This window comes from Brassica rapa, chromosome A10, assembly GCF_000309985.2.
Source record: "Brassica rapa cultivar Chiifu-401-42 chromosome A10, CAAS_Brap_v3.01, whole genome shotgun sequence".
Classification (NCBI taxonomy): Eukaryota; Viridiplantae; Streptophyta; class Magnoliopsida; order Brassicales; family Brassicaceae; genus Brassica; species Brassica rapa.
Window position 1 is genome coordinate 288,359 of NC_024804.2, and position 137,759 is coordinate 426,117.

At 34.6% G+C, this 137,759-nt stretch overlaps 26 protein-coding genes, 1 long non-coding RNA gene, 1 other non-coding gene and 1 pseudogene across 35 annotated transcripts in view; 15 read left to right on the forward strand and 14 right to left on the reverse strand.

The window, feature by feature from the left end:
• The first annotated feature begins 1,999 nt into the window (after nt 1–1,999).
• On the forward strand, nt 2,000–11,476 carry LOC103844641 (protein TSS). Its single transcript, XM_033282149.1, has 25 exons — nt 2,000–2,238; nt 2,430–2,553; nt 2,682–2,743; nt 3,524–3,616; nt 4,011–4,083; nt 4,279–4,563; nt 4,642–4,709; nt 4,830–4,961; nt 5,051–5,092; nt 5,181–5,696; nt 5,780–5,934; nt 6,034–6,556; nt 6,633–6,695; nt 6,787–6,888; nt 6,983–7,300; nt 7,409–7,501; nt 7,601–7,702; nt 7,825–7,929; nt 8,008–8,141; nt 8,238–8,421; nt 8,520–8,651; nt 8,754–8,866; nt 8,987–9,074; nt 9,157–11,124; nt 11,210–11,476. The coding sequence occupies exons 2-24, from the start codon at nt 2,493–2,495 to the stop codon at nt 11,032–11,034; spliced, it is 5,322 nt and encodes a 1,773-aa protein (XP_033138040.1). The 5' UTR covers nt 2,000–2,238; nt 2,430–2,492; the 3' UTR covers nt 11,035–11,124; nt 11,210–11,476.
• Nucleotides 11,332–12,551, reverse strand: LOC103844642 (pathogenesis-related protein 1A). Its single transcript, XM_009121438.3, has one exon. The coding sequence runs from the start codon at nt 12,422–12,424 to the stop codon at nt 11,705–11,707; it is 720 nt and encodes a 239-aa protein (XP_009119686.1). The 5' UTR covers nt 12,425–12,551; the 3' UTR covers nt 11,332–11,704.
• A 5,857-nt stretch (nt 12,552–18,408) lies between these two features.
• LOC103844639 (aspartyl protease family protein 2) lies at nt 18,409–20,251 on the reverse strand. Its single transcript, XM_009121436.3, has one exon. It carries the CDS (start codon nt 20,122–20,124, stop codon nt 18,679–18,681), a length of 1,446 nt encoding a protein of 481 aa, XP_009119684.1. The 5' UTR covers nt 20,125–20,251; the 3' UTR covers nt 18,409–18,678.
• Nucleotides 20,252–21,571: 1,320 nt separating this feature from the next.
• On the reverse strand, nt 21,572–23,675 carry LOC103844638 (cytochrome P450 703A2). The gene is made up of 2 exons (XM_009121435.3): nt 22,508–23,675; nt 21,572–22,335 (listed from the first exon to the last, which is right to left on the reverse strand). The coding sequence occupies exons 1-2, from the start codon at nt 23,420–23,422 to the stop codon at nt 21,682–21,684; spliced, it is 1,569 nt and encodes a 522-aa protein (XP_009119683.1). The 5' UTR covers nt 23,423–23,675; the 3' UTR covers nt 21,572–21,681.
• Nucleotides 23,676–24,000: 325 nt separating this feature from the next.
• Nucleotides 24,001–29,048, reverse strand: LOC103844637 (transcription factor bHLH13). The gene is made up of 2 exons (XM_009121434.3): nt 26,293–29,048; nt 24,001–26,195 (listed from the first exon to the last, which is right to left on the reverse strand). The coding sequence occupies exon 2, from the start codon at nt 26,040–26,042 to the stop codon at nt 24,288–24,290; it is 1,755 nt and encodes a 584-aa protein (XP_009119682.1). The 5' UTR covers nt 26,043–26,195; nt 26,293–29,048; the 3' UTR covers nt 24,001–24,287.
• Nucleotides 29,049–29,187: 139 nt separating this feature from the next.
• Nucleotides 29,188–40,727, forward strand: LOC103844632 (ras-related protein RABA3). Of its 2 annotated transcripts, XM_033282150.1 has the most exons (3): nt 29,188–29,200; nt 39,497–39,807; nt 40,072–40,727. In XM_033282150.1, exons 2-3 carry the CDS (start codon nt 39,545–39,547, stop codon nt 40,520–40,522), a joined length of 714 nt encoding a protein of 237 aa, XP_033138041.1. In that variant the 5' UTR covers nt 29,188–29,200; nt 39,497–39,544; the 3' UTR covers nt 40,523–40,727. The 2 variants fall into 2 exon arrangements, with proteins under 2 accessions (XP_033138041.1, XP_009119679.1); XM_009121431.3 differs by lacking the exon at nt 29,188–29,200 and having other exon boundaries at nt 38,546–39,807.
• Nucleotides 29,290–31,248, forward strand: LOC103844635 (ethylene-responsive transcription factor ERF023). Its single transcript, XM_009121433.3, has one exon. The coding sequence runs from the start codon at nt 30,463–30,465 to the stop codon at nt 31,027–31,029; it is 567 nt and encodes a 188-aa protein (XP_009119681.1). The 5' UTR covers nt 29,290–30,462; the 3' UTR covers nt 31,030–31,248.
• Nucleotides 33,167–35,456, reverse strand: LOC103844634 (annotated as a pseudogene).
• Nucleotides 35,512–37,039, reverse strand: LOC103844633 (ORM1-like protein 3). Its single transcript, XM_009121432.3, has 3 exons — nt 36,697–37,039; nt 36,044–36,192; nt 35,512–35,854 (listed from the first exon to the last, which is right to left on the reverse strand). Exons 1-3 carry the CDS (start codon nt 36,880–36,882, stop codon nt 35,716–35,718), a joined length of 474 nt encoding a protein of 157 aa, XP_009119680.1. The 5' UTR covers nt 36,883–37,039; the 3' UTR covers nt 35,512–35,715.
• A 7,007-nt stretch (nt 40,728–47,734) lies between the features above and the next one.
• LOC103844631 (cytochrome P450 78A6) lies at nt 47,735–50,688 on the forward strand. The gene is made up of 2 exons (XM_009121430.3): nt 47,735–49,780; nt 49,855–50,688. Exons 1-2 carry the CDS (start codon nt 48,785–48,787, stop codon nt 50,479–50,481), a joined length of 1,623 nt encoding a protein of 540 aa, XP_009119678.1. The 5' UTR covers nt 47,735–48,784; the 3' UTR covers nt 50,482–50,688.
• Nucleotides 50,689–60,880: 10,192 nt separating this feature from the next.
• LOC103844630 lies at nt 60,881–62,785 on the reverse strand. Its single transcript, XM_009121429.3, has one exon. It carries the CDS (start codon nt 61,935–61,937, stop codon nt 61,017–61,019), a length of 921 nt encoding a protein of 306 aa, XP_009119677.1. The 5' UTR covers nt 61,938–62,785; the 3' UTR covers nt 60,881–61,016.
• A 254-nt stretch (nt 62,786–63,039) lies between these two features.
• Nucleotides 63,040–64,051, forward strand: LOC103844628. 2 transcript variants are annotated; one of them, XM_009121426.3, is made up of 3 exons: nt 63,040–63,262; nt 63,552–63,679; nt 63,763–64,051. In XM_009121426.3, exons 2-3 carry the CDS (start codon nt 63,565–63,567, stop codon nt 63,906–63,908), a joined length of 261 nt encoding a protein of 86 aa, XP_009119674.1. In that variant the 5' UTR covers nt 63,040–63,262; nt 63,552–63,564; the 3' UTR covers nt 63,909–64,051. The 2 variants fall into 2 exon arrangements, with proteins under 2 accessions (XP_009119674.1, XP_033138116.1); XM_033282225.1 differs by having other exon boundaries at nt 63,234–63,312; nt 63,763–64,014.
• On the reverse strand, nt 63,952–65,600 carry LOC103844629 (GRF1-interacting factor 2). The gene is made up of 5 exons (XM_009121428.3): nt 65,103–65,600; nt 64,838–64,914; nt 64,656–64,770; nt 64,291–64,582; nt 63,952–64,180 (listed from the first exon to the last, which is right to left on the reverse strand). The coding sequence occupies exons 1-5, from the start codon at nt 65,172–65,174 to the stop codon at nt 64,116–64,118; spliced, it is 621 nt and encodes a 206-aa protein (XP_009119676.1). The 5' UTR covers nt 65,175–65,600; the 3' UTR covers nt 63,952–64,115.
• Nucleotides 65,601–68,753: 3,153 nt separating this feature from the next.
• On the forward strand, nt 68,754–75,552 carry LOC103844627 (CBL-interacting serine/threonine-protein kinase 9). The gene is made up of 14 exons (XM_009121425.2): nt 68,754–69,460; nt 69,818–69,880; nt 72,981–73,052; nt 73,209–73,316; nt 73,408–73,488; nt 73,614–73,667; nt 73,861–73,986; nt 74,073–74,162; nt 74,282–74,407; nt 74,511–74,618; nt 74,711–74,827; nt 74,915–74,971; nt 75,067–75,141; nt 75,225–75,552. The coding sequence occupies exons 1-14, from the start codon at nt 69,272–69,274 to the stop codon at nt 75,300–75,302; spliced, it is 1,344 nt and encodes a 447-aa protein (XP_009119673.1). The 5' UTR covers nt 68,754–69,271; the 3' UTR covers nt 75,303–75,552.
• Nucleotides 70,295–72,971, reverse strand: LOC108870241 (zinc finger BED domain-containing protein DAYSLEEPER-like). Of its 4 annotated transcripts, XM_018655744.2 has the most exons (4): nt 72,338–72,971; nt 72,195–72,254; nt 71,385–71,946; nt 70,295–71,245 (listed from the first exon to the last, which is right to left on the reverse strand). In XM_018655744.2, exons 3-4 carry the CDS (start codon nt 71,478–71,480, stop codon nt 70,898–70,900), a joined length of 444 nt encoding a protein of 147 aa, XP_018511260.1. In that variant the 5' UTR covers nt 71,481–71,946; nt 72,195–72,254; nt 72,338–72,971; the 3' UTR covers nt 70,295–70,897. The 4 variants fall into 4 exon arrangements, 3 of the variants coding, with proteins under 3 accessions (XP_018511260.1, XP_018511259.1, XP_018511257.1); XM_018655743.2 differs by having other exon boundaries at nt 71,385–72,254; XM_018655741.2 differs by having other exon boundaries at nt 70,295–70,522; nt 70,885–71,245; nt 71,385–72,971.
• A 2,676-nt stretch (nt 75,553–78,228) lies between the features above and the next one.
• Nucleotides 78,229–80,562, forward strand: LOC103844626 (3-ketoacyl-CoA synthase 1). Its single transcript, XM_009121424.3, has one exon. The coding sequence runs from the start codon at nt 78,755–78,757 to the stop codon at nt 80,342–80,344; it is 1,590 nt and encodes a 529-aa protein (XP_009119672.2). The 5' UTR covers nt 78,229–78,754; the 3' UTR covers nt 80,345–80,562.
• Nucleotides 80,563–81,098: 536 nt separating this feature from the next.
• TRNAA-AGC lies at nt 81,099–81,171 on the forward strand. The gene has a single exon. It is a non-coding gene; the product is annotated as a tRNA-Ala (tRNA).
• An 828-nt stretch (nt 81,172–81,999) lies between these two features.
• Nucleotides 82,000–84,759, reverse strand: LOC103844624 (protein IQ-DOMAIN 1). Its single transcript, XM_009121423.3, has 5 exons — nt 84,288–84,759; nt 83,928–84,209; nt 83,472–83,720; nt 83,064–83,204; nt 82,000–82,969 (listed from the first exon to the last, which is right to left on the reverse strand). Exons 1-5 carry the CDS (start codon nt 84,402–84,404, stop codon nt 82,178–82,180), a joined length of 1,581 nt encoding a protein of 526 aa, XP_009119671.1. The 5' UTR covers nt 84,405–84,759; the 3' UTR covers nt 82,000–82,177.
• An 863-nt stretch (nt 84,760–85,622) lies between these two features.
• On the forward strand, nt 85,623–86,737 carry LOC103844623 (60S acidic ribosomal protein P1-3). Its single transcript, XM_009121422.3, has 4 exons — nt 85,623–85,752; nt 85,913–85,996; nt 86,176–86,391; nt 86,484–86,737. The coding sequence occupies exons 2-4, from the start codon at nt 85,925–85,927 to the stop codon at nt 86,535–86,537; spliced, it is 342 nt and encodes a 113-aa protein (XP_009119670.1). The 5' UTR covers nt 85,623–85,752; nt 85,913–85,924; the 3' UTR covers nt 86,538–86,737.
• Nucleotides 86,738–86,975: 238 nt separating this feature from the next.
• On the forward strand, nt 86,976–88,797 carry LOC103844622 (pyruvate dehydrogenase E1 component subunit alpha-3, chloroplastic). Its single transcript, XM_009121421.3, has 3 exons — nt 86,976–87,333; nt 87,524–88,301; nt 88,366–88,797. Exons 1-3 carry the CDS (start codon nt 87,109–87,111, stop codon nt 88,641–88,643), a joined length of 1,281 nt encoding a protein of 426 aa, XP_009119669.1. The 5' UTR covers nt 86,976–87,108; the 3' UTR covers nt 88,644–88,797.
• Nucleotides 88,798–88,911: 114 nt separating this feature from the next.
• Nucleotides 88,912–90,214, forward strand: LOC103844620 (28 kDa ribonucleoprotein, chloroplastic). Its single transcript, XM_009121419.3, has 3 exons — nt 88,912–89,361; nt 89,445–89,855; nt 89,934–90,214. The coding sequence occupies exons 1-3, from the start codon at nt 88,954–88,956 to the stop codon at nt 89,988–89,990; spliced, it is 876 nt and encodes a 291-aa protein (XP_009119667.1). The 5' UTR covers nt 88,912–88,953; the 3' UTR covers nt 89,991–90,214.
• Nucleotides 90,215–90,380: 166 nt separating this feature from the next.
• Nucleotides 90,381–94,874, reverse strand: LOC103844621. The gene is made up of 9 exons (XM_009121420.3): nt 94,168–94,874; nt 93,851–94,016; nt 93,688–93,756; nt 93,251–93,319; nt 92,312–92,873; nt 91,650–92,020; nt 91,469–91,555; nt 90,723–90,846; nt 90,381–90,642 (listed from the first exon to the last, which is right to left on the reverse strand). Exons 1-9 carry the CDS (start codon nt 94,322–94,324, stop codon nt 90,595–90,597), a joined length of 1,653 nt encoding a protein of 550 aa, XP_009119668.1. The 5' UTR covers nt 94,325–94,874; the 3' UTR covers nt 90,381–90,594.
• Nucleotides 94,875–100,229: 5,355 nt separating this feature from the next.
• On the reverse strand, nt 100,230–118,814 carry LOC103844619 (putative F-box protein At4g21240). Its single transcript, XM_033282230.1, has 2 exons — nt 112,722–118,814; nt 100,230–111,539 (listed from the first exon to the last, which is right to left on the reverse strand). Exon 2 carries the CDS (start codon nt 111,186–111,188, stop codon nt 109,944–109,946), a length of 1,245 nt encoding a protein of 414 aa, XP_033138121.1. The 5' UTR covers nt 111,189–111,539; nt 112,722–118,814; the 3' UTR covers nt 100,230–109,943.
• LOC103844731 (uncharacterized protein At4g02000-like) lies at nt 115,984–116,697 on the reverse strand. Its single transcript, XM_009121543.1, has one exon. It carries the CDS (start codon nt 116,695–116,697, stop codon nt 115,984–115,986), a length of 714 nt encoding a protein of 237 aa, XP_009119791.1.
• On the forward strand, nt 118,659–122,168 carry LOC103844618. The gene is made up of 2 exons (XR_004452544.1): nt 118,659–118,733; nt 118,808–122,168. It is a non-coding gene; the product is annotated as an uncharacterized LOC103844618 (long non-coding RNA).
• Nucleotides 122,169–123,543: 1,375 nt separating this feature from the next.
• On the forward strand, nt 123,544–129,952 carry LOC103844617 (WAT1-related protein At1g01070). Its single transcript, XM_009121417.3, is given in 8 exon segments — nt 123,544–126,154; nt 126,289–126,351; nt 126,528–126,644; nt 127,195–127,600; nt 127,924–128,075; nt 128,169–128,288; nt 128,290–129,477; nt 129,607–129,952. Coding segments are annotated over 7 exon segments (1,095 nt in total). The 5' UTR covers nt 123,544–125,951; the 3' UTR covers nt 128,324–129,477; nt 129,607–129,952.
• Nucleotides 129,812–133,033, forward strand: LOC103844616 (protein LHY). 2 transcript variants are annotated; one of them, XM_033282228.1, is made up of 7 exons: nt 129,812–129,983; nt 130,089–130,200; nt 130,284–130,345; nt 130,829–131,080; nt 131,165–131,269; nt 131,366–132,313; nt 132,399–133,033. In XM_033282228.1, exons 1-7 carry the CDS (start codon nt 129,945–129,947, stop codon nt 132,747–132,749), a joined length of 1,869 nt encoding a protein of 622 aa, XP_033138119.1. In that variant the 5' UTR covers nt 129,812–129,944; the 3' UTR covers nt 132,750–133,033. The 2 variants fall into 2 exon arrangements, with proteins under 2 accessions (XP_033138119.1, XP_033138120.1); XM_033282229.1 differs by having other exon boundaries at nt 130,874–131,080.
• Nucleotides 133,034–133,388: 355 nt separating this feature from the next.
• LOC103844615 (soluble inorganic pyrophosphatase 1) lies at nt 133,389–135,284 on the forward strand. The gene is made up of 8 exons (XM_009121415.3): nt 133,389–133,640; nt 133,875–133,998; nt 134,080–134,108; nt 134,205–134,378; nt 134,471–134,536; nt 134,637–134,757; nt 134,850–134,931; nt 135,023–135,284. The coding sequence occupies exons 2-8, from the start codon at nt 133,875–133,877 to the stop codon at nt 135,063–135,065; spliced, it is 639 nt and encodes a 212-aa protein (XP_009119663.1). The 5' UTR covers nt 133,389–133,640; the 3' UTR covers nt 135,066–135,284.
• The window catches only part of LOC103844613 (endoribonuclease Dicer homolog 1), a gene marked incomplete in the record, with an annotated part of 10,015 nt that continues 7,525 nt past the window's right edge, over nt 135,270–137,759 (reverse strand). For both annotated transcript variants that reach the window (XM_033282226.1, XM_033282227.1), the window contains 6 exon segments: nt 135,270–135,661; nt 135,760–136,154; nt 136,232–136,396; nt 136,469–137,374; nt 137,444–137,634; nt 137,714–137,759. The exon segment at nt 137,714–137,759 is cut by the window's right edge and continues 52 nt beyond it. In XM_033282226.1, the coding sequence (XP_033138117.1) occupies nt 135,484–135,661; nt 135,760–136,154; nt 136,232–136,396; nt 136,469–137,374; nt 137,444–137,634; nt 137,714–137,759 (1,881 nt within the window).

Below are 137,759 nucleotides of genomic sequence, written 5' to 3' on the forward strand. Positions count from 1 at the left end.
AGGGCTTAGCGTCCACTATCTTTCCCAACGGCCTGGAGATAATTTCCAACCCCTCATCTGTAAGCAAATCAAAAGGCACACTAGAGAGAGTAGCCCAAATAGGTGCACGTTGCAACGATGGAGGATCAATACTAAAGGAGGCTTTCCATTCAGTAACAAAGAAAGGTGAGTCACCCACTCTCCACAGTTCGTGTTGCAGGATACGCTGCCGTAGAGACACCGAAGGGATATAGAACAGATAGGCGTTCTTGGAGAGGTTATGAATCGTAACCCTTCTGTCTTTTCCCCACAGATAGTTAAGAACTCCCCATATCTTTCCATACGAAGGAGCATTACCATAAAAGATACCGACAATATAGTCAGAATGAGCTTTCGCACCTCTTTCGAACACGGCGTTAGGAATCTTTACCCGAGGGACTCCTTCCGCAGAGTGAGTAACTGGGATAGAAGATTTCGGAAAATTTCTCGTCGCTTTCACTCTGCTTAGCCAATTAAACTCAGAACTCTGAGAACAAACACCTTTTTTTGGGACCGAGTCTGAAGAAGACCCAGATTTATTGTCCAAAACAGTTTCCGTACGAGTTGACATATTTTCAACCGGAACCTGAACCGGAACAGAAGCTCCTGCTGGAGGAACCAACGATGCTAGAGACACACCGGACGGGGAAGAAGAACAAGGGATTTTGTTAGAGCCAGGAGAAGCTTCCGACATAATCACATCCACCGACACAGGCGGAGAAGAAACTGAGCGAAGGTCAGAAACAGGGGGGACAAGGAACAGTAGGTCGGGGGGGACAGGAGGCACCAGGGGCGACTCCGATACACCGGCCATCGGAGGAGAAACGGTTGTAATTACTTTTAAAGAAACTCTAGGAGAGTAAATATTAATTTTAAGCGACTGATCATTAGAGATTAGGCCATATCGATAACTATATTCACAAAAATTGACGAGTGTATAGATAAAAATACCTTCTTATATATTCAAGGAATTTCTCTACAAATTGGCCATTTCGTTTTGGTTATATCTGTCTGTAAGTGGATCATGGGAGGAGCCAGCTTTACGTGCTCCATTTTGCACCGTCGCCTTTGTACTCAGATTAAGATTTTGAGCGGTTGTGATTCCTCGGAGCACCCATTTTATATGGGACCCATGTGAAACGATGGTCCCGCTTCTTGTCTCTTCGTTCCACTTGTGACCTGCCATTGCCTACATTACTGGACGACAATCTCGCCTGCGCTTTCTTCACATAAAAATCTTTTTTATTTTATTTTTTCCTATAAAATAAATTATACCTCTTTTTTAATTATATTTTGCTTACCAAAACATATTTTTTTGTTTGTCTTAATTAATCACCACCTTTGATTCATTATATGCAAACATACAAAAGTATATTTAAATTATAAATATATCATCCTTGTTAATTAAAATTATACATATTTTTTTAATAAGACTAAAGACAGAGAATTTTTGAACACTAAATGTATTTTAGTCATAAAGGGCGATTTTTCAAACCAGCATTTGAAAAAAAGCTTGAAACAGTGTTGGTTAGCCATATATGCATACCTACTATAACTTGATTTATAAGAATATTCAATTAAATTGTGTTATGTAGTCATTAAACAATAAAAACACGTAAAAATATTTTACCATTTCTTGTTCAAATGTAATAGAATGGCTCATACTTATAAGTTACAAGTTCTTGAATTAAAATTAAATATTCAAAAACGGCTCCGACTAAGAGGGTGTGAAAATTTAGTGATTCCGTGTGGTAGGTATATCAAAATGGAAAGGAGTATAGTCCCCAAATGAATGAATAAGAAAAGAAAGAAATAAGACAATTCCCTCCAGGCCCATTTAATAGGTAAAAGGCCCTAAAATAGGAAAGAAATCATTCCGAAAGAAGAAGCAAAATTCAATACAGACTAAAAGACTAATATACCCTTTCAAGAGGAGATAATTACGGTAAAATACCACCAACGTCCATAAAATGCCATCCTACCCATCTGACTATTGAATCTCCGCCCTTGCTTCCTTATCACTCGCAAAACTTTTACTATCTCTATCTTTTTCTCTCACACCCTTCCTCCATGAAAGCTTACAGCTTCAGCTTTTCTTCGCACTGCTAAACTCTCACATAACTCTTTCTTATCATATTTTTTTACCATTCACTTTTTAGATTTCATATTTCGCTGGTGGAAAAGCTCACTAAACTAAGCTAGTGCTCTACCTATCACTCGGTAACTACCGAACTTTGATTATTATTTTTCGTGTTTAGTTTGTGTTATATCAGCAGATAACATAGCTAACTGTATTATATTCAGTTTAAATGATTTGGATAAAATTATGGACATATAATTTTCTCATTTGTTTGTATGTCAGACAATGGTATTGTTTTAAGTTTTAACTAAGCAATTCGATTTATTTTCAGTTTATTTGGTTCTCTTTCAATAAAAGTAAAAAACAAAAAACAAAAACAAAAAAAGCTCGAGAAATGGCTCCCAAGAGCAACCGTGGAAAGACAAAAGGAGACAAGAAGAAGAAGGAAGAGAAAGGTATCACCAATAGTGAAACCTTATCTATATGAATTTCAATTAAAAAAAATAAGCTGTTGATTAATTTTCTTTAATTAATAATTAAATTATAGTTTACATATGAACCATGGTTTACGGTTTATATGCAGTTCTTCCGGTTATGGTGGATGTCATTGTGAACCTTCCGGACGAGACGGAGGCTATTTTGAAGGTTCGTGTGATTATTTTCCTCGCATCATTTTCGAATTGTGTTGTTATTTCTCATATTTCTTGCGTGTTAACAACTGTTTTTTGGGGTAGCGATTTCTTTGTGAAATTCGTTATAACTTTTAACTTACAACCCGTTTTCTATTTCTTTGTGTTTAACACTTTCATGCACCTGGCTGATTTCTATTACATTAGTTTCTTGACTGTATAATTGTATAATTCTGAAACTTTATCTTAATATGTTTCATGTTTTGCTTTTGATATATAAACTCCCAATGTGCATGGCCGATTTTCTTGTCTTTGATTTTGTTGTTGTTGGGATAAGGTGCGAAAGAATACACGTTACCATAAAAATTGATAGTTATACATGCTGTATTATTATTGTTTTTTCTAAATAAATCAATTTCAATTGACTTAGAATTATCTTTTATTTTTTTATCATTATTTGAACGTGTATATAAATACAAAACTGTGTGTAACACACGAATTCGATTATCAACTTATTCACTTATTTAATATTTTGGTCAATAAATTACGTAGACGTTATATAGACAGTGAAATATGTATAACGATAACATGTGTATATATACAAAATTATCGTCAATAAACACGTACAACTAATATTCATATTTTTCGAAAATTTGTTAAACAGTTTTCTTCTATGATGCAATATCAGTGGTATATATAAGCCGTATTCCAGGCATAGGTTACGCATGTTTATTATCTTAGAAGAAAATATGATCAAATGTAGATTTAACAGAGAAGCACGTATGTCTGAAAACAGGGCATATCAACGGACAGGATCATAGATGTTCGTCGGCTTTTATCCGTTAACTTCGACACCTGCCATGTTACCAACTATTCTCTCTCCCATGAGGTAAAAAAAACTATGAATGATATTTTGAGTGGAAGTTTCTAAATCATTTTCTCGTTGGTTACTTGTTAATGTTGGATGGTCCAGAGATATTCATATTTATTGGGGAATCTCATAGGATCTGAATACCAAAGTAAGGAAAAAGCAAATGAAAAAGACTTCTGTCTAACATCTGATAAAAAAATGATTTTAAGTGTGATTGTGCCTAAAAATTGCTAGTTTTGACTTTTCTTTCCCTTTTCTGCAACTAGAAATGTTACCAGAATAAGTTATTTTTTCACTGATTAAATCATAGGAATAGTATAAAGAAAATAAAAGTTAGAATCATAGTAATAGTATAAAAGGAGTAAAATTTGTACTGTGGTAAAATACTCACGATCCATGTCTGTCGTTACAGGTAAGAGGATCGCAGTTAAAAGACACAGTGGATGTTTCGGCGCTTAAGCCGTGTGTTCTCACGTTAACAGAAGGTAAAGTTCCATCGTGCATCAATTTGACGTGACGCTCGTTTTTAATCTGTTGCCGTTAACGCGCCGTAACGGATATAAAAAACGTGCAGTTACATAAACGATGTCGTATTAATTATATGCCAAAACGGCGTCACATAAGCTTTTTTCGCGCTTCTTCTAATTAGGTGACGTTTGCAATTTTTTTTTTCCGTTCAGAGGATTACAATGAGGGAACCGCGATGGCGCACGTTAGACGGCTGCTTGACGTCGTCGCCTGTACTACTTGCTTCGGTCCGTCGCCGGAGAAATCCGATTCGGTGAAAAATGCGCAGGTTAAGGGAGGTGGAAAGAATCCCAAACAGACTGAAACGTCGCCTCCGCCGTCTCCTGCGCCGAAGGATGCGGTTGTTGATGAAGCCGGAGAGACTAGTCACTCTTTCCCTAAGCTCGGAAGCTTCTATGAGTTCTTCTCTCTCGCTCACCTCACTCCTCCTCTTCAATGTATGATCCTCTCCCTCTCTCTCTCTCTAACCTTAATTTTGATGTCCATTTTCTCAATCGATCTGTGTGTGTTTATAGATATAAGGCTCGTGGCGAAGCGGGAAACTGAAGATATCGCGGCGGAAGATCATCTTCTCTCCGTCGATGTAAGCCGACGATTACGATAACACAAAGTTTCTCATTCTATAATTCGGTTGGTTTCTCCATGTAGCGAATCGGCGTTTTGGTGATAACGTTTGCGTTTGCGTTTCAAACTTTGGTCTCAGGTGAAGCTTTGTAACGGGAAGCTCGTTCATGTCGAAGGCTGCAGAAAAGGATTCTACAGCATCGGGAAACAAAGAATCATATGTCACAATCTTGTTGATTTGCTTAGACAAATCAGTAGAGCCTTCGATAATGTAACTTCTTTCTTTCGCCTCTCTTACATTATGACCTATCCATCTACCGTTGAGCTGAGCTTATTCCTTTTTTTTTTAATCATGTTTAGGCTTACAGTGATCTTCTGAAAGCATTTTCGGAGCGCAACAAGGTATGTTTCTTTTCTCTTAATGAAGATTTAGCCGGTGTTGAATGGGATTACAGTTAAGTTTAATAGCGTTTAATCTCTATATGTGCAGTTTGGGAATCTTCCTTACGGGTTTAGAGCAAACACATGGCTCATCCCGCCTTCTGCAGCGCAGTCACCAGCAGCGTTTCCGCCTCTCCCTGTCGAGGATGAGAGATGGGGAGGGGATGGTGGTGGTCAAGGAAGAGATGGCAGCTACGATTTGGTTCCATGGGCCAACGAATTCGCCTTTATCGCATCTATGCCTTGCAAAACAGCAGAGGAGAGGCAACTTAGAGACAGAAAAGTGTTTCTCCTTCACAACCTTTTCGTTGATGTCGCCACTTTCAGAGCCATCAAGGCTGTTCAGAAGGTAATGGCTGACCCAGTTCTGGCTGAAGACTCTCAAGTGCTGTATTCCGAGACAGTTGGAGATTTGAGTGTTACGGTTACGAGGGATACTTCCAATGCAAGTAGCAAAGTGGATACAAAAATTGATGGAATTCAAGCCACTGGTTTGGATAAAACGAAGCTGATGGAACGGAACCTTCTCAAGGGACTTACAGCTGATGAGAACACTGCTGCTCATGTGAGTTTTATTAAAAAGCTTTCAATGTTTAAGATTTGTTACTCATTGTCTAACAGTGGTTTTACAATTGGTTATGGTCGCAGGATGTTGCTACTTTGGGAACTATAAGCCTTAAGTATTGTGGTTACATTTCTGTTGTCAAAATAGAGAAGGAGAATGAGAAGTTGAGCCCACCTTCTCAAATTGTTGACCTCCTTGAACAGCCTGAAGGTGGTGCTAATGCTCTAAACATCAACAGGTGATCATTTCTTACATAGTAGGAAAAAAATGTTCATACTTTGTCTCTTTAGTTTATGTAGTTACTTACCTGTTTAATTATTCTCATGGTTCTTTACAGTTTGAGATTCCTCCTCCATAAATCCTCTCCTGAGCAGAACAAGAAAACACATCAGCAACAGGATGATGAGCTTACATCTTCCCGAGAATTTGTAAGTAAAATGCTGGAGGAAAGTCTTGTTAAGCTTGAGGAAGAAGAGATAGACAGGGATAGTATCATGAGGTGGGAACTTGGAGCCTGTTGGATACAGCATTTACAAGATCAAAAGAATACGGAAAAGGACAAAAAACAAACCAACGAAAAGTCTAAGAATGAACTCAAGGTTGAAGGGCTTGGGAAGCCGCTTAAGTCTCTCAACAGCAACAAGAAAAAAACAGACGCAAGCAGCCCTAAGGCGCAGCAGACTGCAGTATCGTCTCAGGTTGATACGGCTTCTTCAGAGGCTGATAATGCTGCAATAACTGCAACTTTGCAATCTGACGCCGAGAAGAATGCTCAAGAAAATGTGCTTATCTTGAAGAATTTGTTGTCTGAAGCAGCCTTCACTCGTCTACAAGAGTCAGATACTGGACTTCATGACAAGGTTTTTACACTAAACTTCCAGTTCTTGCTATATGTTCATTTGCTTACTGTGTACTAACTAAGAATATTTGTTTCAGTCGTTGCAAGAACTTGTCGACTTGGCACAAAAGTATTATACTGAAGTCGCTATTCCGAAGCTGGTAAATGAGTGTAAAGTTTATTGTATTCTTGTCTATTGCTAATATGAAGATAATAACACATCATGTGTTTGGTATTTATTTCTCAATACAGGTTGCAGATTTTGGTTCGTTGGAACTCTCCCCAGTTGATGGCCGGACTCTAACTGATTTTATGCACACAAGAGGTCTTCGGATGCGCTCTTTAGGATATGTCGTAAGTAGCCTTGTTTTAACTTCATTTTTCTTAGAATCTACTGAAGATGAATGATCATATAAAACCATCCATGTTTTATCTATGGTAACAACAGGTTAAGCTCTCAGATAAGTTGTCACATGTACAGTCTCTGTGTGTTCATGAGATGATTGTTAGAGCCCTTAAGCATATTCTTCAGGCGGTGATTTCTGCTGTTGCTGCTGACACTGACAAAATAGCTGCAAAAGTAGCTACTGCTCTGAACATGATGCTTGGGATTCCAAAAACTGAAGCGGAAAACTCTTGGAATGTACATCCTCTTATCTTCCGGTGGTTGGAGAAATTCTTGAAGAAACGATATGACTACGATCTCAATGCCTTCAGTTACAAGGATCTACGAAAGTTTGCCATTCTCCGTGGATTATGCCATAAGGTAATTCAATGAATGCTTTAACCAAAATTTTTTTTTTGAGTTATAACTAGTCGCTAATCAACTATTAGATTGAAATTTAATGTTTTGTGTTAAACTGTATGTCCTCAGGTTGGTATTGAGTTGATTCCAAGGGATTTTGACATGGAGTCCCCAGAACCGTTCCAAAAAACAGATGTGGTCAGTCTGGTCCCAGTGCATAAGGTAATAGACAAGATGAAAGAATTTTCTATCTGAATTTGTATTCTTTCTAATAATATATCAACCATAGTTGTTAAGACTTTCTATTCTAAATCTCTGCAGCAAGCAGCATGTTCGTCTGCTGATGGAAGACAACTTCTGGAGTCATCTAAAACAGCATTAGACAAAGGAAAGCTTGAAGATGCAGTTACATATGGAACAAAGGTACATGTCCGGAAAATCCTTTTCCTACTCTTCAGCTCTTTCTTCATATTACTTTTGTTTCTCTGTACAGGCGTCATGATTTGTTTTGTTGTTTCGTCTCTTTTGTTTTTCCCCTCCCTCAGGCTCTTGCTAAGCTTGTAGCAGTTTGTGGTCCGTATCACAGAATGACAGCCGGAGCTTACAGTTTACTTGCTGTAGTTCTATATCACACTGGTGACTTTAACCAGGTCTGTATATAGACAGTTAGGCTGTGATATCTTTCTTCGATATGACAATTGCAAAACTAAAAGATTTTGTTGAAACAGGCTACTATATATCAGCAAAAGGCGTTAGATATCAATGAGAGGGAACTTGGACTTGATCATCCGGATACAATGAAGAGTTATGGTGATCTTGCTGTCTTCTATTATAGGCTTCAGCATACAGAGCTGGCTCTCAAGTAAGTTACCAGTCTCCATTTCAAAGAACTGCGAGGTTTAATGGTTTGGGTGTCTTTTTCTATCATCTAAACTCTGACTTTTTTTGCTTTTGTAAGGTATGTTAAGCGTGCGTTGTATCTCTTACATCTAACATGTGGTCCATCTCATCCGAACACTGCTGCTACATACATCAATGTAGCCATGATGGAGGAAGGTCTAGGAAATGTACATGTTGCCTTGAGGTATCTTCACAAAGCTCTCAAGTGTAATCAAAGGTTGCTTGGTCCTGACCATATCCAGGTTCTATTCCCGATGCTCTGTCTTTTTTGGAACATCACTTTGTAAGAACTTTGATTTGTTTTTGCTAATATATTGCTGCTAATTATGTCAAATTTCAGACTGCTGCAAGCTACCATGCCATAGCCATTGCGCTCTCGTTGATGGAAGCATACCATTTAAGTGTTCAGCATGAGCAAACAACCTTAAGAATCCTCCGAGCAAAGCTGGGCCCAGATGATTTGCGTACTCAGGTATTTATATATATCTAACCAAAATATCACAGCAGGCAAATCATTCATCTTTCTGACAATTGTATGCATTCTTAAACCTTACGATCTGATTATATTCTTCAGGATGCTGCTGCTTGGCTAGAATACTTTGAGTCCAAGGCTTTTGAACAACAGGAAGCTGCAAGAAATGGTACTCCTAAGCCTGACGCGTCTATAGCCAGCAAAGGCCACCTAAGGTCAAACAAGTTCCTTAGATATTATCTCCTTATTTGTCGTTTAGACGTTTTCTATGCTGTTTGAATGTATCAATAAAGTTTACTCCTCGGGCAGATCCTTAGCTTCATAATGTTTTGCAGTGTATCCGATCTACTGGACTTTATCAACCCAAGCCATAACGCAAAAGGGAAACAGAGTGTGGCAGCAAAGAGGAAGAGCTATATGAAGGTTTAACTTTTATTTCTTTCCACATTTCTCCACTTTAATGGGTAAAAGTGCTTACATGATTGGACCTTGTGTTATTGTGTAGCTAAAGGAAAAATCCAATCAGAACGTTGTTTCTGAGCAGTTAACAGAAACCCCAAGGGAAAATCAAAAGGAAATGTCTGAAGAGGAGACAGAAGCAACTGGATCAGAAGATGGTCAATCGAGCGATGCGAATCAGGAGGCAATTCTTGCACCAGCTGAAGAACCACCTTCACATCCAGTCATTGACGAGGCTATTATGGATAATAGTAATCCAACTACATCTGCTGAAGGTTCAACTGAGACACAACACCCTGATGGTAGTGAAGATGGATGGCAACCGGTGCATAGACCGAGATCTGCTGGATCATATGGTCGCCGGTTGAAGCAACGACGAGCATCAGTTGGAAAGGTATATACATATCAGAAGAAAAATGTTGAAGCTGATAATGATAACCCTGTTCTCCAGAATGCTACTCAGCCGAACGCCACATACTACGTTCTGAAGAAGCGTACAGCGTCCTATGCAAACTATGGAGATCATCATTCTCCCGGAATGACAACTCAAGGCACCAAATTTGGCAGGAAGGCAGTGAAAACCTTGGCATATCGGGTTAAATCAACGCAGCCGTCTTCTGATAACCCCAAAACTTCAGCTGAAACATCAGAAGAAGATGGGTTGAAGGCAGATGCTTCTCCTGCTGTGCCATCTGGTCTGTCTAGTAATGTGCAAAATGAGGCATACCCGAAATCCTCTGTTGTAAGTCTTGGAAAATCTCCATCCTACAAGGAAGTAGCATTGGCACCACCTGGCTCCATTGCCAAGTATCAAGTCTGGGCTCCACAAGCCGAAGCTTCAGATAAGCAAGAGGAGAAAAAATCTGAAGAGGGCACATCGGTGGAGCTGACAAGGGATGAGCAGATGATTACAGTGTCAGAGAAAGAGGTGAAAAATGAAATTTCTGCGGATGCAGAGTCTAGCAAACCTCAAGGCAAAGAAGAGATCGAAGTAGAGTTACAATCATCTGAAGTGGAATTCAAAGGGAACAATTTGAACGGAAATGAAGAATCTGGTGGGGGCATTCAGGTGGAAGAACCAGTACTTGAAGATAAGGAAGGTGTAACAGATATGATTCATTCCAACACAGAGCAAGAAGTGAAAGATCAGCTGGCCGCTGATTCCGATGATCTGAAGGAAAAACTGGGAATCTCTGCTACAGACTCCAGCGACGCCCCGCGAGAGTTACTGTTACCTAACAAGAAGCTATCAGCTTCAGCTGTTCCATTCAACCCGTCATCACCTCCAAGTATCATACGTCCTACTCCCATAGGCATGAACATTGGACCGTCGTGGCCAGTGAACATGACTCTTCATCACGGACCTGGTCCTTTCCCTTCACCTCCTACAACTCCAAACTTGATGCAGCCAATGTCCTTTGTATACCCTCCTCCTTACACTCAATCAGTCCCCACAAGTACCTATCCTGTAACCAGTGGTCCTTTCCATCCCAATCAGTTCCCATGGCCGCATATGTCGGAGTTTGTACCAAGAACGGTTTGGCCCGGATGCCATCCCGTTGAGTTTCCCCCTCCACACATGATCGCTGCCGAGCCAATAGCTTCAACTGTCTTAGAGCCAACTGTCATTCTACCAACTGATATTGACACTTCGGGTGTGGAAGAAGGCAAGCAAGATGTGGCGGCAACCACGGATTCTGTTAATCATGTGAATGCAGTGGCTAGCAGTGAAATGGAGAATGGAACCAAGAAATTTGAGGATGACGAGAAGACTTTTAGCATTTTGTTAAGAGGAAGGAGAAACAGGAAACAGACACTGAGAATGCCGATCAGTTTGCTTAACAGGCCTTATGATTCTCAACCGTTCAAGATTGCTTATAGCAGAGTCATCAGAGGCAGCGAGGCTCCCAAGTCCGCAGCTTGAAACCAAAGACTCAGCATCGTCGATGAAATTCATCACTCACACATCTCTCTCTCTCTGATCCTTGCTGTTTCTTAGGGGACAGTATAAAAGGTTTGCTTCTTGGTTGAATCCTTTTATATATATAGACATATGCTTAATACATGTATTTTAAACTTGATGATGACTTCATTTTCAGGTAATTTCGTTATCAGTCATCGGAAGCTGTGGCTTGTGATAGTCTCAAAATGATTTGATCTGGATTCTAAGAGAAGGAGAGGTTGAAGAGGGGGAAAAGCCAGAACTATTCTTTTTTTCTTCTATACCATGTGAGGTGCTGAAGTATTGTTTTCTGGGTTTTAATTTTTAATTCAGCCAATAAAAGATTAGGAAATTTTGGACATAATCTTTTTTCATATCCCTTGTGGCCGCCCATGTTAAAAAAACTTTTGTTATCTCTTGTTCACTTTTGCGTATTTGTCATCAATTACATCTTATCTAATGGCCTGCTACGAAATATCGTAATTATAATTTATAAACTTGTTTATTGAATCAGTTATTAGATGATAATACCTCTGAATAAACACGAGATAAGTTTTTTCCAAAAATAATAATAATACTTCGAATAAAAAGAAATATTAACAACTAAAAAATGCAGAAGCATGGTGTCCTCAGCTTTCGCGCCATTTTCAAGTTAAAATGGATTAACGACAACCGCCGGTGGTTCTTCCCGGAGAAGACCAATCTGGCCGTGATAACTTACAAACGGGTTTTCACCTTCAAAATTTCCCGGTGGGTTATAAACACAAATAGCATAAAGGCCACCGTTTGAACAATCCACACGTGCGCACCCAACCTTGGTGCTATCTCTCCACACGATCTGCGTGTAATGTCCACACATTTGCCCTGGCTCACACGTGTTACCCCTAACGTCATAGAACTTATTCTCGTCGGCCCACACTTTGACGACATCAATGGGCCTCCAGTTATTCTGTCCGGCCCAAAATATGTTTTCTCCGAACGGACCATTGGAGTGAACTAGCCTGCAGTCCCCGACGCGCTGTCTCGCCCACGCACGTGCATACGCCGCTAATCTTCCATCCCATTCTAACGGCGGTTCTCCCACGCGCGCTCGTACGAGGTTATGTGCGTATAGAAACTCAATGCTCGCTCTGTTTACTTTGTTACGATGTCGTCTTCTCCCCCACCTGAAGGAGGAATGTTTTCCGGTTAACGACAGTGCTGATGAAGAGAGAAATCGTGAATTTGGTGCTGACGGAGAGTTAACGGAGGTTTGTGTAGACGACTCGCTGTGATTGATTTGGGACGTCGCTGCACATAGTTGAAGGAGGAACAACGTAATGGTGATGAATATGTGAAACGGAGCTCGTAGTTCTCGTTTACGAAGCTCCATTTTTCTTTGAAAAAAGAAACAAAAGAGGGTATAGTATATTTTTTTAATAGGAGAGTTAATTACTCAATTGCAGGTGAAGGTGTAATTAACTCTCCGATAGGATTTGTTGAGAGGGAAAACGAATCAATAAGTAATTGTTTCTATTTATGAACGTCAAATGTAAATATATCGTTTGCATGAGTCAACGCACGGTGAATATTGAATACCGGAATGCCGCTAAATTTAAAACCACATTTAGGCAATACTTAACATTAAGGTCTAAGGTTAAAGTTAAGGTGAGATTATTGTAATGTTTGTTATCCAAAATTTGATCCGTAATCTGCATTGATCTATATATATTTCAAAGGTTATACTTACGATCGATGATAACTTTCTGTTCCGATTAGTTTTGACGATTATGAAAATCATTCGAGTTTCTTTAATTAAAAGTTGATGCAAAGTGACCATAACTATTGAACTTCGTTAGATAGCGGATGTCAAGCTATCACACTACGTCAAGTCGTCAACCACACTAGTAGAGTAAAGATCTAATGCAGATAGCCAAAATAACCACTTCATGGGTTTGTCCCACAACATACAGAAAACTCAATTACAACTAAACTACAATATCTAACCGAGTGAAGACAAGTTCGTGAAGAAGCGATTAGAAATCACGCGCCCCCAATTTCTCTCTCAACCCTAACTTTCGAAAACTTTTTTTCTTGGATTCGATCGTCTCTCCGGCGCGTTCGGCGCTGCGAGAGGGCTTTTGCCAACCCCGCCATATCTAAATCCATCTCCAGCATGAAGGTTTGTCGGTGAGTGACTCTGTTTCGGGTCGTCGTCTTCGTAGAGGACGTCGTTAGATTCGTCGAAGCTGAGAGGGTTTTGCGATGCGGTGCCTCTAGCGACTGTGCCGCCGCTTCATCCTCCTTACCACCGAAGCAATCTCCTCTCCCGACACCTAAATCTTTTTGCAGGACTGGAAGAAAAGGTCGCTTTTTGTCGCTACCTTCAAAGACTATCCGGGTATGCGTCGTCTGAGCTAGAGGTCTCGGGACCTCGGACTGAATGCGATAGGGTCATCTCTGTCACTCCGTTAAGTCAAGATTAGGTGATTAGCTACTGAGTGATGCATTAACTTAGCTCATCTCCCCTCCTTTGTTGTTGGTATTGGCGTTTCTTGTTAGTATGGATTGGTATTGCAGGTTTAATTGAGTTGGGTTGTGGAGGTTCTTCGTTTCCTTGGAGCTCTTGGTAACACTTTGCAGTTGGAGGAGGTAGTAAGACCCGGGAGGTGGTGATGCTGCCCCTTTCTCTGTACCGACTTAGAGGGCGAGTGCGGTAGAGTTAGTTGAGCGCTATTAAGCATCCGTAGTGTGTGTTGTCTCGTTTTTTGCTGAATCCGAGTTTAGTTCTTTCCCAGCCCGGACCTAGAGGACAGTCCTTGAGCGGGATCGTTTCTGTCTCTCGTAGTAAAACAAGTTGTGCAGGCAGCCGTTGAATCCGCTTCCTACTAGTGTTTTGTTCCTTGCGTTCTAGTGTCCCGGGTCTCTCCTTTCAAGCCCGTCTCAGCTCAACCTTCCATCCGGCTACTACAAGTTTGTATCGATACTTGAAGTCATGTTCGCATCAAAGCAGAACGGTTTCAAGTTCGATTGATTTATGTTTCCATGTTTTTTTACCTTTTTTGCCTTGGAAGTATGTTTTAAAGGTTTTACAGTTTGTTCATCACATCTTGTAAACCTCAACAGTTCATTTCTCAAATGATATTTACTATTTAGCAAAAAAAAAATAGCCGAGTGAAGACAACATTCTAATATCTCTTATTCAAGATAATTTGGTGATAAAGTAGACTAAACCCAAAATTACTAGTAGGATTAAAGAAGTATTCAACCTAATAAATAAATAAAATCCGGACCCTGTCTCTAACGTCGCGCTGGATCTTCGTTTTTGTCTGTTTAAGAAATACCAACACGAAAATTCATGTGCTCTATCTTATACAATAAATGAGGCTTTGCTCTCTCCTCCTTCTTCCACGTCAGTATGGAGGGTGGGGCTTCTTGTAACACGTGTCAGTACCTCTTTAAACATCTAAATTTGGTCATTCGGCGATTTTTTAATGGACTTCTGTTGTGCGATCTTTTTAATGGACCCTACAATTGTCTCTTATGCTGGTCCATAGGTTCTTAGGTTTCTTCTTTGTCGAACTTCTCATTGGAGAGGAGAACCGTCACGCCTTTCAGATCACAACGCTTCTGGACCATGCCTGTGTAACGGATACGTTATCAATCATCTGCGACATTAAACAAGCATTTACATGATTTTCACCACTCCTCTCACTCTCTCGCATTCAATCTCCAAGGTAGAAGCTCCGCGTATAAATTTCTTTGTTGGCTGCGATGAACATCCACACCGCTACGAAATCAGAGAGGACAACCTCTGTCAAGAACCACTTCCAAGCTCCCCCTTTGTTGACTGACTTGAGGAGATGTGGTATAAAAATTTGATGAATTTGATTGGATCATCTTTTGTGTTAGATGTTCTTGCCTCTTTTGATTGTTGCCGCAGTTCTATAGGTTTTGGTGGAGTTTAAGATTCTTTAGTATGCTGTGGCGTTTAACCTTCTCCTTGAATTTGTAAAGAGGTTATTTTTAGAGACAATTTAGTCGATTTTGTTTTAAGTTTTGGTTTCTATTGCTTCTTTTCATAGTTTTCATTGGAGCTTTTGTTGCTAATATTAGAGGTTGAATGCTGATAAATGAATCTCCACTGTAGTTTGATTTTCTGGGGAAAGTTCGGTTCTTTTTGCTTTAATTTAATTCCATTGTCTATAAATCATCTTGTCATATGTCAAAGTTTGTGCCTTTAGCCCCTTCTCTGTTCCTGCAATCTCTTTAATCTGTTTTTTATACCTTGATTGCAGTTAAGTAGGCTTTGTACCAAAAACAGGATCTGTTTCTTATACGCCAAGTCTTCCCTGCTTCGAGTGGGGCGTCAATACCCTGACTACAACATCAGGGAGTATACAAAGCAAGACCTTGGATGGGTTCCGCATGAACAAGAATCTCACTGGTGGAGGAGCCGAGGAGGCTTCTGCTGAAAGTAACGCCATAGCATAAGGTTGTAGAGAGGGTGCTCAAGGCTTACTTGGCGTATCCTCCCAAGACCAAAAACATCATGGAACTAAAGCTTCATTAGTAGATGTACATGTGGCATTTTCAGTACCCTCAACATATTTGTTATTGGTCATGTTTCGTAGTTCTTTACAACCATGAAACTTACTTTGTGCGATTCTTATGTAACGTTTGTCTTATGGCTGCAGGCCTTTATAAAGTGAGAGAGGACACTATCATAGAATAATTATGGATTAGAGCAGGGATAAAGGGTAAAGAACGTGAAGATTCTTTTGTTAGTTGTTCTTAATTATAAACCTCACACGATTCTGCAGTTGTTCCATTGAAATGTTCTCAAATTTTCTGTAGTTTATGTCTATCTTTAGCACTGATGCTGTTAGGTTATAAATCTCTGGCTTCAAATACATTAATGATTTTTGTCAGAATTTTTTGGAGAAGAATATGTATGGTACAGAAGAACTATATCAACATTTTTGCTTGTGCTCTATACAGTAAGATTTTGGTTTTCCATAATAAGAACCGATTTCGAGTTCTAAGAAACAAGATCACAGAAGATCAAAACAAAAAAAAAAGGGTCTGTAATGAACATATACAACTCTGTTTATCTACTTCCCAGCGGCTGCTTTGGTTGCACTCTGAAGTTGAATTTGTCGACATCATCATGAAGATGTTCAAGTCCTTAATTTGTTCTGTTTTTCTGTTTCACTTCACATGAATGATGGTAATGTAGCTAAGGTTAGACAAAGGAGAGATGCGTATGTTTTTCTTTTGTATATTTATACACCAAAACGCATGGAAAGATAATTAAAATTAATTAGAAAAGAAAACTGAATCAAAGTGGAACTATTGTTATTGCAAACTAAATAAAAATATTTTAAAAATTAAAATATTAAAAACATCTACACATTCGAAATAATATAGATACAGTATTTAAATATCCAATCTTGACATGTGGCCGAACAGATAAATCTGACGATCCGTATATAACATGTATATATAATTTGTTAATAATATTAATTTCTTAAATTTTTCTAAAGTTTTATATAATATACTTATATGAGAATCAAAGTAGTATAATTTGTAAATTTAGACACGTCTACCATTATTTTAAAATGATTTTTAATGTTTTAAAACTGAATATAATTTTTAATGATGAAATATTATATTAGATATCATTTTTCGAGGAATATAATTTTTCTGAAAGCTTCCCAAAAAATGTTATTGATATGTTAAGGTTCAAGATTTTATACAAATTAATAGATTGTTTGTTAAGATATTTATTTACATATTCTATTATTTCTGACATATTGATAATATCAATTTCTGAATTTTTATTTTTAAATATTTAAACTTAAAAACTTTTCATTAATATTTTTAGTCAAATATAAATTGTGTTTAGTTTTGTGTTTATTAAAAAACTATAAACTGCAAAACAATAATATTCTCAAAAAGCATTATATAAAACTTGTATAGTAGCTACATTTTCAGAAAATTGTTGTAAATAGTTTTTAGGATAATAAATATAGTTCTGTGTTTTGAAAAGAAAATTATAAAGAAGGAAGTATTCATGATTTAATTGTTTATTTTATTTTTGGAATATTTTTCTAAATTAATTGTTTGGTTGATATTAATTTATTATGATATGCATAAAGTAGAATCACTCATAAAATCGTATGAGTGATTCTACTTTAAGAGTGTAAAAGATAAAGAAAAATGTTCAAATAAAGATAATGATTTGTTTTTAATAAAATATCAACGCAAATGAATAGATTAATTAAAAATAGTATAATGTCATAAATACATGGTAAATAAAAACCAAAACACATCATAGATTTAAATAAACATGAAAACTTTAACCCAAGTAAGTAAAACGTTTAGCTACTTCATACACTTACGAATAAGGTTTAATTATTATTAACATGCTTTAACATGTTCAATCCAATGAGAGGCTTTGTACCTCCCGCGTACTGTACAAATTCAACTACTACATTAGCATATTATACTTTTGTTGCCAAACCAAATAAACAGATCACATGAGGATTGAAATATTTAAATGTACGTTGTGATGAGACCAAACATCCACCTCTAAAATTATTCACGAATACTTTGATATCCTGGAAAAATAGTCAATATAGGTACGAGCAATGCTAGACCATGATTAAGAATTCACTTGCTAGATTCAATATCATTTTGAAAACAAATCATTTAACCAATACGTCCACAATGATTGTTACTACTTTAAGAGGATGAAATAATTTGTTATCTTCATTCAAATAAGATAAACACAAAACAAACATGTGCATTTACAACTAAGAAAACTTCAGAAAGAATTAATACACTATGATCGCTAACCAAAATCAAATAAATCGGAGGAAAATCATCTTCTTTCAACATATTTTTATTTTCTTGAACATTTTTTCTTTACTAAAAACATAAAAAAATTGTAAATTCGGATAAAAATAAGACAAACAAACCCGGCGCGTAGCGCCGGAATACTACTAGTTAGCCTATATAATACACACTCCTACCGTACTTTACCAAGATCTAATAAAAATATGAAAGTAAATTTTGGACGTACTTTACCTTCTTTAAGGTTTACTCTCTCGCTTTTTAAAAAAAATTAATATTCTAATATATAAAGTACTTTTAATTTTAAAATTTTATTTTATTTATTAAAAATTGTGTAATTAATCTTTTAAATAATTTATTTTATAATTGGTTGAATACCATTAATTCATAATTTTTGTTGATATTTTCTATAGGAGTATTGTACTGGTTTCTATAGCATGGTCTTGAAACTTGTTTTCATAATCTTTATTCGACTAATTACAAAAACTTGTTTACGTAGTTTTTAAGAAACAAATAGTATTGGAATTCGAATAAATATATCATTTGTAGGTTCATAAAAGTAAATGAAAGCTTTGGTTAATTAAAAAAAGGTCATGCCCGCTCCCTTTGGCCCAAAGAGTTAAAAACATTTAAGACGCTAATAATACAGCCGACAACACGTGAAGTTATATCAACACGTATTTAAACTCAACCGCTAAAGATTCACTTGTCCGAAAAACACATCTAAAACATAAAATGAGAAAACGAAAACAAAGTACATTATCCGTACCGGCTCGGGTCGGGTCAGGATTAAGCACATCCTCGTGGAGCAAACCCGACTCGGGAACCCATCAAATCGTAAACGACCCGGAAACCCTGCTGCTGGATGTTCCCGATAATGGATAGCCCGCTCATCGTACCGGCAAATGCAAAGCAGAACTTGCCGTTAGTATCCACCGGAATCAAATAATTAGTCGCCGGAAGTGACACGTCAGCTCCGCGGAAGTGTAGAACCACCGTCGGAACTTTAACCTCGTTTTGATGAGAGAGATCGAAACACGTATCGAAGAGAGAGTAGTCAGGCGCTCGTTTCAAACTCTTGGCTCCGACCCGGAACGCGTCTCTCATAGCGATGTAAGCGGGTCGGACCAGCCGGGTCACAGAGGTACCCGAGTCGATAATGACTCCACCGTTACCGATCGGGTCGAGTTTGAAAAGAGAAGCGGCTACGCCGGGGACGCGCGTCCCTCCGACGCTTATTCCGAGCAGCTCGACGTAGTAGAAAGTATCAAGCTTCGGATTCGATAAAAGCGGCGTGAACTTAGCGGTACGCGAAACGGCGGCGTTTCCGAAGACGACGGAGGAAGGTTTGGAGGAAGCGGATCTGTCGACTAAACAGTAAGAGAACTTCTGATTAAACCGGCGACCGGTCTGACCGGGAAACGATAACCTTCCTTTACCGAGACCTAACAAACCGGCGGCTCCGACGAAGAGACCTTCATTGTCGTGACCACATCCGACGGCGACGCCTTTAACGCGGTTTCGTCGGAAAGTCAGCGTTTCGGTGGCGAAATCGCCGACGGTGAAGGAACCGTCGCCGTACGAGACTTGGTAGAGGCAAGTCCGGCGGCGCGTGTTGCATCCGGCGGAGTCTAACCGGCGGCAGAGAGGCGAAGAACAGGGGATGGTCGAGTAGGTCCGGGACTTTCTCGGGTCGAAAATCGGGTCGGACTGAGAGTAGCATCTCCGGCAAGGAGCGCATTGGAGCCAGACGATGTCGCTTCCGGTGTCGAGCACCATGTAGACATATCTCGCCGGAGTTCCGACGCCGAGACGCGTGAAGTACTCTCCACTTCCCTGAGAGAGACCAGAGACGACGGAGCTGCTGAATCCGCCGGGTCTCGGCGCATGGGTGGTGTTTCTTCTTGGGATCCGGGCGGCGAGTGTGGCGATTGACTTCACGCGCCGGGAGTCACGCTGGAGCCGAGAGCTGAAGAGCTCTTCGGGAGTTCTGTTGGTGGAGAGAGCATCGATGTGGTCGAGGTTTAGTGTAATGGACGAGTCAGAGTCGGATCCGGATCCTATCAACGATTCAGAAACGGGTTCGGATTCGGGTTGGAATGAGGTGGGAGAAGCGGAAGGAAGAGAGTGAGAAGTGGGGACTAGAGTTTGGTAAGCAGGAAGGGAAGACAAGGAAGGTAGAGAGAAGAAGAAGAAACAGAGAGTATAGAGCAAAGCTTTTCTTCTTCCTTCCATTTCTCTCGTTTTCTCTGGGAAAATGGCAGTGAGAGTGGTCTCTGTATAAATAATTCAACTTTGAACTAAGTCTTCTTGAAGAGACGCACCTTTTTAATATTCTTTTTTCTGTAATAAATGGAAATGTGTGAATGATATTCTTCTTTTTCAAATAAATATCTACTCTCATTTTTATCATAAGATTAAAAGCGACGTTATAGATTCGGTGGATAATAAACACTAGCATGAAGCATCATGTGGTGTGGGGGAACATTATGACATGATCAGCTTATTTGAGGAGATAAACACAACTATGTTAATTGTTTGTGGAAAAGGGAAAAAGCTTATTTTATAAAGTTAATCATGCCCAATAATTCACCCACAATTTGTGCCATAATTCGCTCTTGAGTTGTCAAAAACTAAAACATTCCACATGGGTGAAAAAATACATGCAAAATATTCTGACGAAAGATAATCTAACACGGTGACATGAAAAGTATTGGTGTTTATTCGTCACGAACTTTAGATCTCTCACGTTCTTGTTAGATTATTGATATCATCGAACACTCTTTTCATTTACTCTCACATGAGAATTCGATATCCAAGGTTTGGAACTTCCATGTTCAATGCTTCGATATATGTTAACAGCATGCTACTAAAATGAATACAACAAAAACAAAAACCAATAATATAGACTGGTATTGGGATGTGTGACACCAATTAAATGCTCTGACAATCTCTTTCACTATAGTATAAAGAATGTGAATTCTTTTTTTTCTTTTGAACACCAAAGAATGTGAAATCTAGAATACAAGTGTGAACAGTGAATCATGACTTCTCACAGTTGAAAGCATTTATTTTCTAACACACTTTCACACTCATAAATGGTTTATCACAGGGTTTAGGTGAAATTCTCAAATCCTACATCAAATGCTCGAGGAAAAAAAACAACTTTATAAAGAGTTGTCTATCACACAAGAAACACCTACCTGGCCGGTCAATTCATCAACCAAATATTTGTTTAGACCGGTTTTCCTGGTCTGGGCAAGCCAAGGCTTTAGTTTCCGCGTAGTTCCAATGCGATGAAAAATCAGCACACTACGAGAAAAGCGCAACTAAAGAATCTGAAAAAATGGAGTAAAGTAGTATTTGATTAAAGGCTCAAATGTAAAAGAGACAAGAAAGCAAAAGCCATTACAAGAAACACTTTTTGCTTTATTGCTTTATAGTAGTACTTACTATATGCTAAGTGCTCACTCATCATTACATGGTGGTGGCCATGAACAATTTGCATTCGACATGATAATCAAATAAGCATTGCCTGACGATCTCCACTAAAATAATGATCCACTCCTTGATGATTAGAAATTTAGAGATACACATTATGACATATAAGTGTCTTGTAATGTTTTAAGTCTAACATAACATGTTTCATTAGAGATTTAACGTGTGTTCTTGTCAGTTGTCTTGGAAATCTCCCGAGAACCGTGGATATCATGATTTTAAAAGTCAGTTGCACAACGTTCACGAATTACAACGATATTATTTGAGACCGAAATGGCTAATTAAATATAAGTCTTAGTGTCCAATTGTATCATGTGTAATTGTGTATAAATGAGCTGCCAATCGTGGCTTAGCTAACGCCCACAATGGTTTAGCCTTAGGCATAGTCATTCCGTACACTTCCACCGTATCAATATCTTCCGGCGTAGTCCAGTCAAAGCAATGGAAGAGCCGAGCCAAAGCCATCAGCACCATCGTCACACCCAACGGAGCTCCGGGGCATTTCCTTTTCCCGGCGCTAAATGGTAATATCTTATAATCAGGCCCGTGACTTATCTCCACCCTTCCGCTGCCATCAACGGGCCAATGTCGTTCCGGCCTAAACTCCTCAATGTCAGTAGTCCATACACTAGTGTTTCGACCCAACCCATGTGTATTGATGAATACACGTGTCTTTGCAGGGATGTAATAGCCGTTGATCGTTGTTGGTCGCACGGATTCGTGAGGAATCAAAAACGGTCCGGCGGGATGCATTCGAAACGTCTCTCTTACCACACAACGCAGATAGTTTAAATGGACTAGATCCGTCTCATTGACCATCCGGTTTGATCCTACAACATTATCGAGTTCCTCTTGAATCTTACGCATCACTCGCGGCTGCTTAATCACTTCAGCCATAGCCCATTCGTTCGTGACCGCGGACGTGTCAGTAGCAGCAGCTATCATGTCCTACTCAATATTACAAATATAAAACGTGATCAGAAGACTGCTAAGACAAACTATATATGTAAAGGAAAACCTTATAATATGTAATAAAAATTATAATATAATGCAAACAAACTAGGGAGTTTTTAACAAGCAATTCATTTGATGCATTAACAAAGTTGATAAGTAATGTAACCTGAATGAGAGCTTTAATTTCAACGTCGTCCATGTGTTCTTTCCCATTCTCACCAGGAAGAGATAGTAAAACGTCAACAAAATCCATGTCACCCTCAATATTTTTGTCTTCCTTTTCTCGTTTTGCCCTTCTGTGCTCCTCGATGATCTTCGTGTGAAACTTGTCCACACGCTTCTCCACGTCCCTCATTTCTTTCTCGCAGCCGTATGGATCCACCCATCTCCAAAACGGCAGGTAGTCTCCTAAGTAAATAACACCCAACAGCCTAAACAACTTGTGAGTTATATGCATAAACTCTTGGGCTTCTTTTGCTCCTACCACGGATCCAGGCCCAAAGAATTGTTTTCCCAGTAGCATCCTGGTCACATTGTTCATAGAGAAAGCACCCAATACTTCCCTAAGGTTTATAGGCTTTCCGCATTCCGCTCTTTTGCACACATCTTGTATAAGATACTGGGCTTCCTCGGCTCGCTGTGAAGTAAAAGATTCAAGTCTTTTGGTTGTAAGTAGGTGCTCCATGCATATCCTCCTCATTCTTTTCCAGTGCGGGCCCATTGGTGCTAATGCTACATCTCCGCAGCCATACGCCAAGTGGACCGCGGCGAGTGTTTTAGGCCTTGATGCAAAGACATCGTCCTGCCGAAAGAGGATCTCTCGGATGGTCTCCGGATCATTTGTTGTGATGGCATCAATGTTTCCGAGCCGAAGGTAAACTAGTGGGCCGTATTTGCTACAGAGAGCGGCCATGTCCCGGTGAGGTAAAGGGCCCAATTGGAGAAGGTTGCCCAAAATAGGCCACCTTGGTGGACCTGGAGGAAGCTTTTGGACGTTACATGCTGAGGCTTTTAGCCATCTCCATAGAAGAACATTAAGAAAGAAAATAGCAAACAGAGAAAAAACTAACACCAAAATCATTTTAGTCTTATAATTTGTGTTCGGACAGATGTTTTCATTTTTTTTATAGTCTTTGTTGGCTCAATATATAGTTATATACTAACAAATAGTGGAAGACTAGTAGCTAAGGTTTTGTTAGAACTACATACCACTTACCCAACTTTCAGAAAATTTAAATATAAACCATATATACATCTCTTTCTTTGTGTGTCACTTTTACAAACTACATGCCTTCTTTTTTTTTTTTTGATCAATTACATGCCTTCTTCATGTTCTTTTAATCGGTTTGTTAGGACAGAATTAGCTGTCAGAAAAAGACATTGCATCTTTGATTAAAGAACGGAAACGTGAACATAGATAGAGAATCAATAAAAATGCTTGAAAACCTTTAATTCGAATATTTTCTTTGAATCATCCCAACATAAAAAAAAAATTGTTATTTTTAATCCTTGCCATCTGAGATATCAAGAAAGACATGAATAAATCTTAGCCATAGTAAGACTTCCGAAAGATCATTGGCAAATGGTTCTATGAACAATCTTTAACACTATTCAGAGTTTTATAACATCAAACTAAAGCAAAGGCTGCAGATCACAACATTTGGCTAAAAAGTTGATGTACCTGTGGCACAATCACTTAGTTAAACTCACTCTAAGAAGAATCCATATCTCTCTAAGGAGGCCAAAAAATCAGAACAAAAGACAGATTCTCAAGCAAGTCCCAAGGCTTCTTCAACATAATAAATAGATGCTATTTTTTTTTTGTAAAGCGAGTTGTCTACTTTTTGACAAATTAAAAAAAAAAAACTTCTAAAATCCTAGCCTCGAGGATTGTTACAGACTACAAACTTACTTGCAACTTCTTCTTCTGGTCTTCTCAAAAGGCGCTATCTACCTGATGATGTTCTTGACTGAACAGAACCGGATTGCTCTCTAGATAAAGCTGAGATGAGCTTCTCTTTAGTCACCTCTTCAGATTTGATCACAAACGTATGCAACACTACGTCCTGTGGAACCTCCAGTTTTGCATTAATCACTTCTACTTTAGCCTCTTCAAACGCGTGGAAGATCCTCGACGCCGGATGAGAATCCAACGAACAGTTAACCGTCACCGCCACATCTTCACCCGCCGTTTGAACGTTAACGGCCGGCGGCTCCAAGCAGATGAGAGGGTTAGAGCTATAGCCCAGCTTCTCCCTCTCAGCTTCCATAACCTTGAGCTTAGCGTAAAGCTCATTAATGTAAGAGACAGCGTCTCCCAACAAGGAGGCTTTGTCCATCTTAGAAATGTTGGGAACAACTGATCTCAGTGCGTAGAACCTCTGGTTAAGCTTCTCACGCCGTTGCCTCTCCGCTTCCACGTGGTTCAGAGCTTCAGCTCTTCCGTTGGCAGGTCTCCTCCCTCGTTTCCTCGGCCTGTTGTCGCCTCCAGATTCATCAACACCGCCAACAAGATCAGACCAATCACCTCCTCCTCCTCCTCCTCCTCCTCCTCCGTCTGAGTTATTGTCAGAAGGCCTGGAACTAGCGCCGGAGAAATCAATCTGCATCTGAGCAGGAGGAAGCAGCCTGTGAGATGATGATGATGTTTGCTGCAAAGGGAGAAACTTGAAATCTTCCCTGCTCGGAGCTTCTGGAGGGATCCATGTAGAAGTAGTCATGGTAGTGATGGGATTAGAGAACATAAACCTGTTGTTGTTTCCATCTAATCTCTTGGGAACTCTGTTATCATCCATTTTCCTAACTGTAAGCTTCTCTCTGAACTGCCTATGTTGCTGCTGATGAAGAAAACCAGAAGAACTGTGCAGATCCTTGCCGAATATCTTCGAGGAACTGTTATCATCATTATGATTAGCCACAACAACAGGTAATCTAACCGGAGGAGGAGGTGGTGGTGGAGGAGGACTTGAAAACGACAATCTAATAGAAGACAATGACTCATCACTGTGAGGCAAACAAGAAGTAGACCCCAACTCAACAACGCCAATATCAGTAGGAACCAAAACAACAGTCTGTATCCCAGCAGACTTAGCCAGAAACGATCTAACGCAGTAATCAGAACCGGAATTAACCAAATCGGATAACCAAACCGGCTGGGAGGAGTGGAAACACTTGCCAGGGCCGCCTTGACCGCGAGGGAAAGAGAAGTACATTGAAGCCAAAAGAAACATCTCAGTGTCCGTAACTCTATCAAGCACCAAAGCGCAGCTATCTTCTTCATCATCCAACCCACCGAACAAAGCGTGAAGCTTTTGGAGCACTCTCTTCCGCAGAGTCTGGTGGGTTTCCTCTTCTCTCCCCATGGAAAGCATCCTCATCATCTCCGACCTCTCTCCGTCCTTAGGCTCTCTGCAGGAGCCGTCGCCCCAGCAGAGGACCAAATCTCCGGACTTTGACCGAGAGACCTGCCAGAAAATGGCGTAGTTCCAGGAGAAGTTGGAGGAGTTTGGGGTCTCCACGAGATCCGAGAGCTTGTTCTGGAGATTGTCGTCGCTTCCGACCGTCATCAGGAGGTTAGCGTTTGGAACGGAGTTGGAGAGCAAGTAATCGAGAGCCTTTTTGCCGAGCAGGGATGCAACAATCGCTTTGTCGTCTTCGTTCCACACGCTGCTGCTATTATTATTATTATTATTATTACTCATCTCTCTAATTTGATAAAAACCGAAGCTTTGTTTGATTTCAACAAGAAAAGCAGAGATCTTTCTCGAGAAGAAACAGAGTGTTGTTGGTCAAATCCGTAGAGAAACCAACAGGCTTTGCTGCATGGAACAACACTAGAGATCTCAGATCTTGTCCTGTTTTTTTTTTAACATTTAAACCAAAAACACATTAAAAAAAAACACAATCCAAAAACAACAAAAGAAGAAGAAGAATGATAGTATATGTTATTACCAATAAATTCTGATTTAAGGAGATTTGATTTCATCAAATTTCCTTCTTCCTCTCTTTCGTCGCCGTGTCCTCTTAATTGAATTGAATTGAAGCAAATAAGAGTTAGAGAGAGAGAGAGAAATAACGCATGTTCTTCCTTCTCTCTCTTTTTTTTTTATTTACTTCTCTCTATTTAGGAAAACATGACTTTGCAACTTAACTACGGTTACATCTTAACCACCTAGTATAGTTTTAAACTAAACCGGGTCTGGTCGAGCGAGCTACGGTTTTGTGTCTTTGTCTCCTGTCTTTGACTGTATGAAACAAATACTGTACATATTCAAAAATAAGGGTTTTTGATTATTTGATAATCAGATCTATCTCTCAAAACCGTATATAGATCTAAACCTGTATCTGACACCCTTGATTAGATTCTCTATTCCAGCACATCATATCCTATTACATCTGAATGCAAAAATGGAAACACAACCCCCAAAATTAGTAATTTTGCTTTTACATCTACTCAAAGCAAGTCCGGTGGTCAATAATCATCTGAAACATTGACCCAACCCTATTCACGTTATTCATACTAGGCTTTACATTTATTTATTTTGAATGTCAAATTATACGTTTTCATATAATCCATTTTTCACGTTTATATAACTACTGAGTTTAAGGTCGACTAGGCTTACGCAAGAGACGTGAACAGGCAATGCGAGCAACTACTGAGTTTTTTTTTTATAACTTATAGAAAATGCGACGTCTTCTCCGTTTGAGTTATTATGGAGGTATAATAGTAGTTAATTAAAAACCAATAATATGAAAAAGACAAGTCGATTTAATATAGAGGCTTTAAGAATTCGGCAACAGGCGTGAAAACCATGTGATATTTACGTGGATCAAGGCGATGACCAAGAATGAGAAGAACGTGAGATGCATTTAATTTTCTTGGATCTTTTATTTTCCAAAATAACGCCTCCACTTTCTTCTTTTTTTCAATTTTTGCCTGCACTTCTTTGTGTATTAAATTTTTTCATCATCTCGCACAACACAAACTAAAACACTCTGTAAATAGAGGTTTCACTATTGACATACATTGTCACAATATCATCAACAACTAAACTAGGGTCATGAAATTCTCGTATGCAAAAGCGAGTAACAACAACTTGGTTTGGTTATGGAAAATGGAGTCACGAGTGGGTTATAATATATGGCGGTGGTGGGAAAAACATAGCAAAAAGCGGGGACCGCGTGATTCACGTGCTTAAAGAATCCTTTAACTCAGACGCGGGTCCTACCTTCCCCTAAGTCAACAACGACAACAATCTCCAAGTCTAAGACAGCTCATGTTGAAAATGGGCCAGTGTTACGGACGGATTTATTCAATGAGCCTATTGTTCTATTGGGTAGGATATGGGCTGAGATAGCCGTACTAGGTTAGCATTTCTTAATGACCCATCTACTCATATTTAGCATTTCAAATTATAATGGGCTGGGTCTTGCTAAAATCATATATCTATCTAATATATGCATAGACTATAGTAATTTTATCTATCAAATCCTTAACTTTTATTTTTAAATGATCAAGTTTGGTTAGACCTTTACAAGAGATTGTAAAAAGTTGACTGAGATAGATGCTCTGTTGTAGATAAGGCATATTTTGAACGGCAACTATGAAACTTGTAAATGGTACATATTACAGCATAGAAATATCTGCACAGCGAACTAGAATAACGAATACTTTGTTTATATCGTCCGTTTATAGCCAACATAATCACTCCGACACTCTTCACAGCTAAATGTAATTTTATTTGTAAACTCTTATTTTCTAGGAATCACAAATTGGCGTCCACACAATTGAGCAAGCAGATATCTATATTCACTTGTCAAAATGGAATCCGTGTTTAACTTCTACAAAAATCGTCACCTTTTTAGTAACAACCAAAACATAATCATATAAAACTACTTTACATCACGAAAAGGAAAAAGCACCGACCAAAACTTAATGCTCATCGTAAGGAAAAGACAAAAAAAAAAAACTGAAATCTCATCGGACCATTAAAAACACGTCAACATACATTGTTACAATTTCAGTTACTTCGTGTTTACAAAACGAGCAAGTGTAGAAATTGGTTCAAGAAAGCACCTGAAGACAACCCGATATATCTCTAACTGGTAGTAAAGCCGTAAATTATCTGATGTAAGAAGAACGAGTGTTTTGTAACTCCTCTTGCTAGCTATTTCCCAATTGAGAGTATATATATTATATTTTCTTCACAGTATTACATGTACGTGGATCAACTGTAAATATTTTTTTTTTTGTAAAAAATCAAGTTTAAAAATTTCCTTGTTTATATGTGTGATATTTATTGGTTTATATATACGTGATGGTTTAAAAAGTTGAAGCCATATATTTCAGATGATACTTATCAAGTGCCCTTTAGATGTTAATAGATAAATAAATCACCGTACGAAGACGTGAGTTTTCTTGTGATAGTCATATTCTTCTTGAAATCCATATATGGTTCATTCATATAAGCTTAGAGCATCATTAGTAATGGTTTCTAAATCAAATCTCTGAATAATAAATTTAATAGTATTTTAACATAAGAAAGTTTAAAATTAAAACAAAAAAATGTTAAAATTTGCTGGATAAAAACGTGTAGAAAAAATATCTTCAGCAAGGTAAAAAGTCTCTTTTTCCCGAAACGTTCTTCTACTTTTCTATAGTTTCTCTCCTGCTTTTGATTTTTATATTATTTTTTACTATCAGAAACTCTTACGAGAATAGACCATTGCGCATGGCCTTATAAATCTATACGTGACATGGTTTACTGTTATAGTAGTCGTAAAAATACCATGCAGGGTATAGTTTTATTCTTTTGAAACGTTGATTTTAGCAGCAAGTAAAATTGTAAAAAAAAAACTTGTTAAGTAGTATTATTCTGGTTTCTGAGTGGCATAGAGCCATAGACTAGAGTTTAGACTATGGTCCCTCCGAAAATGAATTAATGCTCTCTTTTTTTTTGGATAAAAGCAACCTCTGTGGACCTGCGCTACCGAAAAATATGAACTAACAGAAAATTAATAAGTTAACAATTAGGAAAGAAAAGGCTTCTTTGTAGATATATTTTCACGATAATGGCATGCATGCACAAAAAATAACACCTAATAAAGCGATTTCCATTAATAATAAGAAATCAACATAACATGAATCACTCTTTTCTTTGCCGAAGTTTGTCTGAAATTTTTGGATACATTTGTAGTAAACAAATGTTCACTATATCATGCCCTTTCTCAAAGAAAAACAAATGTTCACTACGAAAGGTAAATTCCATGTGTATATATTGTCAAGAGATGAGGTAAGCTACTAAAATGTTTTGGGGGTTTTTTTCTGCTAACGAGTTATAGACATTCAGTTCATAATTTTCCGGTCCTTTTTGTTAAAGAAGACTAGAAGATATTAGATGATGATGTTAGTTAATTATTTTCCTGCGATCAAATATTTTAGCTTTTTACGTCATCTTTATAAAATATTTAACCATAATATATGCATGTTCATTTACGTCGCAATTTGAAGAGATGGTCATGCTATTTATTCTTATTTTACTTAACTACAAACATACAGGACAGGGCAACAGCAACACCAGTACCTTAAGCTATTGAAAACATTTCCCCACCACTCCCGAATGCTAGGAGACATAGATTAGACATAAAAACTTTTTTTGGTTTAATTTGACATATATACTCTTATCACTGGAGAGACATTAATAAACCATGATCATAAATTTTGTTCTTATGAGATATTTGTAATGGCGTTTACTACTAAAACTATTTATTACTGGTTGAACTTGATTCAGCTAATTATTAATCCATGGGCAGGCCAACATCCATATCTGCATATATGCGAACTCAATAATCTACAACACTAGCTCTCATGTTTAGTTAATTGAATTATCTTATTAATTAAGGCTTCACCAATTTACCATACATCCAACTAAGTAATCAGCGGTATTTTTGGAAAAGGGTTTGATAATCTAATTATTGAGCTATAGCCGGAGGGTATTCATGTAAATTCGTATGGAGAAGAGTAACGCTTTTGGTTAGAACATGGGATTGGATGAGATTATAAATGTTGAAAACAGTGTGAGACTAACCACATAACAAACTCTTTTAGTGTTACAAGAAAGAATGAAACTATCTCCACCACAACCACCAGCACTTAAGAACAACGACCCAACAGCCGCTGCTTCTGCCGTTAAATCTTGCGGCGGAGGCGGTGGAGAAACCTTCTCGACGACGAGGCATCCAGTGTACCACGGAGTTCGCAAACGCCGATGGGGAAAGTGGGTTTCCGAGATTAGAGAGCCCCGGAAAAAATCTAGGATTTGGCTCGGATCTTTTCCGGTGCCGGAGATGGCAGCTAAAGCCTACGACGTGGCCGCGCTTTGTCTGAAAGGAAGAAAAGCTCAGCTTAATTTCCCTGACGAAATCGACGATCTACCTCGACCTTCGACATGTACGGCCAGAGATATCCAAGTCGCGGCGGCCAAAGCTGCCAATGCCGTCAAGATCACTAAAGCGGTAGATGACGTGGCAGACATCGACGACGGAGATGATTTCTGGGAAGGCATAGAGCTGCCCGAGCTTATTATGACCGGAGGTGGGTGGTCGCCGGAGCTTTTCGTTGCCGGAGAAGATGCCACGTGGGTGGTCGACGGTGACTCGTATCAGTATCAGTTCATGGCGTGTCTGTGAGTGTAGTTGTCTTGTCGACTGTGTCGTATTCGCTATACGTGTGCGCTGTATTGTTATTGTGTTGGATAGATCGATTTAATGCAACTATATTTTTATGCATTTTCATTTTATTTGTTTCTAGTTTTATTGTTTTATGTGATTTATAAATATATACCCTGTTAAGTTTGTACGATCTGGACGTATATGTATGTTATTATATACAGTTTTGATTACATAAAATTGCTTGCATGAAGGACTAAAGTTTAGGGTTTTATTCTTGGATAAACAAGACATACTAAACTAATTTTACTTTTTTTGAAAAATTAGAGCTTGATTAGTTTTCCGAAAACCTAGAACCATAAAAATATAAATATACATTATGTGTATGCGATGAAAGAAATTCGCTACCTAGCATAGTTTCCAATTTGGTACAATTTGTCATTGTTCAAGCAATAGTTTTCAGACCATTATCCATATTTGATATCAAAATTATCATTTTTAGTTGCTATTGATATCTGTCGTATTTTATTTGTTTTGTTATTTCATAAAAAAGGGAACCGAACTACATAAATGAAGCATTGGATTCGAGATTGATTTATCGTTGTGTGGTTGGAACTATATATATTCGGGTATATACAGCAGATTTTACATATTTTAATCATATAAAAAGTAAAATTCTATCATTTTATATGTTATTTTTTGTGTAAATATTCAGTTTTAAATTATTTTGGAGAACAAGATTACAAGAACCGAAGGAACAAAAAGAGGATGCAAGAGATATTTATATAGAAAAGCTAATACAACCAAAATACAATTTAAGGAGTGAGAGAATATTTGAATTCTGTGGTGAGATGGTTCGGAGCTGATCTCGCCATCTCGGACTAGTATTCGATCGATGGCCTGCCTAATGGTTAGAGGATGCGATGAAGTCGTAGAGAAGATGCGAGCACTATGTTGTATCCAAATTAGAAAGATGGATTCTTGAAGCATGAGCTTATTGATGATGACTGATGAATGAGAGTGCTGAAGCGTTACGATCGACAACTTAAGATTTTACTTGGATCCGTTACAACTTAAGTATTATTTATTTAATTCAGTAACAATCACTATTTTTCAACAAAATAATTCTAATATCTCTTTTCGCTTTTCATTAGGATTTTTCATGTAGCAATCAGTTTCCAGTATATCACTGAGAAAATACATAATCCATAGGGGACAAAAAAAAGTTGAATACCAATCAGAAGATTTGAGCATTCAATACGAGGAAAATTAAAAGGACGTCTGTACCTTTTCAAGCTTCATTGGTCTTTACTCTTTACCTTCACTTCGACTCATAAGCTTCATTCGTCTTTACCTTCTCAACGCCGCAGAAACTTCGGAGACTTTCCCTAAGCTCTGACATAATCACATAAACTAGTAATTATATTATACCTAATACAACTAGTTAACGTTCTGACATGTGCATATTAGGTTGCAGTACTGTAATAGTATAATGTTCATGTAGGACACAGGACAAGACGAGAACGCGGAAATGGTACCCGCATGGTACCAAGAGCTGTCTGGCTGAGTGATATTTGAAATTATTAGTATCTGTCCTTGTATCGTCATAATACGATTTTGCACCACATATTAGGATATTTGATACAACACGTGTTGAATAATCACGTCTAAAACGATACTCGAATTTATTGTTTCAGACAGGGATTTGTTGGACTTGAATTCAACTAGCTACACTCTGGAGCTATTTAGTGGTTTAGAAATCGACCGTATATATATAGCGTCCAAGAAAATCGAATATTGGTTTCTGCAAAATGGAAAAATGTTTTTTATTTCTGAACTGTTGGACTACGAAATGATCAATAAAATATCTTTATGTTGGAAATTTATTCACATTTGTATTCATCAAAATAAGTGCGCTATTCATTTGTTTTACTTACAAAATCATTTGTTGTCAGAAACAAAAACAAAAAAATCCCCAAAATTGTTAGCATAATGGATCACAATTTGTTAATTGGGTCATATATAGGCCCTGATTTGTGATCTGAATCTGAAAAATGGTTAGAAATATGAAAATGTTGGTACCAAAATTCTTAAGCCTTTGATACATTTCCATGTTTCAATCTCTTTTCTTCTCAGCTTTGTATAGAGAAGAGAGGGATCTAACCAAAATAACCTTCCAAATAGGAAATATCAACACATCTATACATGAAGACAAATAGACATGCACACAATTTTAGAGGCAAAGTGAAAGTTCTAAGACTCTTGTAAATATCAGTGATAAAAGAAAATAACTTCTGATGATTCTAGAAGGGAAACAACCATCCAACAGTCCAACCTAAGAACAGACCGGCACCAATGAGACTAAACCCTAAAGCAAAAGCCATCATATATCTTCCAATCTCTCCCATTTTCTTCTTCACTCTCTTCAGATTCACTCCTTTGATATGCTCTGGTTCTTCTAGCTCCCCCCTTCTTCATCTGCCGACAGATAACTTCCATTTCAAGAAGCTTTACCCATTGTTTATAAGCCAACAAGTGAGTCGCATGTCTCAAAAAGATTGTTATCACACGTTCTTTTTCAGCGCAAGCTTCTCTGGCCACTTTCTCTGCTTCTCTTGCTCTGGTTTGAGAATGCCTTAGTGCTTCTAAGAGCTGAGCGTTGCTTAGATCATCACTCATAGGAGGAGACTTTGGACTCTTGTTCTTGCTCGCTGTACTACTGCTGTGACTCAAAGAACTCTCAAACCGATCGCTCCAAGCACCTTGTTTCCACTGCGGTGAAATAAACCCTTTTTCGCCACTGGTGCAGTGAATCCTCTTGTGGAGCTTCTGTGGAGGAGGAAGATCACAGTTTTGAATATTATAGTCAAGGGATCTAGTCGCCACCAAGAGAGCTAATTCATCAATATCCGTAATGCTTCTCCACCACGGTGTTGTTGTATCTTTCTTGCTAATAAAGCTATACTCTACATCTTCTTGTTCTCTTTTCCCAATCAAGTCGACGAAGTCATGCAGTTTCTTGCATTTGGTATCATCTTCAAAGAAAGTGTTTGCAATCTCCTCACCAAATCCAGACGATCCCTTGAGCCACCATTTGGTATCACAAAAGAAATCTCCAAAACTTTTAGAATAATAGCTGCTTTTTTCAGTGTTTCCCGAAGAAGAACGTTGGTGATGACAAGAAGTTAACCTCGGAGCCATTAAGAAATCTTCACGAACAGCAAAGCAGCGACCTGCTGCTGTTCTTTGCCACAATGCTCTTGCTTCAGCTGCTCCCATTTACTAGATCAACCACCATATAACCAAAAGACAAAACGTTAGTTTTATGAAATAAAACCAAACCTTGTGTCTTTCTTCTTCCCCTAGATCCTACAATAGAAACATAAAACAAAAGTACAAAGGAGTTTATTCTTCTTCTTTTTTTTTTGGATCGCTTGCTACTTCCGAGATTGCTTCTAAGCAAAATGATTAATTCAAATTGATATAAAGAATTTTAATCAAACAATAACACGCAAGTCTTGCAATCACCCATTCAACGTAAAATGAAATTCTGAGAACTTTCCACAGATACATGAACAGGAATACAAATATAATTGCATAAATCAATTAAAAAACAACTCAACTTGTTCTGTAGAAGAGAAAAAGTCTCGGAACATACATAGTAAAATTTTGGAATTTCTCTGGAAGTTCAAAAGATAAGAAGTGTACCATTTGATAAAAAAAAAAAAAAAGTATACCATTAAGATGAACTCATCGCTGAAACCAATCAAATTAACCAAAAGAACAGAGAGTTCCATGTAAATCAGACTCGAAAACAGAAATATAAGAGTAAGCTTTGTTTAATAAATCTTGCAATCGAAGCTTCTGGATTTTCTGCTTGTCTATTTTCTCCTTCTTTCTTCCTTAAACAAGAGAAGGAGTAAGAAAATAAAATAAAATAAAAACGTCTTATCCATTATAACAAGATGGGGTCTACACTGTATAAACCGTCGATTTTGTCTAAACTCAACACGTGTTAGTCAATCCAGATGCTACCAAGCCAACAAGTTATTTGAACTGTGTGTGTAACTCAAAAGCTTTACGAACAAAATAACTGTAAAAAGTCGGCTGGGTTAGAGTGCTAGTCATTCACTCCTTTCGTTTTGTCGGCACTAAAGTTAGATTACAACTAATACCAATTAACAATCTTAAAACACTGTAAATTAAACTATTGTTTCCCCAGTGCAAATGCTATTAAATGAGTGGTTTACTGAATAAAAATGTATCACCTAAAACCAGACACAGGTGGACTTCAGTTGGATACGTAGATATCATGTTGTCAGCCACGTGTTCTCTATACCCCACTGGATCATTACACACTCGTGTCATGGATGATAACTCAGGAGTCACATTCACACCATGCATGATGCATGCCTGTGCCAAACCTCAATTCCCAACTATTGTTTCAGGCCCATATTATGTCTTACGCCCAGTAACTAACATAAACGCCCAAATTAATTTGACTAAGAAAAATTTGTTATGAATTTCGTGTCTATATATTAAAAAAGAAAACATAAAAAAGAAGAAATTCAAAGCTTCAAAGTTACTTACAAAATATCCGACAACTCCAAACCAGCTCATATCAACATTTTATACATACATGTGTTTTGCTTATATCCACTTTTCTCTTGCCAGAAAAGAAATGGATCTGAGTTTTGCTAAAGAACGTTACTTATCACCGTTGATCCCGAAGATGCGCACCTTGTGCATGTTAGGGAACTTGGCCACAACTAGAACCATCACAGCGAGTGTGTTGAGGAATAGCCATGGATGCCTGTAATCTGTTGTATGTGATGCTATCAAGTACCTGTTTTTTCATATATATACAAATAATATCTATTTGATTAAGAAACCAAGAACAAGAAGACCCTAAAGGGCTTATGCATTATTAGGATAAAATGCAGAGTAACAAAGAGTTACAATTGTTAAGAAAATGCAGATTGGAAATAAAAAAATAAAAACAAGAAGGTTAAGGAAGGAGGGAGTTGGGACATACAGGACAACAGGAACAACGGTAAGGAACTTGCGGTTGCGGGTAAGTTGCTGACCGTTGTCCATCTGTTCCCACCAGGTGAGACCATTGTAGACTCCCTGGTCGTCTGCAAAAGGCGTTCCTTTCATCCAGTGAAAGGAGTGATACGTTACCTGACCCACAAATATATCCAACTATTCAGATTTCACATTTTACAAAAGAGTTAAAAAAAAAAAACTGGTTCGGATAATCAAACATATTACTAATTTACAAAATCACCTAGATCATAAGGGAGTAACATTTGAATGATACTATTATTACAAATTCCAGTTTCTGATACCAAAACTAATCAATGCACTAGATTGCATCTTAGTTCGAAGCCTTATCAACTCGAAAACTGATGCAGAAGGTATTGCATCTTAATTATAAGTCTGATCAAGTCAAAGGTTGCTATTAATAACCAAACCGATCAATTCATTAATCAGAAGCTAATGATGATGTTAATTCACAGCCTGGTCCAAATCAAAAGCCTTATCATCTGAACCAAACCGATCAATTTCAAAAAATTGCTGACTCTGAAAAAAACAAAGCCAGATCTCAGACCAAAACAAAACAATTAAACAATTCAAAAATCAATCGGCGAATTCGGATCGAGACGGTATTGAATAGGAGCTTACAACGAAGTGAGCGAGATTAACAACAGTCCAAGCCATCCCAGGGGAACAGCCAGAGAGGGAGAGAACAACGAGCCATCCGAAGAAGAGGATGAGTATATAAGTGGTCCACACCCCTGGGTACATGAACCACTCCGTGTTCCTGTTCATATCCGGCGGTGGAGCCGCTTTCACGTACAGATTCGCCATCGATCCGATCTATTCCACAACAATATCACGATTCGATTTGGGGAGGAAGAAGGAGAAAGGAAGGAGTCTCTAGATTTCTGGTTTGGTTTGGTTTGGTTTAATGCCGGTGAGAGGAGACGACTGCTTTTTCGCATCTACTGTGGAATCATTTTTAATTAATTAACTAGACCTTGACCCGCCCGACCGGGCGGGTATTTATTTATGTTTTTAATTTTTATATTAAATGATATTTTTGTAATATTTAAACATAAATTTAGATTACAAATTAATCTTTGCAGTTATAATAAAAATAAAAATCAATAGTTTCATAAAATCTTTTGATCTAGATTTAACTTTTTTAATTAAAATGATATAGGGATGGGTCATAATTGTTTCCAATTCCAAAATCTTAGCATCCCTTAAAAGAAAATAAAATAAATTTATAAATACATAAACTATATAAACATATTTTAAACTATAATTTCTATTAAAATAAATTTCTAAAATAAAACTAATTCTTGCGCTGTTGTTATTTATTTATTGAGTTTGACAAGTAACCGTATAAATATTTGCTTTCACTTTCAATTTTTTATTTGTACTAATGGTATAATATATATATATATATATATATATATATATATTTAAATATATTACATAATTTTTAATACAATATTTTAAAACATAATAATTTTAATTATTACTTTTAATAATTATATTTTGTGATTTTAATTGTCTATTATATCACAGTGCATCATAAAAACAAATGTAATATTTATAACTAATTGGACTTGTGAAAGCATTATATTAATAATTGATGAATAAATTATTTTATATTTTATTTATATGTTATATAAATTGATTATGATGTGTGATTTTTTATTTTATTATTTATTACTAATAAATATTAAAAAAATATGTAATATGTTAATACGAAATCTATAAGGAAATCTATTAGGAAATCTATTGGGAAATATATTTCGGCTAAGATTCAATTAAAAAAAATCTATTATTTAAATTAGGAAAATACATCAAATAAACAGACCCGTAAACATTCGGAAATTATTCTAGGGTATTTCTCTTTTGTTTATGGTATGTTTTGATTTGAACCAAATAAATAGGGAAGTCTAAGATTTGCATGATTTTTGATCGTTTGTGAATTTTGTTTCCAATGAAGATTTTTAATATATTTTTTGTTTTGGAATTCCATTTACAAAAGTAGTAGATGTTCAGTGGTGATGAAATAAAGTAAATTAAATGTAAGACATTATGCAAATTCGATAGTTTTTTTTTTTTGGTAAAAACAAATTCGATAGTTGCTATGAGCAAATCTTTAAGAATGTTGTGAATTATTCATAAAGTTTACATTGTTTTCAATCACGATCTCACCTTATTGAAATCGATCTTTATAATGATTGGGCTTATTTGATATTGCAGGAGAACTGATATGGTGGCAAATGAAATTTTTGTGTACGTGGAAAAGAACAGCATATCCGTATAATATTTTGTTCACTTCAATATCGGTTGTTTGAGTTATTTTAGGAAATATGAGTATTCGTGTAAAAGACAGCATTTATTAATGTTAAATTAATTAAATTTTCAATGGCATTTGGTTGTAAATAATATGCAACTCTAAGGGATAATCTCTATGTGTACTTCTGTTTTAATAAAGTAGATTCTCTAATTGCCATCTTTTCAAGAGCTTATTATAAGAGGCCCTGGTTGATTTTTAGCCCATTGTTTTCACTTCTTGTCCTCTTTATTGGGCCCTGCAGGCTCTCCAATTTTATCTATTTGATTAAGAACAAAAAAACTAATTTAGTACTTTCTGTATTTAAAATTTGATGTTCTAGAATTTGTTGTTTTTTTTTTCAACGGACTTTTTTGTTTTATTTGACAGATTGATGTTTTAGATTTTAATTTATTTATTTATTTTAAAATTAAAACATATATTTAAATTTTAAAATATAATTAGCTGAACTTTATTAGAAAATAAATAAAAATTCAAACCAATAAAATAAAACTAGAAAGTAAAAAGATAAAAATATATTGATGTGTAAATAACCTTAAACATTATTCTGTTAAATATGGAAGGATGGAGGAGACATGGAGTAGTAGTGAACAAGACGTCTAATTTACATATCTAATTTTCAATTTTTGTGACATTTACAACGAAATAAAACAGATATTTATTCATTTAAGATGTTGTCTTGTTCGAAAAAACAATCAATCGATAAATTTACAATCGATAAATTTAATTTCAGCAACAAGAATGGAAAGAAAGAAAGGGACCAGAAAAATGCAATAAATTCATACATGAGGGAGGAGTAGAGAACAACCAACAATTGATGGATCATAAGAGATTTTTAGTTGGTCTCTCCAGACAAAATGTGGGTTTCATGTTGAATCAATCAATCGTTTTAGCAAAATAATAATACCAGTAAAGATCTTTTTCTTTAATTATGTCGGTTCATGCTCACAGCTATATTAACATTGTATATTCATTTAAAGCCACAAGAGTATTAAAAGAATGAACAGAGCATCGTTGCTGTCTTCACAAAACAATATTGGCTCAAACCGTTTTTCTTCCCACTTTCTCTGTTTCACTGACTCTCCACTTACTCGAACAGAAAGGTAGTCAAAACTTTACTGAGCTTTTCCTCTTCATCGACCCAGTTCCTCAACAATGAACGAAGAGATGAGCGGAGAGACGCCGGAGAATAAACACGTAAGTAGACCAACATTGCCGGAAAAGATCGACTACGTGTTCAAGGTGGTAGTGATTGGTGACTCTGCTGTCGGAAAAACGCAGCTCCTTTCACGTTTTACACAGAACGAGTTCTGTTATGACTCAAAGTCCACCATTGGTGTCGAGTTTCAGACACGTACGATCACTCTTCAAGGCAAACTCGTTAAAGCTCAGATCTGGGATACCGCCGGTCAAGAAAGGTAAATGTCTATCTACATCTATACACACACACATTTAACTATTCTTACAAAGCTGAATCTCAGGTTGGCTTTCAAATTAAATTGTTTACATATATTAAAGTATAGTTTATTTTTCTTGGATCACGACATTTAGATATGATTTGATTTGATTTCCGATCTACTTATAATCATTGATTATACGTATTTTATTTTAAAACTATTGGTTTTCTAACTATTTTGTTGGAACTAATCAATGAGTTGTTTTACTGCGTTTTCGGAGATTAGATACAGAGCGGTGACGAGCGCTTATTACAGAGGCGCGTTAGGTGCTATGGTCGTTTACGACATAACCAAACGCGTATCCTTCGACCACGTGGCACGTTGGGTTGAGGACCTACGTGCTCACGCCGACGACTCCGCCGTGATTATGCTCGTAGGAAACAAAGCCGACCTTGCCGCCGATAAACGCGCCGTCACGACAGAAGACGCCGTCGAGTTCGCCGAGACTCATCGGCTATTCTTCTCGGAAGTCTCGGCTCTAAGCGGCGGGAACGTGGACGAAGCTTTTTTCCGTCTGCTAGAGGAGATTTTCAGCCGCGTTGTTGTTGCGAGAAAAGCTCTGGAATGTGAGAATGGGACAACCGCGAAACTTGACGGTTCGAGAATTGATGTGATCATCTCTGGTTCTGATCTTGAGACTGGTAAGACGAATGAACAAGCTTCGTGTTCGTGTTGATTTTTAGTTTTGAGTTTTGAGTGATGGGCTCAAAGTATGGGCCAGAAACCTCGAGACATAGTGGGACTTTTTTGAATATCATTTTACCCATGCCTTTGTTTATGGGCTTTTCATATATTTTACTTATTCGATACCGTCTAAAAACTATTCATGTCATATTTAATATACTTTTTTCTACACCATTTATAATATATATTTAACATTATTTGTACATGCAAGAAAAGGAAGTCTGTTATACCTTAATCAAACATTTGAAATTATTGACGTTCAAATGAAAAAAATTACGCACCATAGTTTATTAAGTTTAACTCTTTCTTATGCTTAAAACCATAAGAATTATGCAAAAATGGTAAAAGCCATATTATGCACCCATAGTTTATTAAATGGTAAAATGGTAAAAGCCATATTATCCAAAAATTATGCAAAAATTAAGATTCAAAAAAATTATGCTTAGAACCATTAAAATTTGTTAGGTAAAATGGTAAAAGCCATATTATGCACCCATAGTTTATTAAGTTTAACTATTTCTTAAGTTTTTTCTTATCAATAATGTACCCATAGAATGATATTTCTGGCTTCCCTCCTGGCTGTAAGTCTGTATATATATGGGACCAAATGTCAGTTAAATTTCTAAAGCCACTGTACTCAAGATTTTAAAATTACAATCGAACCTTTTCATTATAAATATTTCACACATAACTTTACTGTTCTTTGTTTTGTTTAGTCAAGCTGTTCTTCGTTAATAGATTTTCTTTAGCTGTTATATGTTATTACTGTAATGGTTTGTAAGATATGAATAGAAGTGTTATTGATCTCTGAGCAAGAGGCTCGGTATTTATACATGTAAGTCCTAACATGATAAGGACAAATAACGATAACTTAGAAACATCATTATCAGGAAATATAGAGTTATCCTAATCTAAATAGGAGTTATCTCATTACTCCCCCTCAAGTTGGAAGTGTGAGATTCGAACAGCCAACTTGGACAACAATTCTTCAAAGAGAGGGCGAGGAAGTGACTTAGTAAGAATATCAGCTAGCTGATTGCATGACGAGACATGCTCTGTGGCGATAAGCTTTGCCTTGAGTGCATCCCAAACATGATGACAATTCCTCTCAATGTGTTTAGTACGTTCATGAAAAACTGGATTGGAAGCAATGTAGAGAGCAGATTTACTGTCACAAAAGAGACGCATAGGATCAGGATGAGAGAGACCAAACGATAAGAAGAGACCTTTCATCCATTTCAGTTCTTTAACCGTATCAGACATAGCCCTGTATTCAGCCTCGGCAGAAGAGAGCGCCACTGCATCTTGTTTCTTAGTCCTCCAGGAAACAGGCGAATCACCAAGAAAGACAATGTAGGCAGAAAGAGAACGACGACTGAGAGGACATCCCGACCAGTCAGCGTCACAAAATGCACTAATACGAAGTTGATCATCAGCTTTGAAGAAGATGCCTTGGCCTGGACTTCCTTTCAGGTAGCGTACAACTCGGATTGCAGCATCCCAGTGTGGGAGAAGTGGCTTCTGCATGAATTGGGCTAGTATATGAACCGAGTACGCAAGATCAGGCCGAGTGTTAGTGAGATAAATTAAGCGACCTACAAGACGTCGGTATTGTTGCGCGTTTGCCAAAGGACCCTCAGCCTTGGCGAGCTTATGATTAAGCTCCATTGGTACCGGAGATGGCTTAGATGCAAGAAGACCAGTCTCGGCGATAATATCAAGAGCATACTTGCGCTGTGACAAGTAAAAACCAGAGTTGCTGCGAGCAACTTCCAGACCAAGAAAGTATTTTAACTTGCCAAGATCCTTCATTCGAAAGCATTTGTGGAGGTAGTCTTTGAAGTCTTGAAGAGCTTGTGTATCATTGCAAGCGATGATGAAGTCATCAACATAAACTAATATGTGAAGACAGATAGACCCACGGACTTTAGAGAATAAGGACTGATCCGCGTAGTCATGTAAAAACCCAAACCGTAGAAGGGCGTTTGTGAGCTTGGCATACCAGCAGCGAGGAGCTTGACGAAGCCCATACAGAGACTTCTTAAGACGACAGACTTTGTTCGGATCCGCGCTTTTATATCCTTGAGGAAGCTTCATATATATTTCTTCATCAAGATCCCCATGCAAGAAAGCATTACTAACATCCATCTGATGCACAAGCCAATTCTTTACTGCTGCCACTTTTAGAATAAATCGAACTGTAGTTAATTTCGCTACAGGAGCAAAAGTTTCATTGAAGTCATCTCCCTCTATCTGATTATTTCCAAGGATGACCAGTCTAGCCTTGTGGAGAAGATGATTCCCATCAGCATCATATTTGTCGGAGAAAAGCCACATATTACCAAGAGCTGTGCGGCCAGGAGGGAGGTCTGTGACGTCCCATGTATCAGTGTCCTCAAACGCATTGACTTCTTTAAAAATAGCATCACGCCAGGCTTTGTGTTGTGCTGCTTCTTTATACGACCGAGGAACCGCACTTGTAACAATGGCGGCCATAAAGGCACGGTGACCATCTGAAAAGACATGGTCAGATAAATAGCTAGAAATAGGATACGGAGTGATACCTGAGGATGTTCGCAGAAGACACTGATCAGTCGTGGGAAGAGAAAGAGAGGGTTTATTATCAACGTGTGCTGAGTGTGTGACGTAATTCTTTAGAAGAACAGAAGGTGTCTTCACTCGCTGACCACGACCAAGAATCTCAGGTATCCCTGGAGAAGAAGGTTCCGGAGGAGGACTGATGCAAGGTTCCTGAGGTGTCGGAGAAGGAGGTGCTGTGTTATCAGGTATAGATATCGCAGTAGGTGCAGATGGCAGTTCCGGTGAAGAGCTCATAATGGGCTCAGACTGAGTACTAGGAATAGGATTTGTAGAAGTAGGTTCTGTGACAGGAGAAGTGCTCCCCCTTGATGCAGTAGCAGGAAGTAACCAATCATCAATAGCTGGATCATAAGAGTTTGTTGGTGATTCGCCTACAACATCGGTGTAGTAGTAGTAGTTGTAGTAAATTAGGTCAAAGGATCTTATCGCTCTGATACCATGTTAGATTCGGGTTTATTATGGGCTTCCAACTCAAAACCAATTGGCAATTAGTGGATTGGCCCTAACCCTTTATATAGTAGTAGATTAATTCTTATATTTCCGATGTGAGATGTTTTTCATCAATACCCTCCCTCACGCTCAGACATCTAGGTCTGAAGCGTGGACAATGTGGGAATAACATCCACAGAGGGCCCAACATCGGTGTAGTATCGGTGTAGTAGTAGTAGTTGTAGTAAATTAGGTCAAATGATCTTATCGCTCTGATACCATGTAATGGTTTGTAAGATATGAATAGAAGTGTTATTGATCTCTGAGCAAGAGGCTCGGTATTTATACATGTAAGTCCTAACATGATAAGGACAAATAACGATAACTTAGAAACATCATTATCAAGAAATATAGAGTTATCCTAATCTAAGTAGGAGTTATCTCATTAATTACTTATGAGAAACTGGTATTGCATATAGAGAAAACTATAGATCGAGAACACCAAATTATCATAAATATGGAACTTTGTGGTTATTAAAAAGTTTTGTTATACGATTTTATGTTGTTTTAAAAGTGTTTAATGGGGTTGATTGTATGATCGCAATATATGTTATACATGATCATGCGTTCACCCACGCCGATATAATTATTCACGGGGAGTTTTGTATAGAATTAAGTGAAATTATTAGAATTTACAATAAGATCACTAAGCAGATATTTTCATATAATTTTTCATGACATCAACTGTGAGTGTCACTTAGAATCTCGAATATAATCCAAATCCGACATAAGATATGATTCTCTTATTTTTGCATTCAACCGAATAATCTGAAGTGCTCCAATCGCAAACTCGCTTTCTCGCCCATGACCTAAAAATGGTCTTTTATATAATGCGCATATGATTAATCCGCCACCAAAGTGCTTTGTGACCACTTATTTACTTATTTATATGCTGATAACTCTGTGTTATGTGTAAAGTTACTAATTAGTTTAATATTTATAAGCAATAGAAAGATTCTCATGATAAACATTTAAATTAGTATCTCCAGTTACGATTGTATTCAATAAGGATTGCTGAATTAAGCTAGTTGATAGTATATTATAATTTTTGACAAATTTAACAACATTCAGAATCATTTACTGCTGTTAGAAACCTGTGTTATAATTATAAACTAGGATAAGACCCGCGCCTTGCGCGGAATTAAGTTATTATTTTTATTATATTTTGGAGAATGAAACAATAGTTTGGCTTCATTTGGATTACGGGTGTTCAACCCGGATATCGGGTTGGTTTCGGTTCGGTTCAGTTTTTTCGGTATTTGGTTAGTAAAATATAACTACTATTCTAAATTCATATTTATTTTGACTTTAGTCTTTCACATACTTTTGAAAGATTTCAACTGGACGACTAAGAGATTGACTGGTTTCCCCGCTACCACCCGCAAACGCAGCTTTTGCGGTTGGTAGCGGTTGATAGCGTTTCAAAACAATCATATAAACCGCTACAAATCGTTTCAAACCGCTCCGAACCTCTTAAAATCAAAAGTTGGTTCCAGCTAGCCTTTGCGGTTGCGGACGGTTGCGGGAGGATAATTTTTTTTTCTTTTTTTTTAAAAAACCATATAAATACAAAAATAAAAATATTCAATAAATTTTTTAAAATGAAATTATGAACATACTAAAATATATATATTATATTTTTATTAATATTATAAAATTTTAAAATAAAAATATTTTCTATAATTTTAAAAATTTTAAATTATAACTTTGAAAATATAATTTACATATTTATTATAATATTATGATTTTTGATAATTTTAAAATTATATAAAATGTAAATATTGTTAGTTTATTATTTAACCGCTGCTGTATTTGGTAGTTAACCAGTCATAAGTATCCCGCAAACGCACTAATTTCTAACCGCATAACCAGTCGTACAAATCTCTTAAAACCGCTAGAAACCGCAACCACCCGCAACCGCAAACATCTGCAACCGCAACCGCTGCGTTTGAACCAGTCAGACCCTAAATTGATCAGCCAATCTTGTTGCTTTAAATCATTAGTATTTATATATATATATTATTTAGTTTGAATATTTATTAAATAAAAATTCATATGCGTTATATTTTATGATCATTTGTAACTTATTATAACAAAAAAATAATTTATTGATCACAAAATTTTCAGAGTGGGAATATTCAAATTTCTAATAATATATAGACGTTTTGAAAAATTCAAATATAACATATAAGAAAAAATATAAATGTTTTTATTATATATTTAATGTGATTTTTTAATATCTTTCAATAATATAAAATTAAAAAAAAGAACTAAGATACCAAAATTGTTATCAAATATTTATTATTCATAATAATTAATTTTCATATATACGTTAATCATATTAGGTAATTTCGTAGCTTCTAATTAAGGAAAGTGCAAAAACAATTTTGGTAGATTATTTATCAATTCGATAGTTAGTTTATTAAAAAATATAATGTAAGTCAAGATGGACCAACCTATTTTCCTAAGAATAGTATATTTTATATAGTCATTTATTAAATGAGAATTTATAATCATATTGTTCTATGATCATTCATATCATTTTATAACTGAATATTTAAATCATCGATAACAAAATTTTCAATGTGAAATCTTTAATAAGTTTATAATTTATAAATGTTTTTAAAAATTCATTGAAAGTTTTAATATTAAAATATTTATGTAATCTTATGGTATATAGTATAATCTATATATATATGTAAATATATATGTTTTATTATTAAATGATATTTTTTACTCATATGGTTTTAAAATAATGTGTATCTTCTTATAATATTAAATAAAAGTTCATATTAATACAATTTTATGATCATTTGTAACTTATTATGACAAAAAAATAATCTATTGATCACAAAATTTTCAGATTGGGGATCTTCAAATTTCTAATAATTTATAGACGTTTTGAAAAATTCAAAATATAGCATATAAGAAAAATTATAAATGTTTTTATTATATATTTAATGTGATTTTTAAATATATTTTAATAATATAAAATTAAAAAAAAGAACTAAGATACAAAAATTGTTATCAAATATTTATTATTCATTATAATTAATTTTCACATATACGTTAATCATATTAGGTAATTTCGTAGCTTTTATTTAAGGAAAGTGCAAAACATTTTTTGGTACGTTATTTATCAATTCGATAGTTAGTTTAATAAAAAGTATAATATAAGTTAAGATGGACCAACCTATTTTTTTAGGAATAGTATATTTTGTATAGTTATTTATTAAATAAGAATTTGTAATCATACGGTTCTATGATCGTTCATATCGTTTTATAACAAAATATTTAAATCATCGATAACAAAATTTTCAATCTGAAATTTTAATAAGTTTATAATTTATAAATGTTCTTGAAAATTCATTGAAAGTTTTAATATTAAAATATTTATGTAATCTTATGGTATATAGTGTTTAATATATATATATATATATATTTATTTTATTATTAAATGATATTTTTTACTCATATGGTTTTAAAATCATGTGTATCTTCTTATAATAAAAATGTTAAACCATTGATCATTAATTTTTAACATAATAATTTTAATAGTTTTAGTCATTTATTGTCGTTTTTAAAAATTCAAAATATAACATATACGAAAAAATCTAAATTTTATTTTTATAGCTAATTTGATTGTTTAATTTATTTTAATAATATAAAATTAAACAAAAAATGATGGAGGAGATATACATTGTTATCAAATCTTTATTATTAAACTCATTAATTGTCATATATATATTAGTCATTTATGGTAATTCCGTAGATTTTATTTAAGGAAAGAAAATATCATATCATATCATTATATCATATAGTTTGACCAACTTATGTATCTAACAACATATAAAAATCGAATGTGGACCTACTTATTTTTCAATTGAATGTAATTGACTGCCTAATTGAGTGCCACCTATACATTGGGGCCTCTTTTAATTAATACAAAATTGAGGTTACATCTTTTCAAATGTTCCTCAATTAATATATAAGGGATTTCATTTTTGGGTCAAAAGTAACTTTCTATACATAAAAGAGATAACTCAGAGGAAAGGCAGTTGACTTGAAAATATAAAGTCAATTGGAGAGCAATTTGCAGGAGAAAAGTCATAAAGTCGTACATTCGCCACTTGTAATTAACAAGAATCATCGGAAAATGGCATCTTTGAAAATAATATTGATAATGGCAATTCTTTTCAAATTACTCTTTTAAAGTTTTTATCACCAAAATAGTCTTAAAAATGATCAAAATTGTTTTTTTTAATTAATTTTAAAATTTATTTTTTATTTTAAAAATTTGAAACTTCACTCTCAAAACTTCATCCTTTAGCTTAGCTGTAAACCTAAATATAAATTAATTAACCATATGGTAGAAATGTATATTTATCTTTTAATAAACTTTTTTGTCATTTTCTTCTTTGAAAGCTATTTTTGTGAAAATAAACTAAAAAGAGTATATTAGAGAATTTCTCTATTGTGGTAATTACGTATACATATTATTTATATTTTTTTAAAAAATATTTCTTGTATTGTTATTTAAGCATATATTGTCTTTTGTTAGTTAAGCACTACGGTAAGATATGCAAGTTACTTTATTAAGATGCATATATACTCACTTTTATTACATATATATGTTTCTAAAACATAGTATTATATATACAAAATGTCTACGTATGCATTCCATTAGAAAAAAATAATGATGATAAGTAGAATATTAATCAATTTTAAAACTAGTTACAATCTTTTTAAAAAATAATAGACAACTTTTTACAAATGAAACCAATGGGACAGGTGTAGGAATAGTCTTCAATATGTGTATAGATTAGAAAATCTATTGAGGATATAGTCATTTGAGTGTAATAAACATAACATGACATATGCATATAGATGACCACAAGTGCATATTGGCTTATTAGCATATACCCGTTTGAGCACCTACTGACCTACATATAACTTTGAACTAATAAATATTTAAATGTATATGAAAAACCTTTCAAATGATAAATGATTAAATGTTAAACCAAACTATGATCTGGCATTGGCTAATAGCTTCACACTTTGTGCGCACGTCTATTTAAAGCTTCACAAAGACCCGAACTTACATCACAACCTGAAAACGAAAAAATATCACAAGAAAAGAAAAAAATATAACCATCTATTCAGAATGTTTTCTCTGGGTATGAGAACCGAAATAGAAAATCTGTGGGTTTTTGCTCTTGCATCAAAATGCAATATTTTCATCCAAGAACATTTTATTTCTCTTCTCATCGCCGTAGCCATCACTTGGTTTACCTTAACCATCGTATTTTGGTCTACACCTGGTGGACCGGCTTGGGGAAGATACTTTTTCACTCGCCGGTTTACTTCCGGCTGTAACCAAAAAAACAAGAATATCATTCCCGGTCCGAGAGGGTTTCCACTCGTGGGAAGCATGAGCCTAAGGTCAAGCCGCGTTGCCCATCAGCGCATAGCAGCAGTGGCTGCGATGAGAAACGCCAAGCGGCTCATGGCGTTTAGCCTCGGTGATACTAAGGTGGTGGTGACGTGTCATCCTGACGTGGCAAAGGAGATACTGAACAGCTCGGTGTTTGCAGACCGACCTGTTGACGAAACCGCTTATGGTTTGATGTTTAACCGAGCCATGGGATTCGCTCCAAATGGTGCTTACTGGCGTACGCTACGTCGGTTAGGTTCGAACCATCTTTTCAACCCAAAGCAAATCAAACGCTCGGAGGAGCAGAGACGAGTGATCGCGACTCAGATGGTGAATGTATTTGCACGTAACGCTGAAACCGCGTTTGGAGTACGTGATTTGCTCAAAACGGCGTCGTTGTCTAACATGATGGGTTTAGTTTTCGGGAAACAGTATGAACTGGAGTCTAATAACAACGTTGAGTCGGAATGCTTGAAGGGTTTGGTTGAAGAGGGGTACGATCTTCTCGGTACACTTAACTGGACCGACCATCTTCCTTGGTTAGCCGGTCTAGATTTCCAACAAGTCCGGTTCAGATGCTCTCAGCTTGTACCGAAAGTAAACCAGTTATTGAGCCGAATCATTCATGAACACCGTGCACTTACGTGCAGTTTTCTCGACGTGTTACAACATTCTCTTCATGATTCAGAAAAATTATCAGAATCCGACATGGTCGCTGTTCTTTGGGTACGTAAACATTATATAATTCTTGTAATATGTAGAACATGGACATTAATATTTCAAAATTTTGGTCCCTTTAGGAAATGATATTTAGGGGGACGGACACAGTGGCTGTTCTAATCGAGTGGGTGCTAGCGAGGATTGTGATGCATCCTAAAGTTCAGTCAACGGTCCACGATGAGCTTGACCGAGTCGTTGGCAGATCCAAAGCCGTTGATGAGTCTGACCTCCCATCTCTCACGTATCTAACGGCTATGATCAAAGAAGTGTTGAGGCTGCATCCACCAGGCCCACTTCTCTCTTGGGCTCGTCTCTCCATAACGGACACCACCGTAGACGGATATCACGTGCCGGCTGGGACCACCGCGATGGTCAACATGTGGGCTATAGCACGTGATCCGCACGTGTGGGAGAATCCTTTGGAGTTTAAGCCTGAGAGGTTCGTGGCTAAAGAGGGTGAAGCTGAGTTCTCTGTTCTCGGGTCGGATCTGAGGTTGGCACCGTTCGGGTCGGGTAAGAGAGTTTGCCCGGGAAAGAATTTGGGGCTTGCGACGGTTTCGTTTTGGGTTGCAACGCTCTTGCATGAGTTTGAGTGGCTTTCTAGTGTCAACGCTAACCCTCCTGATCTTTCAGAGGTTTTGAGGCTGTCGTGCGAGATGGCTTGTCCTCTTGTCGTTAACGTACGCTCAAGGCGTAAGATAGCATAAGCTTCGGTTTAGTCAATGCACGAATGCTTCAAAGTTATTGGCAAATTAAAAAAACACGTATTCTAATAAAACCTGGAAACTGATATGTATGCAAAGTCCAAAGTGCAAAGTATATTCGCCCATCTTTTATTGATTAAGGGAACATATTAATGTATTTGTATTATATGAAATAAATTTAATATATGTTTCATGCGTACGGTTTGATGATGAGTAATGTTGTTAATTTTATTAACCAACGCAGTAGTACGGTAGTCTCGGCTCTAAAAAAACTTAAACACGTTTCAGTTTTACGTGGGCCATTTGGTTATTTGAACTTAAACTCATGTGTTTGTTTCGTTATGAACTAGTGAGAAATTCCTTGTAAAAATTTGTTGGCGTGAGTCGCATGTTTTTTTTTTTTTTTTTTGAAAAAGGGCTGTGTGAGTCGCATGTTTCGGCTAACCTTCGGTATGCAATGCTAAATCTACAGAAAATACAATTTGTACATTAACTAGTGGTCGCTATTTAATGTAACTTAACTAATTTTTCTTAGATATAAGAGTTCTAAGATATCCCTTATATATTAATTGAGGAACATTTCAAAAGATGTAACCTCAATTTTGTATTAATTAAAAGAGGCCCCAATGCATAGGTGGCACTCAATTAGGTAGTCAATTACATTCAATTGAAAAATAAGTAGGTCCACATTCGATTTTTATATGTTGTTAGATACATAAGTTGATCAAACTATATGATATAATGATATGATATGATATTTTCTTTCCTTAAATAAAACCTACGGAATTACCATAAATGACTAATATATATATGATAATTAATGAGTTTAATAATAAAGATTTGATAACAATGTATATCTCCTCCATCATTTTTTGTTTAATTTTATATTATTAAAATAAATTAAACAATCAAATTAGCTATAAAAATAAAATTTAGATTTTTTCGTATATGTTATATTTTGAATTTTTAAAAACGACAATAAATGACTAAAACTATTAAAATTATTATGTTAAAAATTAATGATCAATGGTTTAACATTTTTATTATAAGAAGATACACATGATTTTAAAACCATATGAGTAAAAAATATCATTTAATAATAAAATAAAAATATATATATATATATATATATTAAACACTATATACCATAAGATTACATAAATATTTTAATATTAAAACTTTCAATCAATTTTCAAGAACATTTATAAATTATAAACTTATTAAAGATTTCAGATTGAAAATTTTGTTATCGATGATTTAAATATTTTGTTATAAAACGATATGAACGATCATAGAACCGTATGATTATAAATTATTATTTAATAAATAACTATACAAAATATACTATTCCTAGAAAAATAGGTTGGTCCATCTTAACTTATATTACACTTTTTATTAAACTAACTATCGAATTGATAAATAACGTACCAAAAAATGTTTTGCACTTTCCTTAAATAAAAGCTACGAAATTACCTAATATGATTAACGTATATGTGAAAATTAATTATAATGAATAATAAATATTTGATAACAATTTTTGTATCTTAGTTCTTTTTTTAATTTTATATTATTAAAATATATTTAAAAATCACATTAAATATATAATAAAAACATTTATAATTTTTCTTATATGTTATATTTTGAATTTTTCAAAACGTCTATAAATTATTAGAAATTTGAAGATCTCCACTCTGAAAATTTTGTGATCAATAGATTATTTTTTTGTCATAATAAGTTACAAATGATCATAAAATTGTATTAATATGAACTTTTATTTAATATTATAAGAAGATACACATTATTTTAAAACCATATGAGTAAAAAATATCATTTAATAATAAAACATATATTTATATATATATATAGATTATACTATATACCATAAGATTACATAAATATTTTAATATTAAAACTTTCAATGAATTTTCAAAAACATTTATAAATTATAAACTTATTAAAAATTTCACATTGAAAATTTTTTTATCGATGATTTAAATATTCAGTTATAAAATGATATGAATGATCATAGAACTGTATGATTATAAATTCTCATTTAATAAATGACTATATAAAATATACTATTCTTAGAAAAATAGGTTTGTCCATCTTGACTTACATTATATTTTTTATTAAACTAACTATCGAATTGATAAATAATCTACCAAAATGTTTTTTGCACTTTCCTTAATTAGAAGCTATGAAATTACCTAATATGATTAACGTATATATGAAAATTAATTATTATGAATAATAAATATTTGATAACAATTTTGGTATCTTAGTTCTTTTTTTTTTAATTTTATATTATTGAAAGATATTAAAAAATCACATTAAATATATAATAAAAACATTTATATTTTTTCTTATATGTTATATTTGAATTTTTCAAAACGTCTATATATTATTTAGAAATTTGAATATTCCCACTCTGAAAATTTTGTGATCAATAGATTATTTTTTTTGTTATAATAAGTTACAAATGATCATAAAATATAACGCATATGAATTTTTATTTAATAAATATTCAAACTAAATAATCCCTTATATATTAATTGAGGAACATTTGAAAAGATGTAACCTCAATTTTGTATTAATTAAAAGAGGCCCCAATGCATAGGTGGCACTCAATTAGGTAGTCAATTACATTCAATTGAAAAATAAGTAGGTCCACATTCGATTTTTATATGTTGTTAGATACATAAGTTGGTCAAACTATATGATATAATGATATGATATGATATTTTCTTTCCTTAAATAAAACCTACGGAATTACCATAAATGACTAATATATATGACAATTAATGAGTTTACTAATAAAGATTTGATAACAATGTATATCTCCTCCATCATTTTTTGTTTAATTTTATATTATTAAAATAAATTAAACAATCAAATTAGCTATAAAAATAAAATTTAGATTTTTTCGTATATGTTATATTTTGAATTTTAAAAAAAGACAATAAATGACTAAAACTATTAAAATTATTATGTTAAAAATTAATGATCAATGGTTTAACATTTTTATTATAAGAAGATACACATGATTTTAAAACCATATGAGTAAAAAATATCATTTAATAATAAAATAAAGAAATATATATATATATATATATATATATTAAACACTATATAACATAAGATTACATAAATATTTTAATATTAAAACTTTCAATGAATTTTCAAGAACATTTATAAATTATAAACTTATTAAAGATTTCAGATTGAAAATTTTGTTATCGATGATTTAAATATTTTGTTATAAAACGATATGAACGATCATAGAATCGTATGATTATAAATTCTTATTTAATAAATAACTATACAAAATATACTATTCCTAGAAAAATAGGTTGGTCCATCTTAACTTATATTACACTTTTTATTAAACTAACTATCGAATTGATAAATAACGTACCAAAAAATGTTTTGCACTTTCCTTAAATAAAAGCTACGAAATTACCTAATATGATTAACATATATGTGAAAATTAATTATAATGAATAATAAATATTTGATAACAATTTTGTATCTTAGTTCTTTTTTTAATTTTATATTATTAAAATATATTTAAAAATCACATTAAATATATAATAAAAACATTTATAATTTTTCTTATATGTTATATTTTGAATTTTTCAAACGTCTATAAATTATTAGAAATTTAAAGATCCCCACTCTGAAAATTTTGTGATCAATAGATTATTTTTTTGTCATAATAAATTACAAATGATCATAAAATTGTATTAATATGAACTTTTATTTAATATTATAAGAAGATACACATTATTTTAAAACCATATGAGTAAAAAATATCATTTAATAATAAAACATATATATATATATATATAGATTATACTATATACCATAAGATTACATAAATATTTTAATATTAAAACTTTCAATGAATTTTCAAAAACATTTATAAATTATAAACTTATTAAAGATTTCACATTGAAAATTTTATTATCGATGATTTAAATATTCAGTTATAAAATGATATGAATGATCATAGGACTGTATGATTATAAATTCTCATTTAATAAATGACTATATAAAATATATTATTCTTAAAAAAATAGGTTGGTCCATCTTGACTTACATTATATTTTTTATTAAACTAACTATCGAATTGATAAATAATCTACCAAAATTTTTTTTGCACTTTCCTTAATTAGAAGCTACGAAATTACCTAATATGATTAACGTATATATGAAAATTAATTATTATGAATAATAAATATTTGATAACAATTTTGGTATCTTAGTTCTTTTTTTTAATTTTATATTATTGAAAGATATTAAAAAATCACATTAAATATATGATAAAAACATTTATATTTTTTCTTATATGTTATATTTGAATTTTTCAAAACGTCTATATATTATTAGAAATTTGAATATTCTCACTCTGAAATTTTGTGATCAATAGATTATTTTTTTGTTATAATAAGTTACAAATGATCATAAAATATAACGCATATGAATTTTTATTTAATAAATATTCAAACTAAATAATATATATATATATATATATAAACACTAATGATTTAAAGCAACAAGATTGGCTGATCAATTTAGTCGTCCAGTTGAAATCTTTCAAAAGTATGTGAAAGATTAAAGTCAAAGTAAATATGGATTTAGAATAGTAGTTATATTTTACTAACCAAATACCGAAAAAAGCGAACCGAACCGAAACCAACCCGATATCCGGATTGAACACCTGTAATCCAAATGAAGCCAAACTATTGTTTCATTCTCCAAAATATAATAAAAATAATAACTTAATCCCGCGCAAGGCGCGGGTCTTATCCTAGTTGGTAATATATAACTAAAGTTTACTTATCTTCAAATGAATTCAACGATCATCCTAGGAATTATTGCACTTAACTAAAATAAATAACTCTATACTTCGCGTGTTGAACGATTAACTGAATTATCTTCTCCGGCTTTAATTATATCCTACTCCCAATTGTATAAAATAATATGCTTAATTTGCTACGAAGTTTCTTAGAAGAGCTAGGTCAGTCAACGATTTTACTAATGAAACAAGCATTTGGCTGAAATTGTGTATAATAGGTGTCGTCGTCGAGTGTTCGACTCAGCTAGTGTTTCTGGTTGTTCCATTACGTGATCTCATTAACGCTTGTGTAATGGACTTATCACTTCTGAACTTCTAGCATTTTTATTTTGACCAACGCATTAGTCCTCTTATATTAGTTTGTTTATTTAACATTCGCCAAATACATATCTGACTTCCACTTTGTTGGTGAAAACAACATAAACACATATCTGACTGCTTACAAACTGTTAAGGTGATAAAAGAAGATAAAAAGATTAGCCGATTTGATAATCTGAGATAGATGATTTCTTATATTTTTGTTTTACTTTTATAGAATTTTCCTATTTCTTTCTGTGCTCAACTCCTTGCTAAAAGAATCGCATTTTCTGGATAAATGTTATTGAGTATGAATTAAGTCATGAGGCTTGCCTACTTGAATTAACGTATAATATATGGAATTATTTGCCATTAAAAAATATTGACACTGAGTCATTGGCGTTAAGTGGATAATCATGAATAATGCAGTTAATAAATTTCTTTTACATGCTACCACAAAGTATATACGGCAATACCGAATTACAAACTTTGTGTAAAACAACTGTTGGTCAAACCGGTTCAGTCAAATTAATAAGAAGCACGGAAAAGTCAAATCAAAATACAATTTCCTGTGATGGAATATACACAGCGAGTCTTTTTTTTTTTTTGTCAACACACAGCGAGTCTATATGCTATATAATTAAACTTTTGATAGTGTATTATATTATTGTTTTTTTTTGGATCAAAATATTATTATTGTTTTTCTTTCCTAATGTTTCTTATATTTTTTGGTCATCTTTCTCTTATATTCACATCAAACAAAGAAGAACAAAAAACTTAAGTGTAATTTGTTTATTATAAACAGTATGTTGTCATTAATTTGTCATAACACTATTTAAATTTTATTTACTGTAAATTATAAACCTTGGCTTCTACGGTCGTTTGTTCGTTGATGAAGACAATTTGATGAAAGAACAAATGTTCAATCCTTATTTTTATAAAAACGGACTTTCTTCTGCTCGACCTAATGAAGTAGTACGTGCATTGAATAATTACATTTAATTGTTCTTGGACACTGAAAGTACTAATATAATTAATATCTAAAATAAAAATAGATGTCATTATAGAGTTACATAGATTGTGAAAAGCTATAAGACAAACATGCCTCAAAACTTGACACTGCCCTTTATATTTATTATTACGTTCCTAATTACAATGCTACATATATGAAGTAGGAGCCACTAGCCAGACCTGTATTCTCTATTGAAATAAATTTTACACATAATATCTCAGAACGGATATATGACTTGAACAACATTAAAGTATTGGGAAAAAAAATCTGAACCAATATATTTGGATTGGCTGAAGTATTCTGATTGGACGTTTTCTTTAACATAGCCAATAATTTTTTGGTATTATTAGTGGATGGTTTCTTGAGATAAAAAAAACGGTTAAACGTTTTGTTAATTAGACGGTTAAACGTTTTGTTAATTGATATTTTAATTTTGAATACGCAAATTAATAAAACATTTATTTTTATATATTTACTGGATAAAAATATCATTACCGATACATTTAACCACATTTCAATCAATAAAAAAATAGATAATCTTTTTAATAAATTTGCATTAAAATTATAAAGCGACACTTATTCTGAAACAATTTTTTTTTTAGAACGACAACTAAATCATAATGGAGGGAATATAATTAATTTAATTCGCTGTTCACGGATGTCTTAAAGCCTAAAATGCAACTAATGTTCGGTACATAAATTTATGGCTTATATAGCATTAATAAACTAATCAAATTGGAGAATATAATAATCTTAGATGGCGAAAAGAATACCCACGCCATGTAGAAACAACGACATGCCTTCTGCTGTAAACGACTCCCCGGAAACTTCCAAATAGTTTGAACCTAATTCTACTTACTGTATTACATAAAAAAACATAATTAATTAGAAAGTAAAAACAATAGTCTTAGATTCGTTTCCAGTAAAACAAAGGTTTGACAGTCATCATCAATTAAAATCCCTTGCCTGAACTAGGACATTATTGTCGATGTAGAACAATTCATACATTCTATTAAGTTCTTCATTTCTATCTTATGTTTGAATTTATTTGTAGTAGGGATCGTTTCATTATAAACCTGTCTGTATAGAGATTAACACTAACGCGAATGTATATTTTTAGATCGTAAGTACTAAAAATGTTTTGAGCTTCTTTGCGGTTGGTATTTGCGGACAGAGATGGCACGATCAACCTCATATGAGAACTTAGAGAATAGATAAATCGATTTTTCATTTTTAACTCAAACCGTTGTATCCTTTTTTTTTTCTGGGTCAAAAAACCGTTGTATCCAAACCTCTTAAAAACATGAGAAAAATAAAATTATCTGAAAAATGTGGAATATTTATATCATTATTGTGTATACTAAAATCAAATGTTGCATACAACTATCAAAAATTCAATGTTTACAATTAATGAAGTTGGTAGGATACCTAAAAAGTGATGCAAAATTAAATTGTAAATATTTTGTTTCCTAACAGGTCATCCTCAGTTTACCCAACTACTCTTCTGACTAACTTCTCTTGCCTTCTTTACTTCGCATTTCAATAATACACAGTCGCCTATATATATGCACGTATGTATACAATCATATATTTTGCAATTCAATACATAAATCAACTTAGATTTTATGCCTCTTAACTAATTACGCGTATAACATTTTAGAGACAAATGACATTTGAAGTTCCAAATTTTAGAATTTGAATAGTTACATAATAACAGTTGACATATACCATATGTGAATTTGAACTCAAAATAAAACATTTTAGAAAAAGATGATATAAACTTTCATTTAAAAAAAAAACTAGTCGAATCTAAGGAAACTACTGAAGTTAATTGACAAAAAATGGATTAAATGTCTAGTACTCTTTTTAACATAAGAAAAAATTTAGAACTTGTAATGATGAGAAAAAACACTGTAAATTCGTAAAAAGTAAAAAAAAAAACTTAGCATTGTAAAAGTTCGTTTAAATACTTTTTCTCATTAAAATGACTAAAAATTATCTATAGTTTTGGAAATAAATTATCGAAAATAATTATAATGGCGAAAATGTTATGCTAGCTATTCCATGAATTAGTTGTACTAACCATAATCGTCATACCGAGTAAAAGTCTAATGAAATTATCCTTTTTTCTGAGATCAATGAAATTATCCTGCCAAATAAAACGTGTGACGTTTATTCAAAAATATATGCATTAAATGCTTTGATATTAAAATATTTCCTTTTAAAAGCTAGCTAGGGTTTAGGAATGACGAGTTGTGTCTTATTAAAAGCCCTTCTTCTCCTCCGCCACTCATCATTCCCTCATCATAACACCATCATCACCATTCATCCACCTCTTCTCTCCTCTCTCTCTCTCTCTCTCTCTCTCTCTCTCTCTCTCTCTCTCTAGAACAACAAGTGAGAATCTGCTAAAATATTGTGATTATTATCATGAGAATGAAGCTATTTCAGTTGAGGGGAATGTTGTCTGGATCGAGGATATTATATATACACAAATATGTATATATATGTTAATATCAGTGTTTGATCATATATATGTATATAGATTATTCTCGGACCAGGCTTCATCCCCCCTAACATGTTATTGCCTCTGATCACCAGATTCTATCAACTCTTAGCTTATTATTTGTCACAAACAAGTAATAAGCTCAATAATGTCTTTGAGTCTTTCAGCATCGTTTCATATGTTTTCGAATCCGTCTTCGTTCTTTCTCTTCGTTTTCGTTTGGTAATTCTAGATATTATATATGAGTACCTTATGTTGAGGATTGAAGAACATCGCTTGAAGATCTATGTTAGACTGCTGTTTTTGCTTTCTGTAGTTTCCTTTGTTGATACATTTCTTCTTTTTAGCGTTGTATCCAGCTACTCCTTATCAGGGTTGAGCTAGTAGCCTTGTTTGGTAGTATTTTTCATCCAACCTACTTCCATAAGAGCGCCGAAGTCAAGTGACCACATGCAGAATTTGTTCGGAGCGGGATTGAAGACACAGAACTTTGTACATATCCTTGGACTCGTATCGTTAAGAACCACCCCAACCACCACATGCATAATTTTTTTCCTGTGAATATTAAGAAATATAAGGAATAAAAGCAAAAAACAAAACAGTTTTGAAAAAGCTTTTAGTTGTTATATATATATTATTAAAACTGAAATAAATATACATAACCTTATTTTCAACAAATTTATTACATCTTATATTTTATTATTTTCATTAATCTTAATTACTTTATTAATTACTATTTTCTAAATAATTTGATAGCATTTATTATATAATTACAAAACAATACTAAACTATTTTAATTATTTTATTATATCTTTTATATTCTTTTCTCACATTTTTAACTATTTTTTAATTGTTTTTACCATAATAATTCTTTGACATCATTTTTTTTACGTTTTAATCATAATAATTCTTAATGTTTGGATGAATAACTTTTTATATGTTTACATAATCAATTAGGTATGGGTATTATATATCCGTTCATGTACATATTAGTTTTTCGGGGATATCGAGTTTTTTTGGGTTTTGAAATTATACTATATTTGGATATTATAAATTTTCGGATGGAGTTAAAATCGGTTTTTCTAAGTTTGGTTGGGTTTGGTTATGATATGTAAAAATCTAAAAGTAAACAAAAAACTTATGTGTTTAAAAATTTTACTAAACAATTTATAAAATATAAAATAAAAACCAACACCCGCATGTTGATATTAAATTCAAACAAGTTTTATTCTTAAGTCGATGTTTTCTAACTTCACTCGTCGATATTTGGATAAATTCAAACTCATAACAAAAACTTCCAAAAAGGTAATGAAAGCATACGGGCCTTGAAATATAAGCACGTAAATATAATTGGGCTGAAATGGTCTTTTCGATGTCCTCTAGGCTCTATGTACATGTGCTGCGGACCAACACGCTTTTATCCTCTAGCTTGTACATGGACTTAGTTCATAATTTCAAGAATTCAACACGATGTCTTCTAGGCTCTATGTACAAAAGACTTCTATGAACTCTTTACGCCTGTGGTACTCTTTATATCTTTTTTGGTATAACTGAAGAAACAAAAGAATACAACAAATTTCACGATGTGGACATTTTTCTTCTTCTAAAACAACACCTTGTTAGAAAAAAAGGAGTTTTAAATAGAAAAGAAGGTGTTGTTAAAAAAAAGAAGAAGGTGGGTTACCTCTTGTACAGTTTACCAGGATAGGTTTTATAGTAAAACTATACAATAAAACCTACAAATCTGTTTTCTTGAATTGATAATCATCCATTATCTTATCATACATCGCATTTAAAATTCTGCATTTCGTGCACAAACAAACAAAAAAAAAATCGGCCATATTTTTTTTATACTAAAAAGGGAATCAAGTAACATTAACTGAGTCGATAACCCAATGCTGACCATCAGTTTTGACTTTTAACCGGTTAATCTCTGCGAACAAATTCACAGCTCTCCTCACTCCTCTGTTATCCGCTGCCGTGAAATAATCGTGACCGAATAAAACTCCGCCGGGTCGAAGTATCCGGACCGCCCGGTTTATATCAGCCCAAGCCGAATTGAAATCGTGACCCGCGTCTATCTCCACCAGGTCCGCCGTCACACCCCACTCACACAGCTTCTCCAAAGCCGAACCAGCAGAGAACGGAACCGGTAAAATCGAACCGGTTGAACCGGAGCTGACCACGTTCTGCATAAACTGGTACAAAAGCAAGACATCGCCGTTCACCAACGCCATGTCTTTAAACCGGTCTCGAAAACCGGGCCAGCCACGAAAATCATCTACGCATAGAATCTGAGTCTCCTCGAGCCCAAGGCGGCGCGTGAGATTGGCCATGTGAATCGCCGACGCGCCGAGAAAGCTTCCAACTTCGACGATGGTCCGAGGTTTGACCTGTCGGATTAAGTTCTCGAAGACGGCTCCGTACGATCCCCAGCCTTTAATTCGTTTTGACCGGAGATATTTCCCGGCGTGCGGTGGTGGAAAGTCAACGTACGGAGACGTTCCGTTGAATATCTTGTCGATAACCGTTTGTCGGATTGATTCCGGCGGAACAGGGTCGCCGCAGCGAGTCGTTACTCGGAAGTTGTCAACTAGGGAACCGCGAGGTTTTGTCGCCTTGACGGTCTTCAACACCGTCGTCGATGGTGGCACGTGATTATAGTATGCGGTCAAGTAACCAAAGGCATAAGTTAGTACTATGAAGATAACGAGTGCCGGTTTGGTTTTCATGAACTGGAGGACTTCATGTCTGTGAGGAAAACGCCGATCCTCCTTCATGATCATGACTTTGGAAGTAAAAATGATGAGTAACGGTGTTTGTATTTAAGTTTATATCATTCAAATGCTCATATTTAATCTATTATTAATTTGGCACGTCAGTTTATTATATTGGCCATGCGTTCTAGACTTCTAGTATGTTGATTTTTTTAAAGATTAGTTGATAACTTTTGTTCTGATTTATATTATCCTAATTCTAAAAATCCCACCAGATCTGTTAATATTAATTGCTAGAGTAAACTTTACATACAATTTAAGATCGTAAATTGCATAAGACATATTCTAAATAAAATTAGAAAGTCAATGACTGGATAGCTGAGAATTTTAGTAAGAACTTGAAGATATATAATTCAATAACACATGGTTTTATTTGGATACTGAATTCCACTAACATGTGTGAACCAATATGCCAACTAAGCTTGTGATCTACTTTATTTGACTTTACGTGCCTAGAAAGCTACACGTGATGCGGTAAGTGTAGCATTATTTTAGCGGTAACACTAATATTACATTAATAACATCATAGGCCTGTTTATTTTTAAAATTATGTAAGTTTTAAGTTAATTATTTTAAAACAGGTTTAATTAAGCTATTTTGCGTTAATTACAAAATCAGCATATTAGTACAACAGCTTTTCTATTTTGTGTAGATTTGTTTCATGTTGCAACATGCGGCTATACTAGCTCAATTGTCCAAATAGTTAGATTAGTATTCGGATAAAACACTTTAAAATCAGTTTTTGTGCTTATATGAATTATTACTGTACAAAAAGGTTTGCAATTTAAGCAAAATAATTAGCAACATCCAAATATATTTGTGAAATCACCTGCTATAGTTAAATAAAAAGAAATACGATCTCAATAATTAGTACAATCATGTACAAACATGCAGCATGCAGCACAGCTAGTTTCGAATAAAAAAAATTTAGGAAATGAATTATAGTTGAATGGAGAAATGATCAGTTTTTAGTTATGGTAATAATACAAGAATTAATTTTGTCCTAATCAGAACCTTATCTATTTTGTCTTAATCAGAACCTTATCTATTTTGGTCAAAGTTAGAAGTAGAACAAGATAAACATAAACAGTTGATTTTGTCACCGTTAGATCTTGAAAATACGATCGGACGCCTGTAAATGAACAAGACAAACAACACTTTGGTCTTTGCACACGCAAGCGAGAACGACCCTTCTCGAAGATGTGCCCATTTTAGTAATTTAACAAAAGTTTGTCCAGTTTCAATCAAAGATAAGAGGAGATAAAGAGTTGAAAGATCGAACACCAACCAACCAGTCAACTGTTTAAGCTTCACTGTCTCTGAATCGGCAAAAGGTAACTCTCTGATGTAATTAAAGCGAAACTTAGATTCACTAATTGGTTGTGTAAGTTGCTTCTTCAGACTCGTCTCTCGAACTTGGTTGCTTCATTTTTTGCATGATAAGTAGTACAGCTTCGATTCCCTAGGGAATCAATGAATATTCTCTGACGATCTCAGTCTTTGTTAACTGAGAGAGATTAGTTGCTGGTTGAGGCTGAGTTAGTTTACGTCTTCTTGTTCTATGGTGCTTCTGGCACCACAGATCTTCTTGAATGTTGATATGGTAGTGAGAATCGTTTTCAGGTTATAGAAGAAAATGGCAGCATCAACAGGAGGAGGTAAAGCCAAGTACATCATCGGTGCTCTCATCGGCTCTTTCGGAATCTCATACCTCTTTGACAAAGTTATCTCTGACAATAAGATCTTTGGAGGCAAGTTTTCTTCTTCTTCTTTAGACTCTTGATCAAGACTTGGATACCATCTTAATAAAAACTTATGGTGTGATTCAACTCAGGGAGTACCCCAGGAACGGTCTCTAACAAGGAATGGTGGAAGGCGACAGATGAGAAGTTCCAAGCTTGGCCTAGAACCGCTGGCCCTCCCGTCGTCATGAATCCCATTAGCCGTCAGAATTTCATCGTCAAGTCTCGTCCAGAATAAGGGATAAAAGGATGTATCAATGCTTTTGGTTGTAAGCCTACAATGAATGAGAATAATGATGCTTCTAGAACTTGTACTAAATAATATTACAACACCGTTTGTGGAACTAACTCCACAGTCTAAAGAAAACTGATGCAAAAGTCCTTATGAGAGAAAAGCACAAAGTCCTAAAAATATAAACAAAACAAAGCTTTCTTTGGTTCCCTTTCATTTGCCATCATTGTCTTTCCCTTGTCCTTCTGCTCCATCTTGCTTGCCTACTCTAAGTCCCACTGTCAGTTACAAAAAAAAAGATGAATATGAACAAAATCACAGGATAGGTTTACATTTGCTCAGAAGATTATGAGTTAAAGAGTATTTGTCATAACGCAAAGGAGTTCACCACTTCCTCCAAGAGAGGTTTCTGGGAGTTGTTGCATCTGATGCTGCTGCATCCCGTTGTTGTTGTTGATACCCATTGGTCTAATCCCCATGTGTCCTCCCTGCATAGCTTGTTGATGTAGCTGAAGCTGCTGTTGCGGATCCTGAAGCTGGTGTGGGCTGCCAAACTGCAAAGGACCTCTTTGAGGAGGGAAAATACCGGCGGGAGATGCTTGTTGTGGAGCCATCCCTGAAGCTTGTGGGTGTTGCATGAAGTAGCTAGGCGGTTGCATCGAAGGATGCGGTGCCGTCATCTAACAGAAACCACACACACAATAGTAAGGAAATCCAAAATATAAATGTTCTGATTGATTTCAAACAAAAAACCTGGGAAGCCATAGCTGGTGCAGGTGCAGGTGCAGGTGCTGTAGTAGGTGGAGGAGGTTGAGCATCAGCAATAGCAGCGAGGTACATTAAGTTCTTCTGGAGAAGAGCTTGGTACCTGCAAAGTATATAATTCTCATAGTCCGTTAATATTCAAGAGATGTGAGAGAGAGAGAGACACTTACTGTGCACATTCTGCAAGTTTTCCGAGATTCTGGTTTTCCATAATCGCCATTATCAGCTTTTTGTTCTCATCAAGGTACTGAATTTAAGCACATGAAGCATATGAAGGGGGGGATCAAGTACAAAAAAACAACCAAACATCTAATCTCAATGTCCAAAAAATAACGAAGCTAAGACATTTACACATAAATTGCCACCAAATAATCGAACCGTTATAGCTTCACTAAATAAGACAGGAAAGATACAGAGAGGGAAGAAAGAAGAGACCTTTTGGATCTGCTCAGTGGTGATGTTAGATGAGGGAATCGAAGGAACCATCGCCGGAAACATTTGCTGCATCTTCTTCTTAAACACCTAAACCCTAGCTACCTTTCTTCGAGATACACGGAGCCGAGAGAGATTTTGATAGACCAGACATGCGCAAAACGAAATGATTGCACAGGATTCCGACCAATATTTATAGATTATCCTTTCACTTTCACTTTGATTCGTCTACGATGTCTTGTCTCCTCCGATTTTAATGACCAAATCTGTATGTCTTATATTAAAAAGTATAATAATGACGAATGTTTCGACATGTTTGGGCCCTGAGGTCCAACATAATACAAGAGGCCTATGTGTTATCAAACAAGTTACATTACGGTGGTTCTGGCTAATTGGGAGTCCAGCCCAATAACCCCTGTTGCTTCACTTTAATTTTGCCATAGTTTTTCATACAAGACGAGATAACTTAATTTTTCATACAAAAGATTTTATTCGAATAATTCATAGGCAAATGAAAACTCTACAAACAACACAAAGAAGAAATAAATAAACAAATTTGAATTACTTTTTCATACAAAAGAGTTTATTCGTACTAATTCATTGGCGAATGAAAACTTTACAAACAAACAAAAGTATATAAAATTAAATTTGGATTGAAGAAGTTCAATTTGATGACCAAATGTATTTGCTTTCATGTGATGGCGACGTGAATATTATTGTACCCGACTTTGAGAAAATAAAAAAAAACTTATAACAGACTCAATTATTGAATGAGTGGTTCAGTCTGCATTATTTCCTTTTTTTATTCGTGAAATTTTTTTTTTTTAAAGATATTGTATCATTATTAGTTTTGCCATAACTCATTTAACTCACTGTCTGCCACAGTTTTCTGCATTTTTGGCTGTATTCTAATATCAGAAAAATCAGGCGAATATATAAGAGGAAATAAATAAAAGAAAGAAGAGTCTTTGTTGTATAAGAACAGAAATATAATAACATTATCACATTCTGTGTCATCTGAGTTTATCAGGAAGGATTTATGTGGGGTTCACGATTACCTTTACTCACATGGAAATATCAACTATTTCAATCATCTCGTTTTTTTTTTAACATACTTTTCTCTAAATCAAATCTATAACAGTTACATAAATGATTGCAAATAAAAAAACCTGTTGTTGGAACCATCTAATCTATTAAAACAGGAGTACATTTTGTACTTAGTACTGAGTTTTCCACAAAAATTACATCTTTGTGCCACTGTCTTTAAACCACAGCCGTTTTACTTATTCCTAATACAAATCCCGAATCCGTGATATTACAAAACCGTTCCTAAACCAAATCATAACAAGCCCATCTAATTGATATTACAAAATCGTTACTAAACCACAGCATAACAAGCCCATCTAACTACATTGCTACTAAAGTAAATATCGTTGTATACCAAAACACAGACGTTTGCTTGATTTACAGAACCCTTAACCGTTTGGTTTATTTAATAAACCCTTAAATTACAATACCATTACTAAACCAGAACATTTGCAAACCATCTAAATACAATATGTACTTTCCTTCATATCGTTTTATAACATTACTAAACAATCGTTTTATAACATTACTAAACAAAATGAAATTGTATTGTCTTTGATCGATCGTTCATCTTTTTCTAATGAATCAAATGAGTCAATAAATACATTTCTATATACCTATTAATCAATAACTTTGCTTAACCATAAAATTCCATCGGTTTAATTTTCGTCTGCCAAATCAAAACCAGTGTTTATAAATTATGTAATTCAAAATCAAAACTATCTTAAACAATCAATATTATCACCAGAAATTATTTAATTCAAATTCAATAACTTTGAAAACTTAGGGCTGTTTTTATTTTGTACTCTTCTTTTAATAGATTAGATATTCTTTTTATAAAAATAAAAACAATATTATGATTTTATTTTCTAATTTTACACAGTTTCCTTTAAAAATATCAAAACAACATTATGATTTATTTTCCTAATTTGTCTGCAGTCACACAAATCAGTTAATGATATCAATTAACTAAGAAATCATTATATTATGTATGTCTGACTTGCAAAACACGTTTTCCTTATTTAATAAAATATACACCCTCTGTTTCATAATAAATGTCATTTGGAAGTTTTGCACAGATATTAAGAAATAAGTTATTCTTGGGTTAACCATCTAGGATGAACCTTTATGTTCACCATTCAATAGGATTTCATTATTTCATATTCAATATCTTTTAAAAAATAAACAAAATATTATCAATTTATATTATGTTTTTAAAATAAAAAGGTAAAAAAATAACTAAAATAGTAATAACTACAGAAATTTTTTTTTAAAAAAATATTTTTGACGTCGTCAGCAAAACACCTTTGGATAAATCTTAAACTTTAAATCAAAAACACTAAGCATTAAAACACTAAACCCTAAATTTTAAACCCTAAACCCTAAACCCTTGAATGTTTTAGTGTTTAGTATTTTTGATTTAGAGTTTAGGATTTATCCAAGGGTTTAGATTTTAGGAATTAAAGTTTAGTGATTAGGATTTAGGGTTTAGTGTTTAGGATTTAGGGTTTAGTGTTTACTGACGACATTAAAAAAAAATTTAAAATTATTTTTTCTGTAGTTGCTGCTATTTTTTTTTTACCTTTTTATTTTAAAAACACATTATAAGTTGACAATATTTTGTTTTCTTTTTTAAAAAATTTCGAATATGAAATAACAAAATTTTATTGGTTAAGAAATCATCTAAAAAATCTATGTTACCCTTTGTTCACATATTAAATAAATTTCTCTTTATAATTAATGCATTAAAATAATAGGGATAAAACTGAACTTTCATTTATAAATTTGCATTGAAAATACAAAACAACATTCTTTATGTAACAAAAATAAAATCTTAAAACGACACTCTTTGCGAAATGGAGGAGTATGATGTTTTCAATAAGATTAAATAAAAAAGGAATAGATATTTAATAATTTAAACCAAATCATTTATTAGTTTTTCCAATTCAACCTAATTTTCCTATCGGCAGTATATATATTTCTTCTATTTTATGTCAAACACATATCAAAGAAAACCGAAATCCTAAGAATGTCTATGGTCACAGCTTTTACTCCTCTCACAAAATTTCTTCCTTTCAAAAACAATTGGAGAGTTCAAATGAAAGGTTTACATTCATGGAAGCAAAACACATCTCTTGGAGGTGATACTTTTGAGAAATATTTTATAGTATAAATTAATAAAGCACATACAATTATACTTAAAACTCTAATATTTTACACTTTAGAGTATTGATTTACCAAGTCAAAGCAATAAAAATACAATAAAAGAAGAATACAACTGCATAGTTTATAAATAGACACTAAACAAACTAAACAAGATACACCAATGTCAAAACTCAATAACCTATGAATCGGTAACATGAACGTTTATACAAGTGAAAATATATACTTACGAAGAACAAACATCCGCGCGGACGCGCGGGTCAAAAGCTAGTATATTTGAAAATGTAAGTCAATAATTTTGTTTTTAACATAAACAGAAAAAAATCATTAATCTACCTTTTTAGTCAAATCATTAATCTATACTCATAAGATAGAAAGAGAAGAAGATCGACCACACAATTATATGTAATAAAATCTACCTCACAGAAAACATTTTAAACTCATTATAGAAGAACATCTGATACTTTCCTTGAAATAAAACCATATCCACATATATTTAAGAAAGCTCAACTTCCATATAATCCAAAGTCTGAACCTCAAAACTAGATTGGAGTTTATATAAATTACCACAACACACACAAAAAAAAAAAAGGATGAATGCGATGTTTTGGCAAGATAAAAAAAAAGAATTTGACCCCAAAAAAATGAATGAAAGAATGTAAAGTAACGTACGTACAATCCAACACACGGGAAGGACGCGGAACAGAAACTAATGTGTTACCGTCAAGTGCATGTGGGACCCAGATTAAGTGCGTGAATCTCACTCTCCCTATTACAACTCTCGCTTGCCCGCTTCGTTATATTCCCACCACCCATCCATCCACTAGCAAGCGAGAGTCAGAGAGAATCATAACTCGAGTTCTTTGAGGTTACTTGTTATTGTGATTTTTTTCCTTGATCTTCGTTTAGGAAGAGAGTAAAATATGATCGGGAGTAGAAAGAGGACGACGCCGGCGAGCAGGACTCGAGTGGGGAACTATGAGATGGGACGAACTCTAGGCGAAGGTAGCTTCGCTAAGGTCAAATACGCTAGGAACACCGTCACTGGAGATATAGCCGCTATTAAAATCCTCGACCGAGATAAGGTTCTACGTCACAAAATGGTTGAACAGGTTCGTACGTAATCGTATATGTAATCTTACTACATATTCTAGTAATAGTTTGAGTTCGTGATTAGGGACCCACATGTCCGAGGAAGGTTTTGTTAGGTCTTAGGTTAATGATTTGTTAAACTTTTTAAAAAACCTTCCAGCTAAACACGGATTAGAATTTATACGAATGTTTTATGGATTTTAAGACCATGAAATCTGTCAAAGTACATCACTGATCACGACAATGACAGCATGGATATGGTTTTGAACTAGAGTAGCTTCCTTTTACGCCTTGAAAGTGGTTATGAGCATGATCTTGATGATATATAATGAGCATGCTGCATGCGTCTTTATTTATATTTTTCTTTGTGGATGCAGCTTAAAAGAGAAATTTCGACAATGAAACTGATTAAACATCCAAATGTGGTCGAAATCATTGAGGTAAGAATATAATGGCTTTTTAATATTTTAAAACATATCTGTGTGTATGTACTAATAAGTAGAACTGTCAAATGGGCCGTCCAGAGCCCATTTGGACATGACCATATGGACCATTTCAGTTATGGGCAATATTGGGTGGTCCATATTGGACAATGGTCCAAAAAATGCCCAAGACCAATAAAAACCATGTCCAAATGGTCTAGCCCATGGACACCCATTAATATGTATTTGTATTTAAGTTATATGTTTCACATTCATATTATTCATAATAATTTTTATATTTATATAAATTTCACAAAATCCATAATTTATTTATTTGTACTTATATAAATTTCACAAAATCCATAATTTATTTATTTGTGTTTAATTAAATTTTATAAAATTTGTAAATATCATTTTTTGTAAAACAAGTAATGTTTCAAATTTATTTGTGCTTAATGTTTCAAACATAACAAAGTCTGTAACTCAAACATAACAATTAACAAAGTCTCAAACTCACAGTATCAAATATAATAAAGTCTCAAAAGATAACAAAGTCTCAAACATAATGTGTTGACTTAGTGTTTCTTGATCGTCATTGGAACCGTTCTTCTAAAGTAGCTCTTGGTTTATGGTCTCTGAAGGAAAGGTGAAGAGAATCAACTGCTCACAGTGAATGAAGAAACAAATCAGATCTTACTCACACAAGAAAGTTACTTTTATCAGTTTCATAAACAAGAACCGAGAACAACATCAACAAGTACAACAAACAAACTGCTTCCATTTCATCAGAACCTAACCTAGTATTACGGATGTACAAGAAACTAATGTGTCTAAACTATCATTCGTGATCAGTTGACTTAAAGCAAATACATCATCAAAGAAACTATCAGTTCTAAAGCAAATCATCAAAAAACAGTGCTATGAGAGTTATCACTCAGTTTCAAAGTATTTAGCACTCAGTTTGATTCAGCTAAATAGGAAACAATCCAAACTTAAAGATGGGAGAGCAAACATAATCATACCTCTTTTCTCTTTCTAAGAAGTAAACTCAATCTCATCACCAATTTCTTGAAAGCCACGGAACCAGTTCCTCGCGCAGATCAAAGCTTGAACATTTGTGGGTAGTAGACAGCTTCTATACTTGTTGAGGACTCGGCTACCGATGCTAAAGGATGATTCCGACGCCACTGTTGTGATAGGGATACTGAGCACATCGCAAGCCATTGAAGACAACTCTTTGAAGCGGCTTGCATTGTCCTTCCAGTATGACACAGCATCCAAACTTCTAAAGCTGTCAATATCAACCACTGGCTCGCTCAAGTATGTGTCTAATGCTGATTTCCCACTACCACCCGTCTTTTGAGAGCAGTAAGCATAAAAGCCCTGTAAACAACAACAAAGAAATGATCAGAGTCTGAAACTGTTTAAAAGGAACGTGTCTAAAAGGCTAAAACATCAGCTCAAGTTGAGCTGCTCAACAACAGTAAGCACTAAAACAAGAATCATAAAGAGATAAACTTACATCATATCCTGAAGGGATGCTGTGTCGAGGAGCATGTGAAGTAGATGCTCTAGTGATGCTTGTGTCTTTCTTATATGCTCCGTAAAGCTTGACCATCTTCTCACGAATATACTCCACGTTCAATTTGGCAGTGTCAGGATCTAGAATATTGTAACAATACTCTAAAAACGCAAGCTTCAGTCGAGGATCAAGTACTGCCGCAATTGCTAATATGTCACTGAACTCTTCATGGTATTAGTTCCATTTTGAGCAAGTCCTCATATGGCGATTCATGGTATTAGTTCCATTTTGACGCAGATTCAAGCAATAACTCTTTTGACAGTAATTACATCTAACATCAGTTCTACCATCAGAATATTTTTCCCCTACTGTGAAGTTATTCCAGCACTTAGCACGACGTCTACTTGAACTACCACTACTGGTACCTTTTTCTGAAGAAGCAGTTTCTTGAGGCATTGGATCATCCTCATGGACCTCGTCATCATCTTCATGTTCCATGTCTTCATCTTCAACATAAAAGTTATCTTCGTCAATCAGGTTTGGAGTATCAAAGTTCATCGTCCTGTAACAATTAGACAAATGCTTAATCAGTCCACATACACATGTAATAACACAACAGATACACATAGAACAGACGTGTTACGTTCATTTAAAGCAAAGAACATGAGCTATTATTAACATGGCTGTAACATGTAAGTCTCAGGGAAATACCAACGAGCGTAAGCTTAATCCAAAGTATCTAAACCAGACAAGAAGCTTAAGCATAATCCAAATCTCAGAGAAACATGCTAAAAAGTTTAAGAATCTAACCCTCGATGAACCCTTCTTATGAGCACTGAGCAGATGAGGCCTTCAGTTTCAATCCAAAACCTTCAATAAGAAAATGTTTTGGTTTAAAGGGTTTCGATAAAACTATCAATGATCAGTGATCAAGCAAGCGATTCGAAACTTACGGATGCGAAGAAGAATACTCAAGCAAGCGATTGACGAGAAGGTGAAGGAGAGAGACAAAAGAGCTCTGGAGGAGAAAACACAGTATGATAATCAAAACACAGTATGATAATCAAAACACAGTATGATAATCTCGAAACTTACGGTTAATGCGAAGAAGAGAAGGAGAGAGACGACAGAGCCGAGACGAGAGTCGAGAGAAAGAGAGAGGAAGGGCCGAGACAAGAGAGAGAACTGGAGAATCGCAAGAAATTACATGTGGAGGTGATGATTGATGAACCCACAAGCATAGATCGAGCTACAAACACAGATCGTTTATGGAGGAGAAGTGGAGAATCGCCAGAACCGCGAAAATCACCAGAATCGCGAGAATCGCGAAAATTATTTTTCCCCAAATTAAAAAACCCTAATTTTTTTAATGGTTTGGGCCGCCCAGAGCCCATTCGGACAGGACCAAATTGTCCACGGGTGAAAACGGTTTTACGCCCAATTGGACCATTTGTTATTTGGTCAAGCCCATGAACCGCCCATCACAGTTTGGACTGGTCAAGCCCATGGACGGCCCGACCATTTGACAACTCTACTAATAAGTCTTGAGTCTTAGCATGTTAAAAAACCTCTATATGTGATGTTCGGTGCTGGCAGGTTATGGCGAGCAAAACGAAGATCTATATCGTTCTTGAGCTTGTCAATGGAGGTGAACTCTTTGATAAAATCGTAAGCATATCTAATCCACATACTATTTCACTCTTACTTGCGCTTTCACTGTATTTGATCAAATCTAATGGCTTAACTTGAGAGTTTCTTTGATCATGTTCCCAGTTTTCCTCTGTTTCTTACTAACGTCATTCTTGGATATGAATCATACAATAGGCTCAACAAGGGAGACTTAAGGAGGATGAAGCTCGGAGATATGTTCAGCAGCTCATCAATGCCGTTGATTACTGCCACAGTCGAGGGGTCTACCACAGAGATCTCAAGGTCTTTTATCTTCAAATTGTGCACTTCTTTGATATGCTGATATTTATTATGTTCAAAGCTTCTCAACCTGTATATTGTTTGCTTGTTGCAGCCTGAAAATCTTCTTCTTGATGCAAATGGGGTTTTAAAAGTTTCTGATTTTGGGTTAAGCGCTTTCTCACTACAAGTTCGGGTAAGTCATCTAGTTTATCATTTGGATATCATGGCAAATGAACAATATATCAATCTCTTTTTTTTTTTCCCACACATTTGATTGTTGTAACTTGTAAGCACTAAGCACCAATTTTTTGAATGCAGGAAGATGGTTTGCTTCACACAGCTTGTGGAACCCCCAACTATGTTGCTCCTGAGGTACATACTAATAGTTTCAGCAATATAAGAGGCAATGCCATATTAAGTGTACCAAGGAATCTAATAATCGACCAAAATAAGATTTTAAATATTTCAAGAATTGTTATTCGTTTTAGAAAATGTAGCAGGCCGTAGATCTATGATGTTGATAAAATAAATGAGTCTAATCTCTACTGCATCTTTTGGGGGGCAGGTTTTGTCGGATAAAGGCTATGACGGAGCAGCAGCAGATGTATGGTCATGTGGTGTTATTTTGTTTGTGCTCATGGCTGGTTACTTGCCCTTTGATGAGCCAAATCTCATGACATTATATAAACGTGTACGTGCTATAACAAGCTTCTCTTCATCTGCTTGTTACTATTTTCTAAGTAGTTTCATAATCTCATCTTTGGCGTTCAACTTCAGATATGCAAGGCTGAATTCAACTGTCCACCATGGTTCTCGCCAGGTGCCAAGAATGTCATTAAGCGTATTCTTGATCCCAGCCCTATAACCGTGAGCGTCTAAAACTCTTAATCAAAATTGATTTGTGATTATAAAATGCTGTAAACAAAAAGACCAAAATGGTCTACACTGTTAAAGAACTTAACAAACACTGTTTTCATTAATTGTAGAGAATAAGTATCGCAGAGTTGCTAGAAGATGAATGGTTCAAGCAAGGGTACAAGACGCCATCATTTGAGCAAGATGATGAAGACATAACCATTGATGATGTTGATGCTGCTTTCAGTAACTCCAAGGTAAATAACTGCCTTTGTGTACCGGTATATACCATAGTCCGGCTAAGTAAAACCAGCATATTTTACCAACTAATAATTACTCTTTCGTGCTCTGCTACTATAGGAATGTCTTGTAACAGAGAAGAAGGAGAAACCTGAATCGATGAATGCTTTTGAACTTATCTCTAGCTCAAACGAGTTCAGTCTTGAAAACTTGTTCGAGAAGCAAGCCGTATGCACCCTTTTTCTACTTACTATTTGTTTTGATGATTGTCTAACATCATGCACAGGTTTGTCTAAATGATTTGCTTGTGTAATTTTCAGCAACTTGTGAAGAAAGAGACGCGGTTTACTTCAAACCGACCTGCAAGCGAAATAATGTCGAAGATGGAAGAAACCGCAAAGCCATTAGGCTTCAATGTCCGTAAAGACAAGTACAAGGTTTGTTTGTATTCTTGATTTTGTATGAGTTAGTCATTCATTAGACTTTTTTCTGGCTTCGTTAAAGATTGTTAAATAAAATCGCAGATAAAAATGAAAGGAGACAAAAGTGGTCGTAAAGGTCAGCTCTCAGTTGCTACAGAGGTAAATATTTTTTTAAAAATAGAGATGAACACTCTCTTATTTGATCAGCAGTACCTGTTAAGTAATTATGTTGGTTTGGTTATTTGGTGTAACAGGTGTTTGAAGTGGCACCATCTTTGCATGTGGTAGAGCTTAGGAAAACCGGCGGTGATACCCTCGAGTTTCACAAGGTATGCATTCGGTCCATGAACCGGTAAGCATCTTTAACTGGTTTGGTTTTCTAATTGGGTTTATAAATTAATCTGTTTTGCAGTTCTACAAAACCTTCTCATCTGGATTAAAGGATGTAGTCTGGAATACTGATGGCGCAGCTCAAGAACATAAAGTTTAATAAGTTTATTAGCAAGTTGTTCCATTCAAAAGCAATATAAACTAAATGAAGAAAGAAAGAAAGAGCATTGAACAAGTTGAAACTTTTAAGTGAACCTTCAAAGATAGTAGATAACTAAAAAATTGTCAAACCTAGTGAGCTATGAAGGTATTATATCCACATGCGATATTCCTCAAAACGCGGTGTGGCTTACTTTGAGTCAACTCAGTTTGTCAAAAACCAATAAAATTAAGGGATTGTTTCATCAAAACTCGGGAATTTCACTATTTGAGTATATTTGAAACATTCAGTAATCTAACATTTACATGAATCAATATCCATATACCAATTCTAGTTTATACTATCGATTTTTTTAAAAAAAATGTTTTCTCGTGTTGCTTATATGGTTATTGGTACACTGTAGGACACTGTAGTGTGCATATATTATCGTACTGCCAACATTAACAACCATGCCACTTGTTCTACGTATTCGAAATCGTTTTATTAATGTTGCAAGCATCTAAATTGCTAAGATAATATATATATTTTATATTTATTCATACATTGATGGCGAACTGGTTTCTAGTTAGTTGGTATTAGGCCGACCAATATTAACTGTTCGTCTAAGTTCATTTATTATCATCATTGTTTCATTTAAGTACTTTGATATTGCAGTTAAGTAGCTTTGTACGACACCTTTTTAGCTCTTATTACGCTCATGAAGTTTGACGTCGATAGATAACTTGTTTACTACTCCTATATTACGCTCTCAGTCCCACAGATATACTAATATTTTCATTTGATAATTTATATAACTGATGACAAAAAACAAAAAAAAAAAGATAATTTATATAACTTGATAATCTGTTTAATCTACACACTAAGTAGTTTAATCTATGTTCTCGGTTCTTCTAATAAGACTAGCTAGTTAAGATAACACAAATAGGTTTGTACTTCGTACACTAGTAAAATGTTGCAAATTGAAATGATTTCACAATAAATATAAAACGAACGATGTTAAATAAGCGAAGATTCAAAGATATCAAAGTTATCAGTATTACTAAAATAATTCATAAGTTAAGTTTGTTTAAAATAAAATTCAGAAGTTACGTGACTCATCATAAGCCCACAAAAGCAACTCGTTGTTTGCTACGTAATTAGCTCCTCTGAATTATTGCAGCTTTAAAACTACTTATCCCAAAATTCTTAAAAATCCCGGTCACTTTACATAGAAGCCTAATCCTGTCTCTGCCCTTCAGTGTCCATTTTTGACACCTTGGCACAATCAAATTTATAGTTTTATTAGATAAAGATATTCGAAAACTATAAGTACAGTTCCACAATGTTCATCGTCAGGTCTTGTTAGATTTATAGTCACTTTAATATTGTTAACGTTAACACCCATAATGCTAAAATAAGTTCATACTATTTCAGCATTTTAACTCCAGACAATATCAAAATTTACATTGGCATGCAGACAAAATATTATTTGTTAATAGAAACATTTTGTGGAGTTTTATACATTAAATCAACGTCTTAGTGGAGACAGCCTGAATTTAAATGATATTGACAACAATATCGAAACATTGAATTTGGATGGGTATATAATGGAGAAAAAAACAAAATGTGCTGATGTTAAGAAGTAATCCAACCCATTGTCAATTTATCATGGTCCATACAGAGGAGTTTCCATGCAGGCGAGAATACACAATTACATAAAAATAGCAAATTTGAATATTTGGGGACACGCTTTCGTCTACCCTTGTAGTTGAAATCGGGGAAGGGAACGCTTCTCATGAACGAAAGAAACGTTCCTCTAACACACGTTTCCTTCAAATTTACAAGTTACTACATGATATTTTATCAACTTTTAATATTTAACTAGATTTTGACCATGTGAGGATAGAATTAAAATTTACCAATATTAAATAATTGTTTTATATGTAGTTTTAAGCAAACAATTTGATAAGAGAGATTTACAATAATTTTATTGTGTTTTCGACAACGATAATATTATCCAATTTTATATATTTGTCTTGTTATATTTTTTTTTCTAATAGAATCAATAATGTAAATATGCGTAAATACATATTTATAAACAATTTTTTATTTTATATAATAATGTTCCAGTTGGTGATGTTAATTGATTATTTACATTTGTTTAAACATTTTTAGTCTTTAGGAATAAATAATTAGGTATTGGATGATATTTTAAAGACAAAATATTTCCATTAATTTAAAACGTTTTTAATTTATAAAATATTTTACGATAAAATATTTCACATTAATTTAAAATATTTTAAATTATATCATATTTGGTTAGTTAAGTTTTATATTATGATTTTGTAATAGGACATTTAATTTTCTACTACAAAATAGTTTTATATAAGGAATATTCATGTTTCAAATATTCTATTAACGATTTTAGTTGAAAAATTGACATTATTTTATATATGTGATGGTATATATATGAAAAGAATCTCGTTGTTCATTTTTATTTTAGGTTTTTTAATATTTAATTGTTTATCTACTATATGATTAGTCAAGAATATATATTGTATACGAAAAAATGATTTCTTTTTAGTTAATTTGATAGCAGTAGTAAAGTAGGGATACTTTAAATTTGGAATGTTCTTGATATTAGAAATATTTGTGGAGTTAATTATAAGCTTTAGACATTTTTTCTGTTTAAAATAGATTTATGACATACATTTATTGATCGTAAAAAACAAAAAAACTTAAAAATATGTTCATTAAATATATCAACAGCATTTGAGTGTAAATAAATTGCAAAACTAAAAGGTATTTTTATTTTGTACTTATCTTTTAATAGATTAGATTGTTAGTTTTCAAATTCTCTCTCAGACTCTCACTCAATCTTGGATAAACAATGTATCTGCTAATAAACATGTCATACTTGGTTATTGCGTTGAAGCACTCTAGTTAACGAAGTAGGCTAACCAAAAATATAAAGTTAGGATGCCGAAGTTTATGTGTGAAACAGAAACCTAGATTTATGATCTAACCATACGTGTGTTCAGCTGGGAGTTGAAAGACTTTTGAAAATGTACTATTCATTATTTGCATTTCGTGTGACAAGAAGTGACGAATAATCTGACTACTTAATTTAATATGAAGGTCCCATTTAGGTAGTTGAGCTAAATAGTATCTCGGAACCACCCACCATTAATTTCGAATATTATTCATTCCTCTCTTCTTCTTCTTTTTTGGTTAAATCATAACTACTGTTTATCGTCGTATTATTTAATCATACTATTGTCTTTTCTCTTTCTTGCACTTAATAGCAATTCTATATATCTCTTCACCTGCACTCGCCCTAATTTCACGAAAATCATCCAGATTCACCATTTTTAATATTTTTCCTTCATCATTTTCTCTCCTTCTCCGGAGCTGCCTAAGCATTTAATAATCATACACATTTTTTTATCCCGTTTGAAATATTCCGACCAAAAATGACGGAGAAAACAAACAGCATAGAAATGGATCAAGAAAGATTAACGGCCGAGATGGCGTTCCAAGATTCTTCACCGGCCATTATTCGAATCCAGAGACATTTGCCGGATTTATTAACGTCCGTTAAGCTAAAGTACGTGAAGCTTGGACTTCACAACTCTTGCAACTTCACCACCTTTCTCTTCTTCCTCATCATTCTCCCCTTAACCGGAACCGTGCTGGTTCAGCTAACCGGCCTAACGTTGGATATGCTCTCTGAGCTTTGGTCTAATCGGGTGCTCCAGCTCGACGGGTCAACAAGACTAACCTGCTCCGTTTTCCTCTGCTTCGCTTTGACCCTCTACGTGACTAACCGGTCTAAACCGGTTTACCTAGTGGACTTCTCCTGCTACAAACCGGAAGACGAGAGGAAAATGTCCGTGAATTCCTTCTTGAAGATGACGGAGGAAAACGGAGCGTTCACCGATGACACGGTTCAGTTCCAGCAAAGAATCTCGAACCGGGCCGGTTTAGGAGACGAAACCTATTTCCCACGTGGCATAACCTCAACTCCCCCGAAGCTAAACATGTCGGAGGCACGTGCTGAAGCTGAAGCAGTTATGTTCGGAGCATTAGATTCCCTTTTCGAGAAAACCGGGATTAAACCGGCTGAAATAGGAATCTTGATAGTAAACTGCAGCTTATTCAGCCCGACGCCGTCTCTATCGGCGATGATCGTGAACCGCTACAAGATGAGAGAAGACATCAAAAGCTACAACCTCGGAGGAATGGGCTGCTCCGCCGGATTAATCTCAATCGAACTCGCCAACAATCTCCTCAAAGCAAACCCTAATTCTTGCGCTGTCGTGGTCAGCACGGAAAACATAACCCTAAATTGGTATTTTGGCAACGACCGGTCAATGCTCCTCTGCAACTGCATCTTCCGTATGGGAGGCGCAGCGATTCTCCTCTCTAACCGCCGACAAGACCGGTCAAAGTCAAAGTACGAGCTAGTTAACGTCGTGCGGACACATAAAGGATCAGACGACAAGAACTACAATTGCGTGTACCAGAAGGAAGACGAAAGAGGAACGATCGGTGTCTCTCTATCTAAGGAGCTTATGTCTGTCGCGGGAGATGCTCTGAAAACAAACATCACGACGTTAGGACCGATGGTCCTTCCATTGTCGGAACAGTTAATGTTTTTGATTTCGTTGGTCAAAAGGAAGTTGTTCAAACTCAAAGTGAAGCCGTATATTCCAGATTTCAAGCTAGCTTTCGAGCATTTCTGTATACACGCAGGCGGTAGAGCGGTTCTTGACGAGGTGCAGAAGAATCTTGATCTTAAAGATTGGCATATGGAGCCTTCTAGGATGACTTTGCACCGCTTTGGTAACACTTCGAGTAGCTCGCTGTGGTATGAGATGGCTTACACCGAAGCTAAGGGTCGGGTTAAAACAGGTGATCGACTTTGGCAGATTGCGTTTGGGTCTGGTTTCAAGTGTAACAGTGCGGTTTGGAAAGCGTTACGAGCGGTTTCGACGGAGGAGTTGACGGGTAATGCGTGGGTTGGTTCGGTTGAGGATTATCCGGTGAAGATTGTGCAGTGATTGGTTGGACCGGATGGGTGGAGTATAGTGACCGGTCTTATTATGTAATTGTTGTGTACTTCTTGATGTTAAATATTTTTATGTAAGTAAGCTGTCAAATGAAGATTATAGTCTAATTAATAATACAAATGTGTGTTTGGTATACGTTAGTTGATTTTTTGTAATATGGTAAACCAGAAAATTGAAAATCTGTCAAAAGACAGACATATGTCGTCGTATCTTCGTAATCTACACGACAGATACTAAAGTGATTTTTATATTTTACTAAGTTCAGATTTCTGGGTACCCTTTTTTATATATGTTCTTTTCAATTTCTATGGATATTCTCTTCTAGTTTTGTAAAAGTAGCGGAGAAGGTCTCCAAGAGAAAGCATATCCTGATATCCATTACAAAATTCTCTTGGTTCTTCAAAGTCTTGATCTTATATTAATAAATTAAATAATAACTTACTAAGGTCGGTACGTTCAGATCGACCCATTCGTCCGGTCAACAACTCTTCTAGGTTTAGGTCGTTGAAATATCATCTGCATAATTGGTTGGCGCCTACATATAACAAGAACAACAACAACAAAAAGGCAAAAACATAACATTTACAAAAAGAAACATGCCAGACGTTTAATGCCTCTAGAAAATATACAACAAAAGTTACAAGATTAAAACATGTTCTCCAGGATCATTGCCATCTTTGGAGTCTTTAGTCTTACATGCACCACCATTAATTTGTCTTCTTAATGCCCCCACCAAAAGCAAAACGGGGATGTAGCTCAGATGGTAGAGCGCTCGCTTAGCATGCGAGAGGTACGGGGATCGATACCCCGCATCTCCATTTATTACTTTTTACAGAATTTTTTTCTGTCTTGTGGCTTTAGAGTAAAAAGTTCATTGCTTTGCTAGATAGGCCCAATCATAACCCTTATGTGAGTTATGGGCCACACCATACCGCATCTTAAAATGATGCTGTTTTTATTCAGAAGAGGCTAGCTTACATGCAGGTATATATAGTTGTCTTATTTCAGGGAAAAAAATAATAATAATATAGTTTTCTTATTTCGAACACCTGTGACATGTTAATCAAAATTTCGGTTTAACTTGTTTTAGACATCATTTGCAATTCGAATTACAAAATGATAAAAGAGTTTCGAAAGGAAACAAAGAGATTTCCTCTATTATAATGGAATTTCGTCACAGGTGATACATACGGAACGTGTGTAAACGTCAAGTGACAAGACTTGTGATTGATGGGAATCATGTCACATGGGTGATGTCCTCTGCTCGTGCTTCAAGTTGCAAAGTTGCAGCTTTTCTTTTTCCTTTTTAGCTAATTCTTAAAAGATTTAAGTCTCACTTTTGCATCAAAATCATCAAAATACGTAAATTCTGGTGCCGAAGTGGAAGGTTCAAAACTTTTTATCCGAAAGTTATTCCTGTAAAAGGCGAAAAGAGTATAAATTAATTATTTGTGTATACGTCCCTTTTTTTTGTTTATTCTTTAAATCATTTGATGTTTAGTTATATAAATTTGCTTTAAAAGTAACACATGCAATGTTAGCTTTCGAATACAATATTCTTGTACATCTCCACTGACCTCGATGTATTTATCCTACCGATAAGTTCTAATCAAATTTAGTTTTCTTTACCGTTTCATATTTAAAAAAAAAGGTTACAGAACAATTAGTTCATTCTCAACGGTAAATTTCCAAACACAACATAATCTCAACGACTAAAATTCAATAGTCAATACGAAAAACACTGCATACAAATAAAATTAAAAACGTTTTTCCTGGAGGGATAACAACATATTGTGACCGTTGATATGGCATCACCACCGACAGTCATCTAAGCCAATTCCTATAGTCACTAGTAGAAGCTGGTGAGACCTCAACACCATTAGACTCAGTGCAACACGAGGAGTAGTTCGATTGCTGCTCCAACAATGCACCAAAGTGTGAACCAGCCACACTCTTAAAGCTTGGACTCCTCAAACTATTAATGTCATCATACTCCGGTTGTGGCGGGACTGGAAATGAAAGCCGTTTCTTGACCAAACCCACACGGTCCCTCTCGGGAGTGGAAGGTCGCTGCCTCGGCGCGCTCTGGGACCTAATCCTCGCCTTAGCCGACTCTGTATTGGCCATATAATTAGGCAGCATTGCTGCATTATTGACCATTGTGGTACTAACGCTACAACCACTTCTAGCAGTGAAACTATAGTTAGATCTCAGGCTAGGTGTGTTTGATGTATAACTATAAGCTGCTCGGTCATAGTCATCCCTAGGGTCTTTCTGGCACCGAGGACTAGCTGACCGGATATTGATCGGTCTAGACTTAGCTGGAGATGGAGTGGCTGAAAAGTTACTGCGGGGTTGGTAATGATGGCTGCTTCTTGATGGGGAGCTAGGTCTCTGGCTACGGCTCGGGCTTCCAGTTCTTGCTCTTGAGTAAGGTTGAGAAGTGTCGATTTCCACGGTTTTAACTGAAACCCTTTGATCAACCGAAGCTCTACTAATAGGTGGTTTATCCCACGGTCTAGTTGCCATCCACCGGTCAAGCCATTTAGGTCTTTCCTCCTCGAGTTCTGCCTTGTGGTCTCTTCCTGCGGATTGGCTTCCAGACGTCCTCCACGTCTTTTTTATAAAAAAAAGGAAACGGTATTATCAAGAAGCTCTATACATATATGATAAATAAGTAATAACACTTTTTCAGTTTTAGTTATTTTACCTGTTGAGAGAAAGCTTGAGACAAATTAGTCTTCTCGTGTCTCAATGCTGTGTCTCGTCTCCGTTGCAGCATAGCTTTCACTTCGTCTATCGTGTGTGGTCGGTCATCCCAATCTTCCGGGACGCTGCTTCCTTCTCTTGACTATAACAAAAAAAAAAAACCAAAAGATGTAAACCAACAAGAAAAAAAAGAAAGAAAGGTTCTCAAACTCTCTAGCTCACTCCTGACCAGACTAATATTACAAGACGAGACTCGAACTACTATTTGGAAACTTAACCATATAGACCAAAACATGTTAAAGTAAAACGTTCATTGATTATGCTTTAAGTTCTTTTTTTTTTGATAATCATGTTAAATGATCATGCTTAAGTTGAAGTAAGATCCAAGTAGAAGGGTCGATCTACTAACCATGGACTGTCGGTCTGAAATGTCTTGGAGATAACGAGATTCAAAACCACAGTGAGTACTGTCACTGAATGCGGATTTGCGGCTACCATCATGAGACAGACGCTTACGTTGGTCAAGCACACGAGACTGGACTCTAACCAGAGCTTGCATACACCTTAAAGTCATTTTGGCTTGTTTTCTGACATTGTGACCTCTTACTAATGCTTGTAGCTTCACTAATCCTTTTAATGCTCTTAATGCTCTTCTTGCCTTCATTTACACAAAATCAAACACCATATATTAATTAACACAAAATATAAAACCCCAATCTGGTACCGTTACTTATTTGAATAAACATTATTAGTTTTTAATACAATAACACGTCTTTGTCACTATAAAGTTGGCTAACAGTCAGTAGGTAAAATATAATAAAGTAAAAGCATTGGTATTAATTCTAGCTAATTGCTTATAGCTTACAAGGTAGCCTCTGAAAGAAGTCTGGATAACAACAGCAGCGTAGTTCTCTCTTGCGTAATAGATCCGCCTCGTCACATTTGGTACAGCTACCGGAGATGCCGATGTGGTGACGGACGGTGATTTTCCGACGTTCGGTGGTGTCGTCGGTGCGGTCTCCGGTAATGTTTTCGAGTTTGCGTTATCTGATTCTTGCGGCGGCGGAGGCGGAGAGACACCGGAAGGCTTCACCGGAGAATCTTGAGTCGCCGGTTTTTTGAACAACCACCGTCTCTTCTCTCTCTTCTGTAGAAAAAAACAGAAGATGAAAAAAACAGAAAACTCTTTTCTTGAAATGAATAACAAGATCTAGAAACAACAAACCTTTTCTTCGTCTTCTTCGATTTCTTTACCGTGAGGATCATTTCGTTCCTTCTTAGACGGAGATCGGAAAGCTCGCTTCACGGCAGAAAGCCAAGAAGAACCGTTCTTTTTCCCCATGTGTTTTTTGTTGTCGGAAAATCACCCTTTAGCATATTATTACCATCGTTATGTATCGGTGTTCCTTGTCTTGTTTCTCAGTAAAAGAGGGTTGAGATTTGGCTTTAGATTTTTGCTGAACTCAGGAGAGAGAGAGAGAGAGAGAGAGATGGAACAAGTACAGATAATCTTTTGGTTGCTTTGCTTTGTGTAAGAAATGGGCTCTGACCACCTCTTTAACTGCAACCACGACACCGATGACTGTGTTTTATCTTTTTCTCTTTCATTATTTTATCTTATCGCAGAAACAAGTAACTATATATTAGTATTATTTTATATTTTCGTAATGCATCGATATTAACATGCATATATTCGTTATCGATCCATGTGGATGTACCGTAGGGACTAGGGATATAGATGGGCACTTTGATTTAGTCCTATCAACTAAGAGCAGGATTAACGCAAGCAAGAGAAAACTGAGTTCTTATTTTTTATTTTATATTTTTTTTTTGTCTAATTTAAAAAAAAAAAATTAAAGATAAACCAAACGCGGATCGCCACGTTTCAGTGGAGTCCGCGAAAAGTACAGAAACTTTACCACACTCGCCTCTTGCAGAAGAGGAAGAAAGTGTGGATTTTCATTTTTTGGTGAGCCCCATAACTCTTAAAACTCTTTAAAACCCTGCGTTAATGCTGCTCTAAAACCACGTCAAATTACTTTTATTTTTGTATCATTCAGTTAAAATCCTAATTATAGACACAGTAACATTATCAATTGATGGTTGTCAGTTTTAGTAAAGATTCTACAACTTTTGGATCAAGATCAATTTACCATATAAAAAGACACGAAACTTGAGTACATGAGAAAAATATAGAGAAAATACAAGGTTAGATATCATGTCATCACATGTTGTTTACTCAAGATGATGTACAACATATCATCTGAAGGATTATATGTTAACTACTTGAAACTGACAGCCAAGCATCAAAGTATTTGCTTGACCAAGCTCGTGCTGTCACGTGCGTGGAGCCAGGTATCGAGACATAAGGTGGACCACCGTGGTCGTTCCCTAGAACCCAACCAACATGTTTTGTTTTTTACTCAATACAAACGCATCTGGTCAAAGTCAAACCTCTCTCTCTTTGGGCTCTAGTTTAAAAATCAAACAGGCCTATATAGGAGTAAAGGGCGTAAGGCCCAAAGTTAAATGAAAGATTAATATCTAAAACTCAAATGGGTCATTTAATCGGCCCATACATGCCTGGGGGGTACAAGCTTTATAATCTCAGCGTCTCCCCAACTTGGCTTCAAACCCTAGCGAAATTCACTTGAGCCGCTCTCCGAAAGCATTTTCGATCCCAGTCTAAGGTACTTTCGATGCTTCTCCATTTCTATTTTATTAGTCCTGGAACCTCTCACTGTTAGATTGTATCTACATATATTTAAAGTCTTAATTTGTGTATTCCGAGTATTGATATTTATTGATAAATAGGTGATTAATTGGCTGTTGTTCTTACATGGTTTTCAGAAAGAAAAAAGAATGTCGACGGTCGGAGAGCTTGCTTGCAGCTACGCTGTTATGATCCTCGAGGACGAGGGTATTTCTATCACGGTTGGTGTTTTTTGTTATTTATCTGATTATCCATTTACTTAATATTCGGTTCTTACCTAGTTTTTTTTTAAGACATTGAGTTTAAGTAGTAGGAGTTATGTCTGTTCGCTTTATAATTGAAAGCTTAGTTAAAATTGTTTTAGTTTAATCTCTCTAAACCTTAATATGAATGTTGTTAGGCCGACAAGATCGCTACGTTGATCAAATCCGCTGGTGTTAGTTGCGAGTCATACTGGCCAATGCTATTCGCCAAAATGGCAGAGAAGCGTAACGTTACTGACCTCATCATGAACGTTGGTGCTGGTGGCGGAGGTGGTGCCCCAGTTTCAGCTGCTGCCCCTGCTGCCGGTGGTGGTGCTGCAGCTGCTGCACCTGCCGCTGAGGAGAAGAAGAAGGTTGGAGAAATACCAATTAATAAAAATACTTTGTTTTGCTTAGTTCAACTTTGTTTCTAAACATGTTTTGGTAAAATCTATTGTGGATGCAGGAAGAAGTGGCAGAAGAGAGTGACGGTGATTTGGGTTTCGGCTTGTTTGACTAAGCAAGAAGCAATTGCTTTGTTTTTTCTTGTTCGTAGTTGGTTGTTTTATCGAATTGAGACGACATGTTTTGTTTAGTTGCTACTTCGTTTCCTCAAGTTTTGGTTGTTTTCTTGAATCACCTGTTAGTGTATCTCAAGTCTACCGAGCAAAACCATCGGGAGTTTGACATTTTCTTTATATTTCCTTCTTTGATAACTAATATTGGTGTGAGATTTAAAAATCATGAATCACAAGAAAAGATTATCCAATCGCAAGAAATTGGCTGAATAAATATAAATGTAGAGAAATAAAAAATTGTTGAGAGACCTGTAAATGAGTAACTGGGCTTTACAATAGTAGTTTTTGTCGGTGAACCCGGTCCATTAAGTGTGTTAATGAGGAGAGGGAGAGTGGAGCAAACGCGCTTCTATTTGGGTTTATGGATTGAAACAACATACTTCTGTCTCTTGTTAGTTGTTACACTTCCAACTCATCCTCTTCCTGTCTTCCTCGTTTTCTCCGCCTCTCTCTCTCTCCTTCAGTTTATTTTACTCAGTCCCTTTGAATCTCATTGGTCTCAACTATATCGAAATGGCTACGTCTTTCTCCGCCACACTTCCTCTCCATGGATCTCAAGAGAATCGTCTCTTACTCCCCCCGATCCGATTGGCTCCTCCTCCTTCTTCTTTCCTCGGATCCACCCGCTCTCTCACCATTCCTTCTTCTCGAAGACTCTACCACGCTCACGCATCTCGTCGATCTCCCGTCGTTGGCGTCCAGGAAGTTGTCAAAGAGAAGAAAGTCACCAACAGCCTGGTATGCATTGTCCAAACTCACTGATACTTATTATTAGCATCATGATCCTTAAGAAATACTATAATCATCGAGAGAGTTAGTTCTTTAGTATTATAACTATGAGATTATTTAAATTTCTATATATGCTTTTGATTGAGAAATTGGAGTTATCTAGATTGTAAGATTTTTATTTGATTTGTTTTGAAATTAGTTAATAACCAAAGAGGAAGGATTAGTGTTGTATGAAGACATGATACTCGGTAGATCTTTCGAGGACATGTGTGCTCAAATGTACTACAGAGGCAAGATGTTCGGTTTTGTCCACTTGTACAACGGCCAAGAAGCCGTCTCAACCGGCTTCATCAAGCTCCTCACGCAGTCCGACTCAGTCGTCAGCACGTACCGTGACCACGTCCACGCCCTCAGCAAAGGCGTCTCCGCTCGCGCCGTCATGAGCGAGCTCTTCGGGAAAGTCACGGGATGCTGCAGAGGCCAAGGTGGGTCCATGCACATGTTCTCTAAAGAACACAACATGCTCGGTGGGTTCGCCTTCATCGGCGAAGGCATCCCTGTGGCCACCGGTGCTGCGTTCACCTCAAAGTACAAGAGAGAGGTCTTGAAACAGGACTGCGATGACGTCACTGTTGCGTTTTTCGGAGACGGGACTTGTAACAACGGGCAGTTCTACGAGTGTCTCAACATGGCTGCGCTTTATAAGTTGCCTATTATCTTCGTCGTTGAGAATAACTTGTGGGCTATTGGGATGTCTCACTTGAGGTCGACTTCTGATCCTGAGATTTGGAAGAAAGGACCTGCGTTTGGGATGCCAGGTGTCCATGTTGACGGTATGGATGTGTTGAAGGTGAGGGAAGTGGCTAAAGAGGCGGTGACGAGAGCTAGAAGAGGAGAAGGTCCGACGTTGGTGGAATGTGAGACTTATAGGTTCAGAGGACACTCCTTGGCTGATCCTGATGAGCTCCGTGACGCTGGTATGTATTGAAACTAACCTTTTTTTATTATGAATCTTTCATTAATTTTAATTTATTTTGGCAGCTGAGAAAGCCAAGTACGCTGCTAGAGATCCGATCACGGCACTGAAGAAGTATTTGGTAGAGAACAAGCTAGCGAATGAAGGGGAGCTTAAGACGATAGAGAAGAAGATAGACGAGTTGGTGGAGGAAGCGGTTGAGTTTGCAGACGCGAGTCCGCAGCCAGGTCGGAGTCAGTTGCTAGAGAATGTGTTTGCTGATCCCAAAGGGTTTGGGATAGGACCTGATGGACGTTACAGATGTGAGGATCCCAAGTTTACCGAAGGCACTGCTCAAGTCTGAAGAAAAAAACTAGTTAACCTGTGTTCTGTTCTGTCTTTGGCTTCTGTTTAATGTTTTTTTTATGTATCATTAAGTTAAAATGCTACAGAAAACACAGTTTGGATCGTTTGAATTTCTTTGCTTTTTGTTGGATAATGCTAAATTTACAACAACAAAAAATTGTTCTTCCAACATTCTAAATAACAAAACAGCTAAACCAAAGAGAGGGTTTCATATGACCCGACCCGGTTTATCCTCTTAATAATTTCTATATTTCTTATATTTATTTATTTTTAGCTTTCCTCACAAATTATTTACTTATCTTGGTTCGATGATAATGGCAGCCTCCTGCTTCGCAACTCCCTTATCTTCTTCTTCTTCTCGATCATCCTCCAATGCCATCCCAAAATGCAAAACTCTAATCCCTTCTTGCTCTTACCTGAAAGCTTCTACCACCTCTTTCCACCTCTCTTTTCTGTCTCGCCACTGTGTAGCTCAACGACTACAAATCAAGGTCTCTTCTTCTTCAGAATTATCAGTTCTAGAGGAAGAGAAAGTAGTAGTAGAAGAAGAAGAAGTCGAAGTTGATGGAGAGACAGGTGAAGAAACCGAAGCTGAGCCAGTGGTGATGAAGAAACCGAGACCTTGCGAGCTATACGTATGTAATATCCCAAGAAGCTATGACATTGCTCAGCTTCTCGAAATGTTTCAGCCTTTCGGAACTGTCATCTCCGTCGAGGTAAGAAGAATAAATCTAACTTCTTCTTATCCTCCTCACACGTGTCTCTTTGTGAGTGTGAGTTGGTTGAAATGATGATGCAGGTATCTCGAAATCCACAGACTGGGGAGAGCCGTGGAAGTGGATTTGTCACGATGGGTTCTATCAACTCTGCCAAAAACGCCATCGCTTCTCTTGATATGAAGGAAGTAGGTGGTCGGGAGATGCGGGTAAGGTACTCTGTTGAGATGAATCCAGGAGCCAGGAGAAACTCAGCAGCCTTGAACTCAACGCCGAAGAAGATTCTCATGTACGAAAGCCAGTACAAGGTTTACGTCGGAAACCTCCCTTGGTCAACGCAGCCCGATGATTTGAGAGACCATTTCAGCAGTTTTGGGACAGTCGTGAGCGCGAGAGTGTTGCACGACCGCAAGACTGGGAAAAACAGAGTCTTTGCCTTTCTTTCGTTTGCAAGCCTTGAAGAACGTGATGCGGCTCTGTCACTCAATGGAACAGTAAGAAAGAAAGAAACAACGCACTTGTGCTTAACTCCTTTTTACTTATTAACTCAAAAACTCTCTTCTCTTTTGCAGGAATATGAAGGCCGCAAAATCATAGTCAGAGAAGGTATCGAGAGGACCGAGTCTTAAACCATTTTTCATCGTTCCATCTGTTTTTGAAGTTTCTTGTTACTCTTTAGTGTAATTTTCCAAACCGATCCTGGCATCTCATTATGTATGATTTTCTTCTCCGACTCATCTACTTTTACAAATCAAGTGTAATCGTCAGTCAATCTCCACAGGCGTCTAGATGCACTACTTCCTAATTCTTGATGTCCATCGCAATTTTTACAAATATAAAGTTCGTAATGAAACGTTGTATGTATGTGCTGTAATGGGATCCCAATACAAGTCTGGAATTTCATTCATTTTCCGTTAAAGATAATAAGAGCTTAGAGAATATTACCGGCAAGAGACATGACGAGGGATAATATGAACGCTAATTGCATAATGTGAAAATTGCATAATGTGACTGAAAACTAATCAAACAAGTTTCCTGTCAATTGATCGTTAGAATAATATGTAAACGTTGACCTTTCAGTAGCGAGTAGGTATGCCTCTAAACATGCATTGTTTTGGATATTCAAATTTGCTATACAGAAGAAAACTTTAACATTCTCTGTGTTCTTTTTCAACACCCAAGTAAACTCAAGGTACCAAGTATTTCTCTGGAAAGTAGCGGCTTTATCCTACTTCAATTGCCTCCAGTGCCAAGTTGCAACTCCTGTCTCACCTTCTTCAGCTGTGACACAAAACTTTATTAATATCATCCTAAAGTGAAATGCAAGAAAGTACATTTAAAACTTTGGTATTGAGACTTACCACAGCCTTTATTTGATTCCTGGCAGTAGCAGTTCCTCCAGTGACACAATCATCATGGTAAGGGCTACGGATACGCACTTTTCCCGATACCAGAATGTCTTTGTTTACCCACTGTACAGGAAGCCTGGAATGGAGCAGCACATACCATTATTCAATTAGAAAAAAAGTAAATGTTTCCGGTTTCGTTGCGTCAGCCCTGACGCGTTCATTAACTGACATAAGACAATATCAGGATACACCCTACAACCATCTTCCACGAGAGGTTCTTAATTGGCAAACGAAGAAAAGCTCAGTGTAAACAACATAAGTAGCCTACAAACAGCTCGAAACTAATTGTCAAACTCACACAATTAGCAAAAACTAGCTGAGTAACTTCTTTGACAAGTCTACTCGAACATTATAGCATATTTCTTTCAGCAATGTCATAAAAATCAGCTCAGCATAAATATCTACAGTAACAAAAAATGAGGTTTGATGCTAATTTACAGGCATTTTCACAGCAGCAAATGCATAATCCGAAAAAGAATGCAACCTCTGCAAACCAAGAGCAATACTGAATCAAGATTCAAACATACTTCTCACACAATAACACAATATCTAATTTCAAGAACAATCCCAATGATTCACAGTTTGCTGTTTAACAATCATATCATAAATCAATCTTTAACGGTATCTTCTTAACATAAGAAAATAACCTAAACCACACGCACACAAAAAGATCCGAAGAAGAAGCAAAAGATCCTTACGTCTTAGACAAATCGTTGAAGATCTTCTGCGCCTCTGCGGTAACACCAACACCAATGCTCTTGATTTCCCTGCGTAGTACACGTTCCCTGTGTACAAAGAACAACAACAACGTCAGATCAATAAAAATTATATATAATAGTTAAGATGAATTTTCCTTTTCTTAAGATTTAAGAGACGTACTCTCTAGCCCACTGCAAAACGCCTTTTATACTGTCGTGTAAAGAGTCCATTAATAGAGTTACGTCAGTGGGGTTACGTGTCATGCACTTATGAAAGAGTGTACCGAGACTTTCTGAAGTACCGCCACTAAGCGGATGGGTTAACAGGTGTCCAATGTCTTTGGGGACATTACCCCCTAAAACACCTAGTTTCAACACCATGTGTTGAACTCTGAAGACAAACACAGCTCTACCTCCCAGTTCTATACCATTTGTTCTCAAAATCTCCAAATCTTTGTCCACGTCCAAAGTCTTCACATACTCGACCATCTCAGTCAAGTACGGGATCTCTGCCATCTCCCATACAGTCCAATCAAGCCTGTAACGATCAAACTAAAAAACCAAAAAAATTGGAAATGTAAATTAGCAGTCTCCACTTGTCACAAAATAAGCTAAGCTTCAAAAGAAGGAATGAATTGAAAGCAGGGGAGTAAGTAGGGGACACCATTATCATGTTTCCTTATTGTATTTGCAAACATTAAACCATTTTTTCCTTTTTATATAAAGAAAACCATTTTCTTGGCTTCAACATAATTTGCATGATTCTCATAACAGCAAATAATATCTATTTCTCGAATATAAGTAATAAAATATAATGGAAAACGATTCAAGATCTGAAATTACCTCTGTGGGAAAGCACTCTCCATGGTCAATAGGAATCAACTTGCCTTCTTTGTTAAGTATGTTGTCCTGGTTTCTGTCCGTGTTGCCATATCGGATATCCAGAAGTGTCATCTTTTGGAAATCTTGGATACTGAAAATAGCATCACTCCTCTCACCATGAACATACCACTTCTTGTTTGGAATGAATTGCTGTAATGATCCTTTTGCCCATCTTTTCTCTCTGTCCCCTTTGAAGTCCATACAACGAACCATTGTTGTTGGAGGGACACCTCCGAATCCATCTTCTTCACTATCCTTGGGGAAATCCAACAAATATGCAGCCACCTCTCTGTTGGCCTTTTCTCCTTTCCTCGAACAACCATCTTCTTCCTCTTCCGGTTTGAAGACTGCAACCTTCCTCATTTTCTCGTCCATGAGGAAGTAAGCTCCATTAGTTGCACGAGAAATCTTTTGGGCAAAAATCTTTTTCTTCAAGGCCATGTTGGCAGCTACAATGATATCTCGTGCTCTCATAACTGGAACGGGGAGAATCTCCACAACCAAATCTTGCTCGATAGGGTACCTAAACCAACAACACCATGCAAACATTATTTGGATTTAAAAATAGCAAAATGAGATAGTAATATATTGAGAAATGTTACCATTTTAAGAGGAAGAAGTGTGAGTCGACAGACAAAAATATGGAAGGAATGAACGATGGAAGTAAACTAGTGGTATTTAAAGATAAATGACCTCAACCACTATCTTAATTGCCAAACGAAGAAAGCTCAGTGTAGACAACATAGTAGCCTATAACTTTCTCGAAACTAATTATCAAACTCACGCAACGGTAGCAAAAACTAGCTGACTAACTTCTTTGAAAACACTACTCGAACATAAGAATCTACACTTAACAAAAAAAAAAAAAAAAAGAAGATTCAAAGAACAAAAGATCCTTACGTCTTAGAGAAAGCGTCAAAGCTCTTCGGCGCCTCGGCTGCAACACCAACACCAATGCTCTCGATTTTCCTGCGTAATACACGTTTCCTCGTAAAGCTCAATTTAATTAAATCAAAACACAAAGTGAAGAATTGGACTAAATCATAAAAGAGGTAATGATGCTGATTTACAAGGCATTTTCACAGCAAGTAAAAGCATAGTCCCAAACAGAATGCAACTTCAGCAAACGAACGCTAATACAAAACAAACGCTAATACTGAATCAAGATTCAAACATACTTATCCCACAATAACACAAATATCTAATTCCAAGAACAATCCCAATGATTCACAGTTTGCTGTTTAACAATCAAATCATAATCAATCTTTAATGTTATCTTCTTAACACAAAAACTAACCTAAACCACCACAAAAGAAAAAGATTAAAAAGATCCTTACGTCTTAGACAAATCGTTGAAGACCTTCTGCGCCTCTGCGGTAACACCAACACCAATGCTCTCGATTTCCCTGCGTGATCTCGTAAAGCTCAATTAATTAAATCAAAACACAAATTGAAGAATTCGACTCAATCGTAAATGAGTTTCGCAACAAACTAACTCACCTAATAGCGATCGCCTCTTTCTCTTCGAGTCCAGAGAGATCAATCCAACGCTCTTTCGAAGCGAGCGGATCCTTACACTTCCCTATATACGTAAGCGTCGATATGAAATTCTCATTCACCATTCGTGTATTCATCGAATCTCCAGTTTCCGGAATCGTTCTCTCTTGTAAAATCCACGTCAAGGACACCGCAACAAACAAAAATTTCAAGCGCGAAAATCAAAAACCACCTAAAAGAATCTCCAACGATGTTCTCAACAAGACGAAGTCGAAGAGATAAAGAAACTACAGTGATGATTTTAACATCGGAAAGGATATGGAAGATGACCAAGTGTGGATCAGGATCATACGCCAAGACGATCCCCTTGAACTCGATTCCAGTCGTCAGCTTGACGTCGTATATCTTCCCCACCTCGAACTTATCTCCCTCTTCTCCACCTGCGATTTCGATCTCCGTCGCATTTGCTGGACTCATGATGGTGGATTCGAATCGAACCTCCTCTCGCGCTCTCCCGCCTGACGGTTGAAAAAAAACCTTCGGCTCTACGTCAGATTCTGTAACCGTAAATGAGATCTAAAGGCCCAATGTAAACCTCGGTTGTTATATTTGAGAATGGGCCTCATTTGGTCCAATTAAATTTTTGGTTTGAACGGGCCCAACTTTGCGACTATCATATGAAATCGTGACACGTCATCACGTCATGAACTGAGATGAAAAGGCGGTGCCGTATCTCTGCCGTCGATCTCCACTGCTTGCTTGCTTGCTCGCTCATCCATCTTTCAATCGCCGTCAATCTTCAAGGTTTCCTTCTCCTATCAGTAGAGTTTTGATCCAAAATTCCACGAAACGCTCATCACAAAGGACTCCTATGGCTTCGATCGCTGTAGTTTTCTCGGCCATAAACGCTTTTAAGGACTCGTTCATCTCCTCGCCAATCGACTCGTCCGACCCCTCCTGATTCCTCTCTATCTTTCTCTTTCGATTAGGGTTATCTTCTTCTTTCGATCAGGATTTAGAGATTAGACCATCTCCAATCACACTCTATAATTTCCTCTATATTTCACTCTAAAATAGAGTAACTCTATTATAGAGTTGAATTTGCTCCAATGGTTCACTCTATAATATTACTCTATAATAGAATGAAATATAGAGTATTTTTGTTTTTTCACTCTATATTTGGAGTAAAAAAATAGGATTACTCTATATTTCACTCTATTATAGAGTGAACCATTGGAGCAAATTTAACTCTATAATAGAGTTACTCTATTTTAGTGTAAATTATAGAGGAAAAAATAGAGTGCCTTTGGAGATGCTCTTAGAGAGAACAAAGTAGATGAAACGAAAAAGGAGAGAAATAAAATTTTAAATAAAATTTTAAATAAAATTAATTACCGATGAGATCTCATCGAGCGATTTGTGGACCTGACTTACAAAAATGGCCCAATTTAAATTATTCATTTTTCTTCGTGTTTTTAGACCGACTACGTCGTACATTGTTGAAAATATATCAACCTAAATGTACATTATATACCACCCTTTAAGGCTTTAACTCTTCAATTTTTTTCATACAATATATATTTTTTTCTTTCTATGCCAATAGAATATAAATATAGGGAAGAATGTTTTTTGTTGGGTTTGGTCTCACCTAATAGTCACCAAAATCCCATAAGAAAATTCTAATATTCGCTAGAATTTCGATATAAAAAGGAAAATTGTGAAGAGCAAAAATCCCATCAACAATATGTCAAGAACTTTTTGTAAATGCCCAAGGAAGAAACTCGAGCAAAGGGTCTACTACGATCTATCTAAATATTTAGGTTTTTTTTATTATTATCTAAATTAATGTCTTTCGAGTTTTGAGTTTCTAAATTGTAACTTAACTAGAACGCCAAAGCCCGTAAAAATTCTTGTTATTTAATTCTATGGATGTCTCATATCATAAATTTATGAACAGTTCATTCCTTTTGATATGATTGAGGCTTTTCAAAATTATTCTCTCGATTGTACTCCAGACTCTTCAAAAAAACATGCACGTCCTCTTCCATCAATTTTGTTTGATAACTTTGCTCTAGTATAGAAATCTTAAAAGAGTATATATCATATGTATATACTTCGTTTTTCTATACAAAGGACAAAAATATAATGTAGAAATATATACAAAAATTAATGAAGAAACTAGAAGATGATGAAGTTGAAACAACCATGTTGTTCTTGTTGATGTGTACATATGTGCATGTTTATAAATTACTCTTCGGCTAAGATTGTGTATATATGTGCGTGTCTATAAATTAATAAAATTGTTAGTTCGTTTGATTTGATTGTTTGGCCAAATACGCGCTAATATAATGTTTTCACTAATTTGAATCTTTGACTAGTTGCTAGTATTTGGTTTTATAGTTGATTGAAGCCAATGGATCCAAATGATGGGTCCAACATTCCTCAAAGTTTGATTACACAAAAATAGGATATTCACTCCACAATAATGTATTGGTTCTTACTTGTGGGATTTTGCAAAAAAAAACATCCCTAAACTTGATGGTGGTTTACAATAGATTGTGAAATAATATAGAGCAAGAATATAAGATTAGCATTTTTTACTGTTACGCTTAGAAGCAGAGCGAGTTATCTGCATTTTTTAAGCGTTTATAGCTTCTTCATTTGTCACGAATTCAACAAAAGGAGAGTGTGAAGAACAAAGATTGCATAAACCGATAAACGGTATGCGGAAAAATTCTATGAAAGTTCACGGAACTCGAGCAAAGGGTTCAACAATCTAACAATCTAACAAAGGCTTTTAATGGGCCTCACTTAGAACTACCAAATGGTCCAATTGTATTTTTGGTTTGAACGGGCCTAACTTTGCGACTATTATTGATCTTTAAATTTTATTCAGTAGAATCGTTTATACATAGTTTTTTTTTCTCATTTGTGTTAAAGTGTAAGTTCATTTCTTTTACTATCGATCTCACAAACACTTGCTTAGACCACCCGCAACGGTGTATTTTGAGGGTCGTTAGCACATAATCCTAGACTAATTGGAATAAAATAATATTAACTAAGCTCAGTTTGGTAAGGAACAGTCCTAAATTAAGAGGTTTTAAGGAGCAAATCCTTAGTGACGTGGCAAGCTCTTTTCCAATCATCATCGGAGCTAACGTCTTCCGATCACTTATAAAAACCACTTTTAAAACTCATTAAAAGATTAAAATTGCTATAGAAACTTGAAAATTTTTAAAATAAAAAAAAAACTTATAGAAACCACTTTTAAAATTCATTAAAAGATTAGAATTGCTATAGAAACTTGAAAAAAAAATAACTTATAGAAACCACTTTTAAAACTCATTAAAATATTAGAAATATTGCTATAGAAACTTGAAAAAAAAAATTAAAAAAAAACTTATAGAAACCACTTTTAAAATTGATTAAAAGATTAGAATTGCTATAGAAACTTGAAAAAAATTAAAAAAAATAACTTATAGAAATCACTTTTAAAACTCATTAAAAGATTAGAATTGCTATAGAAACTTGAAAAAAAAAATAAAAAAAAAAACTTATAGAAACCTCTTTTAAAACTCATTTAAAGATTAGAATTTCTATAAAAAATTGAAAACAAAATTGAAAAAATAGCTTATAAAAACCACTTTTAAAATTTTTATTAAATCATGTTATAAATAAAAAAATTTAATTTCACTTTTTTCTAAATATATAATTTTTTTATTAATAAGGATTCTAAAAGTGAGACACACCATTGGACTTCCATATTGGATTAGAGTCCTTAACTATTAGAAAAAAGAAAAAAAATAGTAAAATAAGCCTAAGGACTCCACGGTGAGCCTCACCATTGCGGATGCTCTTAGTGTTAGAATCGTAATATCTGTGTTCTGTTATCCTCATCTCTTAGGCTTAGACCTAAATCTCGAGTACTATATATATGATTCAGATTGATCAACAACAAATAGCTTTTCTCTCCACTTTATCTGAGAGAGCAAAGGTAGAAACCTTCATAGAGGTCTAATCTTAGACCTAAGTCACTTTCTTCAGTTTCCTTTCACAAAAATGTTGCTCGTAATGCCGCCACTGCTCCTCCACTCAGCTTTCAAGGCTGGAAGTTTGACTACTGCAAATCAATCAAGGTCTGGATGCCGAATATATAATTCTCTGAGCTCTTTATTAATCTAGCGTCCTTACAACCTATTCATTTGTTTATGTTTGAAGAGTGCAACGAGTAAGAGATAAAAGTTTTTGTTAACTGAGCTTAAAGAAATTAACGGTTAAAATGTCCTCTAACCGTACATTTAATTGTAACTAAATATGTTCTAATATTTTTTTTTTGACGGCAACTAAATATGTTATAAAGTTCGAAAAAAACTAAAATAAAGATACTAAGGTACATACTTTGTACAATTAACCAAAAGTATATGTGTTAAAAAAAATATGTTCTAGTCTCAAATGTATATATTTGTTAACCAAAAGAAAAAAAAATTTGTTTGAATATATGAACTTGTTTCAGATGAATAATTTTATTGTCATGTAGCGTAATATTTTCTTTTCAAAGATTGATAGTTTTTATTTTGAAATGACAAAAAAAAAATTTAAAACATAAATAAAGATAACACCACATATTGTATTTTTCAACAATCAAAATCATCTCATGACTATGAGAACACCGACCTTCCCCTAAAGAATCTACTTCAGTCAAAATCAATTATATTCACTTATGATTATATGCTATTAGTAGTTCCTCTTATGGCTTCTAACTGAATCCTACAGTGGACTGATATGGAATCACCATTAAGCTAGAACATGAGATCATGCTCATTGGTAAACCATATTGTTTTTGGTATAATTGCTTCAATCAGTTCTGTTTTCGACGACATTTTCTCTTCATAGCTAACGATCATGCGATCCTGATATCTTTTCTTTGTTAACTGCCTTGACAAATTTGGAGGAAACTATAGAAGTAAAATAGTTTCTCTCAGTTTTGTTCACTAGTCTTTAGGTTTATTTATACAAAGTATTTAACTTGTTCACCAAGTTTTTTACATAATTAATCATGGTAAATCTACTTATTTAGCAATATGTAAATATAGTGCAAATATCAATTTTCCATATTTAACTCAATCTCTCCAAGATCTCATTTCTCCAAGATCTCATTTTTCATTAATATGCTTATAGGAAGAGCAAGTACTCTCTCAGGTCATTTTTGTTCTCTTGCATTTATCAATGATTTTCGTTGAATTAATCATTTTTCAACTTTTAAATTGGATTACAATGTTATTATCATGTGATGAGAATTATTACACTACATAAATAAGGATAACACCACATATTGTATTTTTCAACAATCAAAATCATCTCATGGCTATGAGAACACCGACCTTCCCCTAAAGAATCAACTTCAGTCAAAATCAATTATATACACATGATTATATGCAATTAGTCGTTCCTCTTATGGCTTCTAACTGAATCCTACAGTGGACTGATATGGAATCACCATTAAGCTAGAACATGAGATCATGCTCATTGGTAAACCATATTGTTTTTGGTATAATTGCTTCAATCAGTTCTGTTTTCGACGACATTTTCTCTTCATAGCTAACGATCATGCGATCCTGATATCTTTTCTCTGTTAACTGCCTTGACAAATTTGGAGGAAACTATAGAAGTAAAATAGTTTCTCTCAGTTTTGTTCACTAGTCTTTAGGTTTATTTATACAAAGTATTTAACTCGTACATAATTAATCATGGTAAATCTACTTATTTAGCACTATGTAAATATAGTGCAAATATCAATTTTCCATATTTAACTCGATCTCTCCAAGATCTCATTTCTCCAAGATCTCATTTTTCCTTAATATGCTTATAGGAAGAGCAAGTATTCTCTCAGGTCATTTTTGTTCTCTTGCATTTATCAATGATTTTCGTTGAATTAATCATTTTTCATTTTTCAACTTTTAAATTGGATTACAATGTTATTATCATGTGATGAGAATTATTACACTACATAAATAAGGATAACACCACATATTGTATTTTTCAACAATCAAAATCATCTCATGGCTATGAGAACACCGACCTTCCCCTAAAGAATCCACTTCAGTCAAAATCAATTATATACACATGATTATATGCTATTAGTCGTTCCTCTTATGGCTTCTAACTGAATCCTACAGTGGACTGATATGGAATCACCATTAAGCTAGAACATGAGATCATGCTCATTGGTAAACCATATTGTTTTGGTATAATTGCTTCAATCAGTTCTGTTTTCGACAACATTTTCTCTTCATAGCTAACGATCATGCGATCCTGATATCTTTTCTCTGTTAACTGCCTTGACAAATTTGGAGGAAACTATATAAGTAAACTAGTTTCTCTCAGTTTTGTTCACTAGTCTTTAGGTTTATTTATACAAAGTATTTAACTTGTTCACCAAGTTTTTTACATAATTAATCATGGTAAATCTACTTATTTAGCACTATGTAAATATAGTGCAAATATCAATTTTCCATATTTAAATCGATCTCTCCAAGATCTCATTTCTCCAAGATCTCATTTTTTCTTAATATGCTTATAGGAAGAGCAAGTACTCTCTCAGGTCATTTTTGTTCTCTTGCATTTATCAATGATTTTCGTTGAATTAATCATTTTTCATTTTTTAACTTTTAAATTGGATTACAATGTTATTATCATGTGATGAGAATTATTACACTACATAAATAAGGATAACACCACATATTGAATTTTTCAACAATCAAAATTATCTCATGGCTATGAGAACACCGACCTTCCCCTAAAGAATCCACTTCAGTCAAAATCAATTATATACACATGATTATATGCAATTAGTCGTTCCTCTTATGGCTTTTAACTGAATCCCACAGTGGACTGATGTGGAATCACCATTAAGCTAGAACATGAGATCATGCCCATTGGTAAACCATATTGTTTTTGGTATAATTGCTTCAATCAGTTCTGTTTTCGACGACATTTTCTCTTCATAGCTAACGATCATGCGATCCTGATATCTTTCCTCTGTTAACTGCCTTGACAAATTTGGAGGAAACTATAGAAGTAAAATAGTTTCTCTCAGTTTTGTTCACTAGTCTTTAGGTTTATTTATACAAAGTATTTAACTCGTACATAATTAATCATGGTAAATCTACTTATTTAGCACTATGTAAATATAGTGCAAATATCAATTTTCCATATTTAACTCGATCTCTCCAAGATCTCATTTCTCCAAGATCTCATTTTTCCTTAATATGCTTATAGGAAGAGCAAGTACTCTCTCAGGTCATTTTTGTTCTCTTGCATTTATCAATGATTTTCGTTGAATTAATCATTTTTCATTTTTCAACTTTTAAATTGGATTACAATGTTATTATCATGTGATGAGAATTATTACACCACATAAATAAGGATAACACCACATATTGTATTTTTCAACAATCAAAATCATCTCATGGCTATGAGAACACCGACCTTCCCCTAAAGAATCCACTTCAGTCAAAATCAATTATATACACGCATGATTATATGCTATTAGTCGTTCCTCTTATGGCTTCTAACTGAATCCAACAGTGGACTGATATGGAATCACCATTAAGCTAGAACATGAGATCATGCTCATTGGTAAACCATATTGTTTTTGGTATAATTGCTTCAATCAGTTCTGTTTTCGACGACATTTTCTCTTCATAGCTAACGATCATGCGATCCTGATATCTTTTCTATGTTAGCTGCCTTGACAAATTTGGAGGAAACTATATAAGTAAACTAGTTTCTCTCAGTTTGGTTCACTAGTCTTTAGGTTTATTTATACAAAGTATTTAACTTGTTCACCAAGTTTTTTACATAATTAATCATTGTAAATCTACTTATTTAGCACTATGTAAATATAGTGCAAATATCAATTTTCCATATTTAACTCGATCTCTCCAAGATCTCATTTCTCCAAGATCTCATTTTTTCTTAATATGCTTATAGGAAGAGCAAGTACTCTCTCAGGTCATTTTTGTTCTCTTGCATTTATCAATGATTTTCGTTGAATTAATCATTTTTCATTTTTCAACTTTTAAATTGGATTACAATGTTATTATCATGTGATGAGAATTATTACACTACATAAATAAGGATAACACCACATATTGTATTTTTCAACAATCAAAATCATCTCATGGCTATGAGAACACCGACCTTCCCCTAAAGAATCCACTTCAGTCAAAATCAATTATATACACGTATGATTATATGCTATTAATCGTTCCTCTTATGGCTTCTAACTGAATCCTACAGTGGACTGATATGGAATCACCATTAAGCTAGAACATGAGATCATTCTCATTGGTAAACCATATTGTTTTTTGTATAATTGCTTCAATCAGTTCTGTTTTCGACGACATTTTCTCTTCATAGCTAACGATCATGCGATCTTGATATATTTTCTCTGTTAACTGCCTTGACAAATTTGGAGGAAACTATAGAAGTAAAATAGTTTCTCTCAGTTTTGTTCACTAGTCTTTAGGTTTATTTATACAAAGTATTTAACTTGTTGACCAAGTTTTTTACATAATTAATCATGGTAAATCTACTTATTTAGCACTATGTAAATATAATGCAAATATCAATTTTCCATATTTAACTCGATCTCTCCAAGATCTCATTTCTCCAAGATCTCATTTTTCCTTAATATGCTTATAGGAAGAGCAAGTACTCTCTCAGGTCATTTTTGTTCTCTTGCATTTATCAATGATATTCGTTGAATTAATCATTTTTCATTTTTCAACTTTTAAATTGGATTACAATGTTATTATCATGTGATGAGAATTATTACACTACATAAATAAGGATAACACCACATATTGTATTTTTCAACAATCAAAATCATTTCATGGCTATGAGAACACCGACCTTCCCCTAAAGAATCCACTTCAGTCAAAATCAATTATATACACATGATTATATGCAATTAGTCGTTCCTCTTATGGCTTCTAATTGAATCCTACAGTGGACTGATATGGAATCACCATTAAGCTAGAACATGAGATCATGCTCATTGGTAAACCATATTGTTTTTGGTATAATTGCTTCAATCAGTTCTGTTTTCGACGACATTTTCTCTTCATAGCTAACGATCATGCGATCCTGATATCTTTTCTCTGTTAACTGCCTTGACAAATTTGGAGGAAACTATAGAAGTAAAATAGTTTCTCTCAGTTTTGTTCACTAGTCTTTAGGTTTATTTATACAAAATATTTAACTCGTACATAATTAATCATGGTAAATCTACTTATTTAGCACTATGTAAATATAGTGCAAATATCAATTTTCCATATTTAACTCGATCTCTCCAAGATCTCATTTCTCCAAGATCTCATTTTTCCTTAATATGCTTATAGGAAGAGCAAGTACTCTCTCAGGTCATTTTTGTTCTCTTGCATTTATCAATGATTTTCGTTGAATTAATCATTTTTCATTTTTCAACTTTTAAATTGGATTACAATGTTATTATCATGTGATGAGAATTATTACACTACATAAATAAGGATAACACCACATATTGTATTTTTCAACAATCAAAATCATCTCATGGCTATGAGAACACCGACCTTCCCCTAAAGAATCCACTTCAGTCAAAATCAATTATATACACATGATTATATGCTATTAGTCGTTCCTCTTATGGCTTCTAACTGAATCCTACAGTGGACTGATATGGAATCACCATTAAGCTAGAACATGAGATCATGCTCATTGGTAAACCATATTGTTTTGGTATAATTGCTTCAATCAGTTCTGTTTTCGACGACATTTCTCTTCATAGCTAACGATCATGCGATCCTGATATCTTTTCTATGTTAGCTGTCTTGACAAATTTGGAGGAAACTATATAAGTAAACTAGTTTCTCTCAGTTTTGTTCACTAGTCTTTAGGTTTATTTATACAAAGTATTTAACTTGTTCACCAAGTTTTTTACATAATTAATCATGGTAAATCTACTTATTTAGCACTATGTAAATATAGTGCAAATATCAATTTTCCATATTTAACTCGATCTCTCCAAGATCTCATTTCTCCAAGATCTCATTTTTTCTTAATATGCTTATAGGAAGAGCAAGTACTCTCTCAGGTCATTTTTGTTCTCTTGCATTTATCAATGATTTTCGTTGAATTAATCAATTTTCATTTTTCAACTTTTAAATTGGATTACAATGTTATTATCATGTGATGAGAATTATTACACTACATAAATAAGGATAACACCACATATTGTATTTTTCAACAATCAAAATCATCTCATGGCTATGAGAACACCGACCTTCCCCTAAAAAATCCACTTCAGTCAAAATCAATTATATACACGTATGATTATATGCTATTAATTGTTCCTCTTATGGCTTCTAACTAAATCCTACAGTGGACTGATATGGAATCACCATTAAGCTAGAACATGAGATCATTCTCATTGGTAAACCATATTGTTTTTTGTATAATTGCTTCAATCAGTTCTGTTTTCGACGACATTTTCTCTTCATAGCTAACGATCATGCGATCTTGATATATTTTCTCTGTTAACTGCCTTGACAAATTTGGAGGAAACTATAGAAGTAAAATAGTTTCTCTCAGTTTTGTTCACTAGTCTTTAGGTTTATTTATACAAAGTATTTAACTTGTTGACCAAGTTTTTTACATAATTAATCATGGTAAATCTACTTATTTAGCACTATGTAAATATAATGCAAATATCAATTTTCCATATTTAACTCGATCTCTCCAAGATCTCATTTCTCCAAGATCTCATTTTTCCTTAATATGCTTATAGGAAGAGCAAGTACTCTCTCAGGTCATTTTTGTTCTCTTGCATTTATCAATGATTTTCGTTGAATTAATCATTTTTCATTTTTCAACTTTTAAATTGGATTACAATGTTATTATCATGTGATGAGAATTATTACACTACATAAATAAGGATAACACCACATATTGTATTTTTCAACAATCAAAATCATCTCATGGCTATGAGAACACCGACCTTCCCCTAAAGAATCCACTTCAGTCAAAATCAATTATATACACATGATTATATGCTATTAGTCGTTCCTCTTATGGCTTCTAACTGAATCCTACAGTGGATTGATATGGAATCACCATTAAGCTAGAACATGAGATCATGCTCATTGGTAAACCATATTGTTTTTGGTATAATTGCTTCAATCAGTTCTGTTTTCGACAACATTTTCTCTTCATAGCTAACGATCATGCGATCCTGATATCTTTTCTCTGTTAACTGCCTTGACAAATTTGGAGAAAACTATAGAAGTAAAATAGTTTCTCTCAGTTTTGTTCACTAGTCTTTAGGTATATTTATACAAAGTCTTTAACTTGTTCACCAAGTTTTTTACATAATTAATCATGGTAAATCTACTTATTTAGCACTATGTAAATATAGTGCAAATATCAATTTTCCATATTTAACTCGATCTCTCCAAGATCTCATTTTTCCTTAATATGCTTATAGGAAGAGCAAGTACTCTCTCAGATCATTTTTGTTCTCTTGCATTTATCAATGATTTTCGTTGAATAAATCATTTTTCATTTTTCAACTTTTAAATTGGATTACAATGTTATTATCATGTGATGAGAATTATTACACTACATAAATAAGGATAACACCACATATTGTATTTTTCAACAATCAAAATCATCTCATGGCTATGAGAACACCGACCTTCTCCTAAAGAATCCACTTCAGTCAAAATCAATTATATACACGTATGATTATATGATATTAGTCGTTCCTCTTATGGCTTCTAACTGAATCCTACAGTGGACTGATATGGAATCACCATTAAGCTAGAACATGAGATCATACTCATTGGTAAACCATATTGTTTTTGGTATAATTGCTTCAATCAGTTCTGTTTTCGATGACATTTTTTCTTCATAGCTAACGATTATGCAATTCCTGATATCTTTTCTCTGTTAACTGCCTTGACAAATTTGGAAGAAACTATAGAAGTAAAATAGTATCTCTCAGTTTTGTTCACTAGTCTTTAGGTTTATTTATACAAAGTATTTAACTTATTCACCAAGTTTTTTACATAATTAATCATGGTAAATCTACTTATTTAGCACTATGTAAATATAGTGCAAATATCAATTTTCCATATTTAACTCGATCTCTCCAAGATCTCATTTCTCCAAGATCTCATTTTTCCTTAATATGCTTATAGGAAGAGCAAGTACTCTCTCAGGTCATTTTTGTTTTCTTGCATTTATCAATGATTTTTGTTGAATTAATCATTTTCATTTTTCAACTTTTAAATTGGATTACAATGTTATTATCATGTGATGAGAATTATTACACTACATAAATAAGGATAACATCACATATTGTATTTTTCAACAATCAAAATTATCTCATGGCTATGAGAACACCGACCTTCCCCTAAAGAATCCATTTCAGTCAAAATCAATTATATACACGTATGATTATATGCTATTAGTCGTTCCTCTTATGGCTTCTAACTGAATCCTACAGTGGACTGATATGGAATCACCATTAAGCTAGAACACGAGATCATGCTCATTGGTAAACCATATTGTTTTTGGTATAATTGTTTCAATCAGTTCTGTTTTCGACGACATTTTCTCTTCATAGCTAACGATCATGCGATCCTGATATCTTTTCTCTGTTAACTGCCTTGACAAATTTGGAGAAAACTATAGAAGTAATATAGTTTCTCTCAGTTTTGTTCACTAGTCTTTAGGTTTATTTATACAAAGTATTTAACTTGTTCACCAAGTTTTTTACATAATTAATCATGGTAAATCTACTTATTTAGCACTATGTAAATATAGTGCAAATATCAATTTTCCATATTTAACTCGATCTCTCCAAGATCTCATTTCTCCAAGATCTCATTTTTCCTTAATATGCTTATAGGAATAGCAAGTACTCTCTCAGATCATTTTTGTTCTCTTGCATTTATCAATGATTTTCGTTGAATAAATCATTTTTTATTTTTCAACTTTTAAATTGGATTACAATGTTATTATCATGTGATGAGAATTATTACACTACATAAATAAGGATAACACCACATATTGTATTTTTCAACAATCAAAATCATCTCATGGCTATGAGAACACCGACTTTCCCCTAAAGAATCTACTTCAGTCAAAATCAATTATATACACGTATGATTATATGCTATTAGTCGTTTCTCTTATGGCTTCTAACTGAATCCTACAGTGGACTGATATGGAATCACCATTAAGCTAGAACATGAGATCATGCTCATTGGTAAACCATATTGTTTTTGGTATAATTGCTTCAATCAGTTCTGTTTTCGACGACATTTTCTCTTCATAGCTAACGATCATGCGATCTTGATATATTTTCTCTGTTAACTGCCTTGACAAATTTGGAGGAAACTATAGAAGTAAAATAGTTTCTCTCAGTTTTGTTCACTAGTCTTTAGGTTTATTTATACAAAGTATTTAACTTGCTCACCAAGTTTTTTACATAATTAATCATGGTAAATCTACTTATTTAGCACTATGTAAATATAGTGCAAATATCAATTTTCCATATTTAACTCGATCTCTCCAATATCTCATTTCTCCAAGATCTCATTTTTCCTTAATATGCTTATAGGAAGAGCAAGTACTCTCTCAGGTCATTTTTGATCTCTTGCATTTATCAATGATTTTCGTTGAATTAATCATTTTTCATTTTTTAACTTTTAAATTGGATTACAATGTTATTATCATGTGATGAGAATTATTACACTACAAAAATTAAAGTCTCAATGCCGACGGCACAATAACTCGAGAATTCGTCGAAAGCTTTGATCGTCGACACATTTCCGACAATCAACAAGTGGTCGGCATTTGAGTCTCGGAAAACATTAGTTATCGTGATTTTGTGGGATTTTTCTGATAGAAAATTTCTTTCGGGGTATCTTCGGGAATGGTCGTCGGAAGAAAACACTATTACCAACTATGACAGCTATTGGGAAATTTTTGGAAGATTACATCGGGAACTTATAGCAAGTTTCCAAGGAATTACAAAGATGCATAAATAAAGTTCTCGGTAAATTCTCGTAAAATTCTGATAAATTTTCAACGATTAGAAATTTTCTTTAAAGAAAAAAAAAATATAAAATCGCATTCGAGAGGCGGAACAGAGTTGTTACATGGGCTCATACTAAATAATTATATTATTACATGTGACAAGAATACAATAATATAGTTTTAAAATAATACTCCATCCGTTTCACAAAGAGTGTCGTTTAGACGTTTATTTTGTTTCACAATGAGTGTCGTTTTCAATTTTCAATGCAAAATTTAGTGATTTTTTATGTTTTATAATTATTTATATTTTGTAGTTTATTTTATCATTGGTTGAATTCGGTTTAGGTAGGTAGTTAATGATATATTTTTTTTGGAAAACTAGCAAATTAAATATTAATCTATGTACATACTTCCAAAACGACATTTTTTGTGAAACAAAGGAAATATATTAATTAATATGTTTAAACCAATCTTAACCGAAAATGGTTTACAAACAACTTTATCAGATTAAAGAACAGATTATCACAGTCCTACCAAACTTCTTGAAGAAGACATTCTCAATCTTCGAATTCTGAGAGTGGGCCACCAAGACACCATCAAGAACTAGCTAGCCGCCTACAATCTGACTCAGAAGAAGAATTCGCAGCGGCTGAGAACACACGAAAGTGGGCAAGGCAACCCATCCATCACCGCCATCGAGACACCGTGAGATGCTTTGACCAAAAACGAGAGCCACCGCGTTCCTCCCTCAATGAACAGGAAAATACCCACCAGATCTAGCAAAAAATACTACCATATCTCCATAACTAACGATATACAACCATTATATTATAAGAATAGAAAGCATAATGAAATTTAAAAAGAAACAAGTTAAGGTATTAATACTTTCGTCTACTGAAGAGATTGGATAGAAGTGGGTGAAAACCCTTTGGAAAGAGATTAGATGAGAATGGTGAAAACGTTTTAATATAGAAGTATGTTCCCACAACTAGTTTAATCGCTTTTCCTTTGGAAACAAAATTATATACAGAAAATTACTGACATTGGTCATCGTCGATCTCTTCTAGAAAACTATTACAATGCTAACACGTGTTCTCGGCAACTCGTTTGACAAGTTTTTGAGGTCTTGTCATTGATATTGGTAATTCTCAAGAGAATACCGATGGTAACACCACGATTCAATCCATCATTATCTCGTTCGAAGCTAACATGTCATTTCGAGAAAAGTCTGGATTATTTTCTGTTGAGTTTCCTACAAATTGTACCGACAATTTATCTGTTGTTGGAACATATAACTCTCCAACTAAGTACAAACAAATTTCGACAAAAGAAAACTCTCGGAAGTTGTTTTAGTTCCGACAAGTCCCGATTTATTCCGATAAAATTTTCACGAATATTGATCATCGAAAATTTCTGAGAAGTTTCCCATGAAATTCATAATGTCTCGGTACACAAAGACAAAGCAAATTTCTGATAACTCACACTCTCGGAAACCATTTTCGGAGTCGAGGCTTTTCTCTTGTAGTGTTATACGGACAACAATGGGGATTTTGTATAATTAAGCATTTCAAACTAAGTTCTTGACCATTGAAATCTTCTTCGACACCTAGATGCTTTCTAAGTTTTTTGAGACTTTGCCCGTTGGTGGATTTCAATATCTTATTGCGTTGAAAAATATACATGATTGTGTTCCTTTCAGAGAAGATGCTGGGGTACAAACTCAAAACCTGTTCCCTCTCTATATCGTGTTGGCAAGACACGTTTTTCATAAGGATGTTGCAGAGGATAGGCGTTTGAACCTTAGACAGAATTACACTGATCTTTGTATGATCCATGATCCATGATCCATGATCCATTATTTAGTCTTTGCAAAAATTATTAAAATAAAAAAAAAATGAGAAAAGGGGTCACTGGAAAGCATCTAACGTGAACTGGAAGGGAAAACAATTTAACTTTCAACCAAAATTTCAATAATAGAAGGCGTTACTAAGTCCAAATGCTAACTTTTAATTTAACCGGGGTGACCCGACCGGCCCAAGACTCCATGTAGGCCAGGGACGTTATCCAAAGACATGAGACTCTCACTGTGATTGGGAAACCAATCGACACTGTAATAGGTGCCACGTAAAATTCCATTACGAATCCAGAATTCTTGGTCTCCAATGCCTTCATATTCGATCCACTTTGCACGCTCTCTCTTTGGATCATAATATAGAACATAAAATGCATCATGCATCGTTGCAAAAATGAACTCACCAGTATCATGAGTAATACCCTTCAGCTCCAGTAAACATTCAAAGACCGGGTCCCTTTGACGAAAGCCTGGAAAAGGCAAAATAAAGTTTCTAAGCGACCATTCTTGTTTCTCCCCCTCCCCCCAAACCCAAAACCTTATAGAAGAGAAGCTGGTGCAACCCCATGCTATTTTTCCTTCATAGTTGAGCAAAAAGTTGCGAAGTGTAGGATCAGCTGGTTTTTCTATTGTGCTGAACTTTTCGTACCTCACATCGAAGCTCATAAGTAATTTTTCCTCTTGGTAACTGTTATCCACTTTATAAGGTATTGTTGCTTGATAATACACATGCCCGTTGATGCATATACCTATTCGTCCCATGGTGTTTGTAGGGAAGTGTCTAGGGCTATTTTGGGTCACTCTCCATGATTCTTGAGGTCCCAATGTGAAAACAAGAGGATCTTGGCATCTTTTGCCTGAGATGCACAATACTTTATACTTATCGCTGACTGGATCGTATCCTAAACAGCTACGTATATACCTGACCCTGGGTTCGAGTTCGGGTAAGGTAACATGTTGTCTCATCGAAGGATTCCAAACTACTATCCTGTTAAAATTCCCGAAACATACCAAGCCGTGGACAGATTCGGACATCGGTTCGTCATCAACAAGAGCATTTACCTCACAGTGTTCCAAACGGTCCACATAAGAGTAGTCAGATTCATCCGGATGCACATGTTGGGGCAGAGAGATAAATAAGCGCTTGCCGCTTAAGCTTGCATCGACGCAGGCAAGAAGACACGGCTGTTTTGAAGACTGGATCGCGAACGATCTGATGAATTCTGGACGAGTAGTGATGGACGACCATAGCTTCGAGACGCAACGGAACCTTACGGCAGATTTAGCGGGCAGTCTCAAGAGTATCTCAAGAGTCAGATCAAGAGTCAGCTCGGAAAACTTACCGTCTTCTTTGGATTGTATTCTTCTCTCCCCATCTCCCGTTTCTTCTTCTCGTATATCCATCAGCGGCGACCCAACCCTAACTTGTTAATTATCTTCGTCCCTCTTTCACGTATCTTATATATTAAAAATAAAGAGAAGTCACAACTTTGACTCATGTGTGATTTTTAAAAAGATGGACCTAATGGACCTATTACTAGAAAGTCATGTTATATTTAATTTATAATCTTACATTATTATAGATCTAAATAACCTACTTTCTAGATTATAGGAACTAAATAATATGTCTACTACATTGTAGGAATTAAATAATTATCAATATTTTCCAAGCTAAAAACGTGATCTAAAAACAACCAATTCAATAAAAATATATATATAATAAAATTATTATGTTTTAAAAAATGATAGACACACCTAGGGGTGTCAAAATGGGTCATGACCCATGGGTTGACCCAACCCAATTTGACCCATTAACCCAAATGAACTGTTTATTTTTGATCCAATGGGTTAATGGGTTAAAAGATTAATGGATTAACAGGTTAATGGATTAACAGGTTAATGGGTTAACAAGTTAATGGGTTAACAAGTTAATGGGTTTATTGGGTTGGGTCAACTCTAACCCATTTTGTTTTCAATTAAAAAAAACCATGAGTAAACTCAATTCTAAGGTTTGATAAAATTGGAAAATCATGAATTTCTCTAAAGTCCAATCATTTATTCCCGCAAAAACCAATTTTCCCGCCAAAACGTATTTTCCCGCAAAAACCGCAAAAACGCATTTTTCGCCAAAACTTCAAAACCCCATTTTCCAGCCAAAACCGCAAAAAACGCAATTTCCCTCCAAAAATGCATTTTCCCGCCAAAATCGCAAAAATCCATTTTCCCGCAAAAACGCATTTTCCCGCCAAAACCGCAAAAAACGCATTTTCCCGCCAAAACCGCAAAAACGTATTTTCCCGCCAAAACCTCAAAACCCCATTTTCCCGCCAAAACTGCAAAAACGCATTTTTCCGCCAAAACCTCAAAACCCCATTTTCCAGCCAAAACCGCAAAAACGCATTTTCCCGCCAAAACCGCATTTTCCCGCCAAAACCGCAAAAATCCATTTTCCCGCCAAAACTGCAAAAACGCATTTTCCCGCCAAAACCGCAAAAACGCATTTTCCCGCCAAAACCGCAAAAACGCATTTTCCCGCCAAAACCGCAAAAATGCATTTTTCCGCCAAAACCGCAAAAACGCATTTTCCCGCCAAAATCGTAAAAACATGTTTTCCCGCCAAAACCGCAAAAACGCATTTTCCCGCCAAAACTGGGAAAATTCACTTTCCCGCAAAAATGTTATTTTCCGCCTAAACCACAAAAAACATTTTATCATTTTGATCAACTTGGTCATAACTTAAAAATAATTTATTATAAAGATATTGGGTCCATGGGTCAACCATTAACCCATCTAACCTTTTTAATTTAATGGGTCATGGGTCAACCCAACCTATTTAATAAATGGGTTGGGTTGACCCATGACTCATTAACAGTAAACCCATTTGGATTTTGGGTTGGGTTGACCCATTTGACCCATTTTGACACCCCTATCACACACCTCATATATATTATACTAATATATACCAATGTAGAATTAAAAATAAAATATTTCTATAAAAATAAATGAAAATAAACACCCGCGCAAATCTAGTTCTCTTTAAATTAGTCGTTTGGGTTGGGGGAGTATTATACAATCGTTTTGATTTAATGAAAATAATTAGACAATTTTTAGACAAACGGCAAAAGATAAGTAAATAATTTTTTGATTTCTGTATACAAATTTAATTTGGCAAAATTTGGCAAATAGTATTTTCCTAAAAGGCTAAAAACAAATAATAGTATAAACTTTTTAAATTTGAGAGTCCCAAAATCACGTGCCAAATAATAATATAATTTTTGGGGTAATCTATATTATTAAAACGGAATCACACTTAAATAATAATCTTGTCACTGTGTGTAATTTAGTCATTGAAAATTTACAAAGAGATTTGAGATGACATTTTTTTCAAATAAATAAAAGATCGAATTTAGAAGAAAAAATTGATTTATTAGATATTTTCAAAAATACAAATCTGATATTTTTTTATTAGGATTCCAAAAGTTATATTAAAATTTCCTTATATAATTGTGTATTAAATAAGATTAGATTAATTTTAAATCTAAGGAAAATAAAAAGTTTAGCACAAAAAAAAAGTATAAAGTAGAAAATCCCAAAAAAAATGTTCTTCAACAAACAAATCTTCTTTTAACATATAAATTGTATAACAAACAAGATTGGGAAACAAAATAAAATAAGAAAAATACAAAGTAAATAGTTTAGCCAATATAAACTTTTATAAAATAGATCATAACAAGTTATATCACCTATACACATATGATTATTCAGATTTTAGTTGCCAAAAATAATTTTACTTATTTATCATTAATCATTTTTTAGTTATTATATTTTTATCATTTTATTTTCATCTTATTTTTGTATAAAATTAAAGAATCACATCATTCATATAATATTAAAATATTTATATTTTGTATATGTTATAAATATATTTATAAAATATCATAAATTATTATAAAATTGTGATTTTACATTATAATGCGGGTTAAAATCTAAAAAATACGGTTCACTAACGGGTCAAAATTTAGTAAATTATATGATATATCTATATTAAATAAAATTATTAACATATCATACTTTCAAAATCATAAATAAATTTATTAGAAAAAATTTAAGAAATCAGAAAAAAATAAAATAAAGATCTTTCATTTATTAAATGAAGATTTTGTGAAAAAAATAATCTCAAAAACAGGGGTCAAAATCTAGTAATGATTCTTATTTCCTTTCACCGAAACCGTACTAAATGAGAACATGGATCTATTATCATGTTAACAGTCATGCTAATTTAATTTGATACAAGAAAAAGTAATGACACTTTTTTGTTTAATGGTCATGAGTCTTGGGTCGAAACACTTCTCTGCTACCCCACTTGGGTCAAAGGTTGATCCTGTTCGAGTTCGTTGAACCACTTATCTTCGGATTTGGTGCGTTCTGACTAACTCGTGACAAGTTAAAGAAGCTGAATTTTGGATTAGTCTTATCCCATCTATGCTCCAAGTAGGTTTACTAGTAGTACCAACAGTGGCGGAGCCACATAGACTAAGTGGAGGGCAGTTGCCCCTGGTGACTTTTCAAAATTACATGTATAATTTTATAAACAACTTCCATTATGTTATTCTACTCCTATATATTTACACCAATGCCTCCCATAAAAAAATTTTATATCTCCGCCCCTTGTACCAAGCACCATCTAGACTAATCTTATATAATAAAATAAGGTTTCTTCAAGAGATATTTTGATAAGGTGTCATGCGTTCTTTCAAACTTTAATGTTCTTTTTTTCTATTTGAATGCAATGACTTAAATTTTTTTATTAATTTCAAAAAGGAAACAATAAAAAATATCCTTTTTAAATAATCAAATTAAAATTTATTTGAAAGAGAAAAAGATAATCCATAAAACATAATTTTTAATATTTTTGAGATGTTAAAGTTAAGAAACTAGGATCCTCTCAAGAGAAGCTTTTAAGAGTTTTTCATGCATCCTCAAAATTTTATAAATCTTTTTCTACATTTTTCTCTGTTATTTTGTTACTAATTTAATGATTTTTAATTTATGTTAATTTTAAACTTATAACTTAATATATATACATCTTTTATGTTTTTTTATTTTATATTTATTTATTAATCTTAGAATTTTATTGAATTCATGAAATATATTTTTAAAGGTTTTGAAATACTATAGTTAAGAATGTGAGATAACATTTATTTTTAGTAAAATATTTGCATTTATAGCAAAATATATGTTTATTTATTAATAATAAAAATATATATGTGCAAATATAAACATAAATAAATGAAAATTCTAAAGAAAAAAAAACTTACTTTAAATTTATATATGAAATGTTACATATTAAATTATAAAAAAAAAACTCACGACGATATATAAGACTATTTCTAATTTTATCTAACTGAAAATATCAACAATCTATCTATCTATTATATAACTAAAGAGTGTTTTTTCCATCTAAAGCGTCCACCTCAGCATATCAATTTTGACATTTATCACTTTAAAAAAAATTAAGAAAACTTCATATTTATACAAAAAATTTTGGTTTTATTATCAATTTAATACACTTATTTTTCCAAAACATTAGATTAATTTTTTAAACTGTATTCATTTAACACCACTAATTTATAGGAGAGTTAACTTCAGTAATTTATATTTTATTTTAAATTCGAAAAATAATTTTTAAATTAATAATAATTAAAACTTAACAAAAAAAAGGTAAAGACGTTCGAAAAAAATAAAAAACCATAAAGCACAAAAAAAATTAAAAACAAAAATCTAAATATATTAAGGGAGAGTTTGTCAAATAACCAAAAAAAATCTATAATTAGTTTTGTAAAAAGAGGGTAGAGAGAGATATGAAGAGAAAGGAAGAGGGAGAGGAGGAATTTGGTTAGTTTATTAATTTGGGTTATTTTTTAGGTTATTTTTTTGTCTGCCTCTCTGAGTTTGCTTGAAGCAAAAGATTCTTCATATCTCCTTTTATTGTAGACATTTGTAGGTTTCTGCAATTTTTCAAGAACACGGGGTGCTTGACGGGGTTCTCGACGGTAGTCATCTCTCGGAGCATAACGGGAGTCAATGCGCTTCCACACGCTGTCCATGTTGTCTCTTTGAGATCTCTCACCCACTCGGTTGTCTTGAGGGTTTGCTGTCTTCCCATCAGTGGTAAAACGTTTTGAAAATTCTCCATATCTTATGTCTTCCTTCCTGATGAAACCACTCTGCTCTCTACTTGCTTCTTTAGCCAACAATCTCTGTTTTCTTTCTTCTGGCAGTTTTCAGCTTCATGGGAGATGAGATGGCAGTTGTGGCACCATCGGAAAAGGTTTACATATTCAAAAGAGACTGGGACAATTTCTCCTGAGGGGATTTGAGCACGAAGAGAAAATTTTAGTGGTTGGTCTCCATTGATCTCGACTTGAAACTTTGCCGCTTTCGCATCAATCTTTCCAACAAGTCCAAGTCTTTTTTCCAAAGTACGGAAAATCGGATCCATCCAATAGTGGGTTGGTATCCCCGTCGCACAAACCCAAAAGGTAATGGTGTTTGGGAATGAGTCACCAACATGAGGAGCCCATCTCTCGAGGGCAAACGACCACTTGTTGAAGTGGCAGGGACGCTTACCTAGAACCTTTAGAAGGTCAGCTTCTGAGTCGAAATCAAATTGGAATCGATGGTTTCCAAGGTCTACACCACGAGCACGACCTTCCACATCCCATATGCTGTGCCTAGGGAGGAGAGCTATCAGAGCTTCCACATTGCGTCTCTCTTTGTTGAAAATCCTACCGACCAAACTAAGGTTGTAGCGAGCTATCAGCTCAGAGTTGTCTACGTCAGGTAAGATGACCACTTCATCTTCTTCAAGCAATTGCTTGTTCTTTTCCGAGCTTTCCAGAGTTTGAGACATTTCACAGGTACGTACAGTAATGTGTGAAGCGTCTATAGATGTGGGTTAATACGAGGAGAAATGCCTTGGACAGAGCTTTAAAAACGCCGTTAAACTCTTCCTTTGTAGGAGTTAGGACCTACCAAAGGAAGACAAGAGACAAAGGGAATTGTGGGACTTGAGCTTATCTCCTGGTGCTAGAGGGAGTTAGATGCAAAGCCTTGGATGCAGAATGGACACATCTGAGGTAAGAGTTTTAAAAACCTTCCATACAGAGTGTATTTCCATTTTTGCAGGTCCTTAACTTGTTTGTCACTCTTGAGAAGGGTAGGATGTTGATATCCTCGGTGGAAAGTGAGACACAGCAGAAGAAAAGTGAAAAAAAAAAGTCGCCGGAAAAAACTGGATCTAGCTTTCTCCACCGTCCGTACGAGGTTATTTTTTAGGTTATGTGACCTAATTTCTCATATATTAAATCAGTTTTTTTTTCGTCTTTCTCTGTTTAAGTTACAACCAAATTAACAGTAAAAGAAACTAGTACAGAGCAAAGTTTTAACCATGATGATGGTCAATAGGGGCTTACTCAGCTATCTTTCAAATAAATAAGTTTTTTTCGCTTTTCTTTTGTCCATATGCTTGGAAGCAGAACGAGCCATTTGCATTTTGTTTTAAGTGTTGAAAGCTTCTTCATTTGTCACGAATTCAACAAAGGGAGAATGTGAAGAACAAAGATTGCATACGGTATGCGGAAAAATGCTTTTTGATATAATTTTATAAAAAAAAAAGAATTTCGCATATGATTTATTTACGAGGGTCATTAGACTATGATGATAATTAATATGATACATCAAACTTATAATTTTCGTTTTGTAGTGCGTTCGCATATTATAATCATGATGCGTAGCGTAATTGTGTTTCGTATGGCTTATGTTATTAATTAACTAGAGAAGTCTACACTATAATTTTGAGAGGTAATATCTAGAGGATAACACGAAACACCATTCAACGTCTTAACTAATAATAATGTCAATACTCGGGCACTATTAGCCTTAGCTAGTTCAAGCCATCAGCAGCTTTCAATTTCATTGTAATATGTTAGTTTTCTAATTAATTGATTAATACCAAATTTATTTTCAGTTTTTTGAGTGAAAATTCTGTATTTTTATAATTAATTATGGAGGCTAATTGCATAATGTGAAAAATAATCAAACATGTTTCCTGTCAATTTGTTAATTGATCGTTAGAGATAATATTGTTTGTTTTGTGTACACATTTATGCTTAATTAGTCTTCTCATTAGTTTATCAACACCAAATTTCTCTTGAGGTTTTCCTTTTTTGTGTTAACACTTAATTTTTAAACTTTCAAACTTTTTTCTAATTAATTTGGCAATATCAAAAAAAAAATCTTGATTTTTGTGTTAACATTTAATTTTGGTGAAAATTCTGTATTTTGCACATTGCTTGGATAACAAAAATGGAGGTGGAATATTCGCCACTGGACAAGACAGACTACTACTACGCTGTCTAAATCGTAAGAGAATTGCATTTTCTTAAAACTCCTATTTTTCGATTTCCTGAGAAAATGTTTTGGGGTTAACTTCCACTCTTTTTTTAACGCTGTTACAGAGTTCATTATATAATTGAAGTTGGTAAGAAATTTTATCGGGGAGCCTTTGATTCTGGATAACATACAACTGCGGTTTTATCTTTCCGACTCGCCCTTACTAAAATGAGGTCAATACAATTTATTTTATTTTTGTATAATGAATAAGTCTTTTATTTTATTTTACTATAAAGTTCTAAACCCTTTTTAATGTTTGGTTGAATAGTTTCCGGTTAACTTGTCCTCCGGTTTACTATCCATATCAGCAACCAAGTCTCTCCACATGCACCTTGCTCACAATCCCATCGGAGTACATGTACATGCCACATCCAAACTACCAAAACCTGCCACACACCTGAGTGGTGAAGACAGAACAACCATTGAAGCAAGAGGGTTAAGAGGGAGTCTACAAGTGGAGATATGTTCATTGGAAAGATAAATTTGGTGTTCGGAGTAAGTAGTACTGTCACGCTCAAAAGTTCATTCATAAGCTTGGTTTCAGGCATACTAATTTCCATCTTATGTAGGCATTCTTGAATGAGCTGCTGTCATTGAAGCAACAAAAAGCTTAGTAAAAAGAACGATGAGGTTCTCTCTCTTATTCTACGTAAGTAGTCAGTCTCCAGAGAAATTAATTAATGTGTTTTTCTTGTCGAACTCTTGAAGAGTTTTGATTCACTGAAACCAAACACGGATTAGCTAGGAATAGATGTTGTGAAAATAAATGTCGCATTTTCATACCATCTTGTTTTACCTATATGTACTTGCATCTTTATCTTTCATTATCGCTCGCTCTTGCTAACATAAGTGAGCCTTTTCTCAGGAAAATCATGACAACATTTGGAGATGTTGAGGGAGCATTGGAGGAGGACTTTCTTTACTCGTAACTCTTTCCCCACACTTATGTTTATAATCTTAAGCATTAGTCGAGACAGTGCGTTAGCATATCCAATAAAACTGGAATTTTGAGAATTTTTAAACTATATTAATCATACCTAATTTCAGGGAATCAGCATAATTTGTATAAAGGTAGTAAAAAAGAAAAAGCTGTATGAAAAACATGACATTTATACTCTAAAAGACGAAGAAATAATTAGGATTACATATATCACGTTAGGTTGCTAGGGAACTTTTCGAAGGATTCGAAAATACTCAGAATAATACCGACGAAAGCTTATAAAAACGTGTTGATGCTTATGATGGAAACCTATTCATCATCAATCCAAGGGGAAGAGGATAGGTTCGCTTTTCTTTAAATACTACTTATTGTAGAAGCCGGTAAACCGGACTGATGTAAACGATATAATAAAAGCGAAGTTAAGGAAATAGACGAATATAGAAAACGAATACGAGAACGATAAGAAATCGTATTCGCAACGAGACATGGAGGCGAGATATGATCTCTTTCCTTAACTCAAAATATTCGCTCCGTTAGTGAGACAGGACTGTACGAATATAGAGTCTCAGGATACAACCATGGCAGACGAGTCACGCCTCACCCGTGATCGCCCTATCGAACTAAAAATCTACGAAACACTCTCGCAATAATAGACTTACGCAGAGGGATTTTTGCTGTTGGATTTCGATTCAGAAAAGGTTAAGAAATGAAGGAAGAGGAGAGACGATATTTAAAGAGACGGAAACGACCCACTTCCCGCAACAGCTGCTGCACGTGGGCGAGAATCTCGCGGAGATCGAGGGAAGTTGAGTTCTGAAAACTTTTTCCTCAAGACTCTCTCTTATCTCGTTTTAAACTTTCGAGAGGATAAAATGCATGACGTTTTTATTTTCTAGACAAACTACTTGTCGTTTTAAATAAAATTGTATGCTGTTTTTTCTCGAAATAAATGGCAAAACGTTGAGCTTAACTTGGTCCAAAAAAAATAATTTTTATTGGGCCAAAAGTCCTCCACCCAAGCCCAAGACCACGCCCGAGCCGGACGGCGGCGGCAGCGTGCGCGTGGGAAACCTTTCTCTTTCACCAAGCCGTTTAAGCTCTCATAGTGAGAAGGTATATTTATATCACTCCAATTCTCTCCTCTTGGCCGATGTGGGACTCTTCCCCTTAGCCATATTTCATTTAATCGACATTTATTTGGGCTCACAGCATCTGAGGCCCAATATCATTTGTATTCACATTATTAATAAAAGCCTAATGGCTATTATTGTATCCAACACTTATTATTCCCTTCACATATGTATATTATTACTGTAGGTTCCACAACAACTTATGCACTCGAATTCGGATAGCATTATAAACTTCTTTACGTACTTTCTTTTTCTATTTTAAAGTTTTTTTTCATGCTTAATCTTATTTAAATAACGTGATCAACTCCATTACTAATGTTTACCTATTTTAGGTTGCCATCTTCCGATCCACGACTATTATATGTGTTAAAACTTCTTTTAGAATCTGATATTAGATTTGTTTTTTTCAATTACTTTGCTTTTGGTACATACATACATAAATCTACTGAGATTCATATATTTGAAAATTACCGAACTGTTTATCTGAAATCGAATTAACCAAAATATTTTGATTAATTGAAGATACAAAGTTCTCTTCATATATCAGCTAGGATGCTTTTCTTTTTTACAAATAGCTAGGATGTTTTCAATTTTTACTTGGTTCGTCAAACAGAAATTACCCGTTCTTTTTGTTTGTCGCTTGGTTTAGATGGTCGGACCATCTTCCAAGAGAGTGGTTAATTAGCAAGACATGTATTAAACACAGTACTATCTTTAAGCTATTGGTTCGACATGCTGAAAGAATTCACGTATCAGAGCTTTTAGATTCGATCAACTACATGATACAACAATTACTAGTTTGGAAAAGTTATTTCGACTTTATTCTTGTTTTTTGAACATTATATTCCGACTATATCCTCTGAAAATTTTAGTAAAAGTAAGACATATTACGTAGAAAAAGTTAACATTCATGAACAAAATAAAAGCTGTAAAACCAGTATTTATATATTACAAGATATGAGTCCGTTGCATTGCAACGGATTTTTGTTCGATGTTTTAATTTAATAAAAACCATAAAATAATAAATCACTTTATTATAGTATTATGATTGTTTTTTACATATGTTGTTTGAGATTTATTTTATAATTAAAATATTTTCACGTATAAGTTCAAGTTAATATTTGTCTTTTATAATCATGGTGCATAGATGAATTGTTATAAACTTTATACTAAAGATGAGAGAAAATACTATACATAAACATTAAAACTGAACACAATCCGAAATAAGAAATGAAAAGTAAAAAGAAATGAAAGTTAAATACACCAATCGAATCAATGATAGCATTATACATGTTCTTATGTACTAATTTAATGTTTTATTAAATAAGTCTTTAAAATTTTATTTTGCTAGGATTTTTTTTTGAAAAATGAAAACATTCTATTTTATAAATCTCCTTTTTATTTACAGTTAAAAATAAAAATATCAAATACTCTTTTATAATTTTGTTTAAGATTTTAGAAAAGGTAAATTACTGTCATATAACATATTACAATTATTTTCTCTTTAGAATTTCATAAAAAAAAATATTTCTATCAAATAATTATTTTTAGTTATTAATAAATATTTTAAAAATTGCTATTTTTACAATTCGTATCAATACTAATTTTACGCTTCTTTTGTTAATTAAATAATTTTTAGTATCATGTTCATCATCAAACACTCTCTTAAAAATAATAACAAATAAAGTTTTACAATTATTTTTTGGTCAGGACTTAAAAATATTATACAAATTTCTTTTGTTTACTTTTTTTTTTATAAAAAAGGAAAAAAACTATCAAATATTTGACAGTTTTGTAGGATTTTAGAAAGGAAATTAATATTACATAATATTTTACTATTATATTTTTTCTAGGATTTAACAAAATAAAATTTCTATCAAATAACTATTTCCAGTTAATATTAACTATTTTTAAAAGTTGCAATTTTCAAAATTTGTTTTTACAATATCATTAATATTTTAACAATTTTTCTTGTAAATTGAATAATTGTTAATATCATGTTTATCATTAAATTTTTGAAGTAAAAATCACTATTAAATAAAATTTTACAATTCTCTCTAGTCACGATTAAAAAAATAGGAAATTTTTTTAGTTGGTTAAGATTATAAAAGAATTTTCTTTTAAAAATCTCTTTTATCTAAGATTTTAGGAAAAGAAGAAATATTGACACATATCACAATCTAATTTTTTTAATTGACACGTATCACAATCATATCATGTGAAGTTTTTGAAGTTAATTTTGGTTTATATTTTTAGCAAAAAAATATTTAAAAGTAAAGTTAGTCAATTATAAGAAAAATAAGATTACTTTTACATTTTCATTTTACTTAGACTTTTAAAAAGAAATTAATTATTTTATTTTTTCTAGATTTTAATACAACTATTTTATTTTTAATAGAAAAATTTTGTTTAATTATTTATATATTTTGTCTTATACATAAAAACACATATTTATCATATACACACATACTCATGTATTATAAAGGAAAGTTATTTACTTATAAGAAAATAATAAGAGTACTTTTACAATTTTCTTTAAATTATGGTTTTAAAAAAGTAATATTAATTATTTTAAAGTTAGTTTTTCTTCATGTTAATAATTTATTGTACTTATAGGATTTTACGATTCGTTTTTGTTTAATATTTTTTTCTTAAAAGTTAATGTTTATCTTTTATAATTCTCTATCTTTAGTATCTTTTAAAACAAACATTAGAATGAAAAATAATAATAATAATAATAATAATAATAATAATAATAATAACAATAATAATAATAGTAATAATAATAATAATAATACGACTCTTAAATAATATTTATAATTAACTTTTAAGAAAAATTGTTTTTTTTATTTAGTATATATATTTTTGATTGTGATATAGTTTAACATATATCACATTTTTAAATATATAACTACCATGTGTCACAATCATATTAATTAGCAATTTTGAAGAACCAAGCTCAATATAATCTTTTATAATTATATTTTCATTAAAAGTTTAGAAAATAAAAATTATATTAAATAAATTGTTTGCAAATCTATATTTTACGATTTTGAAAAAGGAAAATTTCTAAAAACATTACTACTAAATATTTTTTAAAAAATCGTTTTTACTACTAAGTAATTTTTAAAAGTAGTTTTTTCAAAAAACAATTTTATTATCTTACTATATATATTTTGAATCTTTTATATATTTAAACACATGTCACAATATTTGAAGAAAAATTATTATCAAATAATCTTTTGAAATAATCTTTTGATTAGGATTTTAAAAAAGGAAAATTACTATTAAATAATATATATATATATATAAGACCTTTAATAAAATTCGTTTTTGTTAATATCTAAGTTTTTTTATTATGAGATAAATTAACACATGTCATAATCTTAAATATATAAAGGTTGTGTATCGCAATCGTGTTAATTAGTAACTTTGAAGAACCTAGCTTTATATAATAAGATACATTTTTTGATTAGGATTTTAAAAAGGAAAATTACTATTGAATAATATATATATAATAGGATTTTTAATAAAATTCGTTTTTGTTAATATCTTAGTATACATATTTTTAATTATGAGATAGATTAACACATGTCAAAATCTTAAATATATAATTGATACGTGTCGCGATCATGTTTAACTAAACTTTATATAATAAGATAAGCTCATGTACATCACTATTATAAGCGTATACGATTTTATTTCATAATAAGATAAATTTCGTCCGTTCTTTAAGAAATCGATGCATGAATGATCAACTATATTGTAGTAATTCGTTAACTAGATATCAAAACATGACTCATTGTAACAGAAAAAGGAGGCATGCCATAAATGAAACCACTTTAATTTATCCAACTATATATTTTGGAAGATATTGAAGCTGTTGAACGAAGTGCGGTTTATCTTTGAAAATAGTGTACATCCAATACTAGCAACAAAACCAATGATGCTGGACATCAAACCAAAATGAAACACATAAATAGGGTAAAGAGCTCCAAGTAAGGTAAAAGGTCTGTGGACCAGTTTGCTAAAAAAAGAGGTCTATAGACCAGTGACTATAAGTCAATGATCAACATCCAGATTTAACATACTTTACATTTTCCTCTCTAAACATTCAATTCCGTTATAGTTTGTAGGTTTATAATTGTAAAATATAGACTATGGATGTACAAAGTGTAATTGTATTTTTGCATAACAATTGAGAAAAAATCATTTATCCTTTGTACAACTTATACAAATTAATAATTCTGCTTTACACTAGTTATATATTCAAACTAAAATTAGCACTTTTATATAATATATCTGACTATTTACTTAAAAGCATTCGCATTGGTTATGTTTCTCAATTTTTTTTTTTGATAAAATAAATTATATAAAGAAAAAGGGAAAAAAGAAGAGAAATAAGTTTTTTTCTTTTGAAAGATCACATTTTTAAAGATTTTAATTATATATACCATTTTAATTCATCTATAACTTATTAAAATTTATTATCATTTTCCAAAAAGAGAATTATCATCAAGAAACTCTAGTGAATCTCTCTCACTAATCCTAATGCTGTAAGAAAATTTAAAATAACACTTTTTAGATAAAAACAATATTTTTATTGATATATATTTTCTGTCAGCTATTTTATTGATATATATATTAATATTAGCTTGTCTATACTGATATAATAAAATAGTATGTATAATTATTTACTGCAACTTGTTGCCAAAAGTTCTTTAAATTATTTTTGATTGAAAATGATAAAACTACAAATACTCGTGTAGACTTTTAATTTATTTTTTATGTTTGGCTTAGCCGAAATTTTTTTAAACGAATTTTAGATGTCACATAACTAATAATTGAACGAAATTATATAACATACTCTGACCCTATATGAAAGAATGTACGATTCTTGGTCCATAATTTTCAAATAACTAAAATTCAAGCGAAATACAAGTCACGGCCTATAAATTTTCCATAAATTAATATTCAGTGTATGCCGAAAGTTAATGTACAAAAACGTGCAGTAGATGACACGAACAAAATGTGACGAACTAATTTACATACCTGTCTCATATAACGTACATCATGAAAGTAGAAACGAATCCTAATGTTATACTGAAATTAAGCTATAAATGTAGCCTGCGGGAATAAATTCTCGCCAAATTAACGAATAACATATTTTTATTAGCTTTATTTAAAATCAAATTCGTCGGCTTGGTAGCATGTCTATGTAATTCCCTTAGAATCTTGCAAAAGCTATATGAATATATGATTAATTTAATGATATCTTACTCAGAATAACGAATATACATGGCAAATTAGGTTTGTGATCGAAAGTGAATGAACACATAGCTACATATGCATGCTTTATTAATTTTTCATCAAAATAATTTAATGGTTTTTTTTTGTTAAAGGGTTTTCAAAATAATTTAATGGTTTATACATTTTAGATTGATTAAGGAAATTAATATATTATATGCAATATTTCATGGTTAACGTCAAAATAAGTCCAATTTATAAACAAGCGGATAAACATTTCCCTATATATATGGGAAGGTTTGTGGTTGCCAAACTCAAAGCACATTGGGTCTTATCTCTCTCTAACACACACACACACACACACACAAACTCACGTATATATTTAGAGAGAGAGAGATGGGTGAAGAGATGAAAGGAGTGAGAGTAATCGAGGAGTGGTCTCCGGTTATAGTAATGGTGATATCTAACGTAGCGATGGGTTCAGTGAATGCACTTGTGAAGAAAGCTCTTGATGTTGGTGTGAATCACATGGTTGTTGGTGCTTATCGAATGGCTATTTCCGCTTTAATTCTAGCTCCCTTCGCTTATATCTTGGAAAGGTTCGATACTTAAAGAGTTAGATGAAACAACGAGTTGTCTCCTGTTTATGTGTTATTTCTGGTTTTCTCCCAGTTATCTCATTAAAAATAGAAACGACAAAATTTCTCTAAAAGTTATGTATTATTGGTAACAGGAAAACAAGACCGGAGCTAACATTTAGGTTATTGGTCGATCATTTCATCAGCGGTCTTCTCGGGTTTGTCCTCCAAATCTTTGTCGTCCATTTTTAATTTATTCTTATTTATGTTATCATCATACTACGTTGATTTGTTTTCTGTTAAAAATGTTTCTCTTTCAAGTAAGATTTAAAAATCATAAGCTCCAAACATATATAACTGTTTGTTAATTTATTTTTGGGATTAAAATTGGCAGGGCAAGTCTTATGCAATTTTTCTTTTTGCTTGGTCTGTCCTACACGTCAGCAACTGTTTCGTGTGCTTTGGTAAGCATGTTGCCTGCAATCACCTTCACTTTGGCCCTTATTTTCAGGTACTGATGGAACCATCTAGCTTCTTTATTCTTTAGTAATATTTAGTGTATAATATTTGACGTAATACATATATGATACTATATGTTATAATATTTTCTATTTTTATTCATAAATTATTCTCTTAATTAACTGGAATAATACTAATAAAGTGCTACCAGTTTTAAGGAAATAACTTTTGAAATTTGATTGTTGTGCTCTATGATTAGATTTCCATTCATACAATTACCTTAACTACACGTAAACTACACCCAGCTGAGCCCCTTTTTATAGCTTTTCCTGGTAAAGGTCTTTTTTTAGCTAGACGTCGCATTTTTATAAACTTTGATAAAAGGATGCGGAACACGATTCGTTGAATCAGATGGAATATAATATCTATCATTTGAGTTTAAAGTAAATACTATTTTATGTTGAGTTTTTTTTGTTGCCTACGAATCACACGTTGGTCTAGGTTCGTTTTTTCTTGTAAAGCTAGAAACAATTTTTTTTTGAGATATGACTTCTATTCTTGATAAATTACTTTACATATAAACTTACGTAACAACTTTTTAGGACCGAAAATGTAAAGAATCTAAAGACCAAAGCAGGAATTTTGAAGATCCTTGGAACTCTAATATGCATAAGTGGAGCTTTGTTCTTAACATTCTACAAAGGCCCTCAAATATCAAACCCTCACTCTCACAAAGAGGCTGTTCATAACCACAGCGACAACGATCAAGACAAAACCAAGAACTGGCTTCTTGGATGTCTTTACTTAACCATTGGAACCACGCTGCTGTCTTTATGGATGCTGTTTCAAGGGAATCTAAGCATTAAATACCCTTGCAAATACTCAAGCACCTGTCTCATGTCGGTTTTTGCGGCGTTCCAATGTGCTCTCTTGAGTCTTTACAAGGGCAGAGACGCTCATGATTGGGTCATCGGTGACAAATTCGTGCTTATTGTCATCCTATACGCTGTAAGTTAATATTTTATTAAAAAAATATTTTTGGTCAAATATATATATATATATATAAGTTATTCAGTTAATAAATTACAAGGTAGCTATGCAAAACCTTGAAGAGTTTTATCTAATATTACTTTACTATAGATATATATAATACCTTGAGTTTATAAATATTAAATAAATTTAACTAACCACCACTAACATAATATTGGGTGACTGTCACTGTCTGAACATAATATTCTCTGTTCCAATAACATGTTTGTCAAAATATGTGAAAGAAGTTGTCTAAAAACTTATATAAAAGTACTCTTATCGTATACACGTATTAATTGCAGGGAGTGGTAGGACAAGCAATGTCGACGGTAGCAACAACATGGGGGATAAAGAAACTAGGAGCGGTTTTCGCATCAACATTCACTCCAATTACTCTTATTTCAGCTACTCTATTCGATTTCCTCATCTTACACACTCCTTTATACCTCGGCAGGTAATTTCAAATTGTTTTGTTAATTCATTTATCTTACGTATGTCCATGCTCATAGCAACACTAACTACAGCTTTTGAACTTTGGTTGTTATAGCGTAATTGGATCAGCAGTGGCAGTGATGGGTCTCTACGTGTTCTTGTGGGGTAAGAACAATGAAACGGAAGCATCAACTACATTGCCTCCTCGGATGGACAACCAAGACCAAAATGTTAATATATAATAATAACGACTCTAAGTCGCCCGTTTAAGTTTAAGTACTATATATTGTTATTGGCATATATCAAATAATTGTTCTAGTGAGAGCGAGAGAATGTTGTTATTTGAAGTCTAGAACTCCAAAAATCAACGCAGAGATAAGTTGTGAAGTATGTATATATTATTGTTTATTTAATGATATCATTTGCCCTAATCAAATCCGCATAAATTATCCGGTTCCTATAAAGAATTAAAAAGAAAAGTTGTGCTTTACCATTGCATGAACCGGTGGAATGCACTAAAGAGTAAAATAGTAGCTTTGTCCCCAGAAACGACAAAAAAAGAAGAAGAATTTTGGTATTAAGAAATGGAACACTAAATCATAAAATACGCCTACGACCTAACTATAAAGTCACACCAATAGAAAATATTGGCCTTGCTTCAGGATAATTTAGGAACACCCTTACTTGTAGAAAGCCCAATATTTTCTATTGGAACACCCTTGCAGAATGGGCTCCCAGAAAAAATTAACCAGGAATTGAAAATTAAAGATATACATTAGGCCCTTTTATTAAAGATATACTTTAGGCCCTTTTACAAGCCCATAAAAATCAGCCCTTGTAGAACCGTCTTTAGAAAACCGACACGTATGGGGATTTGTAGACCATCGCAGCTGGCACCGTACACATCACTATTCCCACTTGCTCTACCTATAACCGGGAAACCGACGCGTAAGTCAGGTGGACCCCACGCTCGCTTTTATCTACGTGACCTTCACAAAACAAAAAAAGACTTATGGCTCACAGAGAAGCAAGTTGGGAGATACGAAAAAGCGCAGCGAACGGCCACTACAATCTCACCACGTGTCGATCTCCGGTGACTTGTGTTTTTTCCATAAATACCCTCCGTGCTGTTTCAGCCGCAAATAAAAAAATAAGTAAAACCAGAAAAAAAGGGAAGGAAAAAAATGTTGTGGCTGAGATTGATTCTGGCTTTCTTCTTCTTACAGTCTTCTTCACCCTAAAACAGTCTTCCTTCCTTCCTTCTTCTTCACTTATCTTCTTCTCTGTCTCTTCACCAGCTCTGCTAAAACATAAAAATATAGTTTTTTTTTCTTTCCGATTTGATTGTTTCTCCGGCGAATACTCCGGTGAGATGATCTAGTTTCTATTTACGGATTGTTCCTCAATGATGGCTACTCTCAAGGGTATGTGTAATTTACATTATCAGCAATTAATAAGGTTGCATCTGAAAATCACTGTTTTGTAGCTCAGAAGAGAGCTCTAAGTTGTTTTAGATTAGATTCATTACTGATTGTGATGGTTTTTTTAAAAAGGTTTTGGATGCGATGGATTCATTTGGGTGAGACTTTTGAGAAGTAAAAGGGGATTCTTTTGAGTTCTGCTACTCTGTTTCACACGGTGGACTTTTCAAAGATTTCTCCTTTCATTTCTAAATCTCTCTCTCTTTCTCTATCTTTTACTAATATGATCTTAGTGTGGATAAAATATTTCTCATAGTCTCTTTCTCTTTTTTTGCAGTTGCTTTAGAATCTTAAAGAGGTTACTTTTCAGTTAGAATCAATCACAAGAGGCTTTTGCTATTTGGAGGGGATCAAAGATGGTTTCTTTGTTACACTAGAGAGGGATTTGAAGCAGCTAAGATCCGGTTCTGATGGATACTAATACATCCGGAGATGAGTTATTAACCAAGGTAATGATTAATGAATGGAAAAGATTGTCCAGGTTTTAGATTTTTTGGATTCTTCTTTGTTGTTGTGTGAGTGAAGATTTGTTTTTTTTTTTTGTGAATGAATAGGCAAGAAAGCCGTATACTATTACAAAGCAGCGGGAACGATGGACAGAGGATGAGCATGATAGGTTTCTTGAAGCCTTGAGGCTTTATGGAAGGGCCTGGCAACGTATAGAAGGTCTACAATTGTTATCTTCTGTATCTATTTTATTAAATTTAATATTTTCCAAAAGTAATCTCTCTCTTTTCTTGTGTGTGCAGAACATATTGGGACAAAGACTGCTGTTCAGATCAGAAGTCATGCACAAAAGTTCTTCACAAAGGTAAGCTGTTCCTTTTGAATCTTAAGTAAAGATACAACTGGTTTAGTAGTGAGATAATGACGATCAATGAATTTAGTTGGTGACCATGTTTTAGACGTTGCCTGGTTTTCTATGGTTCTGTTTTTCTCATTGCTTCAACTACAGTCTGTTGGATAGCAGCAGGCTTTACCTTGTTCATTTGCTTTGCAACTGGAAAACGTACCCTTATATTATAGCTTCATTATCTGGACCATATAGTAACAAAAAAATAGCATTGCATATGCATAACATAAGTGTCTCACATACTCAGTAAAGTCAGATGAAATAATGAGATTGCATGGACTCTTTTAGCCAATTCAAATGGAAAAACCAAACCTCCTTGGCCGGTTGGCCCTATAGGACAGGAAATGAAGTAACTGTCTTGTCTACCCCCGTACAATTCGGGTCAGTATAAAGACTCTTTTTAACCTCAAGAGTCTCAGGGTTGCATTTTACCATCTCCAGGTTGGAACCAAAAAAAAACTAACAGTTATGGTTCAACTCTTTCAGCTGGAGAAAGAGGCAGAAGCTAAAGGCATTCCAGTTTGTCAAGCTCTCAACATAGAGATCCCACCTCCTCGTCCTAAAAGGAAACCCAATACTCCTTATCCTCGTAAACCTGGCAATAATGGCCCATCAGCAAAACTTGTATCCTCAGCCTCTTCTTCACAATGTAACCAGGCTTTCTTGGATTTGGAAAAAGTGCCCATCTCTGAGGTTTATTCTTCTCTCTTTTTCTCTTCTATCATTTTGGCTTTTCTTCTTGTGATAGTTTTGTTATGTTTTTTTTTTATTGTTTAGGAAACATCAAATGGGAAAGAAAATCAAGATGATAACTGCTCAGGGGTTTCTACTGTAAACAAGTGTCCCTTACCAAAGAAAGTAACTCAACCGTCTCTAAGAAAGGTATACAACTTGTAGTCCAAGAACATGATGAGTTTGCTGTATTATAAGCTCAATAGCATGTAAGAATAAAACTTGTTCCGTTCTGATTTTGAGCAGGAAAGTGCCGATAATGGAACAAGTAAGAAGGCGTCAAATGTGAACACTCAGTTTCATCCCCCAGGTATGGTCTCTCAAGACTTGATGTTTTGTCCTATGGGAGATCGTGTTCACGGGCACGTGAATCTTCCAGCTACCACAACATCATGTGCTACTACAACTACTTCTCAACAGGCGTTTCCTGCGTGCCCTTCCCAGGATTCGTTTCTCCACTTCTCCTCTACTTTCCCCAATCTCATTATCTCAAGCCTCCTACAGAATCCTGCAGCTCATGCTGCAGCCACCTTCGCTGCTTCGGTCTGGCCCTATTCCAACGTCGGGAACTCGGGAGGAGATTCATCAACAACGCAAATGAGCTCCTCTCCTCCAAGTATAGCTGCCATCGCTGCTGCTACGGTAGCTGCCGCAACTGCTTGGTGGGCTTCTCATGGACTTATTCCTGTATGCGCTCCTCCTGCTCCAGTCACTTGCCTCCCATTACCAACCTTTGCAGTTCCAACTCAGGCTACGGATAAGATGGATACCGTTGAAAATGATCAAGAACCGCTGGAGAAACAAAACACAGCTCTGCAAGATAAAAACATGGCTTCAAAATCTCCATCTTCATCATCCGACGATTCAGAAGAGACTGGAGTAACCAAGCTAAACAACGCTGGCTCAAAGACAAATGGTGACAAGGAGGAAGTTGTTGCTGCTGCTTTGCATGATCCAAACGCTTCCCCAAAGAAAAAGCTGGTGGACCGCTCATCGTGTGGGTCAAACACACCTTCAGGGAGTGACGCGGAAACAGATGCCTTAGATAAGATGGAGAAAGATAACGAGGATGTGAAGGAGGCAGATCCAAACCAGCCAAGTGTTATTGAGTTGAGCAACCGTCGGAGTAAAATCAGAGACAACAACAACAACAACAACCAAACTACTGATTCGTGGAAAGAAGTCTCCCAAGGGGTAAGCGAAAACAAAGAACAACAAATGATTCATTTATTTGCAGAGAGTTTTTCTTTTGAAATTAACACTAAAATCTTTGTTTCAGGGTCGTAAAGCGTTTCAGGCTCTCTTTGCAAGACAGAGATTGCCTCAGAGCTTTTCACCTCCTCAAGTGGCTGCAGAGAATGTGAATGTGAATGGAAAGCAAAGTGATACGTCAATGCCGATGGCTCCTGATCTCATCAAGGTTCAAGACTCTTGTGATGCGGACCAAGAGAGTGGAGTAGTAATGATAGGTGATGGAACGGGGAAGAGCCTTAAAACGAGACAGTCAGGGTTTAAGCCATACAAGAGATGTTCAATGGAGGCGAAAGAGAGCCAAGATGGGAACGCAAACAATGAAAGCGATGAAAAAGTCTGCAAGAGGATTCGATTGGAAGGAGAAACTTCAACATAACAACAACAACAAGACTTTTGAGGTAAAATAAAAATCTGTTTTTACCAAATATCTTTTAAATCAAGTGTTAGTAATGAAAGAGACTTTTTTTTTAATCTTTATAGATCCATCTGAACGGTTCTTTGTTCATGTCAATCCATGTACCATATATTACTACTACTCCATCTACATGTCTTGTCCCTTGTCTCTATTGTGTTTGTGTCTGCTACTTCTGGTCTACATGTCTGCTGCTGTTACTGTTACTGTTAATTAACCACTAAGCAATGGATCTATGTCTTTACTCTCTTTTTATTTTATGAGATCATAAATAGTTTAGAATGATAAAAGATGAATTGTACAGAAGTTTCAACTTTGAAGTTGTTTTGTTTTTGGTGTTTGATTCCCTTGCTTTGACTATGAAAGAAGGTGCCTGCCCATTGCCCATTGCCCCAAAATGTATCAGGATGGGCTTAATAATAGTTCTTCACTACTGGGCCAACATACAACATTTTCATATTATAAGGATAGCTCGTGGCCCATAATTGTCAACTTCAAGAATTAATAAAAACTGTCGTAGTGTAATCATTCTCCATCGTGATATTTCAAGCTCTGCCATAACCCAACCACGTTAATAAATTATAAAACTGTTACTTAATTATTGTTTTCATGTCAACGCGAAACCAACCAAATATTGGAAGCAAATGAAAAATAATTATACTTTAATGCTAGTACTCGATAGTGTAACGATTTATAGAAAAGTTTTGATCCGTGAATCTCGGCTGCTGCTGCTGCTCGTATATATATAAATACACCTTAAAACGCTTTAGCTGCAATTCCATTTTCCACACCACCACCGCGCTTTAACTTTTTTATTACTCCTCTCCCAAAGTTTCTCCCTTTTCGACTCCAAAGGTATGTTTCTTTTCATCTTTTGTTCTTTAGATCTCAAAGTTAGATGCTTTTCGAAGTTTGCTCATCTGGGTTTTGCTCCAAATCTCAAACTCATCCATCGGGTTTATTGAGAAGCAAACTCAGATCTTTAGTAAATATGATTACTGATTCACTTTTCCAGTTAAAGTTGGTCTCTTTATGCTCCAGTTATGATTGAAGTGATGAAAACGTTTAAAAATGTGATTTTGACAACAGATGAGTGAGGAAACGAAGGAGAACCAGAAGCTGCAGCGACCTGCGCCTCGTCTTAACGAGAGGATCCTCTCTTCCTTGTCTCGACGCTCCGTAGCTGCTCATCCCTGGCACGATCTTGAGATTGGTAAAAGAAACATCAGATTCAATCTCTAATGCAATTTTTGTTTTGTCTTTTTAAAACTAAATCTTGATAAAATCTTCCTAGGCCCTGGAGCTCCACAGATTTTCAACGTGGTAAGTATTTTTTTTCTTAATTAACTAGATTTTTGGATAATCACTTTATTAGATTGCTTGGATCATTCCTTTCTTTTGATGAACATTATTAAATAGGTGGTTGAGATCACAAAGGGAAGCAAGGTCAAATATGAACTTGACAAAAAGACTGGACTCATCAAGGTTGATCGTATTCTCTACTCATCAGTTGTTTACCCTCACAACTATGGTTTCGTCCCTCGCACACTTTGTGAAGACAATGACCCTATTGATGTTTTAGTCATCATGCAGGTATCTTTCACTTTTTTTTTTTTTTTCATATATATTTGCCACCAAACTGTTTTTTTACATCTCTCACTCAATTGTTAACAAAATGTGTGTAGGAACCGGTGCTTCCAGGTTGTTTCCTGCGTGCTCGTGCTATTGGATTAATGCCTATGATTGATCAGGTTACTAAAAGCCTCTTCTCTTCTCCATCTTTCTTCTCAAACCATTGAGGTTTGCTCTAATAAGTAAGTGATTCTTGTTCTTTTTTTCTTTTAATTTTAGGGTGAGAAAGATGACAAGATCATTGCAGTTTGTGTTGATGATCCTGAGTACAAGCATTACACTGACATCAAAGAACTCCCTCCTCACCGTCTCTCTGAGATTCGTCGTTTCTTTGAAGACTGTATCCTTTTTATTTCTTTCTTTATTAATCCCTTCTAATTCGGTTTCTCAAGAAGTAATAGGTTTTCCATTTAACATATATCTCTCTCGTAGACAAGAAGAATGAAAACAAGGAAGTTGCTGTTAATGATTTCCTGCCATCTGAGAAAGCTGTTGATGCTATCCAGTACTCGATGTAAGTCTACATGTTTCTCCACTTAAGAACCAAACTTTCTTACAGCTTTTCAAGTTCTAAACATTCATGAGTTTTGGTTATTCAATGACAGGGACCTTTATGCTGAGTACATTCTCCATACCCTGCGACGTTGAAGCTTCTTCTCCTCAGAACATTTCTGCAACGTCTTTTTTCTGTTTCTTTCAATGATATAATAAGTAAAATTGATACCTTCTCTGCATTTTCTTCTTGACTTTGGATTTTTATCATTTTGTCCTTGTGTAACTCTATAATTTTGTTTTAAATCTTCTTTGGGGCATTTTAACGTTTGGTTCAATACAAATACCTTCAATGAAACATTTTTTTCCTTAAAATCACACAAGTAATAAAATTTTAAGTGAAACAAAGATTTGACCCATATAGTTAAAGGGCACTACACATCCCATTTGTTTAAGCTTTTAACACAACATAATAAAGATTAAGTTTAGACAACACATGTTGACAAAAAAAAAGTTTGGACAACAACACATCATACAACAAGTGACCAAATTCACCAATAGTTTAACTAAGAAATCAAGAATAAGTTTTATTAAGAAGCTCAAGAAGAAGAGAAGCAGCAGAATCTTTAGCCTTCTTAACACTAGGCATGGGCTCTCCAATACATTCATCAGTCCATCCTCTATCGCTTGTATTCACTCTTACCCCAAATGTAAACCTCTTTGCATGCGCCGGTCCTCCTTCCTTCACACATCTACAATATTAACACCACAAACCTTAGCAGAAAAAAACTCAAACAAACCCCCAAAAGCCAAAATAATTTAGTTCATTCACTACTGTTATAACTTATACCTGTAAGAAGGCATTGGCCAATTCTTCCTCAAGCAAATATCATTCAACGTCTGTCTCGTAAACGTCTGATTCCCATTCTTCTTGTTCCCATTCTCACTCTCGTCTCCTGCATTCCCGTTTGCCGCCTTCTCTTTTGACTCAGCTATCTCTTTCTCTTTCAAAGCTGCCAGCGCGTTCCTTGCCGCTAGCTTCTGAGCCATTTTCTTCTGAGGATTCTGCGCCACTCCCACTTGAACACCGTCGATGAAAACTTCCACAGTCGCTGTGTTACCACTCCGGCTCGCTTTGTACTCTAACCCTTCTGCTTGTTGCTGGCAACGCTCTTGCAGCTCTCGCACCGGATGCATCGGAAGTGTCTCTGGTGTCACCATTGGTTGTAGCAAAGGTTGAAAAACCTGAAAGAAGAAATTTTTTTTTTTTTTTAAAGTCAATAAAAGAAATAAACGAATTTAAACTGAAATAAATAACTAACCTTCCAAGCAGCACTTGTGTCTCTTCCACTATCAAGAAAAATAGCACCTGCAATGGATTCAACTATATCTCCAAGAACCTTTGGCGCTTTACAATCTCCCAAACCGAACGAGTTAAACCCCGGTTTAGAAGACTCGGTTAGGACTTCCTTCACAAACTCTCTAATCTGAAAAACAGAAAAAAAAAAAAAAAAAAAATTAAAAAGGTTTTGTAATTGTTTGCTTTATTTTTGTGTTACCTGTTTCTCGAGAGCGCTAGAGCCGTGACGAAGGTACAAGTGGAGCTTATGTTTAACCGCAACACGAGCGAAATTCTCATTATTAACCGCAGCAGCTCGAAGATCAGTTAACCGACCAGGAGGAAGGCTCGTGTACGTGAAAAACAAGTGTCTTGTAATAAGATGATCCAACACCGCGTCCCCAACAAACTCCAACCTCTGGTAACACGAAACACCCGAAGACGGTCTCGAAGCATGCGTGATAGCTTCCACAAGAAGACCTTTCTCCGTAAACTCGTACTTCAAAGCTCTCTCTAAACCAACAAAGTCTATGCTCTTGAGCACGCTCTCCGGAACACTAACAGGTTTCACGGTCCCTTCGGTTTCTTCGGGATCATCCTCCACGTGGATCCCAATCCATTTCATCAAATGGTTCGCAGCAGCTTTACCTCCTTCCACGTAGTAAACACCGATCAAAGCTTCAACAACATCAGCCAACGTCTTGCTAGATAGGACTCGGTAAGAGCTCAAGTCACCCTCTAGCTCGCCATCCTCCATCTCCCCATCTTCAAACACGTCCTCGGAGGAGGCTTGTTTCTGCTCTTCGTCGAAGAAGGAAGATCCTCCTCCTCCGTCTTTCGTGTCCTCGTCGTAAACGGGAGGCACTCCGGGAGCAGACCATCTAGAAGGGGCGAAACGATCCGCCTGGATGTATGACTGGAGCCCTTTGAGAAGAGCGTACTGGTAAAGAACCATGTTGCTGACCATCTGCTGTCTCATCCTTGTGAGCTGGCCCTCGTGCTTCTGCGGGTACTTGAGAAACAGAAAACGACTAACGATCCATTTCAGATACGCGTCTCCTAAAAGTTCGGCTCTCTCGTAGCAGAATGTCTCCTGGCACGAGGCTGCAGTCAAGGCTTCCAGAATCTACATATATAAACAAATGTTTAGTAACAAGAAACGCAACAGGACAACAAGACAGTTATAATCAAATACCTTTGAAGTTGGAATAGGATAACTAATCAAGTTTTTAAGTTGAACAGCGAGCAACATGCTCTCAACTCTTCTCATTATAGAGGGCAACCTCTGAGCACCTCGGACAAGTGAACCCGAAAGCGGATGCACAACGCACAGCTCAGGTGGAAGAAACACGTAATATGTTTTATCAAGTATCGTCTCAGATTCACCTTCAATTGCAATTTTTAAAAGTGTTAATCTACCAATTAAAATCAATAAATTTTCAAGAGAAAATAAATTTCTTAGTACCTGACTGTTCAAACCGAGGAGAAAGAAGGTTCTTGCAATACGAAAC

Excerpts from the sequence above, each read along its gene's own strand:
- LOC103844629 (XM_009121428.3), bottom strand. The coding sequence starts at position 65,174 with ATGCAGCAAATGTTTCCGGCGATGGTTCCTTCGATTCCCTCATCTAAC. Across the intron at positions 64,771-64,837 it reads AAACTTGCAGAATGTGCACA|GTACCAAGCTCTTCTCCAGA; the intron begins GTAAGTGTCTCT and ends TATACTTTGCAG. Across the intron at positions 64,583-64,655 it reads CACCAGCTATGGCTTCCCAG|ATGACGGCACCGCATCCTTC; the intron begins GTTTTTTGTTTG and ends GGTTTCTGTTAG.
- LOC103844620 (XM_009121419.3), top strand. The coding sequence starts at position 88,954 with ATGATAATGGCAGCCTCCTGCTTCGCAACTCCCTTATCTTCTTCTTCT. Across the intron at positions 89,362-89,444 it reads GAACTGTCATCTCCGTCGAG|GTATCTCGAAATCCACAGAC; the intron begins GTAAGAAGAATA and ends ATGATGATGCAG. Across the intron at positions 89,856-89,933 it reads CTCTGTCACTCAATGGAACA|GAATATGAAGGCCGCAAAAT; the intron begins GTAAGAAAGAAA and ends TCTCTTTTGCAG.
- LOC103844624 (XM_009121423.3), bottom strand. The coding sequence starts at position 84,404 with ATGGGGAAAAAGAACGGTTCTTCTTGGCTTTCTGCCGTGAAGCGAGCT. Across the intron at positions 83,721-83,927 it reads CTTCTTTCAGAGGCTACCTT|GCAAGAAGAGCATTAAGAGC; the intron begins GTAAGCTATAAG and ends GTGTAAATGAAG. Across the intron at positions 82,970-83,063 it reads CTCAAGCTTTCTCTCAACAG|ACGTGGAGGACGTCTGGAAG; the intron begins GTAAAATAACTA and ends TTTATAAAAAAG.
- LOC103844641 (XM_033282149.1), top strand. The coding sequence starts at position 2,493 with ATGGCTCCCAAGAGCAACCGTGGAAAGACAAAAGGAGACAAGAAGAAG. Across the intron at positions 6,696-6,786 it reads AAGTCGCTATTCCGAAGCTG|GTTGCAGATTTTGGTTCGTT; the intron begins GTAAATGAGTGT and ends TTCTCAATACAG. Across the intron at positions 7,930-8,007 it reads ACACTGGTGACTTTAACCAG|GCTACTATATATCAGCAAAA; the intron begins GTCTGTATATAG and ends TTGTTGAAACAG.
- LOC103844631 (XM_009121430.3), top strand. The coding sequence starts at position 48,785 with ATGTTTTCTCTGGGTATGAGAACCGAAATAGAAAATCTGTGGGTTTTT. Across the intron at positions 49,781-49,854 it reads ACATGGTCGCTGTTCTTTGG|GAAATGATATTTAGGGGGAC; the intron begins GTACGTAAACAT and ends TGGTCCCTTTAG.
- LOC103844622 (XM_009121421.3), top strand. The coding sequence starts at position 87,109 with ATGGCTACGTCTTTCTCCGCCACACTTCCTCTCCATGGATCTCAAGAG. Across the intron at positions 87,334-87,523 it reads AGAAAGTCACCAACAGCCTG|TTAATAACCAAAGAGGAAGG; the intron begins GTATGCATTGTC and ends TTTTGAAATTAG. Across the intron at positions 88,302-88,365 it reads TGATGAGCTCCGTGACGCTG|CTGAGAAAGCCAAGTACGCT; the intron begins GTATGTATTGAA and ends TTATTTTGGCAG.
- LOC103844638 (XM_009121435.3), bottom strand. The coding sequence starts at position 23,422 with ATGATTTTGGTGTTAGTTTTTTCTCTGTTTGCTATTTTCTTTCTTAAT. Across the intron at positions 22,336-22,507 it reads AAATTAAAGCTCTCATTCAG|GACATGATAGCTGCTGCTAC; the intron begins GTTACATTACTT and ends AATATTGAGTAG.
- LOC103844639 (XM_009121436.3), bottom strand. The coding sequence starts at position 20,124 with ATGGAAGGAAGAAGAAAAGCTTTGCTCTATACTCTCTGTTTCTTCTTC.
- LOC103844637 (XM_009121434.3), bottom strand. The coding sequence starts at position 26,042 with ATGAGTAATAATAATAATAATAATAATAGCAGCAGCGTGTGGAACGAA.
- LOC103844615 (XM_009121415.3), top strand. The coding sequence starts at position 133,875 with ATGAGTGAGGAAACGAAGGAGAACCAGAAGCTGCAGCGACCTGCGCCT. Across the intron at positions 134,379-134,470 it reads ATGTTTTAGTCATCATGCAG|GAACCGGTGCTTCCAGGTTG; the intron begins GTATCTTTCACT and ends AAATGTGTGTAG. Across the intron at positions 134,537-134,636 it reads TAATGCCTATGATTGATCAG|GGTGAGAAAGATGACAAGAT; the intron begins GTTACTAAAAGC and ends TTTTAATTTTAG.
- LOC103844627 (XM_009121425.2), top strand. The coding sequence starts at position 69,272 with ATGATCGGGAGTAGAAAGAGGACGACGCCGGCGAGCAGGACTCGAGTG. Across the intron at positions 69,881-72,980 it reads ATGTGGTCGAAATCATTGAG|GTTATGGCGAGCAAAACGAA; the intron begins GTAAGAATATAA and ends CGGTGCTGGCAG. Across the intron at positions 73,668-73,860 it reads CCAACTATGTTGCTCCTGAG|GTTTTGTCGGATAAAGGCTA; the intron begins GTACATACTAAT and ends TTTGGGGGGCAG.
- LOC103844628 (XM_009121426.3), top strand. The coding sequence starts at position 63,565 with ATGGCAGCATCAACAGGAGGAGGTAAAGCCAAGTACATCATCGGTGCT. Across the intron at positions 63,680-63,762 it reads TGACAATAAGATCTTTGGAG|GGAGTACCCCAGGAACGGTC; the intron begins GCAAGTTTTCTT and ends GATTCAACTCAG.
- LOC103844731 (XM_009121543.1), bottom strand. The coding sequence starts at position 116,697 with ATGTCTCAAACTCTGGAAAGCTCGGAAAAGAACAAGCAATTGCTTGAA.
- LOC103844619 (XM_033282230.1), bottom strand. The coding sequence starts at position 111,188 with ATGGATATACGAGAAGAAGAAACGGGAGATGGGGAGAGAAGAATACAA.
- LOC103844630 (XM_009121429.3), bottom strand. The coding sequence starts at position 61,937 with ATGATCATGAAGGAGGATCGGCGTTTTCCTCACAGACATGAAGTCCTC.
- LOC108870241 (XM_018655744.2), bottom strand. The coding sequence starts at position 71,480 with ATGGTCAAGCTTTACGGAGCATATAAGAAAGACACAAGCATCACTAGA. Across the intron at positions 71,246-71,384 it reads GCATCCCTTCAGGATATGAT|GGCTTTTATGCTTACTGCTC; the intron begins GTAAGTTTATCT and ends TGTTGTTTACAG.
- LOC103844626 (XM_009121424.3), top strand. The coding sequence starts at position 78,755 with ATGACGGAGAAAACAAACAGCATAGAAATGGATCAAGAAAGATTAACG.
- LOC103844616 (XM_033282228.1), top strand. The coding sequence starts at position 129,945 with ATGGATACTAATACATCCGGAGATGAGTTATTAACCAAG. Across the intron at positions 130,201-130,283 it reads GGCCTGGCAACGTATAGAAG|AACATATTGGGACAAAGACT; the intron begins GTCTACAATTGT and ends TTGTGTGTGCAG. Across the intron at positions 130,346-130,828 it reads CACAAAAGTTCTTCACAAAG|GTTGGAACCAAAAAAAAACT; the intron begins GTAAGCTGTTCC and ends TACCATCTCCAG.
- LOC103844635 (XM_009121433.3), top strand. The coding sequence starts at position 30,463 with ATGAAACTATCTCCACCACAACCACCAGCACTTAAGAACAACGACCCA.
- LOC103844642 (XM_009121438.3), bottom strand. The coding sequence starts at position 12,424 with ATGGAGCTTCGTAAACGAGAACTACGAGCTCCGTTTCACATATTCATC.
- LOC103844633 (XM_009121432.3), bottom strand. The coding sequence starts at position 36,882 with ATGGCGAATCTGTACGTGAAAGCGGCTCCACCGCCGGATATGAACAGG. Across the intron at positions 36,193-36,696 it reads TTAATCTCGCTCACTTCGTT|GTAACGTATCACTCCTTTCA; the intron begins GTAAGCTCCTAT and ends TTTGTGGGTCAG. Across the intron at positions 35,855-36,043 it reads ACCGTTGTTCCTGTTGTCCT|GTACTTGATAGCATCACATA; the intron begins GTATGTCCCAAC and ends ATGAAAAAACAG.
- LOC103844623 (XM_009121422.3), top strand. The coding sequence starts at position 85,925 with ATGTCGACGGTCGGAGAGCTTGCTTGCAGCTACGCTGTTATGATCCTC. Across the intron at positions 85,997-86,175 it reads ACGAGGGTATTTCTATCACG|GCCGACAAGATCGCTACGTT; the intron begins GTTGGTGTTTTT and ends GAATGTTGTTAG. Across the intron at positions 86,392-86,483 it reads CCGCTGAGGAGAAGAAGAAG|GAAGAAGTGGCAGAAGAGAG; the intron begins GTTGGAGAAATA and ends TTGTGGATGCAG.
- LOC103844632 (XM_033282150.1), top strand. The coding sequence starts at position 39,545 with ATGAACGAAGAGATGAGCGGAGAGACGCCGGAGAATAAACACGTAAGT. Across the intron at positions 39,808-40,071 it reads GATACCGCCGGTCAAGAAAG|ATACAGAGCGGTGACGAGCG; the intron begins GTAAATGTCTAT and ends TTCGGAGATTAG.
- LOC103844621 (XM_009121420.3), bottom strand. The coding sequence starts at position 94,324 with ATGAGTCCAGCAAATGCGACGGAGATCGAAATCGCAGGTGGAGAAGAG. Across the intron at positions 93,757-93,850 it reads AAAGAGGCGATCGCTATTAG|GGAAATCGAGAGCATTGGTG; the intron begins GTGAGTTAGTTT and ends GAGATCACGCAG. Across the intron at positions 93,320-93,687 it reads TTCAACGATTTGTCTAAGAC|GAAAATCGAGAGCATTGGTG; the intron begins GTAAGGATCTTT and ends TGTATTACGCAG.